Genomic DNA, 144179 nt, shown 5'->3' with positions numbered 1-144179 from the left:
TCACTTCCTTTTGTTAATAAAATACTGTACACTAATAACAGTTCTCATGCCTCTCTAATTTCTTTTAGACACTGAACACAGTATCTTAGTGATTTTTCCATGGTTCTATATGGAATGGGAGGAAATCTGGATGCCTGAGCCTTCTCTGCCACTCAAGGAAGGGAGTGTTTGACCTGGGTCCATCTCATAGACCTCCATGCCTCAACTTTCTTCAGTTGTCATATAAGATTGACCACAGTAGGGTCACCAGTGTAGGAATATGTTAAATTTCATCATAATAGTCATGTCAGACTCTTAGGACAGCACTAATAATAAAAAAAAAACCCACCACTAACAACAAAGCCCTGTCCTCACCATTACCCCTCTTATAGCCTGTGAGAATCCATGTCCTACTGATAGACAATAGCCACTAGGATCACTCATTAATGTTAACTATATTGCTGTATATCAGAGACTTGCAAGGTAGTATGGCTTGAGAAGTATGGTTACTCACAGCCAAAATTTCTACAAGTAAACACCCCACTTCTGAATTGTGTGTTATTAAAGTAATTTCAGAGTTGTGGACAAGGCTGTATCCAGAGATTGAGAAGGAAGCAGAAAATTCTACCTGGGGCTAAGTTCCTGTTTGGAACTTGAGGCCAAATTTGCTGAATGTTGCCCAGTGGACCTATTGATATGCAATGGGTGTTGCTAACTCCTCACACAGGAGACTTTTTTTAAACATCTTTATTGGAGTATAATTGTTTTACAATGGTGTGTTAGTTTCTGATGTATAACAAAGTGAATCAGCTATACATATACGTATATCCCCATATCTCCTCCCTCTTACGTCTACAAGAGATGTTTTAATAGAGAGATTTTGACTGAGCCATGGAAGATCTCTGAGGCCAAGAGAAATGAGTATCCCCTACAGGGAACAGATATGAAGATGGTACCCAAATATGGGTAGCATTTGCCCCTTTTCCAGCACCTCTCAGTCACTCACTGTTTAGCCTTGAGACAATCTAGGTGGTGGTATCCATGGTATGCGGTCAAAAAGTGCTGAGAGTCATTGTGAGTCATCATGACTCCTCTTGGGTCTGACCAATCAGGCCCTGGCACTCAGAATAAGACAGGGAGTGAGAGAATTCTCCCTCTCACTTCTTGCCATCTCTTCAGGGTGCTCCTTCCAGAGAAACCTGAGTGGTCTGAGAGGCAACGTATCCAGATATACCAAGGTAATGTCATATTGTTTTGTACCATCACCATACTACTCTACCTCATGAACCCCAAGGGTATGGGACTGTCGTTTGCTTATAGAGCAGTGATGTGTGAGTGTGGCAGGGAGATTGTGAGGGCAAGAGGCCCCAGGGTCCACTGGGTTAAGTGGGTTTCATCGTCTTTTTCAGGCTGTCTCGGTTGTGCTCTTCCTGAAGCCATTTGTGGCATCAACCAGTCATGGATAAAGGAACCTCTGAAGTCAGTCCCAACATGCCTACACTGACCATCAAGAAGAAAGAAAAATCCAAGAAGGTCACCAACAGTGTGGTGATCTTTTTACTTGCTAGGCAACTGGGCAAGCACAGAAGTGATGTGGATTTGTCCAGGTGGGTGTGGATGCTGAATTAAGTCACACCCAGGGCCAAGAAGTCATAAAATTTTAGAAAAAAAATTTTTTTTTTCTAAAATTTAATCTTAGAAAACAAAAAAAGACAACAAAATGTAGAACAACAAACTCCTCGTTTCAGCTGTTAAAATAAAAGCGGCATCTTCACTCCTTTTGGCTTGATTTTTTTTATACCGATAGTTTTCCTGACTTACACTGGAGAGGGGATTCTAGTCATCCTAACAGTCTATGCAGGGGCTCTCAGACACAGCAGAGATGGTGAGATCACACTGCATGTCAGATTTCTTCCATCTTTAATCCAAAAAAAAGCAAGGGAATAGTTATGTAGTTCTAGGTCACTCAAGGACCCAAGTCTCCTGTCCCCTAGGTGTTTTGGAAAGACATCCACTGTGTTCCCCTCTAAAACCTTGTTGCTTATCCTGGTGAGAAGACATTAAGAACAGGTCATGAGTCGGGGCGGGGGTGCATCTAGGATACTCTTTTTTAAATGTTGATGCTCATGAGAATATCATTTAGATATTCTACAGCATCTAAGAGTCTTTGTTGGTTCTATTTAATATGAAAACATCAGAACACAAGGCATTTAGAAATGGGAGCATCGTGCCTTCAAGGCCTTCTAAAGGTATTTGTTCTTGTTATTCTCCCCAGATAAGTGGAATCCCAGTTCCCTTTATCTGTGCCATGTGAAGCACACCTGTTCAGGCCACAGCTGGGTGGAGAAAATCCACTGGACTGAAGTGAGGCCAGCTCCTAGGTCAACTGCGACGGCACCCACAAAGAGAGCTTCCCAAAGGAATGTGCTGGGAGAGCCAGATGCTCACTGGGAGACACTGGAAACAGAAGTGCGTGGGAAATTGGGCACCCAGAGCGGGAGCTAAGCTGGAGGGGGGACAGGGAGAGCTGGGCGGCAGGAGCAGTGCGGGTGTGGGGAAGCCTGCTCGCCAGTGAGATGCTTGGCTGATCCTGCCTGCCTCAGACTTGGCTGACTCCCCAGAGTGATTGGTACCCATACTCCACATCTCCCAGGGGTGGCCTGACCATCCGCGGAGGACTGACTGCTGCGGGAGGCATCACATGCACTCTTGTGACCTCTGACCCCTCACCCGCAGAGTGGGGAGGCGTGGGCTCACGTGAGGTTCTGGGTGGGTTCAGGCCCAGAGAGGGCCTCCTCACAGAGGTTCGGTGATGTGCTGAATTACAGGAGGAAATATCCCTCACGTACTGGGAGCATGAGGTCTCAAGCATCACAAATGCGAAATTCAAAAGGGGACTGGCTGGCAAAAAGAGAGAGACAGACAGACGGAAACAGACAGAGACAGAGGCAGAAAGAGAGATTTGGTTGGGATCCTCCTAAATGAATTTTTCTCAGGAGATGTTTGTGGAGGCCATAACAGAGAATCTGGATGCAGGTGAGGCTCAGGGACTAGAGGTTGATTGGAGAGCGCCTCACGCTGTGTCACGGAATTATATACTGTCTCCTTCCGCTCTTTAATTTCTCTCTGCTGTCTCTCATTGGCCAAAGCTATCTGCCAGCCAGAGGACAAGAAAACCACAGTAACGCAGTCTATGGGTTTCAGCTTCCTGGGGCATAGAGCAGTGGAAAGAAGGGAGTAGGATTTACCTTTCGGACAAACAGAATAAGTAGAACAATCCGCTGCTTTTTCCATAGCTAGCATCCACTGTTGATTTGCTCAGATGAAGAAATGCTTTGCCCAGTACAGGGTAACATAGTGCTGTCAGCCACCTTATCACTGAAAGGTGAGATCAATTTGGCCATAGTCCTGTCTGGAACCTAAACTATAACCTTAGTGGTCAGCTATCAGTTTTGTTGCCCAAAGACCTAAAAATGGGCAGGAGACAATGATCAATGTCAGTTTCCAATTTAACAGAAGTATGGCAATGTTCCATGGGAGAGGCGTTCTTGCCTTGAGTACTTTAACCTTCAGACCCTCCGAGCCCAGCTTTGAGGGGAAAGACAGGGAAATAAAAATCTGTAATTGTCTTCTTAGGTATAAGAATGGGAGGAGTCACTGTCTACCCATCCTGGCCTGGGGGAATGGCACCAGAGGTCGCTTGTGGGTCCAGAGCTTGATCTGCCGTCTCTCGGACAGCCCTCCAGCCTTGCAGGCTTCTGTCTCCTATATAGAAGTCTCAGCACACTATTCCAGCACCATATGAGGCCAGATGCTTCTGTGGGATGGCAAGACCAGTGGATTACAAGGGCCTGGGCTCATATACAGATTCAGCTGCTATTGAAAGTGTTACTGGACAAAAGTAATGTCAGAAAATTTGTTCATGAGTCCAAGAATTATGGCTCTCCTAGAATGACTAAGAATGAGGAAGGCAAATCTAAATCCTGAATACATGTGCACCCTTCTTTGGAAAATTTAAGCAGCTCTCCCTGGTGAATTAATACTAGGCACATATTGGGTGTTCGCTAAGAACTTAAGGAGGTACTAAATAGTGCCTCTCATTTTCAGAGAACTTTGGAAACGCTCTTCTCTAGGGAAACGAGTGGAAGTGAGCCAATGCCCTCCCTTTGTGGTTTTCTGAACCAGAACTGACTTCTCCTAACCTCTCCTGAAGCCAGTGGCTCTCCTGACATTTGAATAATACATTGATCTCAGCACCCTTGCACAAGGGACGAAGGAGGGATTCCCTGGCCTAAATAGTATGAGATACCTGAACACACAATACCCAATTCTGGACAGATGGGATTGGCAGCAGTTATTAGTCACATATACTCACAGCTCAGGAAAGGAGGACGTGGCACATCATGCAGGACCACACAGGGGTTGCACTCAGGAGCTGAGGGAACCAGGAGGAACTGGGGGAGGTAGGTTTTGTAGTGACAAGAATGTGGATTAGCCCTTCATTCATATGGGAGGATGTCATTGGTTTGTTTGAATAATTCTGCTTAAGGACCAGGTGCACTGCAGCCAGTCCAGCCAATATGGGAACTACCTGGGTGTGGAGCTTTGCCCACTGGGTCGGGAGCATATCTTGCAAAAGCAGGGGGAATCGTGGCTAGGCCTTTGGGACCCTGTGAGGCTCAGAGATGTCAAGGCAGCACACGGAATTTCAGGCCTTGCGACACACAGCAGTGGATGAAATCACTGAGGAGGGAATGAACTGAGGAGAGGAGTGAGTCCACAAAGAACTTTGAAGAAGGCTGAGACATTAAGGGTGCACTCAGCAATTGATAGACAGCAACTAGGCAGTCAGGAAGAATGAGCGATGGGTGTAGAAGCTACGATACAGTGGGACATGGCTTGATGTCTTGGTGTACCTACAATGCAAGGAATTTTAGAGCATCCTGGTATTAGTTCTATCATCTCTCTAGCTCTCACAACTTCTCCTCCAAAATCTGTAGGCCATTTGCCTTTTTGCTCTCAGGTGGATGCCATGTCATATGGGTTGGAGATGATGCCTCTGGGATCCCACAAGGTGTAGGTATTTCAGAACAGATTCTTCAGAACTTTCCTGGGCACACAAAATGCACCACTAACCATATTCACCAACTTCCCTCTTCCAGCTCCAGCTATGTCTTCCTATGCCTTTACGAAACTGGCTTAAGGAGTGTTTCTACATAATGTCTAAAAATATTTATTCTGAGAAACAGTAGGACAACTTGTAGTAAAAATAGAGGAATTCTAAAACTGTAGATTTCAGTACTGAGCTTGCAAAATTAGTTGATGGAGATCCATGAAAAAATTTTAAAACCATTTGCAACTTTGTATCCATTTATTAATTGATGTGATAAAGCTAAGAGTTGTTACAATCTACAGACCGGGGAGTACTTAGGGCCAGTTCACCCCGCTACCCTGACTCCCCCAGGGAACCTTTAAATGACAATTAGAAGCTCTCAGCCTGGATGGAGAGGGGCAGGACCTGGAGAAAGAGACAGCACAGAGGGACAAGTGGTGTTAAACTCCCTCAATATCATATATTCCCTGTATACATATATTTCCAGATATATTTAAGTTGGCACTTTAATGATTGAAATAATTACTGATAATAACAACACTCATCAATTCATTCAAAAAATATTTATTGACATTTCTGTGTGCTAGCCATACAACAGTGATCAAAAGATATAAATATTCCCGCCCTCGTTGAGCTTCCATTATAATTAAGATCTGTTGATTTCTCAGGGCCTGTGCCAAACATTTCATGGGCATAGTATACTCCTTTCAATAATACTATGGAGTAGGTACTTTTAGCCTTGTCTTTCAGATAAGGAAGCTATGATTCAAATAACTTCAATAACTTGCCTAAGATAAAGCATGGTACCTTGTAAAAATGGGTTTCAAATCCAAGTGGAGCTTCATCTAAAATCTGTGCTCTTAAATACTATGCTACTATGTTACCATTTATTTTTATTTATTTTTATTTATTTTAAAGGTGTAATACTCTTTTTAAATATTTATTTATTTATTTTTGGCTGTGTTGGGTCTTCGTTTCTGTGCGAGGGCTTTCTCTAGTTGTGGCAAGCGGGGCCCACCGTTCATCGCGGTGCGCAGGCCTCTCACTGTCGCGGCCTCTCCCCTTGTGGAGTACAGGCTCCAGACGCGCAGAGCTCAGTAGTTGTGGCTCACGGGCTTAGTTGCTCCGTGGCATGTGGGATCCTCCCAGACCAGGGCTCGAACCCGTGTCCCTTGCATTGGCAGGCAGATTCCCAACCACTGCGCCAGCAGGGAAGCCCAGTTGCCATTTATTTTTTTTTTGCCATTTATTTTTAAACTACCTAAAACTGTAGCTGAATATATGGTCATAGAATATCCACATGACTACTGAGTATTTAAGTTTTATTTAATAAATGCCAACAAATTCTACTAAGTTTTATTTAATGAATGAATAAAAGTATTTAATTATTTATTTAATAAGTGGCAATTCCTCAGAGTCAATCATGACATGAATATTAAATTGTAGAACTCATTTTCTATTAACTTTGGTAGATTCTTTCTGTACTTTGTGAATTTACACGTGGCAATGTATGACAGTGTAGGACAACATAGACAATTTTTCAATTAAACTTGGAAGAGGAACGGAGATATTTACTAAAGTTTTGGAAAGATAAGAAGAGATTATATCACATGTCACACAGTTAAACTTTCTAAAAAAATTCTCTCTAGTTTCCCAAGTTTCACCTAACTACTGTTAGGTTTATCTCCTCAGCCTCAGTGTCTTCTCTCTCACAGATTCCCTCAACCCTCTCCCAAGCCGCTCTAGGTCCTCATGATTTTCCCCAGTCCTTTACAGCCTCTCGCCAAAATTTGGTTTGCCAGCCTACCTAATAGGACTAATGCTAGCAATGAGATTTCAGCAAAGCAGATACGCTCCACAGCCACTCTCTTTGTGCCTCTGGCTAGTTTCATTTTAACACATTACATTTTACAAATATTTTTACAGTTTGAATTTTATATTTTGTAGTTTTGTAATAGCTTAAAAACCATACCTCATATTTTAAAAATCATTTATTTTAGTGGAAATTTTAGAACAGTGAAAATGTAAAAGAAAAAAATAGGAAACTTCTATAATTACATGCTCAAGAATTAACCAGAATTAAAATTCAGAAATATATTGCAGCTATGTTTCCATATGATTAAATACTTGTCAGATGACATAGTCTTTTACTGACTACATCATCATGTATTCATTCATTCATTAAAACATATTTTTGAACCTCTACTTATGTGCTCTAACATGTATGGTGTTTTTGACATATTATATAGAGTAAATAATAATTTTTAATAAAATTTCAGCCATATACCTTTATAGTTTGTGATTTAATTTAGTACATAAGCTTTAGAATTTATAGAACTAATCAAATGAAAATGTTAACATAGAGTATGGAAAAAGCATTGAACACATTTTTTAAAAACATGGTTACATAATTAGGAACCAAGATACTTATTTTTTATTATATATTTAAATTTTCATTAAAAATAATAAAATTAGTCCCTGAAATATGTACCTTTGAAATGAAAGTCATCTTTGAAAAACATTGACATTTTTGTTGAGTACATGTATGCTTGGGGAAAACGTAATTGCTTGTTTGGTTTCCAGGCAGCAAATTATGCTCAGAGACTGAGATTGTCTTTGACAATAATTTATTTAACACAGGTTCACTGCGGGAGTTAGAGTAATTTCACAACCCAGTGGCATACAGGATAATGTCTCTTAATAAGCCAATGAAGAAATGACATACTCCAAACCAATACTAGATTAATCATGGTTCCTGGCAAGGGGGAAATGAAAGGAATAAAGTCCAAATTTAGTTAAGTCCAAGTTTCTACAGTGGGTTCTCGAAAGAGTGCGCTTAGCTAACCACGAGCTGACGAGCTGACGTTCAGCTGCCAGGACAAAACGTTGCTAGGGCACGTTGCTAGGGCAAGAAGACGCCATGTTGGCGGGCGGGGCACGTTGCTAGGGCAAGAGACGCCATGCTGGCGGGCGGGGCACGTTGCTAGGGAAGGAAGACGTCATGTTGGCGGCCAAAGCATCTCCTTAGGCCGCTGCAGGGTTTTCACCACTGCAGGCAGAGTTGCTTTGTCCAGGCAGTAGCTAGTCCCCACCCCCACCCACTCTCAACCCAAAGTCTTCAGAGAACTATTTAGATCAGCAAAGAGTCGTCTTGCCCAGACCGAACACTCTGGAGATGCTGTTCACACCTCTTGGAATTTAAAGCTTAAATGTTCCCCAGCCACAGTCGCTCCTCCTCGCGTTCTTATAGATAAGCCCCCAGCAGTGCCTGTCAATAGTTGAACTAATGTGTGCTTATCGACAACCACAGATGTCAGTGATGACATCCTGACACAGCTTCCTCAGTGTGAACAACTTCACTCTTAGAGCAAAACAGCTTCATTCTTAGATCAGAACAAGTGGGTTTGAAATATCAAACGAACACACAATAATAATTCTCAAAACTCACAAAAAATACCACATCTTATGATAAACACAGTTTCTTTCGAGATATTTGCTTTATTCACTTTCCTCTGCTTTCGTCTAATGGAGATTCACTGCCTGATGGATAGGAACAATAAAACAATGCAGCTGAGGGCTTCCCTGGTGGCGCAGTGGTTGAGAGTCCACCTGCCGATGCAGGGGACACGGGTTCGTGCCCCGGTCCACGAAGATCCCACATGCCGCGGAGCGGCTGGGCCCATGAGCTATGGCCGCTGAGCCTGCCTGTCTGGAGCCTGTGCTCCGCAATGGGAGAGGCCACAACAGTGAGAGGTCCGCGTACAGCAAAAAAGAAAAAAAAAAAAAAAAAAAAAGGACAGTGGGACAGGGGTTGGAAGTGCGTGGAATAAGAACTACCCTTTACTTTATAAAAGTATATACTATTCAAGTATTTTTATACTAAGCTTGTTTTATAATCAAAACCTAATTTTTAAGTCACTTTGTTTAGCTCTTATTTGAGCTAATAATACCAAATACAAGTCTTCATAAATGAGCACTATTACTGTTTCCTTTGAACAACATCAAATATCACCCTAACAATGTATATTTGTATATTGCTATAGAATTAAAAAATAATTGTACAGCACCACCCTATTAATTCTCACAGCAACCTAATTATATTGGAGCATGTATGTTATCTCTGTTTAAAATATCTTGCCTCCAATTACCTAGCTATAAAATATGAACCCGGAATCCATTTAGTACATAATTCATTAAAACATGTTTAAAATATTTTGCTGAATTTATGATTGTGAAAGTCTTGGCTAAAATAGAAAGTTTTGGCTAAAAAGAATACTCAGGGCTTCCCTGGTAGTGCAGTGGTTAAGAATCCGCCTGCCAATGCAGGGGACACGGGTTCAAGCCCTGGTCCGGGAAGATCCCACATGCCGGGGAGCAACAAAGCCCATGTACCACAACTACTGAGCCTGCACTCTAGAGCCCGCAAGCCGCAACGACTGAGCCCATATGCCACAACTACTGAAGCCCGTGCACCTAGGGCCCGTGCTCCACAGCGAGAAGCCACTGCAATGAGAAGCCCGCGCACCACGATGAAGAGTAGCCCCCGCTCGCCGCAACTAGAGAAAGCCAGTGCGCAGCAACAAAGACCCAACACAGCCAAAAATAAATAAATAAAATAAATAAATTTATTTAAAAAAAAAGATTACTCAGAGGAGTACCTTGAGGGAATTCCCTGGCTGTCCAGTGGTTAGGACTCAGTGCTTTCACTGCCCAGGGCCCGGGTTCGATCCCTGGTGGGGGAACTAAGATCCCACAAGCGCACGGTGCGGCCAAAAAAAAAAGTTAAAAAAAAAAAAGAGTACCTTGAGGTGCTAGATGTGGGTGTGGGTGGATATCAGTATATAAAAGTTAGCTTTAAATCAGCATCCAAACATTCTCTTTTCTGTGAGCCTTTTCTTGGTTCGATTTCACCACATTTTTTTTACTTCTGTTGAATTGCACTCTCATTTCAAAAAATGAAACAATTTGAATAAACTCATGTTTGTTAAACAACTGTCCATCTTTGAAATAAAATTAAGCTGGCCTTAAATATGAACTCTACACAACCTTGAATCTCTCTCCCCTGTGAATATCAAGGAAACAGAGCCCTAAATTCAGTTTTTAAATTATTTTGCAATTTTCCAGGATGTTTAAATAATAAGGTACAGATAGCTGAGGATTAAGATACAAATTCAGGGCAAAGAAATGAAGATTAGAAAAGTAAGATTTGCTAGACAGGCTAGTGGGATGGATCTTTTGTGTTGCACAAATGATGCTTATGGGGATCTAAACTCACCGTTTTCATGGAGACCTTTGTGCCTGGCTGAAATCTATTATTTTTTTTATTAAGATGGCAACCACTTAGTTTGTGGGATCTCTGATGCATCTTGCTTTGCTTTCTCTTAAACTGTTTGTGAATGAAACCAGACATTAAACTATGTTAATGCAGTGTCCTGACTTTGGGAGTTGTTCCTCCACTACATTTGTGATTTTTTAAAGCTCATCTATGGTTCATTTAGCCATGGTGCTGGGAGGAAGAAGCAGATGAGTAGGATGCCTGGAACTGCCTGCACGGTTGCCTGGGAAGGAGGGGAAAGTGACCTTTCATCTTTGTTTGCCAGACTGTAGTTTTCAAGTATTTAAAGACCATTTCTTTGCAGACAATATAGAAAGGGCAAAAATAAAAGTGAAAACTAAATGCATCTGTTTTTTAAATGCTTTCATTATTAATGTTGTTGTTATGATGATTTTAGCTTTATTTAATAATTCAGGCTGAGAGCTATGTGTAGAAAACAGTAATAATTTATTTCTGGCCCCATAGTTGTCAGTTCACTTTAGTCAGTAACTCAAATATTGATAAAGTAAAAGGCAAATAACCAAATTAAACAAAAAGCAGTTTTAAGGATGGATGTGCCACTTCCCATGTGCCAGTTTTATAGAAGAACCATTGTAAACATTTAATAAGTGTTTTTAATAAAAAGTGGTGTGTTATAAATATATACTTTAGATTTTATGAAAGTTATGAATATCCATGGTTAAATAGCAATTTATAACTCAGTAAGAAGTCAACTAACTCGTGTCAGTATTTAATTTGATAATGCTTTGTTGTATGGTGTTTGCGGCTACCTTAAAGAAAACCAATTTTCTCTTCTACATTATCATGTCAGAAGCAGAAAAAGCACCTTTCCGCTCTAGCTCTCCATCTGTTGTTTCAGTCTTGCGGACATGGTATGCAATTGTTTGCCTAGCAGACCATCAACATAAATGCAAGAAAGTCAGGTCCCACAGCAGCCTAACCACTTGTACTCAAATAGAGCTGTGAAAAAGAGAACCTTTAACACACCAAAGCAGATTCTTTATTTTTCAAAATCTATTTATTTATTTATTATTTATTTTGGCTGTGTTGGGTCTTTGTTGCTGCGCGCGGGCTTTCTCTAGTTGCTGTGAGCAGTGGCTACTCTTCGTTGTGGTGTGTGGGCTTCTCATTGTGGTGGCTTCTCTTGTTGCAGAGCACAGGCTCTAGGCGCGCAGGCTTCAGTAGTTGTGGCTTGCAGGCTCTAGAGTGCAGGCTCAGTAGTTGTGGCGCACGGGCCTAGTTGCTCCACGGCACGTGGGATCTTCCCAGCCCAGGGCTTGAACCCATGTCCCCTGCACTGGCAGGCGGATTCTTAACCACTGTGTCACCAGGGAAGCCCCAAAGCAGATTCTTGCTTTTGTCCATAAAAATGGAAATGTTTATAAGCAAATTTCTGTTGGTCAGAGCACAAAGCCAGATTTTTTGGTAGCTGATTTATTCCCTGACAATAACTCCCTATAGAAAATAGTATTTTATATACTCAAAGTAATTCTAGATCCCAATAGCCATAGGATAAAATTGGGGACCTTAAGACAAAGTTATATAGTCAATAATATAACTGTGTCACCTTCCTCAATAGCCAATGCCTACAAAATAAAATTACTCTTCTTTGCATGCCCAAATCATCACGGCATAACTACCTATCCCCCCTTATTTGCTGGAGTTCAGCCCACTCCAAGAGTTATCACTAAGTATTCCTGAGCATTGAACGTGGGACCTGCTCACCTGTGCTCTGGAACATTCTGCTCCATGGCTTGCCCTTGACTTCTATTGCTCCCAGGCCTCTGGCGCTGCTGATAACACAGAGAGGTGCTTGATCTTCTGGGAACAGCTGTTGTTCCTCCGCCGTGGATGGTAACTCATCCTGCAACTCCAGGCTGTGGGACGGGACCCTGCTCCATCCAGTTTCTCACAGCACAGATCACATGGAGCTGAGCGCTGTAAAGACCTCGTTGGAGGTGTAGGGAAGACCCCATGTAGAAAGCGGCTTATACCCACTCCCAGACATGGCTGTTCACTGATCAGCAGCCCGTTCCAAGCATCTCAGCAGCCTCGAGGTGGGGAGCCATGGCATGCTTCATTACCCCACCCCCGAACCCAGAACCTTTAGCCACAGAAAAAGGAGGAAATTCTTTCCCCAAGCATACAACTCCTTTTCTGCCTCTGAATGGAGCCGGGACATTCGTTTTTCTCAGAGGGAATCGCACGCCCATCTCTACAGAAAGGACTCTGGACCCTATGGCCTGAAGAAGACCATCACAGTACAAAGCATTTAGCCAACGTGTGGCCTATTCCCGACTTAAATTACCCCACAAAGGGCTCCTATGGTCCAATGCAGGGCATGCGGGATCAAACTCAGTCTAATTTCTAGCCAAAGGTTTTCCTTTAGTGACAAGTCAAGGGAAGATCAGGCCACTTATGCCCGCTGATTTGCTGAGAACTGTTCACAATATTTATAGACATCTTTCAAACCCAACAATGATCTCAGGCATAGGGCACTTTTTGTCTATATATGCCTCTGTGTAGGCATAATCTGTTTTAAAATGCACCCAATTTATATTAGTAAACAGTTCAAATCCTGTCTGTAGTACCTTCTGGATTCATACCTGCCTACTATCTGAATGACTGACCAGGCTCACCAAAGCGATCCCACCCTAAAAAAGGAAGCCTTCTGTAAAACCAAATTCCATTTGGCAGTGTAAAATGCAGGAACTGCAATTTTTATAAATGCAGCATTCCAGCTTAAAAAATTCCAAGATCGCATCCCCAACAGGCCCTGCATTCATGACAGAACCATTAAGTTATAATTATCTCAGAATATAAGTCAGTCATACCAGAAGAATGACTGCATGCTCCAAAGGTATCTAACTTGTTCCCCCAAAATGAATGAGCCATTTGGGAGTTCTGGGGAAAAATATATAGGGATAAAGAAGAAACAGTTATTTCTCAATTTGAAGTAGTCATTCCACAAACATTTAACTGACAGTCACTTTGTACTGGGGATTTTAATAGAATTAGGAGATACACATATTACAAATAAAATTTCTTTCTCTCCTCTAAGGACTCAAAATCTAGTGAAGGAGAAAGTCAGGTGAATAGTGCACAATTGGGTGATAAATATTAAAATGAAGTTATGAAGTAAAGCACCGTTACAGGGTGGGTCAGACATCGTCCTCTGAAGAATGCTGTCTGGGGACTTCCCTGGCGGTCCAGTGGTTAAGACTCTGTGCTTCCACTGCAGGGGACACAGGTTCCATCCCTGGTCAGGGAACTAAGATTCTGCAAGCCACACAGCACGGCCAGAAGAAAAAAAGAGTGCTGTCTGAAGTGAGTGCTAAAAGGTAAACGTTCTCCAGTTAGCACCATACTAACTTCATGGTACATTTGGTGTAGCCTAAAGAGAATGGATGGATATGGATAAGTTACAACTAAATATATACATATATCCATTGAATGCTTACTGAACTAGGGGCACAAATCACAATTTGTGCAAAGATCTTTTCAATGAGGAATTTTTACAGCTCTTTTGTACATGGCTTTGATTAAGCAAATAATCTGAATAGTGCTTTTATTCTCGCAGAAAGTGGCTTTTAATCAGATTGTCCTTTGTTGTATGTGAAAGGGAGATCTCTCTCAAACACCAGGTTGTTGAGTCTCCTGCCAGAGATTTGTATCAGGTTAACAGAATTCAGGCATCTGTTAAGGAAAGGGTTGATGTAAAGTATGATTGCTACTGCAAACATTGCCTCAATAGCCTCTCCTTTAATGGTACGTGGAGTACTAGAGCTTGAATATTTGTTTTTAAGTAGAAAAATTATCAAAAATATAACTTCTAGCGTAAAATAATACAACTTGGCAAACTTAAGAAGATAAATTTGGAGACTTCCCTGGTGGCGCAGTGGTTAAGAATCCACCTGCCAATGCAGGGGACACGGGTTCGAGCCCTGTTCCAGGAAGATACCATATGCCACAGAGCAAATAAGCCCGTGCGCCACAACTACTGAGCTTGTGCTCTAGAGCCTGTGAGCCACAGCTACTGAGCCCACGTGCCACAACTACTGAAGTCCACGCACCTAGAGCCCGTGCGTGCTCTGGAACAAAGAGAAGCCACCGCAATGAGAAGCCCACGCACCGCAAAGAAGAGTAGCCCCCCCTCGCCGCAACTAGAGAAAGCCCCAATGCAGCCAAAAGATAAATACATTAATTAATTTTAAAAAAAGAAGATAAATTTGTCTATAAACTTACTTTTATTGCAGAAAATGTGATTTTGTTGGGCAATAGTTAATTTTTGGATGTCTAAGTCAATTTGTATAGGTATACGTTTATACTGTCAGATCAAATATTTGATCAAGTTTTATGAAAAAAATGGCCTCTTAAAAATTTCGTGATATATTTCTAAAGAGCTTTAAATTAAATTAAATATTTTCTATTTTATTTGTTTTAAAAAAGCAAACAAATGGAAACTTCTATTTATAATAAGGAAGTTAGTTCACCCTCTTCCAGGCCATTTGTTTCACTTCATTCAATTTTAATCAATGTTCTTTTTCTACTCACATCTATTTTACATAAGGCTCTTTAAAAAATCTTTTTACTATGCTTTTTATTAATCTCCGAGACAGTGAACTGAAAGTTCCTTAGTACCCACTCAGTAGTATGCTGGTTAATAGTTGCCAACTGGCTCTCAAAAAATATATATAAATAAATAAAAGTCCTGATTTGTAATGTTTGCCAATTTCCATGGTGTAAATACTGTCATTATGGTCAATTTCAACATCATGTCACTAACATACAATCAGCTCTTGGCAGTTGTGAGGCAATGTACTCTCAGGAACTAGTGTCAACCACCTCCAGCACACTGCAAGACCCACTCTCTCACTTCCCAGAGAAATATTGATGACACTCACAAATATACTGACTTTTGCAAGACAATCCGGGTACAGGGTAATCATCATCTATCTATAGGTGTGTATATTATTATTGGTAAGAGATAATCTGGCTTTATGATAGCAATTCTGACCTATTGCTGATTTATGGGACAAGAAACAGAAAGTTTTCTTCGTTTGTTCACTTAAGGATTGTTCAGCCTGCCCAGAAGGACGCCTGCAGATGAAAAGGGAAAAAATATCTTTTCAAAAGGCTAGTTATTTTTAAGTACACTCTGCTCTTTAAATTAAGACTAATTTCTTCTTGTAACAATTGATTGAAAAAGCAAACCTAAATGGTTATAAAGTTATTGAAAAGCACCATCTTTCTTTTTAAAAACGTAAGTGATTGAATCTTCGAAAAATTAAAATTAGAACTACCAAATGATCCAGGAATTCCACTTCTGGGTATATATCCAAAGAACTGAAAGCAGGGTCTCAACAAGATATTTGCATACCCATGTTCACAGCAGCACTATTCACAATAGCCAAGAAGAGGAAGCAACCCAAATGTCCATCAATGGATGAATGGATAAAACAAAATGTGATATATCCACACAATGGAATATTATTCAGCCTTTAAAAAGGAAGGAAATCCTGTCACATGCTGCAACATGGATGAAACTTGAGGACATTATGCTAAGTGAAATAAGCCAGTCACAAAAAGACAAATAGTGTATGATTCCACTTATATGGAGTATTTAAAGTAGCCAAATTCATAGGAACAGAAAGTAGAATGGTGGTTACCATGGGCTGGGGGGAGGGACAAATGGAGAATTGTTGAATGGGTACAGAGTTTCAGTTTTGCAAGGTAAAAATTCTGCAGATATAGGGCATAACAATGTGAATATACTTAATACTAGTAAATTGTACACTTAAAAATAGTTAAGAGGGCAAAACAAGTTTTTTTGACCACAATTAAAACAAAAACTTAAGTGATTGAAATGTTATGATTTGCAGTGTTCTATCTCTTTTTCTAATCCACCTGTCTTCAGGAAGACAAGGTACCAAGTTCATGGAGAGAATGTGGTCTCTGGAAATTTGGGTTGGACACAATGTGGTTGTCCTATGCCTGAGTTGTGTGGAGCTGTGGACCTGTAGGGCTTATACAGAGAGGAAGAAATTGCCAGAAATGGGATAGGACTGAAATAGGAGAGGTCAGAAGACAGTGAATGCTCAAAGTGAAAAGATGGCAGAACTTGAAATAATTCTCCTGTAGGCACTAGGACATTTCACATGATTTATACCACTGTACCAGGAATATGTGAATTATCCCACACAAAATGAGTGTAATTCAAACTCATTCGAACTCTGGTCTTGATTTTTTTGACCAGTAAATTTATTTCGATTATAAATAGGTCAGTGTTAACTAACAACTTTTGGGTTTCATTTTACATGATTTTGAAAAATGTATTTCCTGCCACATATTTTACAGTACATTTCAAAATACCATTATTCATAATTTAATTTATACACTGGAATACATTCATACATTTATTCATTCATTTTTTAACCCATCCACCTCTGTGTTAAGCCCTATGATTAATAACAAGGTAAGTAAAGTCTTCAATTAACTTTGTTTATTAGAAGAGACAGATATATACACAAATCATTATTAAACATAGACAAATAAGTGTTTTAAGAAAGTTTTAGGGAATATCATGGAAAACTGAATGTTTTTTGGGGGGGGCAAATTATACTCAGAGACTGAGATTGTCTTCGCCAATAATTTATTTAACACAGGTTCACTGCGGGAATTATAATAATTTCACAAGCCAATAGCATAAAGGATAATATCTCTTAATAAGCCAATGAAGAAATAACATACTCCAAACCAATACTAGGTTAAGCACACTATGGTTCCAGGCAAGGGGGAGATGAAAGGAATAAAGTCCAAATTTAGTTGAGCTGCACCTTTCTACAAGTTGGTTTTCTACAAGTGGGCTTAGGCAACAAGGGCTGACATTCAGCTGCCCCAGCAAAGCAAAAGTCCCCCGTTGCTAGGGCACGTTGCTAGGGAGGGAAGTAGCCATGTTGACGGGCAAGATGGTCTCCTTCAAGGGGCCGCTGCTCGGTTTTCACCACAGCAGGTAAAGAGTCCCTCCCCTCCCCGCTCCCCGCAAGGTCTTCAGAGAGCTATTTAGATCAGCAAAGAGTCGCCTCGCCCAGACCAAACACTCTGGAGATGCTGTTCACACCTCTTGGTATTTAAAGCTTAAATGTCCGCCAGTCATAGTCGCTCCTTCACATGCTCTTATCATCGATAAGCCCCCAGCAGTGCTAAAGCTGAACTACTGAATGCTTATGGTCAACCACAGATATCAATAATGACACACTTCCTCAATGTAAACAGCTTCATTCTTAGATCAAAACAAGTGGGTTTGAAATCATATTACTCAATACACAACACTGGAGAAGGAAGCTCTTAATTCCAAAAAAGTTTATTAAGGAAACCAGGAAAGTGAAGGGGGTTGTAGTATAGGTATAAAATTCAGAAATCGAAACAAAGTGTATTCTACACTAAGGGAATACGGTGACTAGAGTACTGGAACTGTGAGAAAGTGTGCCATGTACAGGAAATCAGTTGTCTGCCTGCACCTGAGAAGCCTGCCCAGTGATAGAAACACTGAGTTTAAGGTAATGGATTAAGTTTTGGACAGATTTAAGGTGTTTGGGAGACATCAGTGAGACAATATCTACCAAACAGTTAAACAAAGGTATTGTTTATAGAGGGCTTATTATGTGTTGGGTTGGACACTCTGCTAAGTCCGTGACATGCATTACATTGCTTAATACTTACAATAGCTTTATAAGGCTTGTTTTGTTATCATCCCTCTATTATAGATCAAGAAAAAAAGCCTTAGAAAATTTAAGTAACTTCCTCTGAGCCACACAACTTGCTAGTAACTGAGCCAAGGTTTATACCTGAACACTCTTATCTTATAGCCCACCCTATTAGCCACTGCCCTATATTAGTTCCCTAACGTGTAGATTTGGAGTTTGGGAGAGAATCGAGGCTAACAAAGTAGATTTGTAAGTTTATTCCACAAGTCTGTATTAAACTCTTGCCAATGTCCAAGCACAGTGCTCTGAGTTGCAAGCATGCGAACACCATTAGTATGACCCTAGAAGTGGGAATTAAAATAATGGACTGAATCAATGAGTGTGAGCAATAGGAAGAGAAGAGGATAAAGGTTGGGCAGCACTCAAGAAGAGGGAAGATAGACAATCGTCCCTCCGTAACCGCAGCTTCCGAATTTGCAGTTACAGAGCGCCGACTGCACTAGACCATTTTATATAAGGGACTTGAGTTTCGGTGGATTTTGTTCTCCGCAGGGCTCCTGGAACCAATCTCCCTCGGATACTGAGGGTTGACTGTATAGTTATCGAAGTAAATAAGCTGAAAAACTTTTGATAATTACATGGAGTATTCATTTTTCCTACAACTATTACATGTGAACTAAGAATTGACTTCACCCTTGTAAGTTGTGTGCTGGGCCTTCAGCCTTTTGACTAGCTTTATTATTTATTAAAAATAATTTTGGTTTTTTAGGATCAATTTTGGGGTACCAGACAATCACAAAATTTTTAATTTGTCTTTCTGTCTGCTGTTCTGATTGGGTGATTTTGATTATTCTGTCTTCGAGATCACTTATTTGTTCTTCTGTGTCATTTAGTTGGCTGTTTATTGCTTCTAGATTGCTTTTTATCTCAGAAATTGAATTATCTATTTTTGATTTGGGCATCTTCATAGTTTCTAGCTCCTTGTTAGAATGATCTGCATTTGTATCGATAATCTTCTTAATTCAGTTAGCATTTTTATTGCCTCTTTTTTTTTAACTCAATGTCTGGTAGACTGGTGATCTCTGTTTCATTATTTAGTTTTTCAGGGGTTTTCTCTTGCTCTTTAATTGGGAGTAGTTCCTCTGCCTTTTTATTTTACTTAACTTTCTCCGTGTCTATGAATTTAGGAGAAACATTTATGTATTGTGGTTGCGAAAGGGTGTTTTTATGTGGGAGCATCCTTGTGTAGGCTGCATGTGTCCAGTGTATTTAGTGCAAGGGCTGTTTTTGATGTGGATGCCAACCATGCCTTTCCTCAGTGTGTGCTGGCTGCTACCACCTTGATAGGGGATGTGGTTAGTGTTGGGGGATCTAAAGCCTGTGCAGGGTATGAGGTGGCACTTCCTCTCTGCTCCATGGCTGTTGTCACCCAGTTAGGGGCCAGGTCTGCTCCCCAGTTGCTGGAGCAGAAGACCTGAGGGTTGGGCTCTAGCAGGCTCTGTTTCCTTTGAGTGCATGTTTTGCCCCAAAGGAGGGGAGTGTTGAAGTAAGTGAGGCTCATGTGCTCACGGAGGGCGGTGTGTTGCCTGTGTAGGCATCTGCAGCTCTGCCCAGATGCAGCCCAAGGTTGCATCCTTTCTCCTGTTGCGGTTGTCTCAGATCTAGTGCAAGGCTGTGATGTGGAGTGGGTGGGGCTGGACTGTTTGCTAGGCTGGGGCTGGGGGTCGGGGCATTGTGGGTGCAGATTTGAAGTGGTTGTGCTGCCATCAGAGATCTGAGCTTCTGATTAAGCTAGTGCCAACACTGGCTGACGCCACCCCACCTGGACAACACTCTAGGCCTCAGGGCTGTATCTGCATAGCTAGACATAGTCTTTTCCCAGGGCCCAGCTGGCCCAGAACCTGCACCAAGCTGCGGTGTGTAGTGAGCAGGACTGGGGTGTTTGCCCCCTTGGAATGGGGAAGTGCAGCGTGGTGGCAGCTGACAGTGCATGGCTTTCTCTGTCCTGTTTGTTGGTAAGTCAGTACCCCACACCCTTTGCAAGTGGAATCTTGGCTTCTCCAGCCCTTCTATCTGTCCCAGTGGTTCTCCCAGCAGTGAAGGCAGCTTGTCTGCTCAGCACAGGACCCCAGGCCTGGGATGTCTGGTCTGTGGCTCAACCCACTTGCTCCCCAGGGTGAGGTTCTGGACCTTCTCTTCCTTGCAGATCCCTCCCAGGGGCAGAGATCCTGACCCTATGCCTTTTTTCCATCCTACCCTGTTACATAGAAATATTTTTTGCAGCTTTTGTTGTATAAGAGTTCTTCTGCCAGTTTCGAGTTAGTTTTCTGTGAGAAGTATTCCACATGTAGATGTATTTTTTATGTGTTTGTGGGGGGAAGTGAGCTCCATGTCCTCCTACTCTGCCATCTTGATCTGACCCTCCTAGGTCCTCAATTTTTATCCTTTTTTTCTTTTAGCAATTTTCCATCACTATTAAAGGACTTTTAAATGTCTTTGTAGTAATCCTCCAAGTGGATTCATTGATACTTCTTGAATCAATCTCTTTTATATGGATCTTCAGGTTGTTTTCAATTCATTGCTTGTGTAAATAACCCCAGTCAATCTCATAGTGTATGTTCTCATAGCGCTCTGTACTTTTCCTCCATGGCACTTTCCATAATTTTCTGTTTCATGTGTATCTTTCCACTACACGGTAAGCTCCATGAGGGCAAGGACCATACCTGCCTGATTCCTCATGGTGCCCTCAGCATGTAACATAGTACCTAGGGTATAGCAGACTCTCAATAAATATTTGTTGAATAAACAGATAAATGAATGAATGAATGAAAGTCATGTTGTCTTAGTCAGCTTGGGCTGCCATAACAAAGTATCATAGACCAGGTGGCTTAAACGACAGAAATTAATATTCCCTCAGTTCTGGAGGCTAAAAGTTTAAGATCAAGGTGCCAGTATGGTTGATTTCTGATGAGAACTGTCTTCCTGGCTTGTTGACACGTGCGTTCTGGCTGTGTCTTTACGTGGTGGGGAAAGAGAAAGACGACAAGCTGTCTGGTATCTCTTCTTACAAGGGTACTAATCCCATCATGAAGGTCCCACCCTCATGACCTCATATAAACTTAATAATCTTTCAAATAGTATCACATGAGGGTTAGAAATTCAACATATGAATTTGAAGGAAACACAGTTTTGGGGGAAAATAGTCCATAGCACATATATAGGTTTATGTTTTCCAGTAAACTCCCAGAAAAGGAAATTATGGGTCAAAGATATAAAAATTGTATGGTTCTCTTTATATTACCTTGTTTATTTCCAAAAGGATTATTCAAATTTACATTCCCACCAATAATGCATGAGAATTATGTTATATACCACACCTAGGTATTCTTTTTTGGTTGGTGATGGTGGTATATATTTTTTAATTGTGTTACTTAGATAGGTAAAAAGAGTATCTCATTACTGTTTGAATTTGAATTTCCTTTGTACCAGAGAGCCTGAACATTTTTCCATGTCTGTAAACTAGTTGTGGTTCCCATGTTGTAAATTGCCTGTTCATGTCCTCTGTTTATCTAATCGATTCACAGGAGTTTCTTACACAGGAAAGATGTCAGCCTTTTGTCTGCTGTATTTGTGAATGTTTTCACCAGCTTGATGTATGCCCTGAGATTTTGGATATTTTTGACAGAATAATATTTCTCATTTTAATGTAATCATGATGGTCAATATATTCCTTTATTCAAAAATCCTTTTCCTTGGCTAGGGGTCCAACATGTGAATTGCAGTTCCCAGTTAAATAATAATGAAGATTGTGAGTTCAGATTAACTGAGTCTACAGACCCCCACCTAACCTGTCCCAGAGCCCCAGTTTCAACTTCTTTTTTAGCCTTCTTCCCTGAAAGTCCATGCAACAGGGACCATTCACAACTCTTAGCCTGCAAGAGGCTAACTACTGGATTTTAGATGACGATTACCCTTCAGTATCGCTGTTGAAAATTGTAAACACACTAAAAGACAAGAATGCAACATGAATATGATGATCAAATTCTTTAAATGGAAATATTTGATGACTTGGTAGAAATCTGACACCACTACCACTATGCCTCTCTTGTGTGGCGGCCAGCATGGTACCTGAAGAAGAAAAATGAGGCTAATACAAATTCTTTGGGCCCAATTCTGAATTACTCCCACAGACAAGTTGCCCGATAGCGTTGGCCACAAACGGGGAATTGAGTCTGTGACAACCCAGCAGAGTTTGGAGTTTTAACAGCTGGTAGGCAACAATTTTTAAATACATTTACAAAAATGTCTTAAAAACTCAACAAAGAAGAAGGTTCTCCTCTCACCTCAAACAAAATATTAGCAACAGACATATAAAATGACTTATACAATCCCCTCCATGGATTGCAGTGGCCACCTTCCTGGGTTCAAAGTTCTCTTGGGATGGAAAAACAAAAGTCATTAGTTCTGGAAAGGAAATGGATGTTCAACAGATTCTGCGGCTGGACAGAAGAAACTGCACTGGCTGTTGCATTCCAAGAGACATCAACAAAAAGTCCCACGTCTGCGGCACAGAGTACTATATAGGTGGGTGGGAGGGGGATCCTGGTGGGCAGAGCCTGAGTGCTGGGTGCCCTTAAGCACAGTGTCTGGGAATCCAGGCTGATTTGGAAAATGCTGATTTATGAAGAGCCCATATCCAGTAGCTTCTGAAGCAAGGGCATTTTCCTTCCTCCAGCTGCAATGCTCCTTTGCTGGAGGCCATGGAGTGCCGTCAAAGAGGCAAGAGCGGAGCGCTGAGTGTCTCTTTCGGGGGCAGGATCATGTTGGGGTGCAGTTTTTCCAGCAGCTCTCCCATTTCACTAAAGTCTCCCCGAAACAAATCTGGACTGGGACAATATACAGTCGTCCTCTGTATCTGCGTGGAGTTGGTTCCTGGAGCCTCACACCCTCCCCCATACCAAAATCCATGGATGCTCTAGTGTGCTATGTAAAATGGCTAGTACAATGAATACAGTCAGCCCTCCGTATGTGCAGAGGCAGAACCAGCAGGTGTGGGGGCCAATGGTAGTGAATTTGAAGGATTACGGGGTTAATCAAGGGGCAAATATGACCACGAGGAAGTAGTACAAGAGTTTCATTTGGGCAATGCTATGACAAATTTGCATGTAAGGGGAAGTCCTTTACGGCATGAGACCTTCCAGAGGCTAATGTTCATAGCAGCATTATTCACAATAATCAAAAAGTTGAAACAACACAAATGTCCTTCAATGGATGAATGGGTAAACAAAATGTGATCTCTCCATACAATGGAATATTATTCAGCCATAACAGGAAATGAAGTACTGATCTATGCTAGAACAGGGATGATTTTTAAAAACATTATGCTAAATGAAAGAAGCCAGACACAAAGGCCACATACTAGGTGAGTTCATTCACATGAAATTTCCAGAACAGGCAAATCCACAGAGACAGGAAGCAGATTAGTGGTTGCCAGGGGATGACAGGGGGAAGTGGGGACGAGTTGTGACTGCTTAGTGGGTATGGGGTTTCCCATTTAGGGTAAGAAAAAATTCTGGAACTAGACAGTGGTGATGGTTACACAACTTTGTGAATGTACTTGATGCCACTGAACTCTACACTTTACAATGGTAAATTTATGTAAAGGGAAACTTTCTCTTCTCACAGTACTTCTGGCACCAAATGTGTAGGTTTTCTACACCAAGCAGTTCTGCAGTTCTTCGTGGACGCCAACTGGTTGCCCTACAATTTAATTCAATCTTGACACTAACTACCCAGAGTTAGCACAGATCCCACAGATTAAGGGCTCAGTCCCATAAGACTGCCCCCACTTCAGATGCCAATCACAAGTAATGAGTTCCCAGGTTCCCTACACTTCTTTACAGTTTGGCTGTAATCAGGGGTTCCCATGATCTCCTCCTCGGGTTTGACAATTTGCTGTAACAGGTCATAGAATTCAGGGAAACACTACTTACACTTACCAGCTTATTATAAAGGATATTATAAAGGATACAAGGGAACAGCCAGGTGAAGAAGTATTCAGGGAGAGGTCTGCAAGGGTCTCGAGCACAGGAGTTTGTGTCCCTGTGGAGTTTGTGGTGTGCCATCCTTCCAACACATGGACAGGTTCTTCTCCCCTTGGGGCTGAAAGCACTAAGCTTTTAATCATTACTTGGTCCTTCTGGGGACAAGCCCCCATCCTGAAACTACCCAGGAGCCCACCAAGGGTCACCTCATTAGAATGAAAGACACTCCTATTACCCCAGAAAGGGATTTAGGCACTCTGAATAAGATGCTTCTAGCACCCCTATCATCCAGGACATTATAAGAGTTTTGGGAGCTCAGTGTCAGGAACCACGGTCAAAGACCAAGTATATCTTTCTTATTACGTCATATATGATACATCTATTTTACTACAATAAAAAAAATCAGCAAAGGGTCTGAACAGACATTTTTCCAAAGGTGGCCAACAAGCACATGACAACATGTTCAACATCATTAGTCACTAGGGAAATAAAAATCAATACCATAATGAGGTGCCACCTCACATCCACTAGGATGTTTATAATAAAAAACACAGGCAGAACAAGTGCTGGCAGGATATGGGGGAAACTATAACCCTCTTACATTGTTGGTGGGATTGTTAAATGGTGCATCCGCTTTGGCAAACCCTTTCGCTGTTCCTTAGAAAGTTAAACATAGAGTTACCATATGGCCTAACAATTCCACTGCTAGGTATATACCCAAGAGAAATGAAAACGTATGTCCACACAAAACTTTGTACATGAATGTTCCTAACAGTATTATTCATAACAGCCCCAAAGTGGAAACAACCCAAATATCCTTCAACTGATAAATGGATAAACAAAATTTGTCCTAGCTGTACAATGGAATATTATTTAGCCATGAAAAATGAAATACTGATACAGGTTACAACAAGATGAACCTTGAAAACTTTACGCTAAGTGAAATAAGCCAGTTATGAACAGCCGCATACTGTATGATTTCATTTATATGAAACGTCCAGCATAAGCAAATCCACAAAAATAGAAAGTACATTAGTGGTTGCCAGGGCCTAGGAGAAGGGGGTGATGGAGTTTGACTGCTAAGGGGTACAGGGTTTCTTTTTGGGGTGAGGGAAATTTTCTAAAATTAGATAGTGGTGCTGGTTGCACAACTTTGTAAATATACTAAAAACTATTGAATTGCACATTTTAAAAGGATGAATTCTATGCTATATGAATTACATCTCAATGAAACTGTTATTTAAAAACAGAAACACTAGCTTGTTTATAAGCATTTCCTAATCTGATTTTTTCTGAAGCCAAATATCTGGATGGGAAAAAAAAGATCAATACCCACCATATGTAATAAATGGCAGCAGATGACATAATTTTTGCTTCAACCATCAAGTCATCCTCCTCACGTATCATTTTCTTTCTGTCTAGGGAACTTTCTTTAGCCATTCTTTAAGGGTAGGTCTGCTGATGAAAAATTCTCTGAGAATGTCCTTATTTCCCTTTCACTTCTGAAGGAGGTTTTCACAAATATAGAATTTGTGTATGTGTGTATGGGTGGTAAACTGAACCAGCAATTAGTTCCGTTCTGTACCACCTCTTTCAGTGTCCTTGACGCTTCAGGTTTGCCTTTTTCTCCTTGATCATGTAGGTAGGACAATTGCCCAATCAGCGTATACGAATCTGTTGGGTTTCTTAAACAGTCACATGGATGCCATAGAGATGTTCAAATGTGATGGTGAACAGGCACTTTGAGAAAGCCTTAATACTCAGGCCAGCCCTCCTTGTGAAACTGGGATGGGGTCGTGGTGACTCTACCTCTTGCAGACAGTTTTTTAAAAGTTACAACTATAAGGAAACATGAGCATTTTTCCACTTCATTAAATAGTCTTGAAAACATGATCAAGTTTGGGTTGGACTTGGCTTACAATAAAGATGAGATGAAACCATGAAAGGGCTTTTAAACACACCAGCAAGAAATGCCATGAACGAGGGCAAATGAAAACCTGAGAGATTCTGTGCAGTATCCAGGACAAACAATGGATTAAGAGAAGTGCTTAGAAATCACTGTAGGGTATGAAGGACTTCAGTACATGCCACCCCAAAATATGCCACTTCGGTTATACTGATTATCTTTAGCGGAAGTCATCTGAAAAAACAGCTTTCTCTGAAATCCCCTTATCTGCTTAAAGACAGAGCTTCTAAAAGGAACTCTGTCATAAATCCCCTCCTTGGAATTTTCATCAACCAGGGAGGATTGACTCTTACCACAGGAGAAGAACTAGATGTCAACACCACACCCAGAAAAACTCTGTCTCAAACTGTGAAATCTCCTATCTATGCTTCTAAGATGTCATCCAACTTTCTACAAATCATTTACTCTTCCCTAGATTGCCTACATCTTACCTCCCCTTCCCCTGTTAAGGTGGCATATAAGATCTCAAATCTCACTGCCTGTCTGGGTATTCTTTATTTTCTTATGATGCCATCGCCCAAATAACATTAAAAATTAATAAATATGTATACCTTTTCTCCTGCTACTCTGCCTGTTGTCGGTTTTTTTCATTGACCTAGGAAGTGTATATATTGACATATTGAATCTAGGAGGGTAGAGGGAAAGTCTTTCCTCCCCTACAGGTAAAAGGGAAGGACAATGGGGCAATTCATGAATAAAGAAATACACAACACCAGCAAATATACCAGAAAGGGGAAAAAATGTGCATGTGGGCTTGGTGAAACTCTATAGTGCAGAGTTACCAGAAAAATGTGAATTAAAGAAAAGTACAGAGTGGGACTTCCCTGGTGGCACAGTGGATAAGACTCCGCACTCCCAATGCAGGGGGTCCAGGTTCCATCCCTGGTCGGGGAACTAGATCCCACATTCATGCCGCAACTAAGAATTTGCATGCCACAACTAAGGAGCCCGCCTGCTGCAACTAAGACCCGGCACAACCAAATAAATAAATACTTTTAAGAAAAAGTACAGTGGGTTGGCTGGCCCAGTTTTCTGTGGAGACAGGGAGGGAGAGGGGATGGTGTAAACTGGCAGAGCGTTCAGGGTGGACCTTCTGTTCAGAATAAGCCCAGCGGTCCAGACCCTCCGGGCCTCCACTGCCCCTGCTCTAGCACATTCTGCAAAAGAATGCCAGGACAGCACTGCCTTCCAAAGCACTCAAGGCCCTCTGGGCTCTCTTCTTGGCAGCCCGGGAGGAGGCGGGGCTTCCCGGGGGGCGGGTCTGGGGGTGGGGCTGAGTCCGCGCCCGCAGCTCTATGGCGCCCGGCAAGGGGCGTGACCACGATAGGGGCGGAGCTACGCTGGCGGCCGCAACTCCGGGAGCAGGCGAGGGGGCGGAGCTGTCCCTGGGCGGCTAAGGCGGAGACTTGGCTGTGGCTACCACTGCAGCTGGAGCCCAGCCGGGTAGGCGAGACCGAGAGCCGGGCGGTACGCGAGGGCTGCTGGCCGTCGGCTCAAGGCCTCGGCTCCACCTGCCCGCCAGCCTGCGGTGCGATCAGTCGGCGGGGTGTGCGCCGGGCTGGGCCCATGGCAGCGTCGGCGGCCCTGTCTGCGGCGGCGGCGGCGGCTGCCATGTCGGGCCTGGCGGTGCGGCTGTCTCGCTCGGCTGCGGCCCGCGGCTCGTACGGCGCCTTCTGCAAGGGGCTCACGCGCACGCTGATCACCTTCTTCGACCTGGCCTGGCGGCTGCGCATGAACTTCCCCTACTTCTACATCGTGGCCTCGGTGATGCTCAACGTCCGCCTGCAGGTGCGGATCGAGTGAGCGCCCGCAACCACCGCGCGGCCGCGACGGCAGGGGCGCCGGCATGAAGCTCCGCGGGACCCAGGGCCGCCGGAACGCGGCGGGGGAAGGAGAAGGGGCGGCCCGGGCCACCGGACCCTAGACCTCGGCGGAGGTCACGGCCACCGAGCCCCAAGCCCCGGCTCCGGTCATCCACGTCGCGGCCGGTGACGAACTACACAGAAACTCGCGAAACGGGCCCTTTCCATCGAACTCGAGAAAATTACTTGAGTGCGGCCGACCTGTTGCCTCACCTTGGGCGAAGTGGGGAGCAGAAGGAAGAAATTCTGCAGCAGGAACGTGAATGACTGGCCCTGACCAAAGAGGTAGGAGGCCAGAGGTTGGACTTCGGGCTGGAGGGAGGTGGTTGCCATGACATGTAGATGTCCAGGCCCCTCGGTGGTTTGGGGGAGACGTGGAAGGGGCCCGAGAAAGCCAGCCGGGAAAGCTGCCGAGCCGCGAGCAGGCAAGGCAGGGCGGGCGCATGCCCTCCAGAGTCCCTTGTCATATTTCCAAGATGGGGGTGAGAGGCGGCGGCCTCGGCATCTTGGAGGGTCAGCCCATCACCTCCCGGCCACGGCCCCAGTGGTGTCACCTGAACACGGGGGAGTGGAGGGAAATGGGCTCAGGGAGGCCCAGGGGAGGCCCAGGGAAGGCCCTAGAGGAGAAAAGATGCTGCTACCCTTGTCCTCTACACGCTGGGGGGCAGCCTGGAAGGGCGGCTGTGTTCTTGGCCAAAGCCCAGGTCTGTTTCTCAGCGCTTTGCAAACCGGCCCCCTGCCTGGTCTCTGCGGCCGGGGGACTGCTCTCTGCCTGCTGCTGCTGGCCCTGTTGCTCCCCTCTCCGCTCTCCTGGGGCATCCTCCAAAGCTCCGCATCTGCGGCCACGGAAGAGCAGGAAAGGTGCATTCCTCCCCGGCCCTCCCGCCATCTCAGCCACGCTCCCTCCAGCTCCTCCCCGTGCCCTCCCGGTGTCACAGCCCTGGACGGCCTCCAGCAGCCCCCGTGTCCCAGAGGATTTGGGAAAGGGGGGATCTCCTTGAGCGGAGGGCAGCTCTCAGGCTGGAGGGCAGATGGAGAAGGGGCTTGTAGAGGAGGTGACACTTGGCGAGACAGGGACCTCTCTGGGTGGGGAGGCAGCTCTCAAGTCCCCATCTCTTTCTTTGTCTCAGGAACTGGTGTTATAGGAAGTGACCTGCCCCTTCTCTGGTCTTGTCAAGAGAGTGCCTAACCCTAACCCTGACCCTGACCCTAGAGCTGCCTGGGGAGCAGCCTAGAGAAGGGCCTGACCCACGAGGACAGGAAGGGACCAGGCACAGACCCCGAGGGGTGGGGAGGCCCAGTGCTCCGGTTCTGACACGGGGCAGGAAGGACAGACCTAGCGACGCTCTGCGGGAGCTCTGTCCTCCCCACCTACTGGGGCTCTGGGAGGGGAGCGCTTTGCCCTTATCACACAGGTAAGAAGTGGTGGAGCCGAATCTGCCTCTGGGTCTGCACTCTCCCACCTTCTTCTGGAAGACCTAGCACCGTGGGATGGGGGAAGGGAGCAGAGGCTCCCAGGGGACCTAGAGACAGAGGGGCCCATGGTAGGAAAAGTGGAGTGTATGGGAAGTCACAGGGAAGACCGGGGGACAGTCTGAGCTGAGATGGGCACGGGAGAGATGAGTCCCAGCACCCCCGGCGAGCAAGGTCCTCACCCACAGAGCCGGACCTCCCCACCCTGCCGCAAATCCCACCCAAGGCTGGACCAAGGGCTCCTCAGTGTTGAGTGGCACAACGCTCTCAGTTTGGGTGGTGGGACGGGAGGGTGGGTGGCTCCTGGGCACGGTGTCACCAGGAGGGGAAGGGACAGTGGTGGGTGGGGTGGGGCTGAGACCCACGCCTGACCCCATGTCTCTGTCCCCAGGCTGGCCCCTGGGCCCAGCATCTCACGGGAGAGTCTCCTCTGGATGGGCCTGCATTGGTCCTGGAGGCCTTGGCTGCGCTGCTGACTGACACCCCAGGAGCAGTGCAGAGGGGAGGCAGGACAGACCCTGGCCCTCACCCCGCACCGCTGCCACGTCTGCTCGGGCGGTGGTTGCTCATGGTCGATGCACTCAGAGTTCCTGGGGCTGAGCACCCCAGCAGCCTGGTTGCCCCCAGGACAGAGCAGCCGAGCCTCACACCATGTGCCCTCCTCAGCTGCCCAGCTGGAGCCCGGGTCCCAGGTGAGGATCTCTGCCTGCCTCACCCCGGGGCCGGAGGCTGCACCGCGGCCACCACGTGCCCCCACAGATGCCCACCGACGGGGCCTGATGGCTTCCTTCCTTGTGCCAAGTCACCCGGGAGCCCTGGTCCTGGTGGCCCTCCTCCAGCCCAACTGTGCCCACCCAGGGCCACTTCTGGGAGCCTGCCAGCCTGCGGACTGCATCCCCGGAGCTCTGGGGATAGCCTCTGAGAGACTGTGCCGCGGGGCTGCACGGGAGGAGAGCAGCAGAGGACGAGGGGCCTCCTTGGGGCTGATTTGCTGACGTGCCCCTTTCAAGCCCAGCTCTCACCCTCCAGGTGGCTCGATCCCCAGCTCCAGCCTCTTGCTGGGCCAGCCTGAGAGGGCCTGAGAATGGCACAGGGGAGGCTCTTCACTGACCGCGTGGGTGCCCGTGTGTGAGTGCTCATGTATGAGTGTGTGCGGGTGTGCGGGTGTGAGCGCGTGTGTGTGAGTGAACGTGCGGGTGTGAGCGTGTGTGTGGGTGCTTGTGCACACACACGAGTGGCTGTGCGTTGCAGCGGGCGCGGAGCTGTTGAGCAGTGAGCTGTGCAGGGTGTTCTGTCCTCCCTGGGCTCGGGGCTCAGCTAGAGCTGCCTGGGGCTGCTTCCCAACAGGGAGAATGCGCGCTGGAGGCCCAGGGGCCCGGGCTCAGAGACCCCCTCCCACCCATCGTGGGAGGGGCACGGCGGTGGCCCTGGCTGGGGCTGTCTGCGCTCTGAGGGGCTGGCCGTGGGAGGGGCTGGGGACGCGTCCTTAGCATGCGCTCCTGCCGCGGCTGTTCTTACGGTTCTGGCCCCGAGTCCTGAGCTGCTTCCGCTTCCCCACCTCTTCCTCATCTCCCCCGCTGGGCCCTTGCTGCTTGACGGGCTCTCAGAGCACTTTATTTATTTGCCGTCTGTTTCTCAGGCAGTGGAGCTTTCACAATATCAGACACCGACTTGAATGAGACAACTTCCACTTTCCTGTGTGTGATGTACTCTGCACCGGGCAGCAGCGTCTGGTCAGAGAAATGTTCTTGTTTCGGGTGTTGTCAAATCTTGTTGTCTGTCTCAGTTAAGAAGAAAGTCCTTTGAGTTCAATCAAATAAAACCTGGAGGCCTCCTGTTTCTGCCGCCTCGGAGGAGAGAGGGGCGGCGAGCTCACCCTACTCTGGTGGCCGGGAGCTGGGGGAGGGGAGCACCCCGAGGGTTCTAAGGGGGCGGGGCTGAGGGCGGGGCTGGTGCCGGGTCAGAAGATGAGGCGAGACCCGAGCTGAGCCGGACCACTGCTCCCGTGAGGGGAAGGCAGCAGCACAGGCCTGGCCCAAGAGGTGGCACTTTGTCCCATTCACAAACTTTATTTGAATCAACTAACGCCTAGGCCTTTTCTTCATCTTAGAGGCTGGTGTTAGAAGGCGCGTAATTCAGCTGAACCCCGAGGGTGGGCTGCGGTAGGTGAGGTGGAATGGGCTGTCTGCAGATCATTTTGTGTCCCCGAAGGCCCTTCCGCAGCCGCAGGTGGCAGGGTCTCCATCACCTCCCAGCTGGCCAGGTGGTGTCTGAGTTTTGGAGAAGATCAATCTCTGGGACTGGAAACCTGCCTCCCTTACTCCCACCTTAGACGCAAGCTGTCCCGGCAGAGAAGCCAGGGCGGGGGCTCTGAGGCTGCTGCAGGGGGAGGGTGGGCCGAGGACAGAGGGCTGGGGGAGGGGCGCCTGCAGGGGAGGGCAGCACCCCCCCTCGGAGGAATGCAGGCCCATAGGACCCAGGAGAGGGGTGTCCTGAGGACTCGGGGTGTGGTCACACGAGGAGCGCAGCCTGGGGTAAGACACCTGTCGCCAAGAGCTCCGCAGGGGTCAGAGCAACTTGACAAGAGGGCCTCTTCCAGCATCCGCCAACCTAGGAGGGAGGGGTAGACTCCAGTCCCGGCCAGAGCCCCGAGCTTCCCGTCCCTTGGTCCAGATGGTCCTGTTCAGTCCCTGATGGTTCTGCACCCACTTCAGGGACCAGGTAGCCTGGCACAGCCAGATGGGAGAGAGGATCCAGCACCCAGGGGCCAAGGGACCGTGATGAGGGAGGACCGTATTCCCCCGCGAGGGAGGCAGGCAGGCTGGCGCATCACACTCTGGTTAAGAGGGGTGCCTAGGAGACCAGAGACCTGCGCGCTGAGCCCAGCTCTTCCACTGACCACAGCGGAGCCCCAGGCCAGCCACGGGCACTCGTGCATTTTCAGAAAGGAGCCTTCTGGGTGCTGTGGGCCTTCAGTGTGAGGCTGTCTCTTCAACAAATGGCCCCAGGTCTCAGCCAGAGCAGCCCTGTCACCATGAGGAAAGGAAACGAACTGGCAGGTGATGAGAGCCTGCCGAGCTCCAGGCACCATGCCTTAACCTCATTATCCCCATGGCCACCTTCTGGAGGAGGTCACCACTAGGATGTCACTGAGGTTGAACCTCGAGCTGGCCTCAGGCCGCCGGAGGCTCCTCACCCTTCCCCACTCCTTGGGATGCACGTTCTGCCCACTGTTCCCACAGCCAGAGCCCTTTTGAGGACGTGGCCTTGAGAGAGTAAGGCGTCTCTGGGACTATCTGGACTGAATATGTGACTGAATTCCATTAAGACCTCTGTACAAACTTTTAAGATTCTGCCAGGTGCGTGGGGAGATCTGCTTGTCTTGTGCACTCAAGACAAGCCTCATCTGTAAGTTCACTTGCTTAGTAACCGTGCCCCCTTCCCAGTCTGGAGTGGTCTGCTTCTTTCTAGGTCTCTCCTTGCCTTCTGTGTACAGGACCAGTTTGCAAACCAGCACCACGGTTATCCCCATTTTTCAGAGAAACTGAGTCTCGGAGCCCAGTCTGAACTAGAAGCCCAAGCAGAAGCTGCTTTCCTGAGGCCCCAGTGCCTCTTGCAGGGGCAGGGAATTAGGCTGGAGGGGTGGTGCAAGGACACAGTCTGAAGGCGACCCTGGTCTTTCTGGGTAGGGGCCAGGGGCCAGATAAGGAACCCAGGGCTTGGGGGCGGAGCTGGGAGCCTTAGCAACGTGGAGCTCCCCATTGGAGCAGCTGGGGCCACGCTGAGGTGGGGCCACCTGTCTTCTTGCGAACCTCCCACCTCTGGAGACTGACTGGGATCTAAGCAACTGAGTCAAGGGAGGGCGAAAGAGCAGCTGAGAGGGCAGTTCCAGGAGGGCCAGTCAGAACCCAATACAGTCAGAACACGAGAGAGAGAAACGGCATACAGAGTCCCAGCCCAGCCCACCCCGAGGGAAACTGCCCAGTTTCGGATGAATTTTCACTTTGTGTCCATGTCCTTTATATATGTAAAATTAGGAACATATGACTTTTTTCACTTTATGACATAAACACTTCCTGCTCATCTTCCTGTGTGATGAAGTACGCTTCTGCTTCCAAAGCCACAGAGTATCTCTGGTATGAAGCTCTCATCATGTATTTCGCACTGCCTCTTGCTTGTTTTCCTTTGTTGTTTGGGGGGTTGAGTTTGAGGTTGTTGTTGGCTTTGGTTTGCTTTTGTGGTTTTTATTGGGTTTTACTGATGACGCGGTGACAGGTGTCCTTGTGGATAAATGCTGTGCTGCAGTCATGGTCGATCTCTTACCATACACTCCTGCACGTGGGCCGCAGGGTAGGCATGCCTCAGGGGTTTGACACCCTCCAGAGCAGCGGTGCCACGTTACTGTGCTCATGCCACTCAGGAGTGAGACTGTTGTGAGACAAGGGTGGCAATTGTGGGTCACAACACGTTTCAAAATCTGTTACTGCCTTTCCTGCCTCAAGCTGGGTGCATTTCTCTCTCCTCAAGATCAGTGTAATCTTTCATTTAACTCATCATTGCCCTCAAACTCTTCCTTTCCCATCATCCCCAGTTCACGGCTAGAATTAAATCCACTCTCCAGTTGTCCTGGGATAAAGTCGTGGTTCCTTTCTTTCTGCTCCTCACCTTTGCCTGTAGCGAAGTCTCAAGACAGGTTTTGAATCTCTCAATTGGATAAGCCAAATTGTTTATTTTGATATTTTATTTTGCATGCCTTTCAATACATATCAAGATTAAAATTTTTCATATGTCCATTGGCCATTTGTAGTTTTAAACTATGGGGAGTAATTTTTTATTGAGATATAATTGACATATAAATTGTCTACCTTTAAGTTGTACACGTGTTTGTTTGATACATTTATATTTTGCCGTTTGATTACCACCAGTAGTGTTAGCTAATACCTCCATCACATCACATAATTACCATTTTTTGTGTGTGTGATGAGAACAATTGAGATCTAGTCTCTTAGCAACTTTAAAGTTTATGATACAGTATTGTTGACTATAATCACTATGCTGGTGGTACAGTGGTTAAGACTCCGCTATTCCACTGCAGGGGGCGCGGGTTCCATCCCTGGTCAGGGAATTAAGATCCCACATTCTATGTGGCCAAAAAAAAAAAAAAGAAAAAAATTTCTCTATGTGTGTGTATACATATGTGTGTGTGTGTGTGTGTGTGTGTGTGTGTGTGTGTATATACACATATCACATCTCCTTTGTCCTTTCATCCATTAATGGATTCTTAGATTCTTTCCATATCTTGGTTATTATGAATAATGCTTCAATAAATATGGGAGTGCAGATATTTTTTCGATATTCTGTTTTCATATCCTTTAACTATATACCCAGAAGTGGGACTGCTAGATCACACAGTAGTTCTATTTTTACAACCTAGAACCCAGGAGCATGGGAGTTGTCCTGGTGCTGAGGCCAGCCTGCCTGGCGTCTGGGGTGAAGTCAGGTGCTCACCTCCCACTCCTGCCCGGGCACAGACGAGCGCTCAGCACACATGAGAATCAATGCAACCAGAGCAGGGACACCACACTACCCAGCAAACCTTCTCAGTTTAAAGGATCCCTGCCAACAAAATGATGCCTTCTCAGTGTCCCCTGAGTCATCCCCTAGGTGCCAGACTCCCGGGCAGGTTTTTAGGGCACAAAGGTGAGCAAGTTAAACATGGCCCCTGCCCTCCGACCGGGGACAGGTGCATGATTCCTCCACTTAGTTTCAAATACATGGGCGTTTGTGAAATATAATCAGAGTCACCCTCAAATTGGGCCAATGCACTGTAGGGGAAATCTGGAAAGGCATCTGCTGCAGGAGCAGCTGGGGAAATGCAGGGCTGGGAAGTGCCCCCGTGGGCCTTCTCTGCCCCCGTCTTCCGCACTTGAGACCGATGGAGAGTTGGGGCTTGGGTGGTGCCGGCCCAGCTCTCGAGGACTAGGGACGCCCCAAACCCCCTGCACACAAGACGGAGCCGCCTCTGCCGCCCAGACCAGGGGTGCTGTGGGGGGACAAGGGGACTGAGAGGTACCTGGTGGGAGCCCTGGCTGCCCGGGGCACGCCCCCTCCGCGGGGTCCCCCTCCTCCAGAAGACGGGCACCACCCTGGTCAGAGGCCTGAGCATGGTCACTGCAGCCTGGGCACGCGCCACACGAGATGATGCACGAGGCTGACGCCGCTGACTCGCGGATGGCCCCTGGTCACAGCGACCTCTCAGGGCCTGAGCCTCCTGCTGTCTGTCCTCAGCCTCCGTGTCCCCAAGGGACCCTACTGCCACCCTAGGAGGTGACATGGGCCCCATGCTCCAGTCCCTGGGTGCGCAATGTGCAGGCCCACCTCCGTGGCCGTCCAGCCAATGAGGGTGCAGCGGGTGGGCTCCTGTGGCCGCTAAGAGGAGGTGGGCGGGGATATCCTGGCTCCTTCCATCATTGGTGAGGGTGCCAATTTGGTGGCCATAGGGAAATGGGCTGGGGTCTTTGCCCTGTGTGTGCTTCAGGGGGATGAGGGGCTCCTCTGTGGGGTCCTTGGGAGGATGGGAGACTGGCATGGAAGGTGTGGCTTTTTGATCAGAGATACAGCCCTAGAAGAAGCTGGGGGATCTGCACCCTCCTCACTATGATTCTCTTTTTTTCTGCTTCATGGATCACATCCTCTGTGAATGGGAAGTAGGGAGACCAGGAAAGGCCTGGTCCAAACACCCTAGACATACATACCATGACCAAGTGGCATTTATACCAGGAATGCAAAGTTGGTGTATATATATATATATATATACACACGTATATGCAATGGAATATTACTCAGCCATTAAAAGAATGAAATAATGCCATTTGCAGCAACACAGATGGACCTAGAAGTTATCCTGCTAAGTGAAGTAAGTCAGAAAGTGAAAGCGAAATACCATATATCACTTATATGTGGAATCTAAAATACGACACAAATGAACATATCTATGAAACAGAAACAGACTCACAGACATAGAGAACAGACTTGTGGTTGCCAAGGGGGAGGGGGAGGTAGGGGAGGGAAGGATCAGGAGTTTGGGATTAGCAGATGCAAAACTAGTATGTATAAGACGATAAACAACAAGGTCCTACTGTATAACACAGGGAACTGTATTCAATATCCTGTGATAAACCATAATGAAAAAGAATATGAAAAAGATTATGTATAACTGAGTCACTTTGTTGTACAGCAGAAATTAGCACAACATTGTAAATCAACTATACTTTAAAAATTTTTTTTAAATGAAAATAAAAGCTCTAAATAAATAAGACATTTTGTGAATTAGAAGACTGAATATCGTCAAGATAGCAATCTTCCCCAAATTTATCTGTAGACTGAACACAGTATCTATCAAAACCTCAGCTAACTTTCCTATAGATATTGAAAAGCTGATGCTAAAATGTATGTGGAATGTATATTACCTTAAATAGCCAAAACATTTTGAAAAAGTTGAATCACTTACCTATTTCAAAAATTATAAAGCCACAACAGTTAAGACAGTGTGGTATTGGTGCAAAGTAGGTGTGTAGATCAATGGAACAGCTTGAGAGACTATGAACAAATCCTTACATTTATGATCAATTGTTTTTTATTGTGGTAAAATACATATAACATAAAATTTATCATGTTAAAATATACAATTCAGTGCTATGAAGTACATTCACAATGTTGTGCAACCATCACCACTATCTAGTTCCAGAACAATTCATCACCCCAAAACGAAATGCCATGCCCATTAAGCAGTCACTCCCCATTCCCTCCCTACCCCAGCCCTTGGCAACAACAAACAGGCTTTCTGTCTCTCTATATATGCCTATTCTGGATATCTTATGAGAATGGTATTATACGATATGTGAGTTTTTGTGCCTGGCTTGTTTAATTTAGCATGTTTTGGAGGTTCACTCAGATTGTTACAGGTATTAGTACTTTGTTCCTTTTTATGGCTGAATAATATTCCATTGTATGGCTATACCACATTTTGTTTATCCATTCATATGTTGGTGGACATTTGTATTGTTTCCAGCTTTTGGCTATTGTGAATATTGCTACTATGAACGTTCATGTGCAAGTTTTATTTAAACACCCGATTTCAATTTGGGGCATCCATACCTAGGATTGGAACTGCTGGATCACATAGTAATTCTATGCTTACCTTAGAACCACCAAGCTGTTTTACATAGGTTGAGCCATTTTACATTCTCAGCAGTAGTGTAGATGATTCAAATTTTTCCATATCCTCTCCAACACTTGTTATTTTCCTTTTTAAAAAATTATGGCTATCCTAGTGGGTGTGAAGTAGTATCTCATTGTAATTTTTGTTTGCATTTCCCTAGGGCTAATGATGTTGAACATTTCTTCATTTGCTTATTGGCCATTTGTGTATCTTTGTAGAAACATCTATTCATGTCCTTTACCGATTTTAAAATTGAGTTGTCTTTTTTTGTTAAGTTATAAGAGTTCTTTATGTATTTTGTATATTAGAATGATCAACTGATATTGACAAGGGTACCAAGACAATTCAATGGGGAAATGATGGTCTTTTCAACAAATGGTGCTGAGACAATTGGAAATCTATACAAAAAGATGAATTTACCCTATTATGATGGCTAAAGTTAAAACTAGTGAAAACATCAAATACTGGGGGAGGATGCATAGAAAGTGGATCTCTCATACGTTGCTAATGGGAGTGTAACTTGTTAAACAGCCACCCTGGAAAAAGTTTCTGCATTTACTTAAAAAAGTAAACATGCAACAATGCAATAAAGTTTTTTCAGGGAATACATATAGGAAAAGAAGACATAAAATTTTATTTGCTGAGGATTTCATTATCTATGTAAAAAATCCTAAGGAGGGCTTCCCTGGTGGCACAGTGGTTGAGAGTCAGCCTGCCGATGCAGGGGACGCGGGTTCGTGCCCCGGTCCGGGAAGATCCCACATGCCGCTGAGCGGCTGGGCCCGTGAGCCATGGCCGCTAAGCCTGCACGTCCAGAGCCTGTGCTCTGCAACGGGAGAGGCCACAACAGTGAGAGCCCCGCGTGCCGCAAAAAAGGAAACAAAAAAGAATCCTAAGGAATTATTTTTAGAAAGCTTATAGAATTAATAAACGATTTTAGCAACATTGAAAGACACATGGTCAATAAAAATACCAACTGCACTTATGTATACTAGCAATGGATTTCCAGCAATTGAATTATTTTTAAACAGGACCATGTACCCACCAGAGGTAGGGGTGGGAGGAGAGGGAACTGGATGAGGGCAGTCAAAACGTACAGACTTGCAGTTGTAACATAAATAAGTACTAGGGATATAATGTACAACATAATAAATAGAATTCACACTGTTGTATGTTATATATGAAAGTCGTTAAGAGGGTAAATCCTGAGTTCTCATCACAAGAAAAACTTTTTTCTATTTATTTAATTTTGCGTCTATATGAGATGATGGATGTTCACTAAACTTATTGTGATCATCACTTCATGATGTGTGTGAAGCAAATCATTATGCTGTATACCGTAGACTTATACAATGCTGTTACGTCAATTATGTCTCAATAAAACTGGAAGAAAAAATAAAGAGAAAGAAAAAGAAAACAAAACATAAAGGACCGTGTACAATAACATAAAAAAAAATGAAATACTTAACAGTAGCATGAAAAAAGTATTACGTAGTTGGAGTAAATTTAACAAAAGATATGCAAGACCTGTATACTGAAAATTACAAAAGAAATTAAAGAATACATACATAAATAAATGGAAAGATGTACCATGCTCACAAATTTGAAAATGCAATATTGTTAGATGTCAACTCTACCAAACTTATCTATATATTCAATGCATTCCCAATAAAGTCACAGCAGGACCTATTTTTTTTTTTTTGAGGCAAGGAATAGTGACCTTATTTGGAAAGATGGCAGACCAAGAAGATGGCAGACTGGTGTCCCCAAGAACCATCTTATCGGGGTCTGGATGCCAGTTTCTTTTATAGAACAGAGAGGGGGAGGAAGTGAGGAAGTAAAGTAAAAAGGCCATAGCAGTACCTTTTTTCTTTAATTGACAAGGTGAGTCCAACATTTCTATAGAAATGTGTGGACTGAAAGAAAAATGCACAATGTGAGAATTATGAGTTAAGTTTTGTTCAGGGTCTTACTGAAGAGTATAGCCCAGGAGACAGCCTCTCAGATAGCTCTGAGGAACAGCTCCAAAGAAACAGCGGGGATAGAGGCTAGTTTATATGTGATTTTTGTGTGTGCGAGGGAATACAAGCAGTCAGCATACACTTTGGCAAAACATTACTGCTAGTCACCAAAAACAGATATCTCAACTCAATGAATACAGTGCTTTTCTACGTATGGGAAGGTGCAAGAAGCAGGTCCATTAAAATTCTTCCTGAAATGCATCTTAACTATCTAAAGGCCTGTTTGCCCAAAGAACAGAGCACCCCGTTATCATCTTGAATTTCCTCTGTCTGAAGCACAGGGTGCTTCACCCAGTTATCCCTTTAATCTCTTCGTCTGAAGCACCAAGTGCACTGTCGGTCAGCAGCTGCAGCGGGTTAATCTTTGTAGACTTGAATGGTGAATGCAATGCTCTTTGCTCTTCTTTTGTTTGTAATTGCAAAAGGCTTAGTAGGACAGCCCAAACAATTTTGAAAAAGACCAAAGGTGCAGAACTTTACACTACCTAGTTTCAAGACTTAGTATAGAGCAACAATAATCCAGGCAGTGTGACCTTGGCATAAAGATAGATTTAGAGATCAGTGGAACAGAACAGAGGGTTCAGAATATACTCACAACTATATGGACAACTGACTTTTGACAAAGGTGTCAAGGCAATACAACGGAGAAGAGATAATATTTTCAACAAATAGTATTGAAAACATTGGATAAGCATATTTTTTAAAACAAAACTTGACCCTTACCTTACATCAAATACAAAAATTAACTCAAAATCATAGGCATACAGGTAAAAGACAAAACCATAACCTTTTAGAAGTAAACACTGGGTAAAATCTTAATGACCTAGGTTTTAGGAAAAGATTTCTTAAATAAGACCCCCCCCAAACCCCACAAAATATAAAAGAAAAATTGATAAAGTAGACCTCATCAAAATTAAAATATTTTGCTCTTTAAAGGACACTTAAGAAAATAAAAAGACAAGCCACAGATTGGATAAAAGTATTTGCAAAACACATGTTGGATGAAAGACTTATATCTAGAATATATCTTTAAAAAACTATTACAGAGACTTCCCTGGCAGTCCAGTGGTTAAGGCTCCATGTTTCAACTGCAGGGGGCGCGGGACTGATCCCTGGCAGGGGAACTAAGATCCCACGAGCTGTGCGGTGCGGCAAAAAGAACTATTACAATACAATAATAAGAAGACAAACTATCTAATAAAAAGGGCAATCAGTTTGAATAGACACTTGACCAAAGAAATTATATAGATGACATGAAAATATGCTCAACCATTATTAGTCATTAGGGAAATGAAAAATCAAACCACAATGAGATACCAATCACTAAACACTAATAAAAAAGCCAAGGACTTCCCTGGTGGCGCAGTGGTTAAGAATCCGCCTGTCAATGCAGAGGACACAGGTTCGAGCCCTGGTGGGGGAAGATCACACAGGCTCCGGAGCAACTGAGCCCATGTGCCACAACTACTGAAGCCCGCGCGCCCAGAGCCCACGCACAGCAGCGAAGACCCAACGTGGCCAAAAATAAATAAATAAATAAATTTGAAAAAATAAAAATAAAAAAGCTAAAAAAATTTAAAACTCACCATACCAAGTGTTGGGGAGGATGTGAAGCAGTTGGAGACCAGTTTGTCAGTTGCTTGAAAAGTTAAATGTACATGTCCCATGTTACCCAGTAATTCCACTCTTAGATATTTACCAAAGAGAGAAGATGACACACGTACACACAAAGACTTGTACGTGGATGTTCAAGGCAGCTTTCTTTGTAATAGGCAAAAATTGGAAACCACACAAATGTCCATGACCAGGTGAATGGATTAATAAATTGTCATATATCCATACAATGGAATACTATTCAGCAATATTAGGGAAAGAACGATTGATAAATGCAACAAACTCTATGAACCTCAAAATCATTAGGTGGAATGGAAGAACACTGGTAAAAAGAAGTACATACTCTACAATTCAATTTATTTAAAACTCTAGAAAAATCTCAAACTATTCTGTGGTGACAGAATGTAAATAAGTGGTTGCCTGAGGATGGAAATGGAAGGAAGGATGGACTACAAAGGAGCAAGAGGAAACGTTTGGTGGTAACGGGAACGTCTATCTTGATTCATTGTGTATACATATGTCAAAGTTGACTTTAAATAGGCGCTGTTTATTGTACATAAATTATACCTCAATAAAGCTATTTTTAAAATAGATCTTTATTGGAGTATAATTGCTTCACAATACTATGTTAGTTTCTGTTGCACAACAAGGCGAATCAGCCACATGCATACACATGTTCCCATATCCCCTCCCTCTTGAGCCTCCCTCCCACCCTCCCTATCCCACCCCTCTAGGTCATCACAAAGCACTGAGCTGATCTTCCTGTGCTACGCGGCTGCTTCCCACCAGCCAACTATTTTACATTTGGTAGTGTATATATGTCCATGCTACTCTCACTTTACCCCAGCTTCGCCCTCCCACCCCATGTCATCAAGTCCATTCTCTATGTCTCCCTCTTTATTCCTGCCCTGCATCTAGGTTCATCAATAGCTTTTTTCTTAGATTCCTTATATATACGTTAGCATACGGTATTTGTTTTTCTCTTTCTGACTTACTTCATTCTGTATGAGAGACTCTTCATTCTGTATGAGAGACTCTGTATTTGTTTTTCTCTTTCTGACTTACTTCATTCTGTATGAGAGACTCTAGGTCCATCCACTCAATAAAGCTATTTTTAAAAGGTCAATGTCTGAGAAAAGATTAGGTCTTAATAAAGCAGTGGTCAGGACAAGAGTGGATAGAGCTATCTGTGTAGTGTGAGGAAAACGACCTGGGGCATCCTCTCAGAGCACTGAGCACAGTGGTGCCCAAAGACAGTAGCACATTATCCCAAGGTCACAACAAGACCATGATGGATAAAGCAGACACCTTGTGCAGTGAGAAATCAGACATGGAGGTGAGGCAAAAATTGTCAGTAACAGTTTAAATACCTGCAAAGAACAGCAGTCAGTCAGCCTACTCCTAGCTGAAACTAGGAGCAGAGTATTATATGCAAAGTTAACTGTCTTAGTGCGGTCAGGCTGCTGTAACAAAATACCACAGACTGGGAATCTTATAAACAACAGAAATTGATTTCTCACAGTTCTGGAGGCTGGAAACCTGAGATCAGGGTGCCAGCTCGGTTGGGTGGGAGTCCTTTTCCTGGTTCATAGCTGGTGTCTTCTCTCTGTGCCATCACATGGCGACATGGTGGAAGGGGTAACAGATGGATTTCTTTCTTTCTCTCTCTCTCTCTCTCTCTCTCATTTTTCTATTTTCCTTTTTTTTTCTTTTTTCCTTTTTTTTTTCCAACTCCGAGTGGCCTATGCAATCTTAGTTCCCCAACCAGGGATTGAACCCGGGCCACGGCAGTGAAAACGTCAAGTCCTAACCACTGGGCCACCAGGGAATTCCCTGGCTCTCTTTTTTTTAAAATAAAGCACTAATACTATTCGTGAGGGCTACAGCCTCATGAATTAAGCACCTCCCAAAGACTCCACCTCCCAATACCATCATTTTGAGGGGCTAGGATTTCAACATATGAATTTTGGAGGGACACAAACATTTAGACCATAACAACAGCTAAGGCTACTACAGAGGAGATATCAGTCCATTTGGGAAAGAAAAATAGGCATGGGGGTCCAAGGACAAGCATTACTAGCAGAATTTATACATCATCAGCATATTAGTTATCTAATGGTGGGGGAATAATTTTAAGACAAAATTAGCAGATTAAAACAGCACACATTAAACATCTCACAGATTCTGTGGTTTGAGCCTGGCTTAGCTGAGTCCTCTGCAGTAAAGTCTTTAGGCCATGTGTCAGCTGAGGCTGTGGTCTCTTCTGAGGCTCTACTAGCAAAAGATCTGTTTCCTCACTCACATCGTTGTTGGCAGCATCCGGTTCCTTGTGGTCTTTGGACTGAGGACCTTTCTTGCCGGCAGTCAGCCAGAGCCCACCTTGAGCTACTTGTCACGTGACCTTCTCCTAAGGGCAGCTCACAACACAGAAGCTTGCTTCTTCAAAGCCTAAAGGGAGTGAGAGTCTTCACACAAGATGAAGGTTACAATCTTATACACTGTCATCATGTTCATCCTATCACCTTTGCTACATTCTGCTGGTTAGAACGTCCCACTCATACTCAAGGGGAGGAGGTTACACAAAAGCATGGATACCGAGAGTTGGGGATCATGGAGATCGCCCCAGCACTGTCTGCCACCCTTGGTGAGCAAGGAGCTGTGACTCAGGGCAGATCATGTGAAACGGAGGCGACTGCAGAAGGCAATACACGGGCAGCCCATCTTAGGTGCCCCATTCAGAATAGTATTATTCACTGTAGTGACTGTAAAAAGCAACTGAAAGGTAAAAATGAGGTTAACCCAGCAATTAGGGTACCAAAGGGGAAGCTACCGCAACAGGGCTGTGATAGGGGGTTCATTGGCACGTTTTATCAAGGAATGTGCAAATATCCAAGTGCAAGGCAGGGGTCAGTCGCAGAGTTTAGACCTCCTCGGAGACCAGGGAGCAACCTGCCTTGGAGCCAGCAAAGCACAGTGGAGGCGAACAGGGACCATTGCAGCAATGCAGGGGCATATCCACAAATCGTCTTTTTCACTTTTAGGGAATGCAAAGCCAATTACTCAGGAAAGGTCAGGCCATCCCAGAAACTAGAAGACAGAGGAGAGGCTAGGCACGATATGGCTTTAACATAAAAAAAAAATTCCAAACCCCATATGAGAACAATAGAAAGCACCAAGGACAGGCTACAGGTGCAGGAACACCCTCCCTCGGACAAGAGGCAGAACTCTGTGTGTGGGGAGGAGCCACCAGTGGGGGCTGAGGACAGCTATGCTCTCCAATCACATCTGAACCCCCCAGAGAGCAGGGGCAAGTGCCCTGGGGAAATGCAAGCCGTACTCAAATGCTGTGAATACTTAGTTCAGGGGGGCAGAGCAACCCAGCTCCTAAAAGAGATGCTCTGCTTGGGTGGGGTGAATACAAAGAAGAGGGTAAGGGTCAGATCAGCAAAAGGGAGTTCGCTGATCTGGGAAGAGCAGGAAACTGGAGTGGGAGTCAGGGATTTCAGAGGCAAGACTCACAGTGCAGAGAAAGGGAAATGACAAACTTCTTTGGAGACGTATGGTGGGGAGGTGGCCCCTCAAAGTCTGCTCTTATTCAGTTTGATCCCCTTGGAAAGCAGCCTGTATCCACCCTAACATCAGAAACATTGGTTAACGGAGCCCCACCTGAGGTCCCTTTAGCAGGCTAACACCCCAGGAGGAGGGGGCACTCTGTGTCCCCAGCTTCCCTACACAGTCCCCCATTGGAAAAGCAGGCCAGACCCAGCAGCGTAAGTGCTGTGTGTCTGTGCAGAGAGCCGAGAGTCCTGGACTGGGGAGAGCTTCCCCGGAGCAGGTGGCGATGGTGTGTGTGTGTGTATGGTGGGGGGGACACTGTGCCCACAGCAGTTCTTTAGTAATTGACCCAAACCCCATCTGCTTAGTTTAGTGAATTAGGCATTAGCATTTCCCAATTTCTCCCTCTTATTACAACTTTTTCTTTACATGTATCTATTCTTTTTCAAATTCTTTTCCCACTTAGAAACATAATATTGAGCAGAGTTTCCTGTGCTGCAGATGGCATTATTTCACTCTTTTTAATGGCTGAGTAATATTCCATTATATATATATGGACCACATCATTTTAAAGAAGATGTGGTACATATATTCCCTCCTTTGATGCAAGCCAGAAGTTCAAACCATGCCAGCCCCACCCAGTGGAAGCAAAATCCCTCACCCCAGCTCCATCTCCTAAGCAGAATAAACATCCAAAGTCAATTTCCTTTCCCTGTTCACTCAAGCCATTTTCAGACCTACTTGGGGAGGCTGCCCTGGTCTCCCAAGAAAGCCTCAATATGTGCGTACTGATCCTGTTACTAGTGCTTTAATGCATGTAAGGCGTAACCTGTCTTGATATCTAAACCAAATTTGGGGTTAAGCAGAACAGAGAGGACCCTGGAAGTATCCAGTAACTACTCAAAAAGCAAAACACTGGATGGTGAGGGGGACAAAAAACTAAAATAGAGGTTCATAGTTTTACCCAATTGGATATCCAAAATTTACTAAAAGAATTTATGCAACAAAAGATTAAATTATGCTAACTGGCTTTTGTACTTCTACAAGAGAGGTTCTGAATTAACTTTAGCATCTGTTGATATGCACCAATTGGCAAAGCTTCATAGCCTTAATCAGCATCAGACTTAGAACACGAATACAGTTATACCTGGAGATTCTCACTAGATCTTAAAAAGGTACCAATTATATTTTTGGAGAGAGTTATCAAACACAAAATAAAGGACATCAGAACTGTTGCCTTGCATAAATTCCCCCATAGTCAAATTACCCAAAACTATGCTCTGATTCAATGAAAGATAAAGTCTTTGGCACAATTGGTTTTACAAAATGCAAGCCCTTGGACCTTCAATCCCACATAAAATAGTTAATACAGCCCAATATAAATTAAAACAGGGGGTTATGGGTTGACTCCCCCCCCCAAATATGTGGAAGTATTAACCCACTGTGTCCGTGTTTTTCTGCCAGCTGAGTATAGTCAGGTGCAAATTATAAGTCAACTGTACAAGGACTAAGTGTGCCTTGCCCTGGAATCATCCTTACACACAATTACCAGCCATGAGCCATTACGCAGACCCAGAGGTTCTGGAACACCAGGGCAGCCTGAGGAAAGGACCTCCTGCAGCTCTTGTGGAGCCTCCTACTGGTCTTCCCCCAAATTCACCTGAACGCATTGACTCCGGCAACCGTGCAATGAGGAGCACAGAAGCAAAAGTTTCAGAGACTGATTGGATACTAGGTATGAATCAACAGTGATGGCTGGAATTAATCTTTCTTTCTTTTTTCTTTTTTCTTTTTTTTTTTGCAGCGTGGCATGAGGGATTGTAGTTCCCCGACCGCGGATGGAACCTGCGCCCCCTGCAGTGGAAGTGCGGAGTCTTAACCACTGGACCTCCAGGGAAGTCCCGGGAGTTAATCATTTTGATCACATTAATTCCTTTTTAGGTAAAAGACTAAATCCATATTTAATACAAAGGGAAAAAATTAACGTTCCTCAAACGTATGGACACCGAGGGGGGAAAGTGGCGGGGGGTGGGGTGGGGTGGTGGTGGGATGAATTGGGAGATAGGGATCAACATGTATACGCTAATATGTATAAAATGGATGACTAATGAGAAACTGCTGTATAAAAAAATAAAATTCAAAAACGAATTATAAAAAAATTAATGTTCCTTTGGTAGGTATAGTCAAGTATAATATTTTTAAAATATTACTTATACCTTAAAAGTTTAGAACAGGCTTATCTTATTTAGTATTGGAGATACGCTCTTGCAAATGAAAGCACTAACCACATCACTATTATTCAGTCATTGCAGAATAAGTCATTTGGAGATGCTTTTCAGGCATAGTAAATATTACATATGATCAATATGTAATTAATATGCAAATAGCAGTTTATTACCTAATGTCTTTTTCTTCTCTGCCTCTTTTACAATTTGTCTAATAGTGGATTTTGCCAGACTTGGAATATGGCCCACCCAGATCTACCTGATGTTTACCTACTTAAAATCTGCATTTTCAAACAGCCTTTAATCATCAAAGTAATTCCTTCTTTGACTATGCAAACTATTTGCTGTGAAGCAGAATATGATAATGAGAAAATAAAATATTAGGGGCAAAGAGACCTTCACAGAGTAAACAAAACAAACTTATGGACTGAATGTTTGTGTTCCCCCTCTTCCCAATTCAGATGTTGATATCCTAACCCCCAGTGTGATAGTATTTAGAGGTGAGGCCTTTGGGATGTGATTGGGTCATGAGGGTAGAGCCCTCATGAATGGGATTAGTGCCCATACAAGGAGCTGAAGAGACCAGAGTTCTCTTCTGCCATGTGGGGACACTGCAAGAAGACCCCTGTGTAAGAATCAGGAAGTGAGCATTCACCAGACACCGAATCTGTCAGCATCTTGATCTTGGGCTTCCCAACCTCCAGAACTATGAAAAATAAATTTCTGTTGTTTATAAGACACCCAGTTTATGATATTCTGTTAGAGCAGCCTGAACAGACTAAACCAAAACCTATTGGCAAGTGCCTGTCAAACTGGGCAGAGTGACTCCGTTTCTGCTGGGTTGCATTCACAGAGACTTGTTTCTATCTGTGCCTACGTGTTTTTGCACTCCTGCTGTCCACTGTGTTTCAAATATATTTGTAAGAATAACTTGAGACCTAGAATGCTAGCAGCTTACTCCAGAGAGGATTTTCATTTGCTTCTGCCAGATGCCTGGGGTCATTCTAGATGGGGGCCAAGAAAACCAAGTGCAAAACTTGAGGCCCCTACACAAACCAGGGTATTTGAAACTAATCTATAATTCCACCCGATATTAAGTCCACGTCCTGTTCCTCCCAGCCGTTAGATCATAACAACTTGGGGGCCCAGATCATTTCTGGCAGAGTTAGAATCCCCATGTTGTGTGCCTCTGGTTTCTTTCACCTTGTCCGTTATGATGTCAAACCTCACCAGGCTGACAATTTCCCTTAGGGAAATAGTCACTACCAAGCTCCTTCACATGATTAGATTCCTATTTTCCTTTTGATTTTTAAATTCAAAATGATATACAAAATTTTAAATATACAGAGAAATTGAAAGAATAGCACCATGAACACCCAAATATTCACCATCTAAACACAACTATCATTAACATTCTTGCCATGAACACTGTGCACATAGGAAAGCAAAAATGCCACTCCAAAATGTCTCTTAGGTCCAAAAGACTCAAGAAGAAACTTTGACTTTCCCCCTAACCACCTAAAGAATTTAGATACAGGGCTTGTTCTCAGAATAGAACTATCACCAGAGACATCTGTAAGAATATGGGCTGGGTCTGGGGGGGCAACTCTTAGAGATCAGAGTCCACCCCGGGTCCCATTGTCTCTGCAGGGCCCAGCAAACATTTGTTTACCAAACATTTGCTTTTCCATCTTCATGTGAAATGCCTTCCTCCCCTTTTACATTCCAAACCCCTACCCCCAACATCCTTTTCTATCTCTAGCTGAAGTTGGTATTTAAGATGAAGGTTTTGTCCATTTGGGGGAGTTACTCAGTTCTCCTGGGGTCTCTCCCATGTATACACATTATTAAACTTTTCTGTGATTTTCTCCTGTTAATCAGTCTCACGTCAATTTAAGTCTTATTACTTCTGAAACTAACACAACATTGTAAATCAACTATACTCCAATAAAATTAAAATTTTAAAAAGTTTAATTCTTAGACCAGCCAGAAAAAGCTAGAAGGGTAGAGGAAAATCTCTTCCTCCCCAACATGCTGAACCTTTTCAAAGACATTTTCTAACCTCATGACACCTCAGTCCTAAATTTTTTTTTAGCACATATCTCCTAAAAACCAGAACATTCTCCGACATAAAAATAAAACCAGGTTTCCTGCCCAGCAAGTAAGGAGCTTGGAAGTCATGACTCTCATCCTCATAACAAGAAAAAAGATGAACAAATTGAAAATCAACAACTCTTTTCACATACATCAGATGTTAAAGGAAAACCACTGCCCCTAAAGTTGGAGCAAGAAGCATATACACCGACTCACAGCTTACAAGGATCAGAAAGCCAGGGAAAGATGCTAGTACACACCCCAGACCTCCTCCTGATCTGTCAACCAACCCCTCTCCCCGGGGTCTTTACCACTCTCTTGGGGAGTGTTTCTGGAATGAAGGGGGAAGGAGTAGAAGGATGGGTGTCTCCAGGCTCTGGCCTCTGAGCGTGACCCTGTGCTCATGGGCACCAATGATGGAGCCAGACTGCTCAGGCCCACATCCCATTTCCCCCTGGCTGGCACCCTCAGGCAAGTTGTTCCACTTCCTTTAGCCTCAGGACCCTCATCTATAAAGTGGGGATAATAATAATAACACCTACCATGAAAAACTTGGCGGATGAAATCAGTGGCTGCACGTCAAGTGCTCAGCACGGTACCAGCACAGAGCACACACTCTAAAGGCTCAACCATGACTAGTACGTTAAGGAAAAACCTTGCCTTTATTCTTCCCCATCTCACTTTTTTTTCATGCTGACACTTGCTGAAAGGACAGACCACACTCTCTATTCTCCCCTTGTGACTTGTTGCTGCCCAAATCCATCCCACAGCCACTGGTGATCACCTAAGCCCAGTAGACATTTCTAGCCCCCCGTACTCAACACCATGCCCCCCACGCCCCATAGACCTCCCCTCGTTGTCCGAACACTGCTCTCCCCTGGTTCTCGGGCGTCTCCCTTTCCATCTCCTCCATCAGATGATCCTCTTTGCAGCTCTTCTGCCGTCTCCCTCTGCAGGGCATGAAGGGCGCACAGTTTCCGCCACAGTGCCCAGGCATGAAGCAGTACCTTTCTACTTGGCTTTCCTGCTTCACTCTTCAGCCCATTATAACCTGTTCACAGTCAAGCAGCCACAGGCGTCCTTCCAAAACATAAGACAGAAGCCTCTCTAAGGATCCAAACCCTCCAGGGACTTCAGATCTCATGCACAGTAGAAGCCTGAATCCTTATTCTCTTTCTGATCACATTTCCTACTATTCTCTCTCTCACCTACACTGCTCCAAGCACTTGGCTTTTCCTTGAACACATCAGGCACACTCTGGCCTCAGAAGCTTTGCACAGGCTGCTCCCGCATCTGGATAGCTCCAGAGAGCCGCCACAGGAGCCCACCAGCTGCACCCTCATTGGCTGGACGGCCACAGGGGTGGGGCTTGCATGTGATGAACCCACACACTGGAGCACGGGGCCCGTGTCACCTACTAGGGTGGAAGCAGGGTCCCTTGGGGGCACCGAGGCTGAGGACAGACAGCAGGAGGCTCAGGCCCCGAGAGGTCGCTGTGACCAGAGGGCATCCACGAGGCAGCGGCGTCAGCCTCGTGCATCATCTCGTGTGGCGCGTGCCCAGGCTGCGGTGACCACGCTCAGGCCTCTGACCAGGGCGGTGCCCGTCTTCCGGAGGAGGGGGACCCCGTGGAGGGGGAGTGCCCCGGCCAGCCAGCGCTCCCACCAGGTACCTCTCAGTCCCCTTGGCCCCCCACAGCACCCTCGCAGAGAAGGCCCACGGGGGCCCTTCCCGACCCTGCATTTCCCCAGCTGCTCCTGCAGCAGATGCCTTTCCAGATTTCCCCTACGGTGCATCGGCCCGATCTGAGGGTGACCCTGATTTTACCTGACAAACGCGCGCGTATTTGAAGCCAAGTGGAGGAATCATGTACCTGTCCCCGGTCGGAGGGCAGGGGCCGTGTTTAACTTGCTCACCTTTGAGCCCTAGAAACCTGCCCCAGAGTCTGGCACCGAGGGGATGACTCGGGGGACACTGAGAAGACGTCATTTTCTTGGCGGGCATCTGTTAAATTGAGGTTTGCTGGGGAGAGTGGCGTCCGTGCTCTGGTTGCATTGATTCCGTGGGTGCTGAGCGCTCGTCTGTGCCAACCACTGGGCTCAGGGCCTGAGAGGCATCCACGTCCTTTAACCCTCAAGCAACTCCCGGAGACAAGTCGCAGTGTTTCCGAGTCCATTTGGCGGTGGGGTCGGGGAGACGCAGGCAGGGAAGGGCAGGCACAGGCCAGTCTCAGGCGGCCCCGAAGCCCCACGGCCGCTTCCTGACCTCTGCGCTTCGCCCCAGGCGCCTACTGCGCGGGAGTCCGTGCGCTGGGCGTTTGCTCAGGATGGCAGTTTGCCAGAGACGGCTTTTTTTTTTTTTTTTTTTTTTTTTTGTGGTACGCGGGCCTCTCACTGTTGTGGCCTCTCCCGTTGCGGAGCACAGGCTCCGGACGCGCAGGCTCAGCGGCCGTGGCTCACGGGGCCCAGCCGCTCTGCGGCACGTGGGATCTTCCCGGACCGGGGCACGAACCCGTGTCCCCTGCATAGGCAGGCGGACTCTCAACCACTGCGCCACCAGGGAAGCCCTCTCTGAATCTAATTTTTAATGTGGAAAATGAGGCGTGATCTCCAGGAATTTTAAATCCTTCCTCACCAAAAAACCACTTCATTTGGTAAAACCTACCAGGGCAGACAGCTCAGAATTCCTGCTTTAACCTTATAAATTCTAGCAAAATACAACTCATATGTGAATTTCTTCCCAGTTTACACACTTAATTATAAATTCACTACAGTTAACAGTCACTGGTTTTATTTTTTTTTAAATTGTCCTATTGGCCTTAGCTTTGAAACTGATATTAAATGACAGCACTGCTTAAATGCAAGACCTTTTTGCATACAATAAACTATAATTAGTGTTCAATCCTAAAGTTATAGCACGTTCCACTCTGAATAGACTTTAGAGATCGTCAGGTGATCCCTTCGTATTATGGATTAAGAAAAAATTAAGGCTATACAGTTAATTGGTGTTAAAACCCAGCCTCTGATTCTCAGGTCCATGCTCTTTCCTCAGTTAATCAATTAATTATGTGTAATGTAAAGACATAAAAAAAAGTTTCACCGCATAACAGTCTTTGACCAAAGCAGGACAGGACTGAAGACATCCTTCTCATTCCCAGTTATGCCAAACCTTTCCTCCTGGACCAAAAATCACAGTAAGGAGGATTAGAGTCCAGTCCACTGCCCACAATCCTCTCACAAGGGAAGATAAGATCGGCCCCCAGATCTGCTTTGCACTGTAAGACACACCGGACTTCAAATCTGTTTATAGCCTGTGGCTGATTCCAAATCCCAGGGAACTTTCCGCCCTAGGCGATAGATTCCCCCCACAGAGCAAGGCTGACTTTGGCGCCCTCCACATTTAATGTCCTTTCCCCATATTGGAGCACTCTCACTATCCGGTTAGCACTGTGAAGAGAGGTCCATTCTAGTCATGGGGCAAACGCCCTATTCCATGCCAGACTTCTTTTCTATTCGGTAGGAATAACTCTTCCAACCTGGCAGCAAAGGTAAATACCCTGCCCAAATCGATGCAGCTCCTAACTAGCTAAGCAGTAACTGAAACCCATGCTGGCCGAGAAATTCAACTCCTCTTCCACTTGTCCCAAGACAGAGTCCCAGCATTTAGGGAGTTCGCAAGATAAGTCATCAACGAATTAATTAACGGTGTGACCTAAATGACAGCAAAGAAAATAAAATAAGGGCCATATAATGTAGTGATTAATACAGGCTTATTTTACTACTATAATCCATATCTTTCCACAACTGCAAAAACAAACAAAAAAACCTCTTGAATATGCTTTATTTTTCAAATTTGACACACCATCTATTTACCTCTCCTTAGAATTTATTTGTTAATTCTAGCAATAAATTTGATAGAAAATAAAATCACTGGGATTTACATTTCACCTCTGACTTTGCAAACAAGGACGGGAGTGACCTTTGGGCTATCTGTTTAACCTCTGCGTTCCTCAGGGGTGACAAGAAAACCGCCTCAGAGGAGGGCTCCCTTGCTCCAGAAAGGAAACAGGTGTAAAGCCCGCTAAGCGGTGCCTGGCACAGGGTGAATGCTCAACACACCTTAATTACTGTCATCCACCCACCATCACCGCCATCATCACCACCCAGAACGTGAGTGTCACAGGAGGCTCATTTTTGTCTGTTCTGTTCACTGTCATATCCCCAGTGCCTGACACATCGTTGGCACTCAAACATCCGTCGACCGAATTAATCATGAGCACTAGTACTTCTATCACTAAGTAGAGGATGATCTGCCCCCAAATGTAATTGCCTCCAAGAGAAAAGATTAATTAAGCAAAAAACAACAACAACAACAAAAACACCAAATTGCTACTGGAAATTTTGGGGATATGAAATAGAGAACCACTCTCAGCCCGAATGCAAGGCTTACTGGAAGAGAGAAGAGAGGAGGGTCCTCTCAAGTCAAGGAAGCATCTCTTCAGATTGAACTACCACCTGGAGAAAAGGCAAGTCCAAAGTATCCGTTAAGGGCACTCTGCAGGCCAAAAGATGTTCCAGCTTACATGACGGCATCCAAGAGTCTAGAACAGGAGACTTCTTAGTCTCCTCAGGAATCTGGGCCTTGACAGCAAGGACAAACCCCACTCTGCAGAGAGGAAAGAAGCACAGCAAGTGAACCCGGAGCTGTAACTCCAGTCCACATGCAGGTGGAGAAGGGCCCTCGCCCGCCTCTCTCCACCACCCGGAGACCTGGCTGTCCCTGTGCACATTGGGCCGTGGGCAAGCTCTGCAGCCACAGGCTCCAACCAGACCGCCTTCACCCAAGCTGCAGCCCTGGCCCGCTTCTGAGGGCCCACGAAGTGGCTGCTGGCTCTTGACCCTCCACCGGGAGGTCTGTGGGCAGGGAAGCCACTCTGCTCCCCCATCTCCATTTCTTACCGTAAAACCCTCAGAGAACTGGGAAGAACGCTGGGGAAAGGAGCCACCAGGGGTCTTCAGCAGGCTTCAGAGGGCAGCCCTCCGCCCCCCTTCCCCCCCTCACCCCAGACTTCTCCTAGACACACAGGCTAGTAATGTTAATATCACCTAAACAGCATGGTAAAGCACTAATCAAAAAGCAGCCTTTAAAAACAACCTGCTTCTCAAGAGCAGTGAACTTGTACAGTTTGTCAACAATCTGGCCAACAGAGCTAGTCTGACTTGACACAGGAGAGAAGGTCCTGAGAAAAGACTGGTGCAAGAGGTTCTCAGGCAAGTCTGAAGTTCTCCAAATCTCAGTTTCCTTGCTCGGTATAGGGAGGACAGTAAAAATACCTACCACCCACAGTTAAATGAGATAATTTATATAAAATGCTGGGCACACTGCCTGGCACACAGCAATCATTCTATCAATGTCAGTAAATTTTTTCTGTACCCTCCCCCCAAATAATTATCTACCAAGTGTCCAGAATCCTGGTTAAAGGCAAACATTTTGCCTCACTCCTTAAGCCTGATTCTTTATATGGAATCATAGCCAAATAATCCCAGTTTAGTGAAAACCTCTAACAAAAGTTGAGGAAAGGCTGCTTCAAAGGACAGGCAAGTTGAGAACTCCACACCTCAAAGAAAGCCGTTCAAGATCACAAGGACAATTAGCAGTTCTTCTAGTTCATCTCAGCGATCAGGTGGTAACTAATAAAACTCCCCTCGATTTCAGCCCTGGAGTCCCGAAGCCCCACATGGAGACAGAAGCACTGGGCTTTTGCGCGTAATGGGGAGACAGGGCGTGCTCAAGAAGTCTGCAGGCTCCGGAGGCAACTCTAGCTCGGGACAGCATACGCCTCCAATGAAGGGAGTGTCCGAGTTCTCTAAGGAATCGCCGAACGTGAACCACCTTCTCTAGTCCCTGTATTTTATTAATTTTCCTTTGTAAGTTAAATACTAAAGACTCCTATTTAATTGCCTCTCAATCTTTTCAAACTGCAAAAATTTTGTCAAAATAAGATGTTAAATGTTATAAAACTTAACATAGTCACCTTTTCCTTAAATACTGAAATAGATTTGATGGCTTTTCAGGTGTAATTTATTATTATTCAACTTTACAGAACACCATCCTCCACATTTCACTACCATAGACTCCTTTACCCCAATTTTTCTGGCTCAAAGCAGCCCCTTTGCTGTCAGTGAAGTACAGTGTTGATCAGTCCTAGCCCCCGTGCTAACCGGCTGTGTGACCTGGGGAATCACACCTTCTCAGCCTCCCCTCCTCCTCCACACAATGATGGTTATTTAACTCCGGTACGAAGATCTCAATGCACACGACTACGGAATTTTTTTTTAATTCAATGGTTAACATGAGTACAAAAACGGTAGGCAATCTATCATACAAAACTGGATATGTTACTTTTTTTCCCTGAAATGGGTATTTTCTAAATCCTTTAAATCTGAAGTTACAACAAATCATTTTATCTCCTAAATTGCAACTATGTTGGGTATACACTGTCCAATTCCCCCACAGTACCCTGAAATGCCTTGCTTCTACCCAACCAACAACAACTGCATTCTGTTCTCATTTCTACAGACTTCTACAACTTCCAGGCAAGTTTTCTGCAAGATAATAAACATCAGTAAGTAAAGACTTAATTATGAAATATTTTGAGTACCTAACCTTTACCAGTTATGCTAGATATAGGGGATAAGTGATTAAGACACTTTTTTCCTAAACCCAAGGATTCACAATCCTGTAAAGACATAGCACTGTGCCATCACTCCCATCCCTCTCCCAGGCAGACATCACTAATCTATCATGGGCCTCTCCCTTGAACTGGACACAGCTTTGGCTCCACGATTCCATGTAGCCATTACCAATCAAATAGGCTTATTTTAATAGACTTCATCACATTTCACGAAATCTCTATCTACACAAGTGATGATTCTGATGCCAATACTGGAATGCAGAAATTTGCGGGACACCAAATATGGATTAGAAAGTAAAACCAGAAGACGTAATATCCCCATCATCTATTATGATCCCATTGAAGCATTATTTAAAAGGGATAAGGAAAACTGTGGAAAGAATGGTACTTCCTGCCAATTCTCAATTACCATTTTCCAGCATCTTAAATGAAGAAGATAAAGCCTGTGAGAGCCACCTAAGTCTAGGGAATCTGGGTATCTGTTTTAAACATGCTCTCTTTAAAGGCTATGGTTGTCTGATGGCAGCTAGAACATGCTCAAAAGAAAATAATTAAATTAGTGAAAATAAAAAATAAGGCCATAAAAATAAAATTCTGAAACAAAATATTACAGCTTAAATAATCTGCCTGACAGCTCAAAGGGTCCATCTCTTTCCTCTACGCAAGACTTGGTAAAAATGTGTTGTCTGCCAACAGCAGACAAGTTAACTCCTCTTGACCAGGACTAACTTTCCAACCATTTAAAGATAAACACTTTGCCTTCCATGTGTCATGGCGCAGAACTCTGGACTTGGTGTTTGCTTAGATGTCTGACCACATCTAAAGCGCTTCCTAAGGAAAACCTAGGCTGCTTGCAGGTGTGGAGGACCTCAACGTGTCAGTTCTTCCATATTTAAAACACCAATATTAATTTCGTACCAAGGACACCTGACAAGGTAATCTACAGTTCCAACTTGCCTATGCTCCTGGCAGAGACTAGCTTGACATAACAGATATCAGAAAGGGAAAACCCCACAAACGCTGACCATTCAGTTCTCTGAAGTCTCCACCTACCGAAAAATGTGCTCCCACAGTCCATCGGGGTAACAAGAGCGTCCTGAGGAGATGACTCCATCGAGCTCATTGTGCATCATGTTGTTCTGTGTCCCCGAGAGTTCAGTACTAACAAAGTTCCACGTGCCCACCCACTCTGCCTCGACGGTCAGGAAGCTCAAAGCTGAATTTCATGCCCACCTGGCAGCTGTCCTCAGTGTTGGGGACACTACCTCCATCGTTCTACAGCCTTCACTGCAGACTCCTATTTTTTTCATTCTTCTTAGGATGGTCCAATGCTGTGTTTTTTTTTATTGAAGCCACCTCAGAATCTTTTTGGAAATAAGCAAGGGGTACAAAATGTAATAAATTCTCTTTCCTCCCATTATTACTATGTTTGGTCCTCATGGCCCCCCAAACTCTCCCCTCTCTGCACTCCTGTACACGCTGTTCTCCCCAAACACAGCCCCTGCTACTGCCAGCATTCAGTGAGGTTGGATGAACCAGGCATGCGGCCCCTAACATATTTATAAAATACGGACTTTGACATGTGCATTAAGTCCCTCAAAAACTGTGAGATCCTGGAGGGCAGAGAGTACAGCTTACGTAGGCTCTGGCTCCCAGCAGCCACAAAGCAAGCCTTGCACCCTGCAGGCACACAGTAGAGACAAGTTCTGTTCATGGGAAGAGTAAGTCAACATTTTGGAAGCCCACTAGGTGAAGCCACATGGGAGGTAGTAAGCTCAAAAGAAGGTTTCTACCCTAAAGGAGTTAAGAAACCAAAGAACTAAGCTATGTGAACTATCTATGTAGCCAACATGGATTGCACATCTGTAAATACAAAGAATTGAAAATACAAAGCCTGGAATGATTGCATTTGGCTGAGGCTTTTAGCTGAGTTAAAAGGAGTAAGACTTGTGAGGGCATTCAGGTGCAAAATAATGACCCCACGGAGGTACAAGGCAGCAATATTCAGGGAGCAGCAATAACATTTCCCCGGGTGTAGCAAAGAGCAAGCATAATTAGACCATGAGGTGAGCCCTGGGGATGGCTGGCAGAGGGCCTTGAAGCAGCAATGCAGAGCACAGCCTGGTTTTCTTCGAGGTGATTTAATAAGGTAAAAAAAAACCCGGGAATGATTCACAACTACTGTCAGGAAGAGACAGGAGGAAGAAAGCTGGAGTGACTGCTGGCAGTGAGCACTAGAGATGCACAGCAGACAGGCACCCTGGCCACCTGCATGCACTCTCAAGGGCGAACGTGGGACAACCCATGCAAAAGCCCATCTTAGCACAAAGGCCACGACAGCCCTAAGGGCCAGAGCAGCGGTTTCAACCTCACCTTGAATCTGAGACCTCTTCTTAGAGTAAAACAGTCCCTCTCTCTCCCCTACTCCCCCGTCTCTGTCTCTGTCTGTCTCTGTCTCTGTCTGTCTCTGTCTCTCTGTCTCTGTCTGTCTCTCTCTCTCTCACACACACACACACACACACACACACACACACACACACACACACACAGGGCTGTAACTTAATGTGGCTTACCACAGAGGCAGTATAACAAAATGACTAGAGCAACTCTTGGGTTCAGATCTCAGCCCTGACACTCATGAGGTGTGCGCCTTCAAGGAACATACTTAACCTTACTTACTAAGCCAGGTGTAAAATGGGGACAAAAACTGTACCTGCCTCTTACATAGGAATATATAAAATGTTCAGCAGAATGAGTAGCTCAACAAGCTCTCACCCAACACGACTAAGAAACTGGACAGCAGGTATGGCTCTCCAGATCCTTTGCATTAACCTCACAGCGCTCCGAGACCCACGGCGGGAGTCACTGTCCTGGGAGATAAATGCGAAGCAGAGCAGTAAACTCCACCAGCAGGGATTTACGTGGCAACCAGAGATCAGCACTGTACCAGGGGCTGCAGAAGCCAGCACAACACCCAACAAATGAGGGGACAATGCACAGGGTGGGGTTGGAGGGAAGTGGGAGATACTGGTGCAGAGGTTAGAAGGAGCCTGACCCTCAAGCAGGGGTTTTAAGGTGGAAATGAAGTGGGGAGCCAAAACTGTCTGGCCAGGGAGTAGCTCAGGAAGACAGCCTGGAGGAGGCCACTCAGCACCAACCCGACCACTGCACTCCCGGCTCTAAATAAGGCTTCCCTTTTAACCTGCATGGATTCACGCTGCTGGCACTTCCGTAGGCATAAGCCATACCAACAGACTTACACGAACAGCTTAACTACTTTCTCCATAATATTGAAAGTATGCAGGCCCTTGACTGACTTTGAGGGTTCTCTTACTCAGCCTCAGATCCCTGTCCCTCCCCCACACCCCTCCCACCAGTTTTCAAAACGGGGTTTACTGTAATTACCTTAAACACAGCACGATGCATGAGTAACTAAGAAGTAATCAGGTATCCAGCAGTTACAACTGTCTAACGCCCTTTGACTGTACGCCTAGACAGTTTCTACCTCTTGTCTCCTGCCAGAGAGTCTGACAGCAGTGTGAATCCCAACTGGACACTTCCTAGCGCTTTGACCGCGGGCCTTGGTTTCCCAATCTGTGAAGTGGAGATCATAAGAGCACCGCCTCAAAGAGCAGCTGGGAAAACTAAATGAGGTCCTATCAGCCAAGTGACTGCGCGTAATAAGCACAGCCTGCGTGCGCATTAGGATTATCACCTTTATTCACCCCATCACTTCCTGGGTGTCGGCACCGCCACCGCCCGGGGGGACCCTAGAGGCCCGGCCCCGGCGCCGCCCGCCGCTCGCGGGCCGGGCTCCGGACACTCCTGAGGGTCTGGGGCAGGGAGGGGACCTGGCCCGAGCCCAGACCAGCCTGCCCCACGTCCAGGTGCGGCCGCGGTCTCGGAAGTTCCTGCGAGGTGGCTTTTAACGTGTAAGAAAACACAAAACAAGAAAACATTTCCTGGTCTGTGACTGCACAGCACCGCTCCGTCTTACTTCCTCCGCGACCTGGGACCCGGGCGAGGGGACCGGGCAGCAAGGGAGCCCCGCGCGCGGGCACCGGCCTCCTCGCGGCCCGAGCTCCCGGCGCCCCCGCGGCCGCCCCCCCGGCGCCCCGCGCGCACACGTGCCCGCGGCCCCCGCCCCTGCTCACCTGGCCTGTGATGCCCGTGATGAGCGCCACCTTCCTGGGCTTGCCAGTCTCGCCGTCCCCGGAGCCGCGGGCGCTGGGGCAGCACGCCGCTGCCTGGGCCATGTCCGCGCGCGCTGAAGAGAGGCGCCGACCGCCGGGGGTGTGCCGCAGGAGCCTCCTCGCCGGCTGCAAGGACCAGCCGCGCGCCGCCCGCTGCCGCACTCTGACAGGGCCGCCTGGGGGGCCGGTGGGGCGGGCCGGGGGCGGGGCGGCCGGACTGCGGCCTGGCGGGCGCAGCGTCAGCTGCATCACCGCACAACGCACCGCCGCGCCGGCGGCAGGCCCCGCCCTCCACGCTGAAAGGCCCCGCCCACTTCCGGCAGCGCGCGCGCCAGGCGAGGCGTCGGGCGCGCCTGCGCGGGCTTATCCGGATCCTCAGGAGAGGCTGGGATGCCGGGTCTTTACGCCAGGCATGCCGCTTGCAAGGGCTGGCAGTGGACGGGGCAGACCGTCGGCGGCCTGACTTCACCATCTCACGCTGCACGTCCTCCCCTCCACCCTCCTGAATCTCCCAGGAATCGTCACACTATCCGAGGATGCTGGGAAGAAGTAGGGGCAGACATTTCCCTTAGGAGAAAGCCCTGAATCCCGTCCGAATCTAGGGGTCACGGCCCCTGGGTCATCGGCTTTGATAAGTAATTCCTGGAAACCTGCTGCAATGCCCTTTGAGGAGTCTGGTTCTCTGTTTCCTGAAGGGCACTAGCGTTACAAGGGCCCTGAATGGGGTCACGGATAGGGGCAATGACCGGCCTCACGCCTAACCTGCTTTCTGGATCTTCTCGTGTTTTTCTGAGGCTTGGAACCAGGCACGAGATTCCAAGTAACTCGATTCAAAATGTTGTAGTCAGATGACTGGCAGAGCAAGACGAAAGTTTGTGACCCCAACCATGTGCAGCAGAAGGAAATGTTGAAAAGACTGCACAGGTCAGTAAACCTGGACATGCCGAATTTCAAAAAGTAATTCAGATGCAAGGTGGCGTCCTAGCTTGACGTCTGTCGAATTTGGCTTCCGTGTGGCAGTTGCACATAGGGCAGGGAGAGGAGAGGAGCTGACTCAGACGCTGGCAGGGTAGCAGGTGTGTGTACCTAAGCATTGGCTGGAACCAGGGAGGAGAGAGGAACTTCCTTATGCCCACTGCTCTGCTTCTCTGCACTGTACATATTCCTCTCCCCAACGGATCAGCACAGACCAGCGCTTGAAATCACAAACTGAGTGACTAGGAGGTGCCCAACCTAACCTGCAAGACCCTTACAGACTTGGGACTTCCCTGGCGGTCCAGTGGTCAAGACTCCGCGGTTCCACTGCAGGCGGGGGCGCGGGTTCGATCCCTGGTCGGGGAACTAGGATCCCGCATGCTGGCAGGGCCCGTACAAAAAATGGGGGTGGGGTGGGGGGAAAGACCCTTACACCCTTCAAATCCCAAAATAGAAGAGCTCAGGATTTCATTAAAAATCTCTCTGTCCCCTAAGCATGTCAGCAATATGCCTTAACTTTATGGATAGACTTGTCTCTGGATTCACTTGCCTCTCCCCTGTCCGTTCCATTCAGAGAATGACTAAAGGAAGGTCTGTTACTAGCCCCAGCAGAGGGCTGCATCACTGGTTAACAGAGAGGCCCTGAGGCAGAGGAGAGGAAACCCTCTCACTAGGGCAACTCGCTATAAGCAAGAAATGTCTTTGAAATCTACTAGATTCTATTAAAAACTTATGTTTGTTTTAATATAAATATGCTTTGAATTAATTTGCAGATAAATTATTTAACATTCCCCCAAATTGCTGAAAAAGTGGATCCTTAGGGAGGACGTGCCAAGTTTATCTGGCAGCCGAGACCTCCGATCACACTGCTGGCCTGTCCTGGTAAGAAGCATGACAGTGGAAGACCCATGGAAAGAAAATCAATTATATTTTAGGGCTTGCAAATAAAATAATTACAAAATATTGAGGGAAATGGTAGTTCAGAAATACAGTGGGAGGTTTAAAAAGAAGGATATTGGACTTCCCTGGTGGCGCAGTGGTTGAGAGTCCGCCTGCCGATGCAGGGGACACGGGTTCGTGCCCCGGTCCGGGAAGATCCCACATGCCGCAGAGTGGCTGGGCCCGTGAGCCATGGCCGCTGAGCCTGCGCGTCCGGAGCCTGTGCTCCGCAGCGGGAGAGGCCGCAACAGTGAGAGGCCCGCGTACCGCAAAAAAAAAAAAAAAAAAAAAAAAAAAAAAAAAAAAAGAAGGATATTTCTCTAGAAAAATTCTCTGAAGAAAGGTGATGAGACAGGAAGACAGGAGTACAGCCATTTTGGAAAAGGACTGGGGAATGGCCTTGAGTTAGTGGGCTTGACAGGCCCAGTAAAACAAAGCACCTAAAGGCTTGGCCTTCTGAGAAAATAACCAAAGACCCACAGGAGTAGAAGATTATCTCTGTTCCACTGATGAATGTACACAGTTTCCAAAGTACAAAAGCAGGACTGTAAAACCGCCACCTAGCAGAACCACTGAACTGCCGGTTCCCTGAAAGATATAGATAAAGGCCTGACACACATTCCTAATTTGTTTTTGCAGGAAGCAGATGAAAACTGCTGACTACAAGCATGTGGACCCCAGACCTATTGAAACCAGATGGTTGATGATGCTCTAAACTTCACCTTGACGCCAGCGAATTGGAGACCTGAGCACAGGCTCCTGCATCCCCTCCCTCACATGACCTTTAAAACCCCTTCCCTGAAAGTCCTCGGGGAGCTGGCATTCTTTCATACCTTCTCCCTCGTGCACCAGCTCTCCTTCCAATAGAAAGCTTTGCTCGCCTAGGAGTCTTGTGGGAGCGACACTCATTTCTATGGTCTTGCTGTCCCAGAATCTGGAGAGGGCCCGAGAACAGTGGTAGAGCAGTATATTGGTTTGCTGAGGCTGCCACAGATTGAGAGCTTAAACAACAGAATTTTGTTTCCTCACAGTTCTGGAGGCTGGAAGAACAAGATCAGGTGTTAGCAGGGTTGGTTCCTTCTGTAGCCTCTCTCCTTGGCTTAGAGACCAAGGTACCTCCTGGTAACAAGTGTCAGAATTGAGTTACGCTGGGACTTCCCTGGCGGTCCAGTGGTTAAGACACCACGCTTCCACTGCAGGGGGCGTGGGGTCAATCCCTGGCCAAAAAAAAAAAATTGAGTTGCGTTGTTAGGACACACCCAGCTGATGTTCCTTGGTGGTATGGGAAACCCTCCCCAAAACACGTTGGAATTGTGTCCAGAACCTTATATAACATGTCATCTAAGAATGGTGATTGTAATTTGTAAAAAGTGTTGCCGAGGTCACATAGCTAGTAACTGGTTAGGGTAAAAACCATGATTGGCTCTTCCAACTCCATTCCATATTCTATTTGGAAAAACTGAAGTGCTAAAGCCCACATTTCCCAGGTTATGTTGCATCCAGGGTTTTGGAAATTGAGTTCTACCAGTCAGACTATGACAGGTGGAAGGGAAACAGGCACCATCTTTCTCCTGCTGGTCACATAGTAGAAAAGTTTTCGGCAGCTAGGTTCCAAGTTTAGGTCTGTCACAAGTTGCATGAGTACCGGAGCCGGTCAGGGTGGTGGCGGCAGCAGCTTCCTAAATTCTGGCTTGGAGCTCTGGGGGTGTGCCCTTGACATCAGCAGCCCCAGTGATAGCCCTCTAGCCTCTGTTCCTCCACTCCTTACAAAGTTTTTTTTTTCTAAACCAAGGTTTTTATTGGAATCATTGTAGATTAAAATGTATTTGTAAGAAATAATGCAGTGACATGCCATGCACCCTTTACCCAATTTCCCCCATGGTCACATGCTCAAAAACTACGGTGCAACATCACAAGCAGGATATTGACATTGATACAATTTGCTTCTATTATGCAGATTTCCCCAGTTTTACCTGTACTCATTTGTACATACGTGTGTTTAGCTTTATGCCATTTTATCACATGTATAGGTTCGTTTATCTACCACCAAGATCAAAATACAGAATATCTGGCAACACAAGGATGCCTCCTGCTGCCCTTTTACAGCCCCATCTCTCATCCCTGGAAACCACTAATCTGCCCTTTACTACTCAAGTTTTGTCACTTCAAAAAGTATTATAAATGGACTCATACAGCTTGCAGTCTTTGGGAACTGGCTTTTTTCACTGAGCCTAAGTTTCCTGGGGGTCCATCCCAGTCGTGTGTATCAGCAGCCCATCCCTTTTTATTGTTGAGTAGCAATCCATGGTGTGGATGCCCCAGGTTTGTGCAGCCATTCACCCATTGAAGGGTATTTGGGCTGCTTCTAGTCTGGGGCTACTACAGATAGAGCTGCTATGAACATTCATGTACAGGTTTTTCTGTGACTCTAGTTTTCACTTAGCTCAAGAGTGTAATTGCTTGGCCATATAGTAATTGCATGTTTAGTTGGGGTTTTTTGTTTGTTTGTTTTGTTTTAAACTTCCAAATTGTTTTCTTGCAAAGAGTTTGTTAACAGAATATCTTGCCTTAAATCCCTTTCTACGTGAATTGCCTTCGGTGGTTTCTGTGTCCCACTCTAAACTCTGATGGACACAGCAGTACGGACGAGACAGAAACTCCAGACAGGTACCCTTCACCTCCATAGAAAGGCCAACGAAATGGGTGTGTGTGTGTGTGTGTGTGTGTGTGTGTGTGTGTAATTGAGAGAGAAGGGCTGTAGCAGGGAAAACATCCAGTGGGAAAGAAGAGACCATTTCCTTTTTATTTTCCCTCTATTTCAGGATTTATACCAGTTTTCCAGTAAATAAAGCAGGGTAGAAGTAGCGAATCTTTTTTTTTTTTTTTTGCGGTACGCGGACCTCTCACTGTTGCGGCCTCTCCCATTGTGGAGCACAGGCTCTGGACGCGCAGGCTCAGCGGCCATGGCTCACGGGCTCAGCCGCTCCGCGGCATGTGGGATCTTCCCAGACCCACGTCCCCTGCATCGGCAGGCGGACTCTCAACCACTGAGCCACCAGGGAAGTCCTGAAGTAGCGAATTTTTAAGTAAAATCTTATCAGCTCCAACTCCACTGGAGATGAGGCAACTCAGACCTCTGTTTTCCACTGTGTTTCTCTTCAGAATAAAATTAACTTGTGTGAGTCTCCTGTCTTAGGATTTGTGGCAGAAGCAGCAGAGTTTTAGAAACAGAATTGGAAGGTTTGTGAGGACTTCCTGAAATCCGTCACCTCCACTTTGGGGTTTCCCACTTGACAAATGAAATTACAATATTGCAAGATTTTTAGACCATGATTTTAGAAAAGGGAAAATGTATCCAAAACAATCGAAGACATGTGCTTCTCACATCCTCACTCGTACAATTTTACATCAGATAGCTCTGTCTTCAGGCAAACGTGTATTAGAAGGATGCTCTCTGGGCCCTGTTATACACACTCTATCTCTAGTGGAGCATGTGTGCCTGATGTCACCTTGCCACTACCTCCTTTGTTTTTAAAATTTCAGTTTTTAGTTGGACTAATAGTTTTCAAGCTAGAAGAGCTATCCACTGGGAAAGTTTTCCTCTCTGGTAGTCTTAGTTTCTTAATTCACAAAAATCCCAGGGAGAACAGCCTCGGGGTCACTGCTGTACCGTCTCATTAGAATCTCCACTCAAGGCACACAACGCTGTTTTTCCGTTACTGGCATCAAACACGGGGGAAAGCATGTGAAGCTTTAAGTGTCCCTTGGCTCTGATTTTCAGCATTCTCCTCTCTGGATTTTGGGACGCATACGTGCTCACTCCCCCTTTGTGATATTTCCTAAAGCTGTGACCAATAAAAAGTGAATCTCCCATAACGCAAAATAGTCACTAGAGTAGGGGTAATACATCATTCTTTAAATTAGATGAGGTAATAAAACGCCCTTGACTGCCTAGGGAAACCTTCCAGTTCCTGGCTACTACTCTGACCCTTATAATATGTCAAAATTGCCTCAAGGTTAAGATACAGGTGTCAATTTTTTTTTTTTTTTTTTTTGCAGTACGCGGGCCTCTCACTGTTGTGGCCTCTCCCGTTGCGGAGCACAGGCTCCGGATGCACAGGCCCAGCGGCCATGGCTCACGGGCCCACCCGCTCCGCGGCATGTGGGATCCTCCCGACTGGAGCATGAACCCGTGTCCCCTGTATCGGCAGGCGGACTCCCAACCGCTGCGCCACCAGGGAAGCCCCAGGTGTCATTTTTAATTGTAAGAATTCTAATTCCAGAAAACTTTACCCTTCTGTACTAACATGTTGAACATATTCAGGATGCTGTCATAAATTTCCAGTTTCTCCAGGCTGAGTCCACTTTGGCTTCCAATCTTCTCTCCAATACCTGTGTGCCCAGGAAGGTCTGGGCTAGGGGCCCAATGTGTGTAGGTAACAGAGGAACATTAGGATTATAAAGGCACGTACCACAAAGCCTATGCATTAGAGAATTTGCTAGACCTGCTGGAGACATGGTAAGAATTTTGATGCTAATGAATTTTTTTAATGGCCCCTTCTTCCCCCACTGAGAAAGCTTCCTTTGACCTCTGGGAGGCATGTCTTAAGGAATCTTCTCTAGGACTAGAAATGAGGTAGGCTGGGACCTGGGCCCCTTTGCTGCAGGGCTCCAGAGCTTGCACCTGGACAAATGTCTCCAGGAGCAACAAAATACAACGAAACTACATGGGACTAAAAATTGCTGCACGCATGCGCAGTGGGGGCAGATTACGGACAAAAAGCTACAAAAAAAGCCAAAAAAACCCAGCTGCCACTTCTGAAGAGCTGAAGCAAAAACAGGGTACTGCACACGCCCCCGGCACTCGACACCACCAAAGGGGTGGGCACACCACCTAAGCCAAACCCCTGGACACACCCCTACCCTCCCCATATAAGGAACCGGCTCGCCTGCCCTTCAGGAGTGAGTGAGGGAACCCGCTACTTGTTCTCGCTCCCCCCTGCTGTAGCAGGGGCCCCACTGAAGCCTTGCCTGAATTTCTTTTCTGGCCTCTAGTCAATTTCTATTGATTGGGGAAGGCCAAGAACCCTGGTCGGTAACAGGAGGAGGGCTGAAGTGTACCTGGGCTCTGTCCTTGATTGTGTCCTAATCATTCATAAAAAGATTCACTTTTGGTGTGACGGTGGGTGGAGCCACCAAGTAATCCTCAGGTGCAGCTCTGCCGTAATTCATCCCAAATTCTTAAAGCTAACAGTAAGCCCCGAGAAAGCAAGCTGCCCCTCCAGGAACCTCACTAAAGAGCAGTGAGGACGGTGGGGACAGAAGCTTCAGCTGCCACTGAGCAGCACAGAGAGCTGGGGCCTAATCAGAGGCAGTGGCGGTGCCGGCACCATGACTGGCAGGAGACGGTCATCCAGCAGACACTGAGGCTTGAGTCCCAACACGAGGACCTGTAGCAAGTGTTCAAGGAACGCAGCACCTGTGTGAGTGTCAGTTATTCTGAACTCATCATGATAATTCTGTTCCCCTTGTCGGGGCAAGACTGACACGTATCTGGGATGCGACCCTGTGCCGTGAGACATGATGGTGAAGTTGTTCTGCTGTCGTGTCCCTGCCCCCCGTGGGAGACACTAGGCAGCATAGCAGAAAAGAACCTGGCAGCCCCAGAAGCACCTGAACGGACACTAAGAACGTACCACCCTCTGGCACGCTGCCAGGGAAATGTGGGGCTTTGGGGCTCCCTGGTGGGGAATCTACCCCTGAAACCATCTTTCCTGAGGCCAGGCAGCCTGAGAGAACTAGTTTGTTGCTTTGTTGTTTGTTTCCTTAGATTTTTTTTTAACCCATCTCATCCTTAAATATTCTCCCCTTTTCTAAGCCTGGCTTCATGTTGGAAAACCAAGATTATATTTTAGCGGATTTATCCAGAATTATCAAAACCTGGTGCTGCCTCCATTTGATCCACAGATTATTACTAAGCCAAAAATCGGAGTCAAATGACCTTTTGGGGGCAGTGTGTTAGTCTCGTAGGGCTGTCTCACCAAAGTACCACAGACTCAGTAGAAGGAATTTAATCTCTCACAGTTCTGGAGCCTGGAAGTCTGGGACAAAGGTGTCAGCAGGCCTGTGTTCCCTCTGAGAGCTCTAGGAGAGGCTACTTCCTTGCCTCTTCCTGGCTTGTGGTGGTTACCAGACGTCCTTGGGATCCTTTGGCTTGGAAGCACCTCGCTCCACCCTCGGCCTCCATCATCAGGTTGCACTCGCCCAGCGTGCACCTGCGCCCGAATTTCCTCTTTTTATAAGGACACCAAGTCACGTTGGGTTAGGGCCTGCGTTACTCCATCTTGACCTCGTCTTAACTTGATTCCATCTGCAAAGAACTTATTTCCAAGTAAGGTGACATTCCCAGGAGGCAGGGGTTAGGACTTAAACATATCTTTTTGGGAGACACAATTCAACCCACAAAAGGCAATGTTGGTGAGTCTATTAAAAGGCTGATGTGATGGTGGAAAATCATCCTTCATTGGAAGATTTGAATGAACTCTTGGCAGCATGAAAGAGAAGAATCAAAGGGCAGATTTAGGATGGCTGGATTTAAACAGCGAGGTGCTTGGATGACCAGGAAGAAGAATGTGAAAGGAGGCTGGGTAAACTTTTCTGAGGATATGGAATTCTCTTGGGTAGCCAGGGAAATCTTTGGGAGAGAATAGTGTCTTCCATTTTTCCGGCACATAAACTTGGCAGCCATAAGATGAAACCCTGCGTACATTGTTTCATTATTTGTCACAATTCTAATAGGAAGTAGCTCCGTTTTCTAGAAAAGGAAGTTGGAGCATAAAGAAGTCAATTGCTTCAAGTTTACTTAGTAAATAAATGGCGGGGCCAGGAATAAAATTCAACTCTGTCTGATAGCAAAGTCCATGCTCTTTCCATTCACAAAAGTAATCTTGTATTAAGTCAACGGATAATTATCACATGCCTACCATATGCCACGTACCGGACCAGAGGGTCCACACTGCCTTCCACAAAGGTAATCATTGTTTACATTTCCACTAACAGTGCTTAAAAGTACCTGATTGTCCAGCCCATTCACCAAACTGTGTATTCAATCTAGAATTCTTCAAAATCTGATGGTATAAGTGGTGTCTTGTTTTAATTTACACGTTTTTGATTATTAGTGAAGTTGACCATCTCTTCAAATGGTTATTTTACCATTTTAATTTATTTTTCTCTAAACCACTGTGTCATGCATTTTGACCCTTTTCTGTTGGATTGTTTGTCTTCTTACAGATTTGCTGAAGCTTTTTATGTATTGTACGTATCCAGTATGTATCCAACATGATGGATAGTAACACTGTTATTTTATATCTTACAAATATTACTCCCTTTAAGTTGCTTTTCATTTCCCTTTCTTTCTAGTACTTACTTAGAATGATATTCCCCACCGCAAGACTGTAGAACTGTTACCTATTTTTTTCTGTATTTGTATTTTTATGTAAAATGTAATAAAATATGTTTTGTTCTCAAATGATAGCCATTATCTCAAAGCCATCTACTGATTACTTGTCTTCTCTGTATCTTAAATTACAGTTTACATATGAATCATACTGGAATCTCATTTGTTTCAATTGATTTAATTATCTATTCCTTTTTCAATACCAAACTCTTTTAATATACCTTTATTAAAAACATATTTGTTATATCATTTTCCTCTTTATGTCTTCTTTTTCAGAATTTCTTTTCTACTTCTGTATTTTTCTCTTCTTGAAAAATATCAGAATCATCTTGTCAAATTCTTTCCACTGGGATTTTTAGAGGGGAATAACATTAAATGTACAGGTTAATATAAAATAATTATGGGACTTCCCTGGTGGAGCAGTGGTTAAGACTCCACACTCCCAATGCAGGGAGCCCCGTCTTGATCCCTGGTACGGGAACTAGATCCCACATGCATGCCACAACTAAGAGTTTGTGTGCCACAACTAAGGAGCCGGCAAGCCACAACTAAGGAGCCCATAAGCCACAACTAAGGAGCCCAACTGCCGCAACTAAGACCCAACGCAACCAAATAAATAAACATTAAAAAAATTTATGTTTTTATAGAATTGTTTTCCACCCTTTAATTTAGGACTTTAAAGTTTTATAGTTTTTTGTCACGTAGCTCAAGCACTTTTCTTATTAGATTCACGTCAAGGTTAGTTGGTGTCTGAGAGTTACTCGGTGGTGTGGAGACGCCCTCCACACGTTGGACACAGTGACCAGAACCCTTAGTCGGTGTCAGAGAAAAGGGGTTTGCTAGAGTGGCCCTGGCTCACACAAACACGTGGTTTGTTAAGAGAAAGGATAAAGGGTGAGGGATGAAGGATGTTTGACCCCTGGAATGGCTACCTGGTCACGCATGGTATGAAGCTGCCATCAGTTACTAATCCAGTGAGTAAGTGGGTTCCCTGAGCTCTGGGAGCTGCTCTAGCAAATTAGTGAAACCCACAGAGAGAATCGTCAGTGTCCAATCTGTAGCCAGTCAGTCAGAAGCACAGTTAAAAACCTGGGCTTGTGCTTGGTGTCTGAAGCGGAGGGCAGTCTCGTGGGTCTGAGCCCCGACCTGTGGGATCTGATGCCGTCTCCAGGTGGATAGTGTCAGGGTTGAGTTGAATTGTAGGACACCCAGCTGCTCCTTGGTGGTGTGGGAACTTCCCCCCACAAACACACATTGGAATTGGGTCCAAAACCTTATAATGTGTTATCTAAGAATGGTTAATGCAACTTGTAAAAAGCTGTTGCCTGTCTTTTTAAAAATCCCTGGAAAAAATTTTCATACAAAGGGCTAATTCACAGAGTTGTAAAGGGCATTGAGAATAAATAGAAGGAAAAGTTATAAAGCATTTACTCACAATAACACGCATTCCACTCTGCTATGCTGGGAATGCCATTTACATATGCAAAGTTTACATGAACTTCTTTGGGATACAGCAAAAACCTTTGATTGTATTCAGAAAAAAGAAGAAAAAAACACCATGAAATAGCAAAAAGAAAAGAGAGGATTCAAAGATTCAAAGTGAATGGAAACTCTTGGCCAACTAAAAAATTTCACACACACCCCAACTCTTTCTCTGCCTCCTGAGGCAAAGCTCTAAGGCATGTAAACACTAGAAATTAGTGTTTCATGCAAAAGCCTTCTCAGAGTATATAAAATCAGAACAGAGTTCTTAATGAATTAAGAAACTATTGAGGGAGCCCAGCACCTTTGCAGTTACTAGCTCCTCAAAAGCAGGACTGTGTATTTTACTTCTTTCAACCTGCCCAGAGCACAATGGAAAGATATTCAATAAATGCTAACTGAATTGAATCTTGATGAGAAGCAGACGACGCCATTCTTCGAACTATTAGTTCTATTTTATGGGGCTAGCTTAAAAATTAATCCATGTAGATGGTGACATTAATGTCAAGAATATTCTCCGTCCTCTTCCTCACTCGATTTGTAATGCCTTCTCAGCTTATTGTATTCATTGTTCTTCCCTAAAATACAGAGACTGGTTATCCGAATTATCATAAAAAATCACAAACAAAATTGCAAAATTACAAAGTGCTCCTATTAAAAGTTTTAAAAAGTCATTTCATCAAGAGAAAAGACTTTAGTGTTCTCTTCAAGTCCAATAAAGGGCTGTGAGAAAAATACTGAGCAGTTTTCTTTGCTAAGGTCCAAGAAAGACAAAAGGGACCTAAAGTGAAACTCAGCTTGAACATTTTACTTATTCAACCTTCATCAGAAAATATTTCTAAGTGCCGACTGCATACCAGGCGATGTGACAACTAATTGTTCACACTGGGTTATCTGGGAAGTAGTATAATGTGAATCATTACAGATCTTTGATCTGCAGAAGCAAGATAGCTCTCTATCTTGGGGGGTAACTGGAAAATAGCACATGGAAGTAGGTAAAACTCAAGGTGCCTCTGTCACTCTAACTCTCACTCCATGTTTATCATAAACCAAGAGGGAAAAATCTCAGACATTCTGACTTAGGAGGTGTTAACAGATCACAGTCTGTTAGGGAGAAACAAGCCTTGGCACCGCTCTGTTACCTGAACTTCCAGTAATGAAATTAAGTGAAATTAAACTAAGCATTAGTGAATAACTTAATTTGGTTCAGTGAATCAGCTATTACAGTTACTCCAAAATCATAATGAACAAAATAGCGAAATTTTTCTGTCACTTGGAAACCCGTGATGTACGAAACTAGATCAAGTGCGTTGCATTCTTAAGCAACACTTAAAGTCTGGATGAAAGACATTTCTAGACCCACTGGCTTCCCTAAGGATCTCTAGATGTTTAGACTCTTTCAGAGCCACCATGTGGGCCACCAGGGCAGACCTGGAGGACCATATTCTCAGGAATGAATCTAGGAGTTATACTAGGTAGGTGTAAATGGTTCCTTATCCTTTTTGCTACTCTGAATTTAATCTGGAATGACAGAATTAGGATCTAAAAGCAAACAGGCAAAATGGCATCCAAAGGTTAAACAAGGGATTGAACTTAACAAGGCAAGTTTGAAATGAGACTGGAGAAGAAAGCTGAAAATAGGCAGAAATGGGTCTTATTCACCCCTATAAGGAGCCAGTTACTGACATTTTGGGAGGGACAGTTCATCATTAGGGCATTCAGGTTAGGGTTTTTAATGACAGTGTTAGGGATGAAGGCCGCAGGGGGCCCGATCAGCTTGTGGACCTTCTTCTGATTGGCTGGTGGAGGGGTAACAGGGTAATGTTTCAGGAATCTCAGTCATCAACCTTCTGGTTCCAACCAGTCTGGGGTCTAGATGCTCGTGGTCAGCATGTGGTCACCACCCTCCACCAGGTGGGAATGGTGGGAGGGTCTTAGTTTCTAAAGAACATCTCAAAATCTGCATCAGATTATTATCTCTATCCCTTCAGGAGGCACTCGGGGTCCTGTGACGCTACTGTTCCATTCACTACTGGAGTCTGCTCTTTGGAACTGGGGAACACCTAGGATATGAAAGCCTTTCTTCTACAAGCAAGAAACAGGGGGACACGGAGGGGCATTTGTACCCAGGAAGGCCCCTCAGTGTCCTGCTTGGTTTCAAGCCAAGTTCAATTTTCTCTTTAACATTTTTAATCAGATTTTATTTGGGAATTTTAAACAGATTCAATATTTAACATTTTCCTGAATACTTATCATTTTATTTTTCTTTTAATCGTCCAATGCAGAGAAAATGCAGTGGTGTTTTCACCAAGTCCATCTGGACGCCGTCTCCTCGTCCCCTGCAGGTGACCCGTGTGTAGATGACTATGCTACTTTCCATGACCACTGACCGGGACGTGAAAGGGCTGAAGAGCACAGATTTCCTTTGGTTGTTAGATAGAAACTTGACTGACGCATTCTGCTCCCAACCCTTCCACAAGTCAGGCCCCAGCTCTACGCTGGAGATGCAACATGTGGATGTCTTCTGCTCATGTATTTTTCAAGGGTTGATGGTTATTTTTGCCTGCAGACCCTCTACCCCTGCCCTCCTGGTCACTTCCCATGTGACTGAGCTGCCTCACCCCAGGGCCCCTCCCTGGGACAGCCGGAAGCAATGGGGTTTTGTATGAACCTCACTGTGGATGTGATCCCTGCCTGGAAGCTGCTGACCTGCTCTTCTTCCAGCCCTGAAAGCAAGGGCCCAGGTTTCCAAGAACCTGCAGCTGTTGGGAAAATTAACTCCTCTTTTCCATGGTGCACACATGCCCTTACTGTGCCAGGAGTGGTAAAAAACTAATTCCCCTAATTCTCCTCTTTGGCTAGGAATTTTCTCTTCCTTTCCCACTGGGTCTCTGAAGGGAGGGGAGGTGGCAATGAATTTGCTTATGTATTTATCACCAGTTGCAAGGCTGAGCTCTGTGAACCATTCATCTGGCAGGATGACTACACGTTAGGATCACCTGGAGAGCTTTAAAACCTTACCAATGCCTGGGCCAAACCCCAGACAAATGGGACTGGAATCGCTGAGGGTGGTGTTGGGGCGTCAGGAGATTTTAACAGCTCTCCTGGTGTTTCTAGTTTTCAGCCAAGGTTGAGATCCCCTGCTCTTAGGGGATCTCAAGAACTAACTTAGAAAGATCTAAATTTCAATCTCCATATCAGTGGTGTAAGATTACACTTTAGAACCCTCGTCAAAAATGTTTACAGAGGGACTTCCCTGGTGGCGCAGTGGTTGAGAGTCCGCCTGCCGATGCAGGGGACACGGTTCGTGCCCCGGTCTGGGAACATCTCACATGCCGCAGAGCGGCTGGGCCTGTGAGCCATGGCTGCTGGGCCTGCACGTCCGGAGCCTATGCTCCGCAACGGGAGAGGCCACAACAGTGAGAGGCCTGTGTACCGCAAAAAAAAAAAAAAAAAAAAAAAAAAAAATGTTTAGAGAATTCCCCTTCTTGAGCACCGTGTCTTTTTTTTAATTAATTACTTAATTAATATTTATTTTTTGACTGCGTTGGATCTCCATTGCTGCATGCGGGCTTTCTCTAGTTGCGGTGAGCGGGGGCTACTCTTCGCTGCAGTGCGCAGGCTTCTCGTTGCGGTGGCTTCTCTTGTTGCAGAGCACGGGCTCTAGGTGCACAGGCTTCAGTAGTTGCAGCTCGTGGGCTCTAGAGTGCAGGCTCAGTAGTTGTGGCACATGGGCTTAGTCGCTCTGCGGCATGTGGGATCTTCCCGGACCAGGGCTCGAACCTGTGTCCCCTGCATTGGCAGGAGGATTCATTAACTGCTGCGTCACCAGGAAGTCCTAACTGTGTCTTTTTCTTGTCTCTAAACCTTGTAGGGGATTTTTGCACACCTCCCTTACCTTGCAGGCCTAGTCTTCTGAGATAGACACAAGGAGTATAACTAACCTAAGTTAACGCCAGGGCAGTGTCAGACGGGTAAGACATTCCCTTTTTCAATTCATTCATTCCCTTTTCCAATTTCACTCATTCCCCTTTTCAAATTTGTTATCAGTTTATTCCACGAATATCAAATTATGTGCAAGGAAGTATTCTCATCTAGTGTGGGATAAAAAAGATCCTTGGGACACTTCTGTGGTCTTCAAGAGTGCTTCTGGTCCAGCTTTCTACAACTAGCTAAACCCACAGCAGTGTGTGATGGCTTGAGTGAGGTTCAAAAGTTTTCTACTTTAGGAGTGGTGGAGTGAAGATAATAAGTAGAATTATGACTGATAACATTATACGAGGACATCAAAATTTCAGGAATTTTATAGTTTCTAGAAAATTTATATTAAAAAAGTCACCCTTATACTATGACCTAAGAAGGTTTATCATTATTTATTTTACAATACTTCCCATGTAATTCAATATACCAAGTAAGCTAGTTTAACATCTCTTCCCCTCCCCCTCCTTTTTTTTTTTTTTTAAAATACGGCAAAAGAACAAATCCTTTAAGATGTTCCAAGGGCCTTCTGGAAATCTCAAATTAGTTCAAGGGCAAAAAGACTTCATTTAGAATTTGAATTTGGGGAATTTTATCAAAAATATCAAAAAGGTTTGCACACTTGACGAAATAGGATCACAGACTATTATGAAACAATAATTATCCATTTAACCAAACTGACAATAAAAGATTTCAAAGGCAAATGCAGAAGGTTACATAATTATGAGTAAAACCAATCAAAGACCTGATAAAGCACAGAAAATAATTTTGATAAGACACAAAATCTTTGCTTTCTAGGCAGATCACTTAAGAGGTAAAGAAAAACTTTTAATAATCTCTTATCAAGACCAGACCAATAATCTAAAAAAACTTTGTCCTTTTACAGAGAGAGAAACTAATTTTAATTTTGTACCACCTTACTTTTGATATTAAACTCATTTTTTAACTTAAATACATTAATTCCAATCTTAGCCAGCTTGACCACACATAAAATTCCTATCCCAAGATTTCAAAAAATAAGCCTTCTGTAATTTTCTCTGTCTATTTTAGTTTGTTCTTCATTTTCTTCCTTCTCATTCTGAAATAACTGGCTTTTAGGACAAAATCACTTTTATTTCCTCAACAAAAATGCGTCTCCATTCCTTACACATTTTCTTGCCAAAAACACGTACCCTACTTTTCTTGCATACAGAGATATTTCCCTTATTATTTCTAGTAGTTTTGATTACATATGTTAATTAGAATTTTTAACCCTTAGAAACCTTAATTTCTAGTGAAAACTAAGAAGTAAGCAATTGTGTACTGTCTGTTATACCAGCATTCTTTAGGTGGACAAATTTATAAATATATTTCATAATTTCTAGAAACATGCCTTTTCACGCTGTGGGCTTTCAGTGTAGCACAAGACATGTTTACTAATAAACCCATATATCTTTAGTTTCTCTGTAATAAGACAAGAAAGAGTAGGTAATTAATGCTTCATTATTTTATCTTATTTGGAAATGATCTAGATATTTAATTACTATTCATCATTTAATCTAAATTAGCAAAAATTCTAAGGTTTCAAATTACCAAAGAGATGTGGAAAACTATTTTTAAGTACGCATACCGTAAAACATAATTACTATTAAAAACTTCACCTAAAAACTCTTATCCCACTTACATTTATCTAAATTATTTGCTCCCAGCAGTTATGTTTAAACTACTCATGAAAACTTCATGAGTCATTAGACAGAGTCAGCTATCATCCTAAGCTATTTTTCCTGCAGACAAATTTTTGCAATGGAAATAACGTGAACTTATTTGCCTAACAAACCCAGGTAGACTGTAAGTTGTTTATCTGCATTATATTGAATGCTAATAACTTTGAAAACATGTTTAATTAAACCAACAAACTTAAACTAGCTTTTATTTACCAAAGATTATTAGGGTTAAGTTGTTTTTGTTTTTTTAATTTTATTTTTATTTTTTTGGCTGCGTTGGGTCTTTGTTGCTGTGTGTGGGCTTTCTCTAGTTGTGGAAGGACCTGGGGGTGGTTTCCAGCTTTTGGCTATTAGAAGTAAGCCCGTGTGAACATTTAATTGTTTGCTGAATTATTTTTATGGTCGATGCTTTACAATCATGGTCAGATCATTCTGACACCTAATTCACTTTGGAGTTAGTGTCACTTGATCCTCTTTTCTCATTCAGGTTGTGAATTTCCTGGTTCTTTGTATGAAGGATGATCTTCCATTGTGTCTTGGACATTTTGGTGTCGTGTCAGGAGACACTGGGTTCTGTTGGAGCTGGGTACTGTAGCACAGGGGTCCCCAAACCCCAGGCCGAGGACCGATCCTGGTCGGAGGCCTGTTAGGAACCGGGCCGCACAGCAGGAGGTGAGGGGCGGGCGAGGGAGCGAGGCTTTGTCTGCGGTTTCCCACGGCTCCCATTACCGCCTGGACCACCCCCGCTCCCCCGTCCGTGGGAAAATGGTCTTCCATGGAAACCGGACCCTGGAGCCAAGAAGGTTGGGGACCGCTGCTCTAGCTTGCAGTGCCCCTGTTGAGGTTTGGCGAGCAGGCCCTGGCCTCCTGCCGTGGGCTGCGCTTGGGAGGACAGCATGAATTTCCAAGCCTCTGCGGTGCTGTTTTGGTTTGCTTGGTTTACCGCAGGCTGCTGGGGATGCTGCCTGGGGAAATGGAAGGAGCTTCCCCAGGCCGGGCCACCTTGGGATTCTAGGCGGGGGAAGGGATTCCACCTGCTGCCTCCACGAAAGGGATGCTTGCTGTGTGGGGAGCTTCTGGAGGCAGGAGCCCCCGCCAGTGGGCAATGGGGAATGTTTCCTGGGCCCGGGCTCTTTGTGGCCGGTGCCTCCCAGCAGTAGAGTGTCTCTTGGGGGCGGAGAGGGCAGGTTCAGGGCCAGCAGAGAAGCAGTGTGCTTGCTTGGCAGGCACTTTATTGTGATCCAATCCCCCCTTTGTGTGTCTTTGCACGGAGGAATGGAGTCTCAGCTGTGAAGGAAAGAATTTCCCAGGTTGGGTGCTCCTTTTGGTGACCCGTCCCTTGCCAGTGCCCCCAGTTACAAGATTTCTCTGTGTGAGGGAGGGGAGCCTCAGACCGGGTGGGGAGGGGAGTCCTGTTCAATGTGGAGGGAGGGCCCCTGGATGACAGGAGCCCTACAGCCAGCAGGGAAGGATGGCCGCTATTCCTTTACTGTGACCTCACCATTTGGGATATTATTAAGCCCCAGTTGCCTTCTCTTTTTAGAGTGTTTAGTCCTAAGGAGCAGGGACTGGGTTTGGGTGATGCTGTTGTCATTGTGATTTCCGTCGCCTTCAGCATTTTCTGTCCCCAGACTTCCTCTCCTTCCTCCTGAGGGAACCATGGAAGACAAAGTCATGATGGCCCTGGGTGGTGTGACAGATGCTACTGTCTCCCCGCAGTGCCCTTCCCCCTCCTGAGTGCTCCTCTTGGGGGGCCCTTCCTGCCACTTGCAGAGGGTCCTTCTTCTGTCACCCACACGTGTCACCCCACCCTCCTTGTTTGTCTCCCCCCATCTCAAATGCAGGCCAGGCCTGCTCCCCTTCTCCCCCATGAAACCTGTTCTCGGCCCGACCATTTTGTCCCTTTACCCCCTGCCTCTTTTATAGAACTGTTCTTGATGGATCTGGAGCTGAAGGGGACTTTGTGCTCTTTCCGGTGACTATGTACTTCTCCCAGGAGCCATGGGGTGTCAGGGTCCCAGCAAGAGGGTCCTCTCCAGGGACACGGTACAGGAGATTAATGGGAATGTGGACTCAGTGGGTGAGGACTTCTTTTCCAGGGATGAAGACTGGGCTGTTTCTGACCAGGATCCTGTCCCTTAGACACCCACCTCCTGACATCAGCTCTGAGTTGGGCCAAGAAAGCTCCACAGGAGGTGTCCCTTGATGTGATGTCCCCTTGACTAGGATCAGTTCAGCATCAGCTAAGCAGCACAGTAGCCTCAGACTCAAGCCCCAGCCACCAGAGCCCTTTAGATTTTACATAGTTTCTCTTTTTTATTTTGTGTTTCAAACATATTAGCCAAGACATTACTATGGATGGGATCTGGGTGTTATGGGTTTAAATTATAAACCTTTAATTTTGTAGAGTTTTATAAAAGAAAACATGACTCAGCGCATGCTTTTACCACTAACCATATTAACAATATGTGATGAAATTTGTTTTAAGTGAATTACAACTTGTCTTCCTGGAACCTCTAGTCCTTCTCAAGAATTTTCTCTTTTCTTTGAAGCGTAAAAGCCATAGTAGGCTATAAGAAAAATTGAAGAGATCATTATATTTGTGTCCATATTCGTTCTAAATGGCTAACTATATAATGTATAGATAATTTCTATTGAAGACAATTACAAGGGATAACTGGCAGATTAATATTAAACTCCACACGGTTTAAAAGCCTTACTATTTCAAATAAAAAGGAAAAAGAAAAGAAAAAGAAAATGCCTTTATCCGACCGTCCTCATTGGTTAGTGACTCAGCTGAAAGGTAAGCCTGAGAATTGTCCAGAAGCAACAGTGCTCTGACTTCCCCTTCATGGTCCTAAAACATTCGGTTGACAATGCCTGACCTCAGGAACAGAGCTTTGAAGGAATCATTCTGAAAATGATTCTCTGGTGAAGCAAACATCTTTACTAGGTTTACAATCACAGACAATGCAGTGTCCTCTCGCACACTTCTGGGCAGCTTTACTTTGCAAATATGGATTGACCTTATCTTCTTAGAGTAATCTTCATTTGCATGTAAAAAGGTGGACAGGTGATCCTTGTTTATTTTCCTCCCAGGCATGCAGAGCTCTTGTCCCCTAGCCCGAGTGGTTTCTCACACTGATTTACAAAAGACGTCAATTTCATCCCCACTGTACAATTGAGCTACATACAGTTTCTCCTCTTTGATTCATACGGATAACTTCTGTCCAAATGGCTCAACACTAGGTAAACACTGAAAATTTGGAGACACTGACAACCCGAGATGTTCGGGTTCTTAGAAAGAGGCCTTCTCCAGAGGACTATGCTAAGCATTACAGAAGATATAAGACGAAACAAGGTTCCTCTCCTTCAGGGAAGCATAATGTAGTAGCAGAAACACGGGGTATGCCAACAGGAGACCAAAATTGGTCTAAAATCTGCCACCGGTAATCCAAGTGACCCTGCGGACGTCGCGTCCTACATCTCAATTTTTTTATATGTCAAGGAGAGATATAAATGGAACCCACACCATACGGTTAAAACCTACCTAACAAGAATAAAATAATAATAGCTGGGAAGGAAGTGCCAGCGAACCAGGCAAGGGATTTAAAAATATAAGGGGCTGTTATTCCTGATCTAGCGAGGGGTCTGACCAGGAGGACCAAAGGCCTCTTAACTTAAGGAGTCCCGGGACGAGCCTAGGGATGATTTTCGGGGTTGGTGGCCCTAACCAGGCGAACTTCCCGGGAGAAAGGGAAACCGACTGCCAGAACGCGACGCAGGAGTAATCTGGACGCCACTCTGCAAGTCGGGGGTCCGAGATCACGGCGTCGCGCGTCAGCAGACTGCATCATTCCCAAGAGACGAGACGCCTATTGTGGCATAGCTAGGCCTCCCGCGGGCCCGAGACGCGGTGACCAGAACTCTTTTATTTGCATCCGGGGCTAAACCCGGGATGGGAAGGACCCGCGAGCCCTTCCGGACTCGCTAGGCTGCGACTCCCCAGACTGAGGGAGGGCGAGGTTGGGCGTGGCTGTCACGGAACCACCGGAAATGCATTCTTCCTTTTCCGGTTGGGGCCAGTCCACAGCCCGCGACCCCGAAATGGCGGGTTGCGGAATGTTCTCGGGCCGCTAGTGGGATTGGGCTGGGGACTGAGCTGCCAAGGCCCCGCGCTCCCGGACCCCGGCGTCTTGGGGCGCCGCTCGCGGGGCCTCGCGCTTTCCCGACATCGCCCCCGGGAGCGCGGGAACCCGGACCTTCCTTCCTCCCCGCGGGGGCGAGAGGCGTGGCGACTTCATAGCCGAGCCCAGAAAGAGGGAAGTGGCGTCCACGGAAGCCGGAGCTGGGTGGAGGTAATTTGATTTTCCTTCTGGGTTTGGTCAGGAGGGCCCCCGAGAGATGCCGGCCGCACGCGCCAGCTGCGTGGTGGCGAGCTGGGTTGCGGGCGCGCAGCCTTTTCCTTTTCGCGGTGGCGTCGCTGCCGGGCGGCGGGTCGGCCTGAGAGCCGGCGGGACCTGTTCTCAGCGAGGCCGGCACTCAGTCTCCTACAGCCACGTCTAATCTCTGGAAGCAACCTCTTTGTACCCTGTGTGCAGATATAACCCAGGGCTGCTGCTGAAGCACGCTCGGAGGCTGCCGGTGTGCTGAGTGCACGCGGGCGCCTCGCGGTCGGTCCTCACATGTAGGTGTAGATGGGGGATGGGGCGTAAGGCCTACCAAGGAGCCCAGCGAAACTTGCCCGTTTCCGCTGGCTTATGAGCATATCCCTGGAGAAAGGGTCATTTCAGCTTCCTAGACATTAGTTTTGGCTGACAAAGAAAAACAGGACGTGTCCCTGTACCTCCTGAGCCTGTACAGGCAGCAAGGAACCAGCCAAATTATTTCTTTGAATACCGGTGACATCCTTGAAAGAACTTTGTTGTTGTTTCTGCTGGATCACCTCCGAGAAAATGAGACTCTCAAGGCCGTCCTCAGCCTTGCTTAAAGATCTCTATGACCCTGAGGAAGTGTAAAGTCAAGAGAAGGCTTACGTTTGCAGGGACCCTTCCTGTCTCTGAAGAACCTTAATCGTCACCGTTTCTCCTTTCCTTTTTTATAGTTTGACGTTTGGGTATCTTGTAAACAAAGCCAACTGTCAGTTTTTCCAGTAAAGTAAGCAAAAATTTTCAGACACAGGTACAAAGCCGCTCAGTGCCCTTTATAAGTCTTCCCCCAGAAAAACAATGTTGATGCCATCTGATTGCTTAGTGGGGGGATACTTGCTGAGAGGAATAAGGTTGCTTTTTCTCTAATTACTTCTTTTCTGATCTGGCCGCCTCAGTTTCCTTTCCAATATTAATATGAAAAGAGAATATCAAATGTTCCATGAAGCAAAGGCATCAGTCTCCATAATAGGATGAAGGGGCAGAGAAGTTGTTTTCACCCTGACTAAAGACAAAAAACTGGGGTGATCTATTACAATTTAGAGAAAGTCAAATATGCCCCATTTGTAAAGGTGGGACAGGAAGCACACAGATTAAGTATTGGATAATATCAAAGCTCGTTTTAGTGAATGGGTGCCAGTTTTTTCACCCATCAACCTTAAAAAAAAAAAGTGATCAACTGACTTTTGTCTTCCCTGAGCTGTGCTTTGTTTCAGAGTTGGGTAACAAAGGAAAGGGGAAAAACATGTCCAGAAGTAGTCTTGAGTCATCCTGAGTGGCAGTTGATTTTAAAGGCGAGGCAGGACAGGAACTTTTCTGTTCTTTCTTCTCTGATAACTATAAATAGCAAGTAAATATGTGTCATGTGGCTTTCTTCTTGACGTTTACTTTTTTTTTCTGCCCTCCCTCAGTGACCTTGGGGAGAAGATCCACTCATTGGTTTTGTACCAAGCCTGACAAGGCCTCAGTTGTCAAAGGTGGCACCAGGAGGATGTCACACATAGGAGTAAAACTATTCCTAGAGCAAATGATGATGAGACATCTGAAGGTGAATGCATGCTTGTACCCACACGTGGAGGCTTTGTGGGAGACTAAGGGGTCTGTGAAAGAGAGCTCCAGTCAGAGTAAGAAATCCAGCCCACAGATGGACAGTCTTGGTCCTGAGAGCGCTCGCCAGCACTTCCGGAGCTTCTATTATCATGAAGCACCTGGACCGCTTGAGGCTGTCAGCCAACTGCAGGAATTATGCCATCAGTGGCTGAGGCCAGAGATCCACTCAAAAGAGCAGATCTTGGAATTGCTGGTGCTAGAGCAGTTCCTGACCATTCTGCCCAGGGATATCCAGAACTGGGTGCAGAAGTATCATCCACAGAGCGTCAGAGAGGCTGTGGCCCTGGTAGACCGTTTTCAGAAAGAACATGGTGGAATAAGTAATGAGGTGAGCAGAAAGATTCCTTACGGGTACACTGAAATAGGGTAAAAGTCCGGGGCGGGGGCTGCTAATTGGATAATGGGATGGATTAGGTCATTCTTCTGTTGTTGCTTTAGAACAGCTAAGTGCGATCTGAAATCACAGACTGGCAGCGACAGTCAGCCTCCAGGTTTCGGAGTTCCTGGGAGTCTTTCCTGGCCTTCGAGAAAAGAAATGCATTTCGCCCTCTTCAGGGCCAGGGTGAATTGAGGGTGATGGGCCTGGTCTAGCATGGCTGAGGAGACAGGACTTAGCAACAGAGAAATAAAAGGCAAGAAAGACTTGGGGAAGGAGAAAAAAACCTGAAAGCGTGGACAGCACTTAGAGATCAAAGGCAAGAGAGGGTAGCAACCGAAGTATAAATCAAACATCTCTGGGGAGACTGCAAAGGAAGAGAAGAGATAGAAAAAAGGGAAACAGGGATACAGAAAGAAGAAAAGTGCCAACAGAAAAATGGAGAGAAAGTGCTGAGGGGTGGTGCCCTCTGTGGTGGGAACACACATCTCAGGGCCAGGAGGAAAGAGCCCTGTGGCCTCCCTTAGTGCTCGGCCTTGGCCTTGCTGGTGAGTGGGGAACCAAGGTCTGTCCTTGGGAGATGGCAGCACACTTCCTTTCCTCGAGAGTCCACCTTGAGGAACACAGGTGTCTTATTACAACTGAAGCATATGGAGGAAAGTTAGAGTCCCAACTCTTCCCTCATTTTTTCCCTCCGCTGCATCCCCTTTCTCCATGAAATCGTTCCCTGGACATGGGAGGATTGGAAAATCTGACTGACAGGAAAACCTTTTTTCTTTGCGTCCTTATTTTGTTTTAGAGAAAACTAGAAGATACAAATCCACTAGGTCAAGGATCCAAGTCTAGAAAGCAAGAGAGTGGAGGCAGCAAAAGGACAGGCAGCCTACCCCACCCTGCTCGTGGCCTGAGCTGTGGCCATCTGTGGAGGGGTGGAGGCCGGCAGCAGTCACAGCTTCTCTCATTTTATCCTAATCTTCCCAGATCACGTGTATAGTTCCTTGTGAGGAAACCATGGTGCAGTATCTCTTTTTAAAAATGACTTCCTGGGCTTCCCTGGTGGCGCAGTGGTTGAGAATCTGCCTGCTAATGCAGGGGACATGGGTTCGAGCCCTGGTCTGGGAGGATCCCACATGCCGTGGAGTGACTAGGCCCGTGAGCCACAACTACTGAGCCTGCGCGTCTGGAGCCTGTGCTCTGCAACAGGAGAGGCTGCGATGGTGAGAGGCCCATGCACCGCGATGAAGAGTGGCCCCCGCTTGCCACAACTAGAGAAAGCCCTCGCACAGAAACGAAGACCCAACACAGCAAAAATAAATTAATTAATTAAAAAATGACTTCCTTTAACGTTACACGCTCCCCAAACCTGGGCTCTAGTCTTGTTTGTTCCTCCACCACCACCCCAAGGCCAAAAGTTCTTTGCTAACGAGGATGGGGATTATTTCTAGGTCACAGCCCATGAGCTGGGAAAGGAGGCATTGCTCTTGGGAGGAACAGCAGTGGCCCCAGGCTTTAAGTGGAAGCCAGCAGAGCCCCAACCAATGGGTGTGTTCCAGAAAGAATGTTGGAATACATACCGGGTACTGCAAGAACAGCTGGGCTGGAATACTCAGAAAGAAACCCAGCCTTTATATGGAAGAGGTGAGGAGCTTCATAATAATTCTCTTCTCCTGGGAGCTGTGATAGTAATTGGTTCAGCTAGAATGTCACGGAATTTTCCAGCTGCCCAGCCCTGCTGGCACTTAGGATGTCTCTCTGGTGGGAGTATAGCAGGCCAGTGGTGGGTGAAGGTGAGGGTCATTCTGTGGTACAGAAACATCCCAACCACAGAACCCTGGTATTTACAATGTGGACCTTGCTCCTTAGAAATCTGAGAGGAGAGAGGAAGATACAGCAGGAACAGGCGGGGTCATCTCACCCTTACAAGTTAAAGGAGAAATTGGGATCAGAAATGGACTGTCATTGGCAGAATGGGAAGATAATTGTACACCAGGAAAAAAGTAATAAATCTCCCACATTTCCTACTGTACACTGGAGGACCTGAGGCTTTCATTTTCAAACACCTCTAATTCTTGCCCAGCTCAGCAAACAATTTATTTTATGAGAGGAAAAACATAATGGATTTCCTTTTATTTCATGAAATCTGGAAAGAGTCAACTGGGAACCAATTCTGCGGAGTGGTGGATATTTGGTTCTTGTTTGCAAGGAGAAGGCCACTTCTGGCACAGCACATCACACACGCACGCGCACACACGTGCGCGAAGATGAGCCATCTTTACCGAAGGAGTCCTATATTGTAGAAATTGCCTCAGGGTATTCATAAATAGAAAAGAGAAAGTTTTTCTGACTCTTTTCCCCCCACAGCTGTGCCTGCTCAACAGATTCTAGCCTTTTCTGAGCAGGAAAGCACCCCAAGCTGGAAGATGGCATCTGAGCTCATCCTGCCTGAGTCCCAGGTGAGCTGTACTTTCCAGCTTTTCCAGGCAGCCTGAACGTGACCTTGTCTGCTTTTCTCTGCTACCCATGACCCACCGTACCTGGCAGGTGCTCTGAGGTGCGTTAGCCCCAGGTGTTCTCTAGGCAACGAGGCTTGGCCCTGTGGGAATTGGGCACCTCCCAAGCTGTGTACTGATCTCTTTGGTGCCTTCCTTTTCTGCCATCTCACTTCTTTTCCCTTAAATATTATACTCTTAAGGTCTTCAGTGACTGGCCTCCCGTGTCATTCGGAGATGAGTGATAGGATGGCTTTTGTCGTGGCAAGTACTGAACTACAACTTATTCTCTTCTTTAGAGTCTGTTGACATTTGAAGATGTGGCCTTGTTTTTTACCGAGGAAGAATGGCAATTACTGGACCCTGCTCAGAAGATCCTCTACCATAATGTAATGCAGGAAAACTATGAGACTGTCATCTCTCTAGGTAAAGATTCTTCCTTTCCTTTGTGTAGAACTTGTGTAATCTGTCCCGTCCTCAGTTCATGAAAAATGAACTCCTGTGAGAAAGTCCCAGTGTTCCAGTGGCGGGTTGGTTCTCAGCTTGATGGTGTGGGGAAAAGGAAAGGCATATCCAGACCACCCGGAGAGCTTTTTACGAATACACATCTCAGTTCTTTATTCTAGGTAGAGTTCTTAATCTCTCATACTCCTGCCCCGCCCTGCAAACCCACTCTTCCCATATCTTTTCCATGTCAGTAGTGGGCACCACGACTTACCCAGTTGCTCAGGCCCAAAACCTCTCAGTTATCCTTCTTTCTGGTCTTTTTGTTACACCCCCCAGCCGATCCGTCAGCAAGTGCCCTGAGCTCTGTCTTCAAAATAGGTCCTGCAACGCCGTTAATCAACTATACTCCAGTATAAGATTAAAAAGTTTTTAACAAAAGGTGCTGAATACAACCACGTCTCAACCTCTTCTGCTCTCACCATCTGGTCTAAGCCACCTCATCTCTAAGCAGGTCTGCTGGAATACCACTGGACTCCCCGCCCCCTCCACGTCGTTTCCATCTGTCCTCCTTATAGGTTTAGTTCTTCGCTTCCTCATTGCATATCCACCTACAACCACAGTAGAGTATAAAGAAGATGTGGAATCTAAGATTCTGCCCATTTAAATGTTGGGAGTAAATAAAAGTATAAAAGAGTCATTCACTTTTCCTGAAAATAGTCTGGAATTAAGATGGCAGTCCATGACCTCAAAGTTTTATTCTCAGAACATTATCATTGCACCCTAAACTTAAAGCGATCTGTTTAGCACAAGGGCAAGAACCATAGACCCAAGGTCCCCAAGAGTTCAAGGACAGTCTTAGAGAGTACTCCTTGAGGTAAGTGTATACATAGGAAGAGGAGAAGATTCCTTGATAGGAACCTGTATAGGAGCTTAACATTTTTAAGATTCTGTTCCTGTATTTTTTCTTTTTTTTTGCGGTACGCGGTCCTCTCAGTGTTGTGGCCTCTCCCGTTGCGGAGCACAGGCTTCAGACGCGCAGGCCCAGTGGCCATGGCTCACGGGCCCAGCCGCTCCACGGCATGCGGGACCCTCCCGGATCGGGGCACGAACCCGTGTGCCCTGCATCGGCAGGCGGACTTTCAACCACTGCGCCACCAGGGAAGCCCTGTATTTTTTTTTAATTAAACTTTTAATTGAGTTAATTGTAGATTCATATGCATATTTAAAATGTAATACAAAGAGAACCCATGTACACTTTACCCATTTTCCCTCAATGATAACTTTTGCAAAAGTATATAATATCACAACCAGGATATTAATACTGATACAGTCCACTGACCTTATTCATGTTTCCGTTTTCCCTTGTATGTGTGTGTGTTTAGATGTATAAAGTTTTATCACATGTTGAGGTTTGTGTATTCACCCCCACAATCAAGATACTGGACAGTTACATAACCACAAGGAGCCCTCCTGTTGCCCTTTTATAACCACACACATTTCCCTCCTACATCCCACCCCATCACCAACCTATGCCAACCACTGATCTGTTCTACAGTTTTTTAATTTTGCCATTTCAAAAATGTTATATGAATAGAGTCATGCAGTATGTAGCTTTGGGGGATTAACTTTTCTCATTCAGAATAAGTCCCTGGAAATTCATCTTAGCTATTGCGTGTATCGGTAGTTCAGATGAACTGCTGAGAAGCATTCCATGATATTGATATGCCACAATTTGTTTAACCATTCACCCATCGAAAGGTATTTTTGCTGTCTTCAGTTTTTGGCTATTGCGAATAAAGCTGCCGTGAACATTCACGTACAGGATTTTGTGTAGAGATAAGTTTTCGTTTCTCTGGGATAAATGCCTTTAAGGGTGCAATTGCTGGTTCATATGGTAATTACATGTTTAATGCCAAACTGTTTTTCAAAGTTGCTGTACCATTTTACATTCTCAGCCAGCAATGGATGTGATCCAGTTTTTCTACATTCTTGCCGTTGTTTAGTAGTATCACCATTTTTTAAAAAAATACTTTTTTTGCCTTTCTGCTAAGTATGTAGTGTTATCTCATTGTGGGTTGGATTTGCATTTCCCTAATAGCTAATGGCTTTTCATGTGCTGATTTGCTATCTATGTTCAGTGAAATGGCTTTTGCCCATATTTTAATTAAGTTGTTTTTTAACTGTTGAGTTTTGAGAGTTCTTTATAGATTCTAGATTCTAGTGCTTTCGTGGATATGTGGTTTGCAAGGGGTTTCCCCAAGGCTGTGTATTTTTCTTTTTATCCTCTTCCCATGGGCTTCCACAGAGTAAAAATTTTGAATTGTGATAACCAATTTTTTATTTTTTCCTTTTATAGATTGTATTTTTGTTATCAAGGCTAGCAGTCTGACTAGCTATAGATCCCTAAAATTTTCTATGTTTTTCCTAAAAGTTTTATAATTTTACATTTAAGTCCACGATTCTTATTGAGTTGATTATCATATAAGGTTTGAAGTTCATTTTTTTTGCCTATGGAGGTCCAATTGCTTCAGCCTCGTTTGTTGAAGAGACTGGCCTTCCTCCACTGAAATGCTTTTGCACTTTTGTCAAAGATCAGTTGGGCATATTTGTGTACATCTGTTTTGTTCCATCGAGCTATGTGTCTATCCTTCTGCCAGTATGGCACTGTCTTGATTACTGTAGCTATACAATTTAGGAAGCCTTAATATCTATCAGGTAGAGTGATTCTTCCCACTTTATTCTTTTGTCAAGATAAAATTTTATTTTAGCTATTCTAGGGCCTGTTCCTTTCCATGTAAATTTTAGAATAAGCTTATCTATGTCTACAATAAACTTTGTTGGAATTTAGCTAGAAATTACATTAAACCTATATATTAATTTGAGGGGGAGTGATATCTTTACTATGTTGATCTTTCTAATCAGTGAACACAGTATGTCTATTTATTCGGGTCTTCTTTGACTTCTTTCATCAGCTTTTTGTAATTTTCAGTGTACAGATCTTTTGCATGTTTGTTACGCGTATGTAGAAGCTAATTTTCATTGGAGCAATTGTAAATGGTATTATTTTAAATTTGGTTTCTGCATGTTTATTGTTTTTGTATAGGCGTGCCACTAATTTTGTTTTGTTCTCTTATCCTGTGACCCTACTGAACTCACTTATTAGTTCTAAGAAGTTTTTTAAGTCTTTCACTATTACCTATGATGTTAGTACAGGTTTTTTTGTTGATACTCTTATCAGGTCGATATAATTCCTTATTTTCTGAGTGTTTTTTATCGTGAATGGATGTGGGGTTTGTCAAATACTTTTCTGTGTCAGTTAATGGGATTATGATCTTTCAAAGCTCGTTGATATGGTGGGTTATGTTGATTGATTTCAAATGTTGAACCAGCTTTGCATACCTGCAGTAAATCCTACTTGATCATGGTATATAATTCTTAATTATTGTTACATTCAGTTTGCCAGTATTTTGTTGAGGATTGTTGTATTTAAGTTCATGGGAGATGTTAGTCTGTAGTTTTCTTTTTTAGTACTGTCTTTGTATGATTTTGCTATCAGGGTAATTACTGGCCTTATAAAATGACTTGGGTAGTATTTCTTCCTCTTGTCTTTTCTGGAAGAGATTATATACAAGTGGTGTTAATTCTATAAATATTTGGTAGAATTCTCCAGTAACACTATATGAACCTGGAGATGTCTTTTTTAGCAGCTTTTAAATTATGAATTCAGTTTCTCTAATGGTCAGAGTGCTATTCAGATTATCTATTTCATATTGGTTGAATTACGGTAGTTTGTGGATTTTGAGAAATTGGCCCATTTTTCCTAACTTTTAAAATCCATGAACATAAGTTGTTTATAGTATTCCCTTATTATCTTTTTTTTTTTTTTTTGTGGTACGCGGGCCTCTCTCACTGTTGTGGCCTCTCCCGCTGCGGAGCACAGGCTCTGGACGCGCAGGCTCAGCGGCCATGGCTCACGGGCCCAGCCGCTCCGCGGCATGTGGGATCTTCCCGGACCGGGGCACGAACCCGCGTCCCCTGCATCAGCAGGCGGACTCTCAACCACTGCGCCACCAGGGAAGCCCCCTTATTATCTTTTTAATTGCTTCAGAATGTGTAGAGATGTACCCAATTTCCTTCTTGACACTGATGGTTTATATCTTCTCTCCTATTATTTTTGTCAGTGTTGATATAGGTTTATCAATTTTATTTTCTTTAAGAATAAGCTTTTTGTTTGATTGTGATTTCTTTTGTGATCTTTATTATTCCTTTCTTCAACTTTTTAAAATTTTATTTTGCTTTTTTTCTAGTTTCTTGAGTTAGGAACTTAGATTATTTATTTGAGACCTTTCCTCTTTTTTATTGTAAGCATTTAGGGCTATACATTTTCCTCTGAGCATTCCCTTAGCTGCATTCCACATATTTTGATATATTTTAATTTTATTTTCATTTAACTATGTATTTTTAAATTACCCTTGAGACTTTCTGTTTGAATCATGGATTATTTAGAAGTACACTGTTTCATTTCCATATATTTTTAGATTTTTCTGTTGTCTCTCTGGTTTTGACTTCCAGTCTGATTCCATTTTTGTCAGATTGCCTTTTCTCACTCAAGCTGTGATTTTTTTTTTTTTTGGTTCTAGGTGTGATGTGTTATTTTCTTTATTGCATCCTGATCATTTTGTCTATTATGTTAGGAGAGTCTGGGTCCTATTTAAATATTTTATTTTAATGGGCAGTCACTCTGTTTTAATTTAGCACACAGGTTCTTTCCTACTTTTGTGGAGTATGTGTCTAGTGATAGTTTAGTTTTCAGAGCCTTTATAGTGTTATTGTGGTCTCCTTGGTTTATATGGTACTGCTAGGGTTCCCTTGCGTCCCCGCTGGTGCTGCCTGATGGTGAGGAAGATATTTACCTAGGCCAGAGTGTCTCTCAGTGGGAATCTCTGACCTGTAGGGATGAAAAGGCTTCCTGGGCCCGGCCACTTGTGGCTAGGTCCCTCTTGCTAGTTCTGCATGCCTAATTTGGTGTCTCCTCACTGGAGTTCTAGTGTTGTCAGAAGGTTTCCCATTCAGATTTGGGAAGGAATAAGCCTATCCAGGTAGCCTTCTGTTGCTAGGTTGCGGTTTGGAAAACACTAGATCTGGTTTGCCTTCTTTTTTGGGTGTGGGGATGTAAGACACCTGCTGTGTTACTCTTGTAGTTCTGGGGTCCCAAACCATTTTGCCTTCTTTTTACCACTTTTTAGAATTCTCTGTTCATTGTGTCTTGCATTCTTGAATGGGTTTGTTGTTGTGCCTAGCAAGGAGGATCAGGGAGAAATGGGTCTATGCCATTTTGTCCAGATTGGACCAGAAATCACTTGTTCTTGTATTTTTTAAAAGCTGTCATCATTGATTTTTCTTTTCATTCCTGTAGTTTTCTTGTTCTGGGATCAGATGTCTGATTCTTCTGTTTATTCCAACAGGGTTAAAGCTCAAAAATGACACTGGAAATGACCAACCTATGTCTCTTTCTACATTAGAAATACAAGCATCAGGATGCAAAGTATTAAGAAAGGCCAGAATGAAAGTTGCCCAGAAAACAACGGGCAGAGAAAATCATGGTGGTACACACAGGGTACGGAAACGGCATCGAGCTTTTCCAGGGAAGAAAAGAAAGAAACTTACAACTTGCAGACAAGAGCTTCCAAAACGTATGGATCTTCATGGGAAAGGCCATGCAGGAGAGAAACCTTTTAAATGTCAGGAATGTGGGAAAAGCTTCAGGGTTAGCTCTGACCTAATTAAGCACCAGAGAATTCACACTGAAGAGAAACCCTATAAATGTCAACAATGTGATAAGAGGTTTAGGTGGAGTTCAGATCTTAATAAGCACTTACTGGCACACCAAGGAATAAAACCATATAGATGCTCATGGTGTGGGAAAAGCTTCAGTCATAACACAAATCTACACACCCACCTAAGAATTCACACAGGAGAAAAACCCTTTAAATGTTATGAATGTGGGAAAAGATTCATTCAGAACTCCCACCTTATTAAACACCAGAGAACCCACACAGGTGAGCAGCCTTATACTTGTAGCATATGCAGGAGAAATTTTAGCAGGCGGTCAAGCCTTCTTAGACACCAGAAACTCCACAGGAGAAGGGAATCGTGTCCAGTGTCTCCAGTCTGAAGAAAGCCAGCAGCTAGAGCTTGACCCTAGAAGTGATAAAAGAATACAAAATGATGAGGCACCCAGTGATAGGAATCTATCATCAACAAAATTTGGGAGGGGCACATGTTATGTTTCATAAAAAGGAATCTAAACTCTCTTTTATTCAGCATTGTATCCTCAGTGCCTCCTAGCACAAGACTGATCCATAATGACTTCTTTATAAATAAAAGAGTGAAATAGTTCTCATATATCTAAAGTTACCTATCTATCTATTTCTAACTATCTGTATCTGTCTGGTTACTCAGCTTCCCCACCCCCCGTGATCTAAATTCTTCAGGTATCAGGTGCTCAGCAAATATGTGATGGCCATGAGTCCTACTCCCATTCTTTCTCAGGAGAGACGGAAAATAAGAGTATTCAGGTCCTCTGAAGGGAGCTCAGAGAGAATTACTAAGTTTGAGGCAGTTTCTGTGGCTACCATTCTGGCTACACGAACAACCAAACCAGGGTTCAGGGAACTTCATTCTGGAATAGGAAGAGAGGGTTCAGTGTTTGCCCTGGGAGAAGTACCCCCATTCTAGTTGCCTCTCTCCTGAGCAGCCACTACTGCTGCAGTGTTTTCTGTCAAAGGAATTCCAAGCAGCACGCAGAGGCCTGAATGCCAGCACAGACCTAGGGACCCTGGAAGCACTTGATATCTTTCTTCCTGCTGGTCCTCTCAACACTGAGGTATTCAGAATGAAATGATGAAGGAGGTAGTCGGGGCCCTCATCCAGGTATCTGTAGAAGGCAGAGGACAGTGGTGAATGGCCTTTTTTTGACTTTCACTATGTGGACTGGAAGGCTTTCAAGTTGATGCCACCCTGCTCCAGGACCTAACAGGAGGCCCATTTTTATGGCTGTTCAGCCACAGCCCCATATACATGGATGCTTTTCAGGAAGGTCTGGAGATTTTGCAAACTGATTTACTAGAGTGGTAAGGAGAGCCACGTGGCCTCATGGCCTCGTAGCCTCGGTGAACATTGGATGTGAGGAGGGAGTGTCCAGTCAGAGCAGGGTGAGGCCTGTGACTTAGAGTGATGGCTCAGTGAGAGCCAGGTCAGACAGAAACTGGTTTGTTCATGGTGGTTCCTTTTCCTTCCCCATTGGCCTGAGGTTGCGCAGTTGGCCCTCTATATCCACAGATTCCACGTGCACAGATTCAACCAACCGCGGATCAAAAAAATTCCAGAGCTTAGGAAAGGTAAAACATGAATTTGCTGCATGCTGGCAACTGTTTACATAGCATTTACATTGTACTAGGTATTGTAAGTAATCTAGAGGTGATTTAAAGTATATGGGAAGATGTGTGTAGGTTATATGTAAATACTGCACCATTTTACATAAGGGACTTAAGCATCCTCAGATTTTGGTAGCTGCAGGGGGTCCTAGAACCAATCCCCTGCAGGAGAGACAACTGTATCTCCTGAGAAGACGATGTGATGTCAAGGGAAGGGCAGGGAAGTTGGAAGACATGGGTTTATACCTGTGTCAGATCCTAGTTTAGGATGTTGGTCAAGCCTTCTATATACTTATTATTTCATAAAATTTTACTTTTTAAATGAAAACGGCATTTTGTTTCATATGAGATTTAAACATCAGACAAAATTCCATTGTTTCCATATTACCCAGAGATGACCAACGTTCACTTTTTTAGAATAGTGTCTTCAGATAATTTTTCTCTTTTTTTCTTCTTTTTTTTTTTTTGGCCACACCGCACGGCATGCGTGATCTTAGTTCCCCAACCAGGGGTGGAACCTGGGCCCCGGCAGTGAGAGCGCTGAGTCTTAACCACTGGACCACCAGGGAATTCCCCAGATAATTTTTCCATGAAGAGTCCTTTCTAAGCTTGTTTACGTGTTTATAAAATGGAGATAGTGATTCCTTCCTATCAGGGCTGCTGTGAGAATTAAGAGAGACTGGTGAGCATGCCTAACATTGGTTACAGAAGATGGTCCATAAACATTTGGAACAGTCTATGTTCATGGTCCATAAACCATGTTACAGAAGATGGTCCATAAACATTTGGAACATCTTTCATCTTGTTTTAAAAAATCAACTCTGTCTACTTATTCAGCTTTTAAGCATCCTTACTGAGTTTTCCATCATTTCCAGCTGTTCTTTTTTTATAAATTTATTTATTTTTGCTGTATGCGGGTCTCTCACTGTTGTGGCCTCCCCCGTTGCGGAGCACAGGCTCCGGACGCGCAGGTTCAGCGGCCATGGCTCACAGGCCCAGCCGCTCTGCGGCATGTGGGATCCTCCCAGACCGGGGCATGAACCCGTGTCCCCTGCATCGGTAGGCGGACTCTCAACCACTGCGCCACCAGGGAAGCCCTGTTTATTTATTTTTGCCTGTGTTGGGTCTTCGTTTCTGTGCGAGGGCTTTCTCCAGTTGCGGTGAGTGGGGGCCACTCTTCATCACGGTGCGCGGGCCTCTCACTGTCGCGGCCTCTCCCGTTGCGGAGCACAGGCTCCAGACGCGCAGGCTCAGTAGTTGTGGTGCACGGGCCTAGCCGCTCCGCGGCACGTGGGATCTTCCCGGACTGGGGCTCGAACCCGTGTCCCCTGCATTGGCAGGCGGATTCTTAACCACTGCGCCAGCAGGGAAGCCCCTCCAGCTCTTTTTAAAGCTGGCTCATGATGGTCAGAAGGGTAGCCTTCTGGTGTGACATTCCTTTCTGGAGATGCTCCTCTCTAGTCAGTGGTAAGCAATAAGCTAATGTCCCCATTCAGCTAGATACACTGCTAATGAGTAACAACCACAATATATTAGATTCCTTAAACTTGAGATGCTTGAAAAAGGAGGGCAAGTGATGGCTAGGGGTGGAATTTTTGTGGACAGTATTTACACTATTAGGTGTATCCTCAAACTCATAAGAGGTGACTGTAGAACGGCCACTAAAAAGAATGAAAGAGTTAATCTCACAGGAGGAAGTGACCCGGAAGGAAAGGAGACCATTATACTGCAAAAGGCTTGGAGAAGGACTGCCCCACCATCCCTTCCAGGTCTCTCTGTGATTGTGCCCTTGGAACTAAGGGGAAGTTCAGCTTCCTGCAGAGGGCACTTTCTGTGTGAATCCATGTTTGGTAGCACCCTAGATAGCTGGCATCATGCTACCACGCAAAGGGCATTTATTTGTGTAGCTTTTTTTTTTTTTTTTTTTAGCCGCGACACGTGGCTTGCGCGATCTTAATTCCCCGACCAGGGATCGAACCTGCGTCCCCCTGCAGTGGAAGCACGGAGTCCTAACAACTGGACCGCCAGGGAATTCCCTGTTTAGCATTTAGAAAGAAGAGATGGATTCAAAAGTTGAAGGAAGTACCGCGTGGATGGAGCCCGCAGTTACTGCCCCTTCATGAGATTCAGCAAAGTTCCTGAAAACGGGTCAGCAAAAGGGCACTCTGTTTTCCCAAAGCTGCCATCCCCAGTTACAACACCTTTTAGCTTCAGAGCTCATCTTCCAGGTCCTCGTCTATGCTGACCTTCCCAGGAGAGGTCAGAAGCATGGAACATGGGTCCTGTTTTAGAGATTTTTTTTTAAGGCAAGTGGCAGGAAGACCTTTAGATGTGAATGGGCAGAAACAGGAAAAGAATCGAGGATTCCTGGTTCCAAGTTCAGATACTCCAGCACCCTTTGAACACAGGGGCTCCAGGAAGAATGGACATTCTTGTCCCAGCTGTTGTGGCACAGGATGTAGAAGTTGGGGCTCCTAGCTGACTCATTAGTACCTCTTCTTCCCTATCAACCCTCTGCCACAGCCTTGCAGGGGCTCTTTGCTCATGCATCCTGACCACTCACATCAGCCCTCATCATCTCAGACAAAGAAGAGACGTGGGCACTAAGGAAGGAAATGGCAGGAGGGAATGGAGGGGAGATGTCATTCTGCTTCATACTCACCTGCCACCTCCCCAGCGTGTGGCTGAAAGACGAGAACTCTGATGCTTTTCTGAGGACACAACAGGAAGACATCACACAAAAGCCCGGGGGCTGGAGACACAGGCCGGATATTCACTCGGGACAGAACGGAGAGGCAGAACACTCCAACTTCAGATCCCACAGGTGGAGATGGCACTGAGGAGACGAAAGCTGACCTGAGCCAGGTGTGAGGGGTGTGGGCTCCTATCCCCACCCCTGTGCTCCGGCCCTCAGCAACTGAGGGACATCAGGGAAAAGATGGGCTGAGCAAAGAGGATGAGAAAGGAGCCAGGAGAGCAGAGGCCAGCGGTCCTCTTGCACTCTGATCGGTCTGCATTTGTGATGCCTGAGGTTGGGAGTCAAGGGGTCGGGGAGCAGGGGGCCACTGCCCGCTGTGGCCGAGACGCTAGGGCGTGTCCGCGTGTCCAGGCCAGATCTGTCCAGCCGCGTGCAGGGCCTGGCTCTTCAGCTTCTCCCTCCCAGAAAACAGCGAGGTGACTGCTACTCAAGAGCCTGTTGTGTGTGGGGGGGTCCCTTCCAGCCCTTCCCCCACTCCAGCGGCCTCTTCCTCCTTCACTGCCTGTCTCCCTCTGCCATGGCCACTGCCAATAGTGAGTGTAAACTGTCCCACTGTTCCCAGAGGAACGGCCACGGTGACTGAGAATGGGCAGGCAGGGCGGGAGAGAAGAAAAAAGGAATCATGGTCTCATCTTCGTCAGGAGATTTAAATGCTCTCCTTGCTACCTTCTCTCCGTGTCCGTTGAAAATCATGAAATGTTAGGCTGTCGGTCACGTAAAGGAGGGGACTCCCTGCCAAAGTCTGTCCCAGGCTCGGCAGCTGGACGTAGTCGCTTCTAAGCCCTTCCATTCCCGTGGCCGTCTTCGCCTCTCTTCCCTCCCTCTGTGCCCCCTGCTTCTTACTACCATCGTGGTGCCAGGCAAGGGATGCAGCTGTGGACAAAGTGACAGGGAGTCAGGGAAGCCCTCCCGAGGGTCAACAGTCATGAGCGTATGAGGGGGAGAGGGCGGGAGGCGAGGTGAGAGGAGTGGTGGTGAGCACCCTTCACCCTCAGATCTGGACAACCCGGGGGAAGGAGGGAGGGAGGTGGCCAGGCCAGCTTCCAGAGGGAGCTCTGCTCCAGGGTTGGGATTTAGGGGGGAAGTGGAGAGGAAGAGCCACGAAACACCAAGAAACATTTCCCTCGTCCCTCCTTAGGCTCTGGTATGGCCGTGTGCGACTTGGGGTGACAAGAAGGAACTGACTCCGACCCAAGGGCTGCAGACACCTCAGAGGAACTCGAGTTTGGTAGCAGAAGATGTCATGGCTGGGAGCATTCTCTCTTCAGGTAGTACCCATATATCTGCCATCCCCAGGCCTCCCTTGGGGAGGCTCTCAGCTTTCCTAAAGGGTGTTATTCTGGGTTTTCTTCTTCACCTCGTGCCCCATTCACTGGAGTGTCAGCACCTTATATTTTGGGCATTCCCCCTGTTGGAGCTGGTGCAGGATCTCACAGAGAGTAGAGGTAGTATGGGCGAAAGCTGTCTGCAGATTTTTGTGTGTGAGAGAAATAACCCTAAAGGGATAAATGTAACCCCCTGCCAAGATTGAAAACTAATCATCTCAACTCTATACATTGTTTGCTTTTAAAATCCTTGCTACAACAGGGCAGCGGGAATGTGAGCTGAGAAAAATACAGCAGCATAGGGCGGTCTATATGGATTATACTCTGCTTTGTCCAGTCCCCACTCCCACAGATCCTGACACAGTGGGTGAAATCTTCCTGAAAATTCTCAAGAATGGAGAAAATTCTCAAGTCTTCAGGCTCAGTGGACATAGGCCTACCCAGGGCCAGGCTCCTAATGGTCCTTGTGCAAAGACTCTCCCCCTCCCCTGCGAAAGGGATCCAAAGCCTTTTCCACCCATTTTGCTGGCAAGGGCCCCTCTGGGAGCTGGGCATACCCACGGGATAGATCAGCACACAAAAAAAACATTGGATTGGCCAAAAAGTTCGTTCGGGTTTTTCGTAGCATCCTATGGAAAACCCGAATGAACTTTTGGGCCAACCCAGTATATCAATATCTTTCCTTCAGTGGTCTTTGACCAACCTGGGAAGCAAGGCTTCCTCATCTGGGGGTCCATGGATGACTTCAAAGGGCCTTCAAAGTTTTGAGTATGTGGGCAATTGTCCAAAAAGCTAGCCCATACCTTTTTGGGGTTATCAAAAGTCTTCGTGACCCCCAAGCATTTAGGCACAATTACAGCTGCAGTTACTTAAAGCTGTATCCCCGACTCCCTCAAGTCTTGTAGTGCATTAGGGCTGAAAGAGCCCTTGGAGAAGCCGTTAAATGGGTTAGGGTTAAATGTGATCTTAATCTGCGCTTTATTTCTTTCTTTTATAAATTTATTTATTTTTATTTATTTATTTTTGGCTGTGTCGGGTCTTCGTTGCTGTGCATGGGCTTTCTCTAGTTGCAGCGAGCGAGGGCTACTCTTCGTTGTAGTGCGCGGGCTTCTCATTGCGGTGGCTTCTCTTGTTGCGGAGCACAGGCTCTAGGCGCGCGGCCTTCAGTAGTTGTCGTGCGTGGGCCCAGTAGTTGTTATGCATGGGCTTAGTTGCTCTGTGGCATGTGGGATCTTCCCAGACCAGGGCTCGAAGCTGTGTCCCCTGCATTGGCAGGCGGATTCTTAACCACTGAGCCACCAGGGAAGCCCTGTATTTTTTAAAGTTATTTTCTAAGTGTTTACCCTGGGGACTACACTTGACATATTAAACTTTTAACAATCTAGTTTGAATTAATAACAACTTAGTCTCAGTAGTATACAAAAGCTTTGCTTCTATATAGCTCAGTCCCCACTCTTGTAGTTATTATTACAAGTTAAATTTCTATTTATTGTTTCCATTAACATAGATTTGTAAGTATTGTTTTATGTGTTTGCATCTTAAATAATGTAGGAGAAACAGAGGTATTACAAACCGTAAATATGATAAAAGTGGCTTTTATATTTACCTGTATTGTTATCTTTACCACTGTTCTTTATTTCTTCATATGACTTACATTTACTGCCTAGTATCCTTTCATTTCAGCTGGAAGAATTAACTTTAGCATTTCTTCTAGGGTAGGTCTACTAGCGATGACTTTTCTCAGCTTTTTTAAAATATGGGGATGTCTTAATTTCTCTTGCCTTTTTTTTTTTTTCTGTACGCGGGCCTCTCACTGTTGTGGCCTCTCCCGTTGAGGAGCACAGGCTCCGGACGTGCAGGCTCAGCGGCCATGGCTCACGGGCTCAGGCGCTCTGCGGCATGTGGTATCTTCCCGGACCTGGGCACGAACCCGTGTCCCCTGCATCGGCAGGCGGACTCTCAACCACTGCGCCACCAGGGAAGCCCTCTCTTTCCATTTTGAAGCATAGTTTTGCCAGATATAGAATTCTTGGTTGAGAGATTGACAGATTTTTTTTTCTGTCAGCCCTTTAAATATGTTATCCCATTACCTTCTGGTCTCCATGGTTTCTTCTGAGAAATTGACTGCTAATCTTATTGAAGATTCCTTTTACTTGATGAGTCACTTCTTTCTTGCTGCTTTCAAGATTCTATCTTTATCTTTGTCTTTTTACAGCCACTGTGTCACCATGAGAGAGTTCTGAGTTGGGTGAAAAAAAACTTGCACGTTGTATCTGTCCTCAGGGAAACCCTAGACGGGTCAAAATAGACAAATACAATTCCTTGGGAACAAGGTCTACGCTGTTCCTCCAGAACAAGATACCTACATCAGGAATGAGGGCTACTGTCTTCAAGACTATCACCATGGAGGGGAGGGGAAGGGGGCAAGGCTCAGTTAAAACACCACAAAGCCCTCCTGTCGAAGGCTTCTTTTTGTTGATTCAGCATTCATTTGGTTGCTTCAAACCTTTATTTCCTAGAGTCTGACCAATTTAGTTCTGACAGTGTTTGCTCATTTTGGTGTTTCTGTGGAAGGACAGGCCCTTCAAATTCCCTACTCTACTACTTTTGTTGATGTCACTCCTCTGTATTCTACCTGTCTGTTCTTGCCTGTTGTCTATTTTTTTTCCATTATAGCCCTTAACATATTAATCATAGCCATTTTTAAATTTTTTTAATTTAATTTTTTTCTTTTTGCTGTACGCGGGCCTCTCACTGTTGTGGCCTCTCCCGTTGCGGAGCGCAGGCTCCAGACGCGCAGGCTCAGTGGCCAAGGCTCACGGGCCTAGCCGCTCCACGGCATGTGGGATCTTCCTGGACCGGGGCACGAACCCGTGTCCCCTAGCATCGGCAGGTGGACTCTCAACCACTGCGCCACCAGGGAAGCCCAATCATAGCCATTTTTTTTTTCTTTTGCAGTATGCGGACCTCTCACTGTTGTGGCCTCTCCCGTTTTGGAGCACAGGCTCCGGACGCGCAGGCTCAGCGGCCATGGTTCACGGGCCCAGCCGCTCCGCGGCATGTGGGATCTTCCCGGACCGGGGCACGAACCCATGTCCCCTGCATCGGCAGGCAGACTCTCAACCACTGCGCCACCAGGGAAACCCAATAGCCATTTTTAATTCCCTGTTTGACCATTCTAAACTCTGTGCCATATCTGAATGTTGTTCTGATGTTTGCTTTGTCTCTTCAGACTCTGAATATTATTTCATTCTAACATGGATTGTAATTCTTTGTTGAAAGCTGTAATGATATATTAGATAACAGGAACTAAGGTAAATAGGCCTTCAGAGTGAGGTTTTATGTTAATCTGCCTAGGAGTTGGGCTTTGTTTAGTGCTTGCTCTAACTGTAAGTGTCAGGCACATCAATTTCCTCTAGCATCCTTATTTTTATCTCCCTTGTTGGCTTGGTTGTCCCTAAAAACTCCTTCTTAGAGTCTGGACCTTGCAGCCTTTTCCACTGCAGTGTAACAGTATAATAATCCCCTGTTACTATACTAGAGCCTGTTACTGTGGTGTCGTTATGTGGGGGGAAGCGAAGTATTATGTTATCAATCACCAGATCCTATGGATTCTGCTTCCTTATGTTTTCCTTATCTCTTTTCCCTCTTCATCTGCTATAGCACTATTTTTTTTTTTTTGTGGTACGCGGGCCTCTCACTGTCGCGGCCTCTCCCATTGTGGAGCACAGGCTCCGGACGCGCAGGCCCGGCGGCCATGGCTCACAGGCCCAGTCGCTCCACGGCATGTGGGATCTTTCCGGACCGGGGCACGAACTCGTGTCCCCTGCATTGGGAGGCGGACTCTCAACCACTGCGCCACCAGGGAAGCCCTGTAGCACTATTTTAATTCAGGCTTTCACTGTATTTTCTGTCTAGATTAATGTAGTGGACCTTATCTTAATCAGAACTCCGTGCTTTTAGTCTAAGAAATCAGACTGTGCATATTAGTGCACAGAAATCAACCACTTTGTTTTCAATGGCTGCAGTGTAGTCCATGGAATGAACTCACCATGACTCATTCAGACAGGCCCCTATCGAGAGACATTGTATTAATCCCAATTTATATCTCGCTGGCAAGAGGGACAGGCAGGTTCCAGGAGGACAGCAAGAATGAAAAAAGAGAAAGTGAACACAGTCTAGTTTTTTCACTGAAGAAAGTAAACAAGGAAAAAGCATCTCGAAGGGTAGAATTCTTACTAATGTTTTGTTGAAAGAGATAACACAGAGAGATCCTCTAACTTGGTGTTTCTAAACTATTTTCTGGGAGAGTGGGGCCCACAACACACTTGGATCAAATAAAATCTTTCTTGAAGGTCCAATATGCAAAAATAGTGGACAATAGGAGCTGCTCTGGCAGAAGGATGGGCTAAGCTTAGAGCCACCCCTACCAGCTTCCTGCAGATAGACTTCAGGTAATCTATGAAACCTAAGAGAGAGATAGGAAGTTATTGGTGCATGTGCTTTTTCACTAAGGAAATCCATAATCCCCATGGCCTATAATTTTCATTTGATTTTAACAAGGAACACCGATATGCTAAAGTTTAAGGATCTGTTCTCTAGGGGTTCAAGGGGAATATTTTGAAAACCAATACTCTAGTCCAAATCTCTACCCATTTATAAATTAGAAGGCTAATAATGCTTGCATTTGGGTTGAATGGCTTATTTCGTTCATAGCTCTTGCTGTAATTGGAAATTGCTGTTTCTTTATGTATGGTGTGTGACCCCCCCCTCGCCCTAGCCTGTGTGTTAGGCTCACTGGAGCAGGGATCTTGCCTATCATGTTCACTGTTAAACTCATGGAACATACAACTGGCAGTGTGAGGGGTACATAGGAGACTTTCAATAAATATTTGAGGTAAACGTGAATGAATAAAGGGCATTATCAAGAAAGTGAAAGAGCAACCCACAGAATGAGAGAATATATTTGCAAATCATATCTATTAATAGAAGCAAGGGTCTAGTATTCATAGCATTATTATTTGACGAGATTGGGGTGTTCCCTGGAAGGTTCCATTTGCAAACCTGATTTTATTTGTCCTGACTTGGAGTTAACCCAGGGTGAAAAGCCTTTCCTGAGGCCATTTGTCGAAAAGAAAGTTACTGGCAATTGGCTAATTTTATGGCTGCCTGAGGCTATGGTACACTTGAGAAGGCTGATGCTTTTGCTCTGGCTGATCTTGAGTTTCTGTGTAAGCAAGAATTGAGACTAAAGTAGACTTGTAACCTGTCTACATGTGCATTGAAGGTATGACCTAACATGAACACAAAAGTTGGGAGACTTATTGATTCAAGATATTTAATAAAATCTATTTCCAGTTGTTGGTTCACCACAAAGGTAACTGAGAAGAAACTTCAGTGACCGCAAGTGACAAAGAATACAAACAGTAAAAATTCATTCGGGAAAGTCACTAAACAAACAGCAACAACAAAAACGATAAAACAAACAAACTCCCAACAACAACAAACCTGGAAGAAGGGGAAAATGTGACTTCCAGAGTTGGCACATTATAGTATTTGAAATGTATAATTTAAGCAAAATGATCGAGGCATGCAAAGAAGCAGAAATGTGTAACCAATACAGAGGGGAACAAAGCAGTTCATGGGAACTGTCCCTGACAAGGCCCAGATGTTGCCTTACTAGATAAAGCCTTCCAAGAGCTGTATTGAATGTGTCCAAAGGTATAAATTAAAACATGCTTAAAAATGAAAGGAAAGTAGGAGAGCAATATCTCACCAAACAGAGAATATTAATGAAGATGGGGAAATTATTAAAAAAAAAAAAAAAGAACCGAGTGAAAATTCTGAAGTTGAACAATACAGTATTGGAAATGAAAAGTCCCTAGAGAATCTCAAAAGCAGATTTTTGCAGGCTGAAGAGAGAATCAGCAAGTGTGAAGACAGCCTAATGGAGACCATCCGGTTTGAGGAATGGAAAGAAGAAAGGATGAAGAAAAATGAATAGACCCTCAGAGCACAGCAGAAGTGATGCTTTATGAATTCCAAGGTGAGGTCATGTAAGACCATGGAGTGTGCATTTTATTTTTCACTGGTATACAGTGGAGAGATTTTGTGCCCCAATTAAAGAGTCTGTGGCTGCATTAACTTAATGCCTGTTCTTAATCTGTATGTTTATATTTACTTTGGAGGTAGAACCACACTGTTTTGATTACTGTAGCTTCGTAGTAAGTTCTGAAATCAGAAAGTGTGAGCCCTCCAACTTTTCTTCTTTTCAAGATTGTTTTGGCTATTCAGGGTCCCTTGAGATTCTATAGGAATCTTAGGATGACTTTTTCTATTTCTGCCAAAAAAAATGTATTTAGGGTTTTGATAGGGAGTGCCTTGAACGTGTAGATCACTTTGGGGAGTACTGACATCTGAACAATATTAAGTCATCCAGCCCAGTTACATGGAATGTCTTTCCATTTATTTCTTTAATTTCAGCAATGTTTTATAGCTTTCTGTGTACAAGTCCTTTGCCTTCTTGGTTCAGTTTATTCCTAAGTATTTTATTCTTTCTGATGATGTTGTAAATGGAATTGTTTTCCTGATTTCCTTTCTGGACTGTCCATTGTTAGTGTATAGAAACACAATAGACTTTTGTGCTTTGGTTTTGTATCCCGCAGCTTGGTGAACTCAGTTATTTGTTCTAACTGTTTTGTGGGGGAATCATTAGGGGCCTCTGCTTTTTAACTGTCTTCATATACTATACCTTCAAGAGAGATTTCTTTGACCCAAGTGAACTGCAGCCTTTACCCATCCAAAAAGTAGCTTAGAAATACCCTAGATATATACCCACCTATCCGTCTCTACTTATAGTTCCAACATGCCATTTGTGAAACTCCTATGCAGCAAGATATTTTCTCTATTTACTTTCTTCTTTTAAAAAAAAAGATTGTGTTCACCTGCACTTTTTCAATGGCCTAATGGCAGTCTCACTGGCACTATTTCTCTCAGATCACTCATCCTGCTAGAACATGCAGCTGCCCATCACCCTGGCCAGTGTGTTACAAATTGGAAACACTTAAGTGAATATCAACAGAGGCCTCCCTGAATAAACTATAGTGAATCCATTCCACAGACTACACTGAAGACACTGCAAACAATGTGATGGATTTCTGTGCACTAATGTGCAAAGATGGCCATATATATTAATGAAAGAGAAAGCAAGTTTGGAAGACAATGGACATAAAATAATACCATTTTTCTTATACTGGAAAAATATTTTTATGTTGAAATATCTGCATAGATACCCAAGATATAAAAAGGGCCCCTCTAGAGAGTAGAATTGGCAGAGGTGGGGTTCAGCTTGTACTTTTCACTCTGTGTTCGCTACACATTTGATATTTTTCAGAGCTACTGAAAGTTTTATGTCATGCTAAACATAGCCCATGAATATACATATATTCAGTGTAAACCAACAAATATAGTCAGCTAAATGTCAGAGGGGACCTTTGATGTTTTTCTTTGTAGCTCATATAGCCTTAACTTGTTAAAATCTCATTAACTGAGATATTTGCTGCACTGGGATGCAGAGGATTCAGAAAGTGATTGTGAAAAGCAGACAGTGCCCATTGAGAAATTTGTGAAGTTTTCAAACTAGGATGTAACTGCGTCTCAAGCTCAAATAAGTGACTGTGAGCCATAGGGAAGTAAACAGAGCACAGACCTACCTCCAAATTGTCAAAGACTCTCCTGTGTCTTTCCGTTGGTAAAAGGGAGGGTGGCAGTTCGTGGACGCTGCAGTGAGAGATGTCAGCTAAGAGCTCCGCAGCAGCCTCGCGTCGCAAACTTCACTAAGCCTCAGCCACCTCTGCGGGGCTCCAACTCCTCGAGCTCTGCTGGCAGAGAAGCTGCAGGGAGGTTCCGGCACCTGGAAGCCGGGGCCCTGCTGAGGGAATAATGCTTCTCAAAAGCTGTCTCTGGGGGCTTCCCTGGTGGCGCAGTGCTTGAGAGTCCGCCTGCCGATGCAGGGGACACGAGTTCGTGCCCCGGTCCGGGAAGATCCCACGTGCCGCGGAGCGGCTGGGCCCGTGAGCCATGGCCGCTGAGCCTGCGCGTCCGGAGCCTGTGCTCCGCAACGGGAGAGGCCACAGCAGTGAGAGGCCCGCGTACCGAAAAAAAAAAAAAGCCGTCTCTGGCAAACTGCCATCCCGAGCAAAAGCCCGGCGCACGGACTCCCGTGCAGTAGGCGCCTGGGGCGAAGCGCAGAGGTCCGGAAGCGGCCGTGGGGCTTCGGGGCCGCGTGAGACTGGCCTGTGCCTGCCCTTCCCTGGCTGCGTCTCCCCGACCCCGCCGTCAAATGGACTCGGAAACACTGCGACTTGTCTCCGGGAGTTGCTTGAGGGTTAAAGGACGTGGATGCCTCTCAGGCCCTGAGCCCAGTGGTTGGCACAGACGAGCGCTCAGCACCCACGGAATCAATGCAACCAGAGCACGGACGCCACTCTCCCCAGCAAACCTCAGTTTAACAGATGCCTGCCAAGAAAATGACGTCTTCTCAGTGTCCCCCGAGCCATCCCCTCGGTGCCAGACTCTGGGGCAGGTTTCTAGGGCTCAAAGGTGAGCAAGTTAAACACGGCCCCTGCCCTCCGACCGGGGACAGGGACATGATTCCTCCACTTGGCTTCAAATACGCGCGCGTTTGTCAAGTAAAATCAGGGTCACCCTCAGATCGGGCCGATGCACCGTAGGGGAAATCTGGAAAGGCATCTGCTGCAGGAGCAGCTGGGGAAATGCAGGGTCGGGAAGGGCCCCCGTGGGCCTTCTCTGCGAGGGTGCTGTGGGGGGCCAAGGGGACTGAGAGGTACCTGGTGGGAGCGCTGGCTTCCCGGGGCACTCCCCCTCCGCGGGGTCTTCCTCCTCCGGAAAACGGCCACCGCCCTGGTCAGAGGCCTGAGCGTGGTCACCGCAGCCTGGTCACGCGCCACACGAGATGATGCACGAGGCTGACGCCGCTGCCTCGCGGATGCCCTCTGGTCACAGTGACCTCTCGGGGCCTGAGCCTCCTGCTGTCTGTCCTCAGCCTCGGTGCCCCCAAGGGACCCTGCTTCCACCCTAGTAGGTGACACGGGCCCCATGCTCCAGTGTGTGGGTTCATCACATGCAAGGCCCACCCCTGTGGCCGTCCAGCCAATGAGGGTGCAGCTGGCGGGCTCCTGTGGCGGCTCTCTGGAGCTATCCGGATGCAGAAGCAGCCTGTGCAAAGCTTCTGAGGCCAGAGTGTGCCTGATGTGTTCAAGGAAAAGCCAAGTGCTTGGAGCAGTGTAGGTGAGAGAGAGAATAGTAGGAAATGTGATCAGAAAGAGAATAAGGATTCAGGCTTCTACTGTGCATGAGATCTGAAGTCCCTGGAGGGTTTGGATCCTTAGAGAGGCTTCTGTCTTATGTTTTGGAAGGACGCCTGTGGCTGCTTGACTGTGAACAGGTTATAATGGGCTGAAGAGTGAAGCAGGAAGGCCAAGTAGAAAGGTACTGCTTCATGCCTGGGCACTGTGGCGGAAACTGTGCGCCCTTCATGCCCTGCAGAGGGAGACGGCAGAAGAGCTGCAAAGAGGATCATCTGATGAAGGAGATGGAAAGGGAGACGCCCGAGAACCAGGGGAGAGCAGTGTTCGGACAACGAGGGGAGGTCTATGGGGCATGGGGGGCATGGTGTTGAGTGCAGGGGGCTGGAAATGTCTACTGGGCTTAGGTGATCACCAGTGGCTGTGGGATGGATTTGGGCAGCAACAAGTCACAAGGGGAGAATAGAGAGTGTGGTCTGTCCTTTCAGCAAGTGTCAGCATGAAAAAAAAATGAGACAGATGGGGAAGAATGAAGGCAAGGTTTTTCCTTAACGTACTAGTCATGGTTGAGCCTTTAGAGTGTGTGCTCTGTGCTGGTACCGTGCTGAGCACTTGACGTGCAGCCACTGATTTCATCCGCCAAGTTTTTCATGGTAGGTGTTATTATTATTATCCCCACTTTATAGATGAGGGTCCTGAGGCTAAAGGAAGTGGAACAACTTGCCTGAGGGTGCCAGCCAGGGGGAGATGGGATGTGGGCCTGAGCAGTCTGGCTCCATCATTGGTGCCCATGAGCACAGGGTCACGCTCAGCGGCCAGAGCCTGGAGACACCCATCCTTCTACTCCTTCCCCCTTCATTCCAGAAACACTCCCCAAGAGAGTGGTAAAGACCCCGGGGAGAGGGGATGGTTGACAGATCAGGAGGAGGTCTGGGGTGTGTACTAGCATCTTTCCCTGGCTTTCTGATCCTTGTAAGCTGTGAGTCGGTGTATATGCTTCTTGCTCCAACTTTAGGGGCAGTGGTTTTCCTTTAACATCTGATGTATGTGAAAAGAGTTGTTGATTTTCAATTTGTTCATCTTTTTTCTTGTTATGAGGATGAGAGTCATGACTTCCAAGCTCCTTACTTGCTGGGCAGGAAACCTGGTTTTATTTTTATGTCGGAGAATGTTCTGGTTTTTAGGAGATATGTGCTAAAAAAAAATTTAGGACTGAGGTGTCATGAGGTTAGAAAATGTCTTTGAAAAGGTTCAGCATGTTGGGGAGGAAGAGATTTTCCTCTACCCTTCTAGCTTTTTCTGGCTGGTCTAAGAATTAAACTTTTTAAAATTTTAATTTTATTGGAGTATAGTTGATTTACAATGTTGTGTTAGTTTCAGAAGTAATAAGACTTAAATTGACGTGAGACTGATTAACAGGAGAAAATCACAGAAAAGTTTAATAATGTGTATACATGGGAGAGACCCCAGGAGAACTGAGTAACTCCCCCAAATGGACAAAACCTTCATCTTAAATACCAACTTCAGCTAGAGATAGAAAAGGATGTTGGGGGTAGGGGTTTGGAATGTAAAAGGGGAGGAAGGCATTTCACATGAAGATGGAAAAGCAAATGTTTGGTAAACAAATGTTTGCTGGGCCCTGCAGAGACAATGGGACCCGGGGTGGACTCTGATCTCTAAGAGTTGCCCCCCCAGACCCAGCCCATATTCTTACAGATGTCTCTGGTGATAGTTCTATTCTGAGAACAAGCCCTGTATCTAAATTCTTTAGGTGGTTAGGGGGAAAGTCAAAGTTTCTTCTTGAGTCTTTTGGACCTAAGAGACATTTTGGAGTGGCATTTTTGCTTTCCTATGTGCACAGTGTTCATGGCAAGAATGTTAATGATAGTTGTGTTTAGATGGTGAATATTTGGGTGTTCATGGTGCTATTCTTTCAATTTCTCTGTATATTTAAAATTTTGTATATCATTTTGAAATAAAAATCAAAAGGAAAATAGGAATCTAATCATATGAAGGAGCTTGGTAGTGACTATTTCCCTAAGGGAAATTGTCAGCCTGGTGAGGTTTGACATCATAACGGACAAGGTGAAAGAAACCAGAGGCACACAACATGGGGATTCTAACTCTGCCAGAAATGATCTGGGCCCCCAAGTTGTTATGATCTAACGGCTGGGAGGAACAGGAAGTGGACTTAATATCGGGTGGAATTATAGATTAGTTTCAAATACCCTGGTTTGTGTAGGGGCCTCAAGTTTTGCACTTGGTTTTCTTGGACCCCATCTAGAATGACCCCAGACATCTGGCAGAAGCAAATGAAAATCCTCTCTGGAGTAAGCTGCTAGCATTCTAGGTCTCAAGTTATTCTTACAAATATATTTGAAACACAGTGGACAGCAGGAGTGCAAAAACACGTAGGCACAGATAGAAACAAGTCTCTGTGAATGCAACCCAGCAGAAACGGAGTCACTCTGCCCAGTTTGACAGGCACTTGCCAATAGGTTTTGGTTTAGTCTGTTCAGGCTGCTCTAACAGAATATCATAAACTGGGTGTCTTATAAACAACAGAAATTTATTTTTCTTAGTTCTGGAGGTTGGGAAGCCCAAGATCAAGATGCTGACAGATTCGGTGTCTGGTGAATGCTCACTTCCTGATTCTTACACAGAGGTCTTCTTGCAGTGTCCCCACATGGCAGAAGAGAACTCTGGTCTCTTCAGCTCCTTGTATGGGCACTAATCCCATTCATGAGGGCTCTACCCTCATGACCCAATCACATCCCAAAGGCCTCACCTCTAAATACCATCACACTGGGGGTTAGGATATCAACATCTGAATTGGGAAGAGGGGGAACACAAACATTCAGTCCATAAGTTTGTTTTGTTTACTCTGTGAAGGTCTCTTTGCCCCTAATATTTTATTTTCTCATTATCATATTCTGCTTCACAGCAAATAGTTTGCATAGTCAAAGAAGGAATTACTTTGATGATTAAAGGCGGTTTGAAAATGCAGATTTTAAGTAGGTAAACATCAGGTAGATCTGGGTGGGCCATATTCCAAGTCTGGCAAAATCCACTATTAGACAAATTGTAAAAGAGGCAGAGAAGAAAAAGACATTAGGTAATAAACTTCTAATTGCATATTAATTACATGTTGATCATATGTAATATTTACTATGCCTGGAAAGCATCTCCAAACGACTTATTCTGCAATGACTGAATAATAGTGATGTGGTTAGTGCTTTCATTTGCAGAGCGTATCTCCAATACTAAATAAGATAAGCCTGTTCTAAACTTTTAAGGTATAAGTAATATTTTAAAAATATTATACTTGATTATACTTACCAAAGGAACATTAATTTTTTTATAATTCGTTTTTGAATTTTATTTTTTTATACAGTAGGTTCTCATTAGTCATCCATTTTATACATATTAGCGTATACATGTTGATCCCAATCTCCCAATTCATCCCACCACCCCCACCCATCCCCCGCCGCTTTCCCCCCTCGGTGTCCATACGTTTGAGGAACGTTAATTTTTTCCCTTTGTATTAAATATGGATTTAGTCCTTTACCTAAAAAGGAATTAATGTGATGAAAATGATTAACTTCCGAGACTTCCCTGGAGGTCCAGTGGTTAAGACTCCGCACTTCCACTGCAGGGAGCGCAGGTTCTACCCGTGGTCGGGGAACTACAATCCCTCATGCCACGCTGCAAAAAAAAAAAGAAAAAAGAAAAAAGAAAGAAAGATTAATTCCAGCCATCACTGTTGATTCATACCTAGTATCCAATCAGTCTCTGAAACTTTTGCTTCTGTGCTCCTCATTGCACGGTTGCCGGAGTCAATGCGTTCAGGTGAATTTGGGGGAAGACCAGTAGGAGGCTCCACAAGAGCTGCAGGAGGTCCTTTCCTCAGGCTGCCCTGGTGTTCCAGAACCTCTGGGTCTGCGTAATGGCTCATGGCTGGTAATTGTGTGTAAGGATGATTCCAGGGCAAGGCACACTTAGTCCTTGTACAGTTGACTTATAATTTGCACCTGACTATACTCAGCTGGCAGAAAAACACGGACACAGTGGGTTAATACTTCCACATATTTGGGGGGGGGAGTCAACCCATAACCCCCTGTTTTAATTTATATTGGGCTGTATTAACTATTTATGTGGGATTGAAGGTCCAAGGGCTTGCATTTTGTAAAACCAATTGTGCCAAAGACTTTATCTTTCATTGAATCAGAGCATAGTTTTGGGTAATTTGACTATGGGGGAATTTATGCAAGGCAACAGTTCTGATGTCCTTTATTTTGTGTTTGATAACTCTCTCCTAAAAGTATAATTGGTACCTTTTTAAGATCTAGTGAGAATCTCCAGGTATAACTGTATTCGTGTTCTAAGTCTGATGCTGATTAAGGCTATGAAGCTTTGCCAGTTGGTGCATATCAACAGATGCTAAAGTTAATTCAGAACCTCTCTTGTAGAAGTACAAAAGCCAGTTAGCATAATTTAATCTTTTGTTGCATAAATTCTTTTAGTAAATTTTGGATTTCCAATTGGGTAAAACTATGAACCTCTATTTTAGTTTTTTGTCCCCCTCACCATCCAGTGTTTTGCTTTTTGAGTAGTTACTGGATACTTCCAGGGTCCTCTCTGTTCTGCTTAACCCCAAATTTGGTTTAGATATAAAGACAGGTTATGCCTTACATGCATTAAAGCACTAGTAACAGGATCAGTACTCACATATTGAGGCTTTCTTGGGAGACCAGGGCAGCCTCCCCAAGTAGGTCTGAAAATGGCTTGAGTGAACAGGGAAAGGAAATTGACTTTGGGTGTTTATTCTGCTTAGGAGATGGAGCTGGGGTGAGGGATTTTGCTTTCACTGGGTGGGGCTGGCATGGTTTGAACTTCTGGCTTGCATCAAAGGAGGGAATATATGTACCACATCTTTAAAATGATGTGGTCCATATATACAATGGAATATTACTCAGCCATTAAAAAGAGTGAAATAATGCCATCTGCAGCAATATCGATGGACCTAGAGATTGTCACACTGAGTGAAGTAAGTCGGACAGAGAAAGACAAATATCGTATGATATCACTTATATGTTGAATCTTTTAAAAAGTGGTACAAATGAACTTACTTACAAAACAAAAACAGACTGATAGACTTAGAGAACTGAACTTATGGTTACCAGGGGGAAATCGTGGGGGGAGGGATTGGCTGGGAGTTTGGGATGTACACACTGCTATATTTAAAATAGATAACCAACAAGGACCTGCTGTATAGCACAGGAAACTCTGCTCAATATTATGTTTCTAAGTGGGAAAAGAATTTGAAAAAAAGTTGTAATAAGAGGGAGAAATTGGGAAATGTATTCCACAATGAATGCATAATCCATGTACACAAAATGCTAAATAAAAACTAAGAAAAAACAGAGACATATAAAAAAAGGAGGGAGTACTCAGGCTCTCTTATCAGCTTGCCCACATGTAGGGGAGAAGGGGAAGGGGTAGTAGTAGGGCTTAAAATCTCTCAGCAAACATTAAAACCGAAGTAAAACACGTTACTACAGACGTTTCCTTGACAAACTCTGGGGTAGGAGCAATTATGACCTTCACTTTACAGATGAAGAAAAGTGGCTTAGATAAATCATATTCTCGCGGTGATGGGATTTGAGCACACATTTATTTTATGTCAGTCAGTGCTTGTGTCTTTAACTGATATAAGGTAAAGTGGGGAACATTTGCACTAACAACAAGTTGATTTCCAAAGCAAGTGAGCAGAGTGTTCTTATTATGTCTGGATTCCTGTAAATTAATGAAAAATGTTGCACCAGTTATGTACAGTGTACAATTATCCTTTAAATTTCAGGATGTTACTCCTGGTATATGAATCCTTATTCCAGTTGGACATGAAGTTCACCTTTACATCAGTGCCTTGTACTGCATTAATGAAAATGTTCTGGCCTGAGGACACACATGTCCCTCTCTGCCACCAGCAATGCTGTAGACAGAGGCTGTAGGTTGGTGTGTCTGTAGGCTATGGAACTTCACAGTCTTGTGCCTGACTTGGGGCAATGACTCCCTGAGCACCATTAGTATCACCAGCAGCAGTGCTTCTGGCCTAGATGCCCATACTGGCACCCATCCTGGTCACAGGCAGACCTCGGGATCCCCAGCGCCAGCGAGAACTGGAATTGAGGTCATGCATGGCTGCAAGAGTAGTTGTCCTAGCTCTCTGGGAATATGGCACATGCCGAGTTATTCCAGCAATGCTTCTCAATAGCAGATGCTAGCAGAACTTTCAGGGATACAGATGGAATGTTCTCTCCTGAGAGAATACAAGTAATTTCATAGCCAAGGACCTGACCATCAGCGTGATGTGGAGACCAGCTCAAGACTCGGGAGCCCCAGCCCTTCTGATACTGCAAGGAGCATGAGCTTTGCCTCACTCCAAGACCTCTTCTTTGGAAATGGGCTGGAGAGGAGGGGAACAGTGCCACTGGGGAGATGAACTTTGAAGGGATTGAATATACAGTAGATCCAACCAAGACTGAGCCAAATCAAAGAGGTTGGCTGAGATGAGCACAGTGATGAATGCTAAGGTCATCTGAGCACTCCCTGCATGCCAGACACTGTTCTGAGCACTTTCGTAGTATCATCTCATTCAATCCTCACAAACTCTTAAGGAAGGAAGTGTTGTCCTCTCCGTTTTACAGAGGAGGAACTTGTGGATCAGAGAGTTTAAGGGACTTGCCCGAGATCCCACAGAACCGGGATTGGAAATTAAACAGTCTGTCTCCTGAGCTTGTACTCCTAACACTTCTGTGTGCAGCGTCATTTTCCTAATGTGGACAAATGGTACTCACATAACTATTACCGAGCAGGGCTGGAGTTTATCAAGCCGATTCATTTTGTGATGGCAGATAAAGATGCTACGTTAGCTAGATGTATCTGAGTGTTTTATCCCAGGAGTTGTTCTGATAAGCCACATTTCTCACAGCAGTAACAATTGGTCTGGAAGAGAGAGCAAAAAAGGGGAGAAAAATTCTTTTGCCCCTTCTCCCACTACCTTTCTCTAAGTCCCAGGACCTGATTCATTAGACACCAAGAGGAGTCATGGTGACGCACAATGGCTCAGAACACTGTGGCCACATGCAATGGCAAGATCTGACAGTGGCTGCCACCACCTGAGTTACTCCATGTTCAGGGCTGAATACACTGAATTAGAGGTGCTGGAAGGCAGGGCAGACATTACCTATGTTTGGGTATCACCTGTGTATCTGTTGCCTGGACACTGAGCTCTCTTCTCTCAGGCTTTTCCTTGACTTGAGCAAAATCTCTCCATTAAAACTTCTCCCATGGGAGGAATTACAAAAAGTGTCCAAACAGTGTTCATTGCATTTCAACAGGTCCACTGGGTAATGTCAGCGATTGTGGTCTCAAGATCCAATTACCCCGTGAAAGCTGCAAGGCAATTCAGTCCCAGGTAGGATTCTCTACACTTCCTTGATCTCTGGATCCAGCCTTGGCAATGACTCTCAAATGACTGCTTTTTGTTAAACACCAATTCCATAAATGGGGTGTTTAATTGTAGAAAATATGGTTGTGAGTGGTCAGACTTCTCACGCCATATTACCTTGTGAGTGTCCGATATAGAACAAGTATATAGTTAACATTAAAGTGTGTGACCCATGTGGATATTGTCTAGAAGTAGGACATGGATTTTTACAGGATGTTTTTACTAACAGTGAGGACAGGGCTTTGTGTTTCTTACAGTGCTGCTGTTTAAGGAACTAAAATGACTATTATGATGAAATGTGCCTTGCCCCCATATTGGCTGTCCTACTCAGTCTCACATAACAACTGCGGAAATTGAGACACGTATGTGGAAGAGGGATCCAGGTCACACACCCCCTTCCTAGAGTGCAGGGAAGGCTCAGTCATCCAGGTTTCTTCTCACCCATGTAGAACCATGTAAAGGCACTAAGATACTGTTTTCAGTGTTCAAAACAAATAGAAGGAGGGGAATTGTTTCTTTGTCTTCCACAAGGATCAAGAGGAGGCAAACTGAAGGGGTAGAAGGCGGGGGCTCTGAAGCCAAACAAATTGGGTTTACACCCTGGTTCTGCTACACACTAGCTATGTGACCTTGGGCCAATTACATGCCTTTCCCGTACCCCAGTGCCCTGCTCTGGGTAAATGGGCATGACAGTGGCACTCACCAAACCTGTTGAGACATGAAATGAGCCAGTGTATGTTAAGCCCTTTGGAGAAGTGCCTGGCAGGCAGACTCCCTGAGCAGACGTCTGCTGCTGCTGCTGTTGCTATTCTTATCATGAGTGTATTCCTGGTAAAATGGGGAGAACAAGGAAGCCTAAGAGACTGGAGAATGGGTGTCATCACCTCCACTTTCCCTCCTGAATGAGAACCTCTTAAAGCCACAGACAGGTAGAGAGTCTTCCCTGGCTAAGTCTGTGCTCTTATAGGTTGGTTGACTGTTTGTTTGGGGGTTTTGATGTCACTCTTCTGAGCCCCAGTGCCCTTCCCATGGAGAAAACAGGCTGAATCTGCGTCAGTCTGCCTTGGTGTTTGCACCTGTCTGCGTCTCAAATGTATGCTTCTGAGGAATCTTGTTTTATTTAAATAATTTTACAGAATTGACTTACATTTTTACATTCCTATAGAAAATACAAGTAAGAATTACATTTATAGAGATCAACTAATAATCCATCTTCCCACTCCTTTCTTATATTCCCCCATCTTACACACCTACACCAGAAGAACTGCCGTTAGCAGTTTGCTGTAGAATTTTCAGATCCTATTCTTTGCATTTACTTTTATTGATATAGATGACTCTGAAGAAAGACAAATGGGATGATAAGACACATTGTTTTTCGAGTTTCTTTCTTCAACTACCATTTCTTGGAGATCTTTCCAGGTCAGTACGTAGAGGACCCCTTTATCATTTTCAATAGCTGTAATTTATATCATATTATTGATATACTATAATTTATTTACATAGGAAATTGAAAAAATTGCCTTTGTCTTCTTAAGTGTGTGTCTCTTTAGAATAACAAGTCATTCAACCAGATATTTTGCAAAAAAGTAAGATTGGATACAAGTTAAACACAGAAGATATTATATACTTGAAGAATAAAATATGAAATAACAGAAATGATATGTCCATTTCACACTGGCCACAAAACACATGTGAATATCATTTTTTAAACTAGAGGGAAATATGCTTGAAATGTTTTTATGTTTCCTGTTTTGAGACTAAAAATACCATTTCTTGCAGGATAGGAAAACTAATTATTGTCATCCTATCAATTCTTCCCAAAATACATCTATGAATTCAGTGCAAACATAGTCATGAACCTCAACAGGATCTTGCCATGAAATGAGCCGACTGAAGAGACTCTATGTGGAAACAGCCATGATGGTGAGGTGTTTCAAGATATGAAAATCTACATTATAGATTTAGCAATTAAAACAGGAATCAAAAATTTGTCCATGGAACAGAACAGAGATTCTCGACACAGACCCATGTATATGACAGAATGAAAGAAATGATAAGGTTGACATTTCAAATCAGACTATGCCCCAAAGCAAGGTCTTATGACCACTGCTGGAAACAAGTGTGTGTGGTGGGGAGGTGGCCGGGGGGCGGGGCAAGAGGCCCCAGGGTCCACTGGATTAAGTGGGTTTCATCATCTCTTTCAGGCCACCTCGGTCGGTCGTGCTCTCTTCCTGAAGCCATCTGTGGCGTCAACCAGTCATGGATAAAGGAGCCTCTGAAGTCAGTCCCAGGACGCCCTACCCATCGTCAGAAGGATGGCAGATGAATACATAAAACCCTCCCTGGCCTCCAAAAACATAATGAGTTTTTTACTCGGTAGGCAACTGGGGAGGCACAGATATGATGTGGATTTGTCCAAATGGCTATGGATGCTGACACGAGCTGCACCAGGATGGAGCTGGCCATTGCCAAAAAGTTGTATAACCTACCTGCTTATGCCTATCTGTAATTTTGGAAAATGAAAAAAAAATGTAGAGGACTTCCCTGGTGGTGCAGTGGTTGAGAATCCACCTGCCAATGCAGGGGACACGGGTTCGAGCCCTGGTCCAGGAAGGTCCCACATACTGTGGAGCAGCTAAGCCCGTGCACCACAACTACTGATCCTGAGCTCTAGAGCCCACGAGGCACAACTACTGAGCATGCATGCCACAACTACTGAAGCCCGTGCACCTAGAGCCCGTGCTCCACAATAAGAGAAGCCACTGCAATGAGAAGCCTGCGCACCGCAACGAAGAGTAGCCCCCGCTCGCTGCAACTAGAGAAAGCCCGTGTGCAGCAACGAAGATCCAACACAGCCATAAATAATAATTGTAGAATAACAAACTCTTCCCTTGTTTCACCTGTTAAAATAAAAGGTACCTGTCACTCCTTTTCATTTGATATGTTGTTATGTCGATACAGTTTTCCTGGGTTACACTGGAGAGGGGATTCTATTCCTCCTAACAGTCTATGCAGGGGCTCTCAGACACAGCGGAGATGGTGAGATCACACTGCATGTCAGATTTCTTCCATCTTTAATCTGAAAAAAAAAATGGAATAGTTATGTAGTTCTAAGTCACTCAAGGAAGACATCCACTGCAAAGCAAGCACACTGCTTCTCTGCTGGCCCTGAAACTGCCCTCTCCGCCCCCAAGAGACACTCTAATGCTGGGAGGCACCGGCCACAAAGAGCCCAGGCCAAGGAAACATTCCCCATTGCCCACTGGCGGGGGCTCCTGCCTCCAGAAGCATCCCTTTCTCGGAGGCAGCAGGTGGAATCCCTTCCCCCGCCTAGAATCCCAAGGTGGCCCGGCCTGGGGAAGCTCATTCCATGTCCCCAGGCAGCATCCCCAGCAGCCTGCAGTAAACCAAGCAAACCAAAACAGCACCGCAGAGGCTTGGAAATTCATGCTGTCCTCCCAAGCGCAGCCCACGGCAGGAGGCCAGGGCCTGCTCGCCAAACCTCAACAGGGGCACTGCAAGCTAGAGCAGCGGTCCCCAACCTTCTTGGCTCCAGGGTCCGGTTTCCATGGAAGACAATTTTCCCACGGACGGGGGAGCGGGGGTGGTCCAGGCGGTAATGGGAGGCGTGGGAAGCCGCAGACAAAGCTTCGCTCCCTCGCCCGCCCCTCACCTCCTGCTGTGCGGCCCGGTTCCTAACAGGCCTCCGACCAGGATCGGTCCTCGGCCTGGGGTTTGGGGACCCCTGTGCTACAGTACCCAGCTCCAACAGAACCCAGTGTCTCCTGACACGACACCAAAATGTCCAAGACACAATGGAAGATCATCCTTCATACAAAGAACCAGGAAATTCACAACCTGAATGAGAAAAGAGGATCAAGTGACACTAACTCCAAAGTGAATTAGGTGTCAGAATGATCTGACCATGATTGTAAAGCATCGACCATAAAAATAATTCAGCAAACAATTAAATGTTCACACGGGCTTACTTCTAATAGCCAAAAGCTGGAAACCACCCCCAGGTCCTTCAGTGGGTGACTGGTTCAACAAACTGTGGTACATCCATACCATGGGATGCTACCCAGCAATAAAAAGGAACAAATAATTGTTACACAGAAGGATGTGGATAAATCTCCAGTGAATTATGCTGAGTGGGACAAAAAAAGCCAATCTCAAAAGGTTACAGACTATATGATTCCATTTATAAAACATTCTTGAAATGACAAACTTCTAGAAAAGGAGAACAGATTCGTGGTTGCCAGGGGTGAGGGGTCTGGGAATGGGCAGGAGAGGGGTGGATGGGAAGGACAAGATGTGGGTGCGTCTACAAAGGGGCAGCAGGAGGGCCCCTTGCAGTGATGGACTGTTCTGTATCCAGACTGTATTCATGTCAATATCCTGGTTGTGCCTTGTGCTATAGTTTTGCAAGATGTTACCTACCACTGGGGAAAGGAGGGAGAGGGGAAAGGAGACCTCTCTATTTCTTTCAACTGCCTGCCACTCTACAATAATGTCAAGATTAAAAGTTTAATTTAAAAGAGGGACTCTACTAAGAGATATTCCCCAGCCCCCTTCCAGAAAAACCCCAAACCACCATTTCTGAGGTCTTTCTCTCCGCACTGAGGAACCTTGACTTCAGAAACTCTTTCTTGTTAGCATCCATGCTCCACCCTCTCAGTGTCAGTGAGGCCATTCCACAGCCCTGACTGCTGACCCTAATATACAGCTAAAAGATTTGGCCACGCGGCTTGTGGGATTTTGGTTCCCTGACCAGGGATCGAACCCGGGCTCTCGGCAGTGAGAGCGCAGAGTCCTAACCACTGGACTGCCAGGGAACTCGACGGCTAAGAGTTTTGTTTGTTTGTCAGGGCGGGGGTCTTGCTCTGTTGCCCAGGCTGGAGGGCAGTGGCTAGTCACAGGCGCCATGTGGCTACTGATCAGCAGGGCAGTTTTGACCTGCTCCATTTCAGACCTGGGCCTGTTCACCCCTCCAGAGGAAAGCTGGTGGTCCCCCGCTTCCGGGAGGTTCCCAGATTGAAGCTGAACTTAGTGCAGACACGCGATCACAGAGCGCCCTACAGCCCGGAAGTCCAGGGCTCAAGCGGTTCTCCCGACTCAACCACCGGAGTAGCTGGGACCACCGGCGTGTGCCGCCGCACCCGGCCAGCTCACAGTTTTAAGCACTGACTACGTGCCAGCAGTGTGATCAAAATGTACGCGCTGCTCTCCCTTTAATCCTCAAAACAATACCAGAAGCCATTTTACCAAAGGGGAAACTGAGGCGCAAAGAGGAAAGTAACTTGTCCCAAGCCACGGAGCCAGTGGGCAGAGGGCAGAGCCAAGATTCGAACCCCTGTGATCCAAGCTGACACTGGCTATTGCAGCAGTGACCTGCCTCCCTGTGGAAACAGGCCCTCTTCACTGTTCCCTCTGTGCGCTTGGGGGGAAATCTGGAGGATGGAAGTTCCAGACTAAACTACAAAGTCACTTGCCCGTGTAGGTCTACTCAGGGCAATCAAGAGACTCCGGGTGGGGAAGTACGACACCGTGATGTCCCAGTCGCGGCCACCAAACCGCACACAAAACATCTCTGTCGCACTTACTCACCTATTCCCTCCCCTCCGTCTCGCAACCTCTGTGCATGTATTTTAAAAGACTCACAGCTTCTTGGCAAGCTGTGCGGGTGCAGCTTCTGCACGCTGTTGTGGATCTCCTGGGACAGGATAGTCGGCAGCTGCTCCAACACCAGCAGCGCCAGGACCTGCTTCATGGTGCGCATCTCAAGCCAAAGCCACCCAGCCGTGGCAAAGCTCCAGAAGCCGCCTGAGGGTTTCTGGGGGACCAGCGGCAGAACACATAGAAGCGCAGATGTCACGCTTCCAAGCTGGGCCTCGCATGGCTCCAGGCGCAGAAACTACTTTGCTATCACAATGAGGACTACTTTTTGCTCCTGGGAGTTGGGGTCAAACGCAGACCATCTTGGTCCGGAAACCAGCTGCGACAGCTGGCGAAGGCGCCTGGCGCCTCAGCCAACAATACACGGAATCCGCAGGAGTCGGCGTACCCCTGGGGCCACCCAGTCCATGAGCCCAACTCCAGCCCAGGCGGAGCAGATTCAAGTGCCTTGGCCTCTGTAGGCTCGCGACAGCGGGGCGCCTGCCCCAGGTCTCGCTTCCACCAGAGCCTCTGGGAGGCACAATCGCAGGCAGCTCTTTCTTCTCTGTCTTGGACCAACACTAAACTTTGGCGTCCAGAGACACACACACTCACAAACTAGCTCGGGACGAATGTGAGGACTACATCTCCAGAATGACATCATCGCCTCTGGCCTGGCCACAACTCACGGCTGACCACCCAGAAGGGAAAATTTGACTCCAGGGGCGGGGCCTGCGGACGACCAATTGGAAGACAAGAGGAGGGGCCATATGGGCTAACCTAAAGACCCAAGAGCCCTCTGGTGGCGGCCGAAAGCAGAGAGGAATGCACGGGGTAGTTTCGTCGAAGCTCGGTTCTTTACGAGAAGAAAATACAAAGGTAGCTAGGCCACTGTGACCCGGGAGCGGAAGATCAGAGTCATTATCCCCAGAAAAGTTTATTGAAATGCAAATTCTCGAGTTCATGCGAGATCCAATGAGTATGGGTGTCGGGGTAGAGCGCAGAAATCTGAATTTTTAAGATTCTCGCAAAAAAATTCTTCCTAAAAAGAGAGGTTTGAGAATCACTGATACAGTCATAACAGATTTAAGGATGTCCCCAGTCGCTCCGGTTACTCTAGGGCTGACGGGAGAGAAGCCCTCACTAGGATCTAGAACTGGAGCACGCCCCACCCAGTCCCCGGGAATCTAGAGTCGCTTAAGACCGGAAATGGGATCGCTTCCAAAAGCGGCCTCAGGCCGAGGGGAGACCAAGGAAACTCCCAGCCTCTCCCGCGTCAGCATCCTTAGGGGCCGAGATCTTTAGGCGAGTGGCGTGTAGCCTGCCGGGGGTTGTAGTCCGCAGCCTGGCCGCGCGCCTGCGCCCTGGGCAGCTGCCCCCGGTGAGCCTGGGAGAGCCGTGGGCGCTGAGGCGGTGAGTCCCGGAGCGGTCAGAGGGCGTGGCCGTCCCTGGGGCGCGGGCGCGGGGAGCGGGGCTCCCTTCCCGCTCGGGCTGCGCTAACCGGCCGCTTCCAGCCCCGGTCCGGGTGCGGGCACGGGAAGGAGCGACGGGCGGCGGGCCCCTGTCCGGCCCGGATCCCCGCCGCCGCTCCCTGCGACCCGGCCGGGCCTTCCCGGGCTTCTCCTGGGCGGGGAGCGCCCCTCCGGGCGGCGGGACATCCTCCCCAGGGAGCACGCTCGGGGCGCGCCGCGGCCCCCCGATTTTAAGCCGGTTTTTAGGCTTGTCCCCCTATCCTTTCCCCGAGTGCCCTCTCTTTACACCCTTCTTCATCCACGGGCCCTGTGGGCCGGCTTCATTCAGGAGGCTTTGAGGAGAAGCCATCAGCCCCGGGGTGGAGTGAAGTTTTCATCCGGAAGGGCCGACGGGGAGAAAGGCGGAGGGTCAAGTCCCTGGTCGGCGTGGTGGAAGGTTGGGGACCGTCCGCGGAGGGCTGCCCAGCTGTGAGGCTGGAGCGCATTCAAGGCGGGTCCATAGCCCAAACCAGCACGGTCCCTGGATGCCCTCCAGCGACGGTTAGGTGCCTTGGCGGGGTGGGGTGGGAGGAAATAGAAGCTTCCTAGGAAATGAGCTTTCCTGAGCGCTTCCTCTGTGCCAGGCACACTGCTGTTCCTTTCCCTGCGCTGGGATCCGCCTCAGGAACTTCTATGGAAGAGATGCCGTGATTATCTCGTGTTAGCGACAGAAGCCCTGGGCGTCAGGGACTCAGAGCTAGCATGTTATCACGAGATGGGTCTGCCGCTGAAGCCCAGGCTGCCATCAAGATAACGGTGCTATGGGGGCAGTGCCCATCTGGCATGACTGGGTGAGATCATGAGCATATTTTTCCTTGTCCCACCACCCCAAGGAAGAGGACAGGTACATGAGGCGTCCTGGCGAATGCAGACAGAGTGCAGCCACAGCACACGGGGCGGTGGGGGGAGTGGGCACCGGTGCTGAGACCTGTGGGGACATGTACGTGACGGCCTCTGTGACCTCAGAGGCTGCACTCAGAGAATATGTGGATGTTTGGGACGTGAGCAGTGCGGGAGTCTGTAGATTCCAACCTCCTCCCCACTTCCCTCTGACGTTTACTGTGTGACTTGAGACAAAGTTATTCCGTCCTCCTCAGGTTCACCTCAGTCCCCTCATCTGTATTCAGGGCACAGTACTAGAGCCCACCTCCTAACGTTGGGTGAGGGCTAAATGAACCGATGCGTGTGGGAGGCTTAGAACAGTAGCTGGCACAAGGCGTGATGAATGTGACAGATGTTCTTGGTTATTAATGCAGAACTGATTCCTGCTGGCCTGCCCTGTTGCCATGTGTTTTGCTCATGAGAAAGTCACTTAGAATGCTGTTTCAGGATGAGGATCACGGTGATGTTGCCTGAACTATGCATAACCTCCAGTGGAGAGGAATTAGGGACTGATTGGTGGTTTGCTGTCTTTGCAAGGCATGGCCCTAGCCAAGATGCCCATGGTTGAAGGTGACTAAGGGTTACTCAAAGGTAGATGGACTTTCATGGTTCTTCACCATTGTAAGTATTGCTCGTCCATTTCTTCTGTGGCCTAGCTATATTCAGAAACACAAGACATTTGAAATTAGGCTGGGACTGGGTTTAAAGGCCACTAAATCTGTAGGGGTTCACTGGGTCCATGGAATTCTAGAGCAGAGCTGTCCAATACAACTTTCTGCAAAGATGTCTCTTTTTTAAAATTTTTATTGGGGTATAGTCGATTAACCATGTTGTGTTAGTTTCATGTGTACAGCAAAGTGAATCTGTTATACGTATATCCACTCTTTCTTTAGATTCTTTTCCCAATAGACCATTACAGAGTACTGAGTAGAGTCCTCTGTGCTATACAGTAGGTCCTTATTAGTTATCTATTTTATATATAGTAGTGTGTATGTGTCAATCCCAATCTTCTAGTTTATCCCTCCCCCACCCCTTACCCCCCGGTAACCATAAGTTTATTTTCTACATCTGTAACTGTATTTCTGTTTTGTCCATAAGTTCATTTGTAGCCTTTTTTTAGATTCCACATATAAGCGATATCATATATTTGTCTTTGTCTGACTTACTTCACTAAGTATGACAACCTCTAGGTCCATCAATGTTGCTGCAAATGGCATTATTTCATCCTTTTTTATAGCTGAGTAATATTCCATTGTATATATGTACCACACAAAGATGTCTCTTGAGCACTTGAAATGTGGCTAGTATGAATGAGAAATTGAATTTTTAGTTTTAATTAATTTAAACTTCCACATGGGACTATTTTATTTTTACTGAGGTGTAGTTAATTCACAGTGTTGTATTAGTTTCAAATATACAGCAAAGTGGTTCAGATATATATGTATTGGGTCAGCCAAAAAGTTTGTTCGGTTTTAAGTGAAAATAAAGAACACATTTTTCATTTTCACGAGAAACCTTATGGAACGACGTATTCACTAACCAAACGAACTTTTTGGCCAACCCAATATGTACATATATGTGTGTGTGTGTATATATATATATATATATATATATATATATATATATATATATGTTCTTTTTCAGATTCTTTTTCCATTATAGGTTATTATAAGATATTGAGTATAGTTCCCTGTGCTGTACTTGTTGTCTACTTATTTTATATATAGTAGTGTGTATCTGTTAATCCCAAACTCCTAATTTATCTCTCCCTCGACCCACACGGGACTATCGAATACCATATTGGATAGCACAGTTCTAGAGAATCCGTGGATGGTCTTGAAGATTTTGTAAACTTTTTGAAATTGAATTTGCTGTGTAGTGTATCTTTCTAGAAATTGTCCATGACTTTCATCAGATTCTCAAAACCCCCCAAAAGATTATGATCTGCTTCTTTAGGGCTTTGGAGAAAAGTAAGCAAGTTAAGGGAGGTTAGTCTACCCTCTGGTAACCACTGCTGTTTCTCCTTCCTCATTTTGTCCCGTCCTCAGCTTGTAGGTGGCTCTGCCCGGAGGATAACACAAAGAAAGAAATTGGAATCTGCCGCTTCGGGACCCAGATAAATTGTACAGTGCTGGAAGTTGGCGATGGCTGTGGCCCTGGGTTGTGCAATCCAGGCCTCCTTGAATCAGGGCTCGGTGTTTCAAGAGTATGATACCGACTGTGAGGTCTTCCGCCAGCGCTTCCGGCAGTTCCAGTACAAAGAAGCATCTGGGCCTCATGAAGCTTTCAACAAACTCTGGGAGCTCTGCTGTCAATGGCTGAAGCCAAAGATGCGTTCTAAGGAGCAAATCTTGGAGCTGCTGGTGTTGGAGCAATTCCTAACGATTCTGCCCACAGAGATAGAGACCTGGGTGAGGGAACATTGCCCGGAGAACAGAGAAAGAGTTGTGTCACTGATAGAAGACTTACAGAGAGAACTTGAGATACCAGAGCAGCAGGTGAGAAAAGAGATTGGGATCTTGGGAATTAGACCAAAAGAAGTAGCAGAGGCAGCTGGGACTGGATCAGACGTTCTGTCTGGTGCCTCAGGATTTCCCTGCAGGGCTTTCCATTTTTTCCTTTCTGCTGGAATTGGCATATGTTTCCTTCTGCTGGAATTGGCATATGTTTCAACTATTAAACCCAACTCCACTTCTATAACAGATATTTGGTAATGTCCCCTTTACTGTGCTAAAATGAAATTTATAGATAATATAACCTCCTTATATACACCGAATTAGAAAAAAAATCAATATAATAAGTGCTCTATGGGCCAAATATTGGACAAAGCCTGTTTTTATACAACCCATGAGCTAGTAATGGTTATTACCTTTTTGAAGAGTGGTTTAAAAAAAACGAAGAGGCAACAGACCAATACTACCCACAAAGCCTAGAATATTTACTGTCTGTCTCTTTACAAGAAAATTTTGCCAACCCTGAGTCAAGTAGAGTCTAGAAGGAATATAAAGGAAAAGGAGTGTGATTTCTTATGAATTAATAAGCATGTGAGCGTGCACATATTTGGGCTTGACTGCACCAAAACTTCAGGAGGTTGTCATTTGCTTGAATCTATGCACAGATACATTGGGAAGGCGACAGGCAGAACTTCTGACTGATGTGATACAGCTCAAACACTGTGAGCGGTGTTGCTGTTGGTCATATGATTTCTCAAAGTGGCAAACAACTCTTGGTCAGTCCAAACAATAAGTAGTATAGTCTTCATTTGATTTCCAAAGTAATGCTTTCCTAGAGCATTCAAGTCATGCTAAAATATGCAAAAATATTTTGTGTTTATATGACCCACAGGGTGAGGTCCTTGAAAGGTTCTTTTTACGTACACGAATGTTTGAGGGAACATTCCTAAATTGTTTGGGAGGTGGAACAATTCTGCCCTGTGAATTATTGGGTTGGCCAAAGAGTTTGTTCTGGTTTTTCCATAAGACGTTACAGCAAAACCCGAACGAACATTTTGGCCAGCCGAGTACATAGACTCCCACCTCTGGCTCGTTACATTCTGATAGCCACCACCTGCCATCATAGGCAAAATGCCCCATGGGGGCGGTGGCGCTGGCCTCTGTTCAGAACCATCCAGTGAAAGCCATAGCTGAGCACGGACAGAATCTTTGGGAGAAGAAAGTGTTTGTTGGTGGGCATTAGGGGCACTTCTGCCTGGTGTGTTGATGGGGTCAACTCTCCTTGGAGTCATCCAAGGGTCCCTGTCCCCCTAGGATAGAATGAATTTATGGTTTCCCTTCCTTTCTCCATCTTCTCGGTTTAGCTTACTTTGTATGGTCTAGTCGCGCACCACCCAGAACAGCCACTAGCCAGGGGTGGCTCTGGGGCACTTGCAATGTGGCTAGTCCAAATCGCGATGTGCTGTAAGTATAACACGCACAGCATATTCCAAAAACTTAGTATGAAACAAAAGTCGGTGTAATATCTCGTAACAATTGTTTATATTGATTACATTCTGAAATTATGATATTTTAGATATTTTTGGGTTAAATACTGTGTGTTATTAAGATCAACTTTACCTATTTCATTTTTTGTTTCATATGGCTGCTGGTACATTTAAAAGGACATGGGTGGCTTGCATTATATTGCTACTGGGCAGGGCTGGTCTGGACTACAGTGACGGTTCTGGCATTTCCCCCAGCTCGATAGACAGGAAATGCTCTTGGAAGAACTGGCACCAGTGGGAATGGCACACATACCGCCAAACATCCACCTGGAGTCACCCCCACTCCAAGTAATGGGACCTGCCCCGGAGGTCCCAGTGGCAGAGGCGTGGATGCCACAGGCAGGGCCGCAGGAGCTGAGCTTCGGTGCTGCTGGGGAAGGCCAGCCCTTTCTGGACCCTGGTAAGGCAAGGGTTTTATTTCCTTTCTTTGGTTTCCATTTTGAGAGCTCAAGAGCTCTCCAGGGTTGAGGTTGCTTAGAATACCGATAACCTGATGGAAACAGGCCACTCTGATCAAGAGTAGAAGGAGGAGGGACTTCCCTGGCGGTCCAGTGGTTAAGACTTTGCCTTCCAAATGCAGGGAGTGTGGGTTTGATCCCTGGTCAGGGAGGTAAGATCCAAATGCAGGGAGTGTGGGTTCGATCCCTGGTCAGGGAGCTAAGATCCCACCGGCCCCGTGGACAAAAAAACCAAAACATAAAACAGAAGCAACATTGTAACAAATTCAGTAAAGACTTTAAAAATGGTCCACATCAAAAAAATAAAAAAAGAGCAGAAGGAGGAAATATCTCTCTGGGGATAGCTGGGCACAAAGCACCTTCAATCGAATGGGATTGAAAACCCCTTAAGCTAATGACCCTGCTCAGGAAGCCTATTTTTCTCTTTTCAATTTTTTTTATTGTGGTAAAATACCCACGACCTAAGGTTTGCCACCTTAACCATTTTTATGTGTACAGTTCAGTGGCATTGAATACATTTATAATTTTGTGGAGCCATTACCAATATCCATCTCCATAACTATTTTCATCTTGTAAAACTGAAACTCTAGACCCATTTAAACAATAACTCCCCATTTTTACATTCCACCACCGCCCCCCACCCCCGGCAACCACCATTCACCTTTCTGGCTTATTTCACTTGGCATAATGTCCTCAGGGTTCAGAATTTCCATCCTTTTAATGGCTGAATAATAATCCTTTGTATGTATATATCACATTTAGCTTATCCATTTTCCATAAACGTATACTTGGGCTGCTTCTACATCTTAGCTATTGTGAATAATGCTTCTGTGAACATGGATGTAAAAATATCTGTTTGAGACCCTGCTTTTACTTCTTTTGGGTATATAACCAGAAGTGAAATTGCTGGATCATACGGCATTTCTAGTTTTAATTAATTTTTTGAGGTACTTCCATTCTGTTTTCCACAGAGACTGTACCATTTTATGTTCCCACCAACTGTGCACAAGGTTTCCAGTTTCTCCACATCTTCACCAACACCTGTTTTTTTTGTGATAGTAGCATTCCTAATGGGTGTGAGGTGGTATCTCACTGTAGTTTTGATTTGCATTTTCCAAATGATTAGTGATGTTGAGCATCTTTTCATGTGCTTATTGACCATTTGTAAATCTTCCTTGGAGAATGTCTAATCAGGTCCTTTGTACATTTTTGATTTTTTTTTTGATGTTGTTGAATTTTAGAGTTCTCTATATATGCTGGATATCCATCCTTTATCAGGTATATGATTTGCAAATATTTTCCTCATTCAGTGGGTTGCTACCCTGGGGTCTCTAGTACACAAGACAGAAAATCAGTCCCAGGCACCTTGGAGCTTCAGCTCCTATGGATGATTCAGATATGAAAATAGGACTGTAAAATGATGTATTGGAGGGAGTAGGATGCTATGGGAGCTCATAGGATTGCCACCTAACCAGCTTTTTGGCAGAGAGGGAAGGCATCCCTGAGGAAGGGGGATCTGGGTAGACACCTACAAGATGAATTGCAGTAAGCCTGCTGAGTGGTGGAAGTGGGGAGGGGAGAGGGCTTTGGACAGAATGGGCAGCCTATGCAAAGGCTCAGAGGGCTAGAGAGCATGGCATATTTGAAGACTTCCTGCTGCAGTGTGAGGGCGCAGAGGAGAAGCAGAGGAGCCAGAGTTGCACTGAAGAGGCTGGAGAGAGAAGCAGGGTCCTGGATCTTGAAGAACTTTGTCAGCCTTGTTGAGAAGATATGCTTTATTACCAGGACAGTGGGGAACCGCTGGATGTTCTTAAGTAAGGCAGGGATATACACAGATTTGCATTTAGAAGGTCACTCTGGCTACAATAATAGAGGGAAGACTGGAAACAGCTATCCTGCAATCATCCACCTTAGAGAGCATGATTTTCTGGTCTAAGATTGTGTCGGTGGTGGTAGAGAGAAAAAGACCAATTTGAAAGATAAGTAGGAAATAGAAATTATGGGACTTGGTGATTGACTGGGTGTTGGATGAAGAAGAAAAAGAGGTTAAGGATGGTATCCAGGATTCTGGCCAATGAATTGGGAAGATTGATAATATTATTCACTGACACAGAGAACAGAAGAGAGGATCAGATTTGGTGGGTCAATGTGAGTTTAGATTTGACCATGTTGACCATGTGGAGTTTGAGGTGTTTGTGGGTCTCTAGATATTTTAAAATAAAGGTGACAAAAAAGAAAAACCGACAACTACATATGTATGTATATTATGGTCAAAGCAGAACTATATAATATTGTCATTTACGTTCCAATCTTTACATTACCTATAGTCTATAGTCTGTTTAAAAGTTCTAAAAAATCTGTAATTTTGTATGTATGCCAGCAACAAGTAGTGAAACTTAGCTAGAAATATTTAATGATAAATGTTTTTGCACATGCACTCTCATTCCCCATGTTAATTTGCTCCTCTTAGCAACAGTCCCAGGTACAAAGATCACAGATGATGCAGAACAGCAATGTTGCTCTTGATTGTAATACTTTACTCTTTAAAGCACGGGAATGTCCAGTGTGTTCAACAAGGAAGAGATAGAATGAATTAAACAAGTAAAATATACCAATTTGGAGGAGAGGAAACTACCCCTTTTTCATCACTGTTAAAGTGATATATTATGCTTTGCAAAATGATGCAAGACTTATTGTTCTATAATTTAAAGGTCGCTTATACTTTTACTGGTTTTTTTTTAAATGAAAACATCTTCGGTATATTACATGAAGCACATCATATTGTAGGCTGAGTGAGTGAAAAGCACAGGATGCTGGCAGAATAGAAGAAATTTCAAAGTAATGGAAGAGGTCAGTTGATTTTATATTAAAGTTTGGAATGTATTCCCTGTTAGCAAAACATTAAGTTGTTGGGTATATATAAAATGGAAAAAAATATATGTATATACATACATATATTCACCTAATGATATTCATTTAATGTGAATACAGAGGGGGGTGGGAAGAGAAAATAAGAGAGAAAGAGGGAAAAGAACTTAAGTAGAAAGTATAAAGAGATCTAAGAAATACATAAGCTTTAAAAAATCCCTTATTTAAAAAAAAATCCCTTATTTGAATTCAAGCCAGACACGCCAGATGTTAGAGATAGGCAAAAATATTAGAATGTCTGCAATAAGAAAGAAAAGATGTGCTGGTCCTAAAAATATAAAGTATACCATGCTTATCTTTGAAAGTCTGGAGTTCAAAATTAGTACACCAAATTTGGAACAATTTTCATTTGCCAAAGCCTCAGATTTTTTTAATTTAACCGCATGAGCTTACACTAGGAAATTGTATACAAAATGTCAAAGGTCACATCTTTTTGGTGATGCAGGATATGAGAGATGAAAATTTAAAGTAAAAAGTAGGGCAAAAAATGCTGTCTGCAGAGCAACAAAAGAGTCTTGTAACTTAAATTTCTTTATACTAAATGATGTATCATTAGCTAATATCCAGCCCTAACAATAGTAATGATATTTCTTGGTACAGTGGAGACTTTATGACACAATGTTTGATAATGGGGCTTAATGAAGTCATTCCCTGAGCCTGGGATGGGGGGAACATTCATCAATCAAGCACCTTCTTTGTTAACCTCAAGTTGCTTTTTCCCTCTTTGTATTAGATAGCTTTTGCTGAATAACAAATTACCCCCCAAAATTTAGTAGCTTAAAAGAAAAGGCACTTATCACTTCACAGTTTCTGAGAGTCAGGAATTTGGGAGTGGTTGACAGGGTGTTTCTGGCTCAGAGCTGCTCATGTAGTTGCTGTCAAGATGTCAGCAGGGGCTGGCAGGAGACCTCAGTTCCCTGCTAAGCAATCTTCTCCATAGGCTGCCTGAGTGTCCTCACAACACAGCAGCAGATTTCCCCCAGAGCAAACGAATCAAGAGAAAGCAAGGAGGATGCCACAATGTTTTTGATGAACTAGTCACACACCATCACTTCTACCATATTCTATTCATTAGAAGAAAGTCACTAAATCCAACCCACACTTAAGGGGAAGAAAATTAAACTCCACCACTTGAAGGGAAAAATATCAAAGAATTTGGAGCTATATTTTAAAACAAGTATGCACCTACGCTTCCCTGTCCCTACTAGCCTTTTACTTTATACTTCAGTTTTTTTAGGTCAGAAAGTAGTTTTTAAATTGAAGTGTAGTTGATTTACAATATTGTGTTAGTTTCAGGTGTACAACATAGAGATTCAGTATTTTTATAGACTATACTCCATTTAAAGTTATTATAAAATATTGGCTATATTCCCTGTGCTGTGCATTATATCCTTGTATCTTTTTTTCTTTTTCTGCAGTCAATTTTTCTTGAGTAAATTTCTTCAGTTAATTAGGTCAAATAAAATATACCCATGATGAGTCTCTTGGCTATAACCATGAGGTGAGTTTAACATCCTGGACAACACATTATCATCACTTGGAAACTAAGGTCTAAGGTTCTAGACTATAGTCTAAAAGACAGAAGCAATGGTTAAATTTAAGGTAATAGGCTTTGGTTTCTATTTGTAGGACCCTCTTATTTTATACCAACTGAATAGCAATTGATGTTTCTTCTATTGCTGTAAAACCACTCATCCAATGGTAATCGCAGCTACACAGACTAGTCTGCATTGAGGATGAAGAGAAGAGCCCCCTGACAGAAGTAGAAATTAGAGCCTGCTTTCTGACTGCCATTCAACATTGATTCAAAGCCCTGGAGCCAAGCTATAAAATATACAGTGAGCATCCTTGTGTATATGCAGGTGTCAATAGGCTAAATTTCTAGAAGTGGGGTTGATTGGTTAATGGGTATTTAAAACTTTAATAGATATTGTCAAATTGTCCTCCAAAATTGTTGTACCAATTTATTCTCCCACCACAGCATATGAGAGTGCCAAATTCTCCTTGCCTTCACTTATTCTGTATCATCAAAGTGTTTGATCTTTGCTGTATAAAAGTCATAACTGTTATCACCATGTTAGCAGATAGAAGGAGGGCTGATATCTGTGAAAACCTTTTCAATAAGCGTCCAATTCATTCAGCATCTGTGATGGTATACTATGGAGTGTGTAAGAGTAGAGGATAGGAACTAACGTCAGAAGGGTGGAAGATGGGTCAAGGAATGGTCAGTAGCCTCCGCTGACATGGGTCATGAGCATAGGTTGGGAAATGCAAACTGGTTATAGTGTCAGGAGCAGGGCTCTGAGAGTCCAGGAAGTGGAGGCTGAGTGCACCAGAGGCACAAGGATCTGAATGTTATGTAGGATGTAGGACGACAAGGTGAGTGGGGGGCGAGGTTGGTAGATAATTAAGAAGTTCATCCAAGAAGAAGCTCAAGTATGAGCACATGTTCTCTGTATCCAGAGATGGTGTAAGGTGCAAAGTTAGGTTATTGAGATTTTTCTTCCTTTCGAATATAGGCATTCATAGCTATAAATTTCCCTCTAAGCACTGGTTTTACAGTCCTAAGTTTTCATTTTCATTTCGTTTCCATTTACCTCAAAATACTTCTAATTTCCCTTTTGATTTCTTCTTTGACTGATTGGTCACTTAGGAGTATGTTGTTCAATTTTGAAATATTTGTGAAGTTCCCAGTTTCCTTTCTGTTATTTATTTATAATTTCATTCCATTTTGGTGGGAGAATATACTTTGTAATTGTGATCCTTTAACATTTTTTATAAATTTTTATTCATTTATTTTTATCTTGGGGCTGCATTGGGTCTTCTTTGCTGCGCGCGGGCTTTCTCTAGTTGTGGCGAGCGGGGGCAACTCTTCATTGTGGTGTGCGGACTTATTGCGGTGGTTTCTCTTGTTGTGGAGCACGTGCTCTAGGTGCATGGGCTTCAGTAGTTGTGGCACGTGGGCTTCAGTAGTGGTGGCACGCAGGCTCTAGAGCGCAGGCTCAGTAGTTGTGGCGCACGGGCTTAGTTGCTCCGCAGCATGTGCGGTCTTCCCAGACCAGGGCTTGAACCCGTGTCCCCTGCACTGGCAGGCGGATTCTTAACCACTGCGCCACCAAAGAAGTCCTCTTTAACATTTTTGAACATTGTTTTACGGTATAGTATCTCAACTGTCCTGTAGAATTTTCTCTGTGCACTTGAGAAGCATGTATATTCTGCTGTTGTTGGTTGGAGTGTTCTATAAATGTCTGTGATGTTTAGTTGGTTTATGGTAATTTTTAAGTCTTCTGTTGTTGATCATCTGCCTAAATTTCCTATCCAATAGTGCAAGGAGATAGTGAAGTCTCCAACTCTTACTATTCAATTGCCTATTTCTTTTACTATTTCTGTCCATTTTTCCTTCATGTATTTTGGTATTCTCTTATTAAGTGCACGTATGGTTATAATTGTTACATCTTCCTGATGGATTGATTCTTTTATCATTATAAAATGATTCTATTTATCTCTAATAACTTTTTTGTTTTAATGTCTATTTTGTATGATATTAATATAGTCATTCTAGCTGTCTTGTGGTTACTACTTGCATGATATATCTTTTTCCATTCTTTTCCATTCAATCTATTTGTATCTTTGAATCTGAAATGTGTCTCCTTAGACAGCATATATTTCATATTCATTTTCGAAAGATAGCATTTCTGGATATAAGATTCTTGGTTGACAGTTTTTATTTTTCCAGTCTGACAATCTCTGCCTTTTGATCGAGTTGTTTAATTCATACCATTTAATCTTATTTTTGATATGGTTGGATTTATATCTGCTATTTCACTTTTTGTTTTTGTATGTGTCTCATATCTGTTTTGCTCCTCTATCCCTCACTTACTGCTTTCTTTGACACTAAGTAAATATTTTCAATGTAAAATTTATGTACTTTAATGAATTTTCACTATTTTTAAAGCTATTTCCTTAGTGATTACTCTAGGATTTATTATGTACATCTTAACTTATCATAATCAGCTTCGGATTTATACTAACAATGTCAGTGAGCTATAGAAATATTTCTCCTATGTAACTCTATTCCCTTTTTCCCCTTTTGGGGTGTTACTGTCATACATATTATATCAAAAATGTTACAAACTCAACAATATCTTGTTATAGTTATTACTTTATATAATTTTAAGACTTTTAAAGGAGCTGGGAGAAGAAAGGAAAACAAGTATATGTTATAGCTTTTGTTATATTAACATTATTTATCATTTCTGATTTTCTTCATTTTTCCTGTGGATTCAAGTTACTAACTGAAGTCATTTCTTTAGCCCAGTACAGCTTTCTCCTACCCACTTCATTTGTGCTGTTATTGGCAAATAGAATACATTTCTATATGTTATTTGCCCAACAATATACTACATACATACTGTTTTACATAATTACTTTTAAAATCTTTTAAGACAAGAAACAGAAATTTGTATTTGTACGATCTTTTATAATTAAATAATTACCCTTACTTGTGCCCTTTGTTTTTCCATGTAGATTCAGGTACTGTTTGGGATCACTTGCTTTCAGACTAAGGAATTTCCTTTAGTGTTTCATGTTAGGCAAGTCTGCTACCAATGAATTCTCATCAGTTTTTGTTTATCAGAAATGTTATTTCATATTCATTTTCGAAAGATAGCATTTCTGGATATAAGATTCTTGGTTGACAGTTTTTATTTTTCTTTGAACACTTTGAATATATTATCCCACTGTCTTCTGGCCTCTGTTGTTTCTGATGAGAACTCAGCTTTTAATCTTGCTAGGGTTCCCTTGTAAGTGGCAAGTCATTTTTCATTTGCTGTCTTTCAAGGTTTTTTCTTCTTATTTGGCTTTTAGGATTTTTACTCTGATATGTCTGTTTGTAGATCTCTTTGTAGTTATTGTACATGGAATTTATTGAGCTTCCTAGGTGTGTATATTGATATTTTTAAATACATTTGGAGAGCTTGGGGCCATTGTTTCTTCAAATATTTTTTCGGCTCCTTTCTCTCACTCCTCTCCTTCTGGTTCTCTCATTATATATCTGTTGGTGCACTTAATGGTGCCCCACTTTTCTCTGAGACTCCATTCATGTTTCTTCATTCTTTTCTGCCTCTGTTCTTTTCATAGCATAACCTCTATTGATATGTCTTTGAGTTCAGCAATGCTTCTGACAGTTCAGATGTACTCTTGAGCCACTGTAGTGAATTTTTCATTTCAGTCATTGTACTTTTCAACTCCAGAATTACCACTTGATTCTGTTGTCAGACCCAAGTTTTTGTGCCTGGCACACAGTGAGGCCAAACAAACAGAAATGTCGGAGTTTGGAGCAAGGAAAGGTTTATTGCAGGGCCAAGCAAGGAGAACAGATGGCTCATACCTAAAAGACCTGAACTCCCTGATGGGTTTCAGGGAAGAGTTTTTAAAGGCAGCATTTGGAGTGAGGGCTGCAGGGTGCATGACTTTCTTCTGATTGGTTGATAGTGAGGTAGCAGAGTGATGTTTCAGGAATCTCAGTCATCAAGTTTCTGACCAGTCTGGGGTCTCAGAAGGTAGTTACCATCCTCCACCTGGGTGGGGAACCTTAGCTCCTGCAGAACAACTCAAAGATATGTATCAGATTATTTTATACACACACACACACACACACACACACACACACACACACGTATATCTCCCTCCCTTGAGGAGGAACTAGGACTCTGTTTACTGAACTATTGTTTCTTGACTGCTTTTCCTTTGTTTCTGCACTCCCTCACTTCCCTAATTAGTAACTGCTTGAATTTGCTCTTTGGAAGTCAGGGAAGGCCTAGGAGGCTAAAGCCTTTTTCTACAAACAAGAAATGGAGGACACAGAGAGTCCTGCTTGGTTTCAATCCCCCCTTTGCATTGATACTCCTCAATCCTGAGGGGAACAGGTGCCAGACAAGAAAGGGAATAAAATTTTGGATAGAGGGGTTAATCATAAACTCAGCAGAGGAACTCAGTTTTAGGGGGACTCGATTTCAATTATTTTTTAAATAATTTCTATTTATCAATATTTTTTAAATTTAATTATTTATTTATCTTTGGGCTGCGTTGGGTCTTCATTGCTGCGCACGGGCTTTCTCTAGTTGTAGCGAGCAGGGCCTACTCTTTGTTGCGGTGTGCAGGCTTCTCATTGCACTGGCTTCTCTTGTTGTGGAGCACGGGCTCTAGGCGCTCAGGCTTCAGTAGTTGTGGCACGCAGGCTCAGTAGTTGTGGCTCACGGGCTCTAGAGCACAGGCTCAGTAGTTGTGGCGTACGGGCTTAGTTGCTCCACAGCATGTGGGATCTTCCTGGACCAGGGCTTGAACCCGTGTCCCCTGCATTAGCAGGCGGATTCTTAACTACTGCGCCACCAGGGAAGTCCCTGTTTATCAATATTCTCTATTTGATGTGATGTAATGCCATCATAATTTACTGTACTTCTTTAATCATGGTTTCCTTTAGTCCTTGAAACACATTCATAATGGCTACTTTGAAGTCTGTTAAATTAGATATCTAGTCAATTTCATAGGCAGATTCTGCTGCCTGCTTTTTTTTTTTTTTTCCAGTGTAGGGGTCATACTTTCCTGTTCACATACATGTCTTGTTTTTTGTTGGAAACTGGACATTTTAGATTACATTCTGTAGCAACTGTGTGTCCTTCTTCCCACTCTCCAGAGTTTGTTTATTTGTTTGGTGAGTGGCTGGATTATTTTAGTGAACTCTAGTTCACCCTGCAATATTAAGCATTTGATATTGCCCTCATGGAGCACAGCCTTGGGTGTGCGCATAGTCACCCTGGAATGACAGTAGTTTTTGCAGGGCTTTCTTTGGCTGTCTCTTGCCATGACCAGCCCCAGCTATTAATTACCAGCTAATTGTTCTGTTGCTTCAACAATGCCCTGGAGCATAAATTGCTCTGTAGACTAATTCAGTCAAATTCAGACACCTTAGATGGGCTAGTTCCTGAGGTCAGTTTTTGAGATTTGTTCTGATCCCAGGAGGGCTCCTCCCAGCTGTCTCTTTCCCCAGTTCTCTTCTGCAAACTAGTCAGCCTACAGTTTAGTGTGTATATGCAATAAATCTATCACTCTTTCCAATTGCCTTTCATTACAGCCTCCACTCTTTTTGAGAGTATCCTTAGGCTTGAACGTCTCCTCTCTCTCTTGGAAATGAAGTCAGTTTCTTTGAGAAGACTTTAGGAGCTACCTCTTTTAAGGCCTGCTTGTCCTCTCAGGCCAAATCTCAGATGCATTGCTCTGGAGCTGGAGGTGGGGACAGTAATGTGCTTATCTCTGAGTCACATTGCCACTTTAGGAGCTGAGCACTAAGTCTGAGCCTCAGGTCTCCTTGACTTGCCTTTCCAGGCAAGAAACCACTGCCTTATAATCACAGTTGCCTTACAAAACCACAACTGCCTTGCAAGGGCAATCAGGGCCCTAGTATTCTCAGCAATACTACACCCAAGGTAGATAGATCCTCTATCCCACCAGTGGAGACTGGGTAGATGAAAGGAGCCCTCACCTCTCAGCCACAGTGGCCTGGAATTTAGACTCAACTGTAGATAGCTAAGGGTAGGGTGACAAATGCTGGGGTCCTGCCCCTCCCAGGAAGATATCCCTCTGAATGGGAGCTGGGGGAAAGAGTGCCCCAGGCTCTTGGCTATGCCAGTCTGTAGTGGAGCTGGGAGAGGGCCCAAAGAGAACAGTTTTGGTTTAAATACGTAAGACTCTTGCTGTTCTCTGTAAATTTTAGCAGATTTTTAAAAATATTGGGCTGGCCAAGACGTTTGTTCAGGTTCTTCTAGAACATCTTATGGCAAAACCCGAACGAACTTTTTGGCCAATCCAATAGATGTTTCCTAATTTTCTAGACTTTGAACATTTCTTTGTTATTTTTAGTAATTTTCACCAGTTTCACTAGGAAATAGGTCTGCAAAGCTCCTCATGGTATCGTGTTGGAAGTCTGTCTCCCTCCCTGCATTTAGATTATAAATTAGTGTTTCACACCTAGGCCTTTGCTACTCTCTCTGCTTATTTCAAGTTTCAGTTTGCTCCTACTTTTATGTAATTGCAGCTTTCCTTTGATCTATGACCTCCATTTTTATTTGACCTCGGTCTCATTACCCTCATCCTATTCTTAGCTTTGAAACCCAAACAAAAACAATATAGTGAATTTAAACAGAATTTTATTCGCAATGCATTTTTGCTTCTTAATCTTAAAAGGTCCTTTTTTCCATGAAAATATAAAATAAGGTATTTTAGTCCACTTCCTCCGTTTTGATATGTTTTAAATTTTAAAGTTTCATCAAATTAACTTGCTGATATTATTTTAATGATGCTAATATTTAAACATCATGCTGCATTTTGATCTCAGATGAGCCACTTGCAACCCAAACTTGATGGCGGACCGGTTAACTTGGCCAGAGCTGAGGAAGGCGAGGAAGGGGCGTGGAGAGAGGATGGGAGTCAGAGTGGCTCTCCTCAGTGAGGAGAGGGTGGTAGGACACAGCAGATCACTGAATGTAGAAACTTCTCTGGTTGTCCTTAGCTTGACAGTGAGAAACACCCTTTGATGGTTACTTGGGTTAATTTCAAGAGGATCCACTTCTAGTCTTCAGCTGAAACAAGCATAGAGACTGCTTTTCTGGTTGCTAACCCAGTCCGTTTCCATTATAATTTGAAAATCTCAACTGAAATTATTCCAGTAAGCAGTTGTATAACTTCTGGCTTTACCTCTCTCTCTTTACGTAGTACTCAATATCAGCATTTCTCAGTTTTAATGTGCCAAAACTTTATGAAGATTTACTTCATAGTTTGGCTCTAACCTAAATAAATCTATTATCAAAATAGATACGGTAGCAGTTTATTGTATTGATTTCTGCACAGAATTGATTTACTCCCTTTCCATAGGTTAGAAGAGAATAGCCTTGTTTTGTTCTTGTCTTAAAGAAAACTAAGACTCTTGCAAGAGATTCCAGATGACATAATAGTAGTTGAGGAGGACGTAGATATTAAGGGCCATATGTCCAAGATATCAGCCTCAACTCTGGAAAAATCTTTGGTGACCTAAACTATTATGCTTCTCATCTTTCTTCTGGCCAGGATATCCAATACCAAAACTCGACGTGAGCTTTCCATTGGAGCATAGAGAAGAGGCATGGGTGAAGGAACTACAAGATTCCAAAGAAATTAAGCAATTACTCGATTCCAAGTTAGGTAAGTAATCATTCGTTGATAACACAGAAGAAAGAAAAGAAAAAAATCAACTTTGAACAAGGTAAAGAGTTTTGGATTCTATTGTACTTAAGAATGTCTCTATTTCTACCAGTGGTTTAATATAACTCATTTTCCTTCATGTTCTTTTCAATGTGGGACACAGTGACATCTGCATTCTGTTTCTTCTCTCAGGTTTTGAGATCGGGATAGAAAATGAAGAAGCTAATTCAGAAAAACAGAAAAAAATGGAGAATATGTATCCATTTATTGTTACTTTAGAGGGGAATGCTCTTCATGGCCCCATTTTGCAAAAAGACTATGTACAGTTAGAAAATCAATGGGAAACCCCCCCAGAGGATTTACAGAGAGATTTAACAAAACTTGTAGAGCATCAGAACCCCTCAGCAGGAGAGAAACCTGAGAGCTCCAACTTGGAAGAACCCCTCAACGCTAGACCCCATAAGAAAAAGAGTCCAGGAGACAAACCTCACCGATGTTCTCAGTGTGGGAAATGTTTTGCTCGGAAGTCACAGCTTACAGGGCACCAGAGAATTCATTCAGGAGAGGAACCTCATAAGTGCCCTGAATGTGGAAAAAGATTCCTTCGTAGTTCAGACCTTTACAGACACCAACGACTTCATACGGGGGAGAGACCCTATGAATGCACGGTGTGTAAAAAGCGATTCACTCGGCGGTCACACCTTATAGGGCACCAGAGAACCCACTCTGAAGAAGAAACATATAAATGCCTTGAGTGTGGGAAAAGCTTTTGTCATGGATCAAGTCTTAAAAGACATCTGAAAACTCATTCAGGTGAGAAACCTCATAGATGTCATAATTGTGGGAAAAGTTTTAGTAGGCTGACAGCTCTTACTTTGCACCAGAGAACTCACACTGAAGAGAGACCATTTAAATGTAATTACTGTGGGAAAAGCTTTAGACAGAGACCAAGCCTTGTTATTCATTTAAGAATTCATACAGGGGAGAAGCCATACAAGTGTAGTCATTGTTCTAAAAGCTTCAGACAGAGAGCAGGCCTTATTATGCACCAAGTCACTCACTTTAGAGGTCTTCTTTAAGGATTGTTAAAGGAAACAAGTCCTACAGAGATTGACAGTAACTCAAAAAACAAAATCTTAAACCTGCAGCATCCTGTTTGTCTTGGAAGAATTTTTTTGTTTGAGCTTATAAGAACAGCTTTTTTTTTCTACTTTAAAAACCCATCTTCCAAGTCATATGAATTCTAGAGTATCTATCTACTCTTGCAGTTTTCCTAGATTTGATTTATTCTGTCTCTACAACTCTTATTTTTTTATTACATTGAAAAATTTTGTGAACCAAGCCAACCGTATCATAGATGTAAGCATAAAAATAATGGCAATCCTTTTCAGGGTAGGGTCAACATAATGGATAATCATATTTATCTGACATATCTATTATAGCAACACTATAATTATTCTGCTGTCATTATTAAAGGTGATTATATTAGTTTAAAGCTTTATATGTGTCCCAAGTGGCAAGAAAGGAGACAGTGTATTTTATGAAATAATAAAAATGTGTTAGGAACACATGGATGAAGACGATTTCATTTGCCTGGTATGAACTGGGTTCTTTCCACTGAAAATTTTATTTTTGAGGAAATTAGAATTTTAATCTTTACTTTTGAATTTTGCAAAGGTGGCTAGTCTGCTTAGTTGCAGCCTGGGGTGATGCGGCTTAGAGCTGAGTATTGATTTGATGATTTATTTTGTTCCCAGAATAAGTCAGCTCTTTGTGGAAGAACCCATTTGACAGTTGAAGCTATACAAGTGGAATCTAATTTAATTTAGGTTGACTGAGGAACCAGTGTCCATTGCTTTTCACTCTCCTTTGCTATCCAGCTATGTATCTCTCAGTGCTTTTAAATTTTACCCATCCTTTAATTCAGTGTCTCCCTAAGTGTGTGTCATAGAACACCTAGTTATACAAGATAGTCTGCAAATAAGTTTGGGAATCACTTCCTGCTGTTTCTGCTTTGTAGATTCACAGCGCACATCAGCATATAAGAATTCTGAGAGGTCCTCTGGTAAAGGCGGAAAAAGCACCTCTTTTGGCTCAGTGTTTTACAATCCTGTTTGAGCCCAGAACCCTTTTTCATGTATACCCAGTAATGACCCACAAAGCTAGTATTCTGCAAATATGCTTTGGAACACACTGCCTTTAACAGATATTTCTATAGCTATCTGTATATTCTGATTGTTCTCAAGCCTAGTTATCTCCAGTTGTCTCAAGGGTGTTATGAAAAACTCTTTAAACTTATATGTTTTTTATGTAACACACACACATTATTTAAGGAGGTGAAGGTCACTAATTCAGATATTTATACGTTGCTCAGTGATTCACAGCCTCTTTGAATTTTACTTATAATCTCACACACACACATTGCTACTTATATAAATGTTCTCATATAATAGTGGTAATGACTCAAGTTCCTGTAGCAAGGGAAGAACTCTCTTTGTCAGTTAAAGCTGTTAATACATGAAAATATTCATTCAGCCTAGTTCCTTGTAAAATACAAGAAATAGGACATTCAAGTATTTCCCCTTTATGAGGATACCAGTCATCCTTTCCTTAAACTAGAATTACAGAAAGTATATTTTTTTCTATTCCATTGAAGTTCTTGGAAGTGATATTTAATAGAAGCATTTTGGGGGTATCTACTATGTGCCTAACTAGTCCTGTTCTAGGCTTAATGAAAACTAGTAAAGAAATTAATTCATAAAGAGTTTATAATATCTTTAGTTAAACAAGAGTTGGGAAACAAATGGAGAGCAATGCAAGAGAGTTTGTAGTTAAGTGCCAAATCATATCAAGTGCTAGAGCCAGGATGTGTCTTTCATTTTTGTCATCTAGGTCCCAGTATGATGCTGCTATAAGTTTGGGGTTAAAATTGAGATCCCAGTAGCAATAAACATGGAACATGGGAGGAGTCTGAATGTAGAGGTGAATAATACCGAATGTAATGGCTTCTCTTTTCTCTCTTGTGGAATTGCATTCAAACCAGGACAGTGCCTTAGAATGGATGTGCCCAACTGCTCTGTATCTATGCAATATTTTAATAAAGTGGAAATGTATGTGCCCTTCCTGCTTCAATCACATTAACTAATTGTTTGAACAACTTAGAGATGCTTCCCTGAGCAGTGGCAACAAGCACCACGATGGACTCCTGCCCCCAACCTCAGTTGGAATCACTTTACTCCCTGCAACCATGGTGCTGGGTTTATGTACCAGTTTTAGCATTTAATACAATCAATTTAGCTAGTAGTGTTAGTTGCAATCATAATATGAGCTGTATCATCTATATCATAAACACACATGACTGGATTTTACAGGGTAGAGAACATCTATTATTCATTTCTTTGTCATAGTGTCTTGTATATAATAAGCACTAATAAATATTTGTGGCATTGAATCAAGAATTATGTGAGGGCTTCCCTGGTGGCGCAGTGGTTGAGAGTCCGCCTGCCGATGCGGGGGACACGGGTTCGTGCCCCGGTCCGGGAGGAGCCCACATGCCGCAGAGCGGCTAGGCCCGTGAGCCATGGCCGCTGAGCCTGCGCTCCGCAACGGGAGAGGCCACGACAGTGAGAGGCCCGCGCACCGCAAAAAAAAAAAAAAAAAAAAGAATTATGTGAAATAGTCCTTGGAAACATATCATAGTTAAAACATTGTGTGGATGTGCCTAATTATACTTCTGAGCATTTCAAAAAGATAAGGGCAAAATATAGTACGTACCTCCTAAGTATTACGAATAGCAAAACGCGGTACCCACCTCATAAGTACTATGAAGATTAAATGAAATATATGTTTTTCAGGCCTCACACAGTGTACACTTTCAATAAATATCCAGCATATCGTATCTTAAGTATTTGTTGTTTAATGATAAAAGCATTTAAGGCTATGGATTTTCCTCTAAATATGTCTTTAGTCACATTCCATACTTTTTATATATAATGCTTCTATTAGCCAGGATTCTCCAGAGAAACAGGTAGGATGGGTAGATGGATATATATATATATATATATATATATATATATATATATATATATACACACACACACATACATATACATATGTGTATGTATTTATATATATATAAAATTCGATTTATTATAGAACTTCACTCATACAGTTATGAAGATTGATACATCCCATAATCTGCCGTCTGCAAGCTGGGGGACCAGGAAAGCTGGTGGTGTAATTCAGTCCAGGTCTGAAGATGTAAGAACCAGGGGAGCCAATGGTTTAACTCCCAGTCCAAGTCCAAAAGCCTGAGAATGGGGGATGGGGGGAGAGCTGCAGGTGTAGGTCCCTGAGTCTAAAAGCCAGAGATAGATAACTAATGAGAACCTACTGTATAGCACAGGGAACTCTACTCAGTGCTCTGTGGTGACCAAAATGGGAAGGAAATCCAAAAAAGAGGGGATATATGTATACGTGTAGCTGATTCACTTTGCTGTACAGCAGAAACTAACACAACATTGTAAAGCAACTATACTCCAATAAAAATTTAAAAAATAAATAAAAGCCAGAGAACCAGGAGCTCCAATGTTCAAGGGCAGGAAAGGGTGGACATCCCAGCTGAAGAAGAGAGCGAGAGAATTCGCCCTTCCTCTGCCTTTTTGTTCTATTCAGGCTCTCAACAGATTGGGCGATGCCCACCCACATCGGTGAGGGCGGAACTCTTTACTCAGTCACGGAATGAATGCACATCTCTTCTGAAAACACTCTCACAGACATGCCCAGAAATAATGTTTTACCAGCTATCTGGGAATCCTTTAGCCCAGTCAAGTTGGCAATAAAATTAACCGTCACAATGTTATTATTGATGACTTCAAAATTATTTATTGTCACAGTTTTCATTATAATTCCTCTTTGACCCAAGAACTGTACAATATTGCTATTTTCCTCTTAATTTTTGGTTCTCCTGCCCTGTGATCGGAAAATGAGGTTCACTCTATTTCTACATTTAAAGTTCATTTAGGTTTTTTAAAAAGACACATATTTGACAGAATTTGCTAAGTGTCCTAAAAACCCTAGAGAATCAGGATTCTATTTGTAAGGCACAAATTTCGAATACAGTCTTGGACCTCTAAATTACTTTAATGCCTTTGGCAATGCCCTTGGTGTGTGTGAAGA

The 144179-nt window shown here is 44.6% G+C and overlaps 4 protein-coding genes and 1 long non-coding RNA gene across 9 annotated transcripts; 4 read left to right on the top strand and 1 right to left on the bottom strand.

Moving 5' to 3' along the window:
* Nucleotides 1-1437: 1437 nt before the first annotated feature.
* On the top strand, nt 1438-1608 carry LOC132418351 (embryonic testis differentiation protein homolog B). The gene has a single exon (XM_060002163.1). It carries the CDS (start codon nt 1438-1440, stop codon nt 1606-1608), a length of 171 nt encoding a protein of 56 aa, XP_059858146.1.
* A 25958-nt stretch (nt 1609-27566) lies between these two features.
* On the top strand, nt 27567-46893 carry LOC132417998 (small integral membrane protein 10-like protein 2A). Of its 2 annotated transcripts, XM_060001894.1 has the most exons (3): nt 27567-28290; nt 29870-30170; nt 46694-46893. In XM_060001894.1, exon 1 carries the CDS (start codon nt 27710-27712, stop codon nt 27944-27946), a length of 237 nt encoding a protein of 78 aa, XP_059857877.1. In that variant the 5' UTR covers nt 27567-27709; the 3' UTR covers nt 27947-28290; nt 29870-30170; nt 46694-46893. The 2 variants fall into 2 exon arrangements, with proteins under 2 accessions (XP_059857877.1, XP_059857876.1); XM_060001893.1 differs by lacking the exon at nt 29870-30170.
* A 33954-nt stretch (nt 46894-80847) lies between these two features.
* Nucleotides 80848-92383, top strand: ZNF75D (zinc finger protein 75D). 4 transcript variants are annotated; one of them, XM_060002566.1, is made up of 4 exons: nt 80848-80986; nt 82468-82604; nt 85831-85957; nt 91444-92383. In XM_060002566.1, the coding sequence occupies exons 2-4, from the start codon at nt 82548-82550 to the stop codon at nt 92151-92153; spliced, it is 894 nt and encodes a 297-aa protein (XP_059858549.1). In that variant the 5' UTR covers nt 80848-80986; nt 82468-82547; the 3' UTR covers nt 92154-92383. The 4 variants fall into 4 exon arrangements, with proteins under 4 accessions (XP_059858549.1, XP_059858548.1, XP_059858550.1 ...); XM_060002565.1 differs by having other exon boundaries at nt 82468-82994; XM_060002567.1 differs by lacking the exons at nt 85831-85957; nt 91444-92383 and adding exons at nt 84488-84680; nt 85404-85790 and having other exon boundaries at nt 82468-82994.
* Nucleotides 92384-110341: 17958 nt separating this feature from the next.
* LOC132418611 (uncharacterized) lies at nt 110342-120256 on the bottom strand. The gene is made up of 3 exons (XR_009518028.1): nt 119941-120256; nt 117253-117412; nt 110342-110528 (listed from the first exon to the last, which is right to left on the bottom strand). It is a non-coding gene; the product is annotated as an uncharacterized lncRNA (long non-coding RNA).
* Nucleotides 120257-121306: 1050 nt separating this feature from the next.
* ZNF449 (zinc finger protein 449) lies at nt 121307-142364 on the top strand. The gene is made up of 5 exons (XM_060002105.1): nt 121307-121401; nt 124430-124879; nt 126577-126781; nt 138888-139001; nt 139194-142364. The coding sequence occupies exons 2-5, from the start codon at nt 124526-124528 to the stop codon at nt 140078-140080; spliced, it is 1560 nt and encodes a 519-aa protein (XP_059858088.1). The 5' UTR covers nt 121307-121401; nt 124430-124525; the 3' UTR covers nt 140081-142364.
* Nucleotides 142365-144179: the final 1815 nt, after the last annotated feature.

This window comes from Delphinus delphis, chromosome X (assembly GCF_949987515.2).
Source record: "Delphinus delphis chromosome X, mDelDel1.2, whole genome shotgun sequence".
Classification (NCBI taxonomy): Eukaryota; Metazoa; Chordata; class Mammalia; order Artiodactyla; family Delphinidae; genus Delphinus; species Delphinus delphis.
Note: the sequence above shows the minus strand (reverse complement) of the source record. Positions and strands in the feature narration are given on the sequence as shown.

Coding starts and splice junctions, on each gene's coding strand:
- LOC132418351 (XM_060002163.1), top strand. CDS start 1,438: ATGGATAAAGGAACCTCTGAAGTCAGTCCCAACATGCCTACACTGACC.
- LOC132417998 (XM_060001893.1), top strand. CDS start 27,710: ATGGCAGCGTCGGCGGCCCTGTCTGCGGCGGCGGCGGCGGCTGCCATG.
- ZNF75D (XM_060002565.1), top strand. CDS start 82,548: ATGTCACACATAGGAGTAAAACTATTCCTAGAGCAAATGATGATGAGA. Junction 82,995..85,830: donor ATGGTGGAATAAGTAATGAG/GTGAGCAGAAAG, acceptor TCTCTTCTTTAG/AGTCTGTTGACATTTGAAGA. Junction 85,958..91,443: donor TGAGACTGTCATCTCTCTAG/GTAAAGATTCTT, acceptor TTATTCCAACAG/GGTTAAAGCTCAAAAATGAC.
- ZNF449 (XM_060002105.1), top strand. CDS start 124,526: ATGGCTGTGGCCCTGGGTTGTGCAATCCAGGCCTCCTTGAATCAGGGC. Junction 124,880..126,576: donor TTGAGATACCAGAGCAGCAG/GTGAGAAAAGAG, acceptor CATTTCCCCCAG/CTCGATAGACAGGAAATGCT. Junction 139,002..139,193: donor ATTACTCGATTCCAAGTTAG/GTAAGTAATCAT, acceptor TTCTTCTCTCAG/GTTTTGAGATCGGGATAGAA.